The 144,179-nt window shown below is 36.6% G+C and overlaps 1 protein-coding gene across 1 annotated transcript; it reads left to right on the top strand.

Annotated features, from left to right (window-relative positions):
• Nucleotides 1–53,182: 53,182 nt before the first annotated feature.
• On the top strand, nucleotides 53,183–105,756 carry GNAT3 (G protein subunit alpha transducin 3). Its single transcript, XM_028119384.1, has 8 exons — nucleotides 53,183–53,300; nucleotides 74,969–75,011; nucleotides 80,771–80,912; nucleotides 85,502–85,659; nucleotides 90,866–90,994; nucleotides 102,022–102,151; nucleotides 102,356–102,509; nucleotides 105,566–105,756. The coding sequence occupies exons 1-8, from the start codon at nucleotides 53,183–53,185 to the stop codon at nucleotides 105,754–105,756; spliced, it is 1,065 nt and encodes a 354-aa protein (XP_027975185.1).
• The last annotated feature ends 38,423 nt before the right edge of the window (nucleotides 105,757–144,179 follow it).

The raw sequence follows: 144,179 nt of genomic DNA, 5'->3' as shown, positions 1-144,179 counted from the left end.
ATCATATCAAGAAAGACAATATGAAAGCTATGGTTTGAATATTTTCCCAAGGAAATATCTTATGCAACCTGCCAGTTATATTTTTAATGTAAGAGTATAAGAAATAAAATATATTTATTTACTTATGGTAGAACAAGAAATAGAACAAGTACTGCCTTATAAATAATATACTTTCCATTGTTTTTTACAACTACTTTATGATACTAATGCAATTTAAAATTAGTATTCGTTCAATTGGGAGGAGTTGATCACACAGTTGAAGCTTCCTTAAGGAGTTATAAGAAATAGCATACTCAAATCATTGCCTTCAGAGCCTGTGCTCCCTATTTTCCATCTTGTACCTTCTCCAAAACCATCCTGCCCACTCCAAGGTTTATACAGCCTTGAAGAAAAATCAGTCTCCAGCCCAACAACTTTGACTGAAAGAGCAAACAGAATGACTTAAAAACAATTGTCTTCCACCTGGGAGATCCTGTAAGTGAAAAGGGAGTACATTTCCTCCCAAGAGAAATCAAGCTGTAAATAAACAGAATGAGCTCATATCCTAAATTCTCTGATATCCAGACAGTCTTACACACCCACTCCCAGAATGTTTCTTTTTATAGCATAAAAACTATTTAGAAAATCTTGGATACTGGTAAGTGGTGACATTAAGGTCTGTGACAGCAGGGGATGAACAAGATGACTCAAAAAAATACCATCTTGAAGCTCTTCTACAAGGGACAGGTAGAGATGTTAGCACCTTCCCTAAGCATCTCTTCCCACAGCTGTTTCTAACCTCTATTGTGTATAAAATCAGAGTGTACCGAGTACCCATTTCTTGCTAAATATGCAAAGACATCATAAAATAATCATTTGAGGGTAGCAGAAAATGGTACCTAAAATGAGAAAATAGAATATGAAGTGACATACCTTTCCTTTAAAATTTTAAAACAAAAGACATTTAAGAGATTGCATAAAAGAGCATTCTAAGACTTTCCCCAGTTCTGTGATCTTATGGAACAAAACCTGCAACAAATTTCAGAGAAAAAGAGCTCAAACAATATTAGTGAGCTTCCACTGTAACTTTGTATATCCCAGCTCCACTAGGGAGATCCTGTACTCTGCTTTTTTTTTCTTTAAGATTTAATTTATTTATTTATTTGAGAGAGAGAGCATGAGAGAGAGAGAGAGCATGAGAGGGAAGAGGGTCAGAGGGAGAAGCAGACTCCCTGCTGAGCAGGGAGCCCGATGTGGGACTCGATCCCAGGACTCCAGGATCATGACCTGAGCCGAAGGCAGTCGCTTAACCAACTGAGCCACCCAGGTGCCCGAGATCCCATACTCTGTGCTACAAAGGAAATGTCTTTCTTGTCTTTGATCATGGATCAAGTGGCCTAATAAGTTTCCATGTAATTAGATTCTGGATTTTATTTAATCCTTCTTTCAGTAAACTCTCTAACAGTATGGTTGCAAAAGAAGCGCAGCCTATTCTGCTTCTAGTACATTGTGACAGCAGTTCTGTGGCTTTCTCCTTTTCACTTTTACTTGCCTTACTTTCTTGCTTCCCTTGGTCACTTTGTTCTGCGTCACAGTATCTGATTACTTGATCAGATGCAATGTGTTGGCACACCTCCTGCCTCCCTAGTACCTTGACCAAAATGCTCACGGCAGAGATTATCATGTGAATCTTTGGCTCGGTCTGTTTAAGATAATGGAGCAACACACATGATATCCAAGGCAAAGTACAAAAGGTGCTTGGGAAACAGGAAAAGATGGAGAAAAATAGAGAATAATAGTCGAATAAGTGAAGAACAAATGGGGACAGGATGTAAGCAAACATGACAAGGTTTTCTTAGAATCACATACCTGAAGTGTGATTGTAGATACGGTCTACTAAGAGCAATGAGGAGACCCAGATTCCTGATGCAGTTCTTAACCTCAGGAAAGTCACTTACATAACTTTTCTGGGCTTCAGTTTTCTTGTCTGTTAAATGGAAATAAAAATCTTTGCCCTGCTAATCTGGTAGCCTTGTTGTTTACTGCAGAATTGTCCAGGGGTCTATTACAGAGTCTGGTAGCAAGCAGGGGCTCAGTATAGCTGTAAACACCTAGATGGAACCCTTGCAGACAAACTCCAAAGGCTCATTTTAGGCAAAAATTGGAAGTAGAAGTTTTAGTTTGATTCCTTGGCTTTCCATTCTTGTGAAATTATTCTCAATTTGGCAACTCTCTTCTTCCATCAAAAGCTATTGGGCCATTTCCATTTGTACACTCTTTTGAAAATCTACATTTTGGGCTACCTGGGTGGCATAGTCAGTTGAGTGTCTCTTGGTTTCTGCTCAGGTCCTGATCTCAGGATTGTGAGATTAAACCCCAGATTGAGCTCTGTGCTCAGCGTGGAGTCTGCTTGAGAGTCTCTTTCCCTTTCCCCCGGCTCCTCCTGCTCATGCTCTCTAAAATAAATCTTTAAAAAAATTAATACTTATGAAAACTTCCACTTATACTGCTTAATATTTATAAAACAGGCAAATCTTATTCACGTGCCCTAAGGATATAAGTATTTTAAGGCTTGGTTTTAATTGCAGAATGGGCTCTTTTTGTTTCATAGGTAGGCCCATGTTTTATCACTAAGCTGCTCAATTCAAAACAAGGTAAAAAGGACTGGTGGAATGTAACCTCAGTTCAGGTATTGATGGCAAAGGAAAGTGGTCAAAGAGGGCTATGTGAGAAGATGAAGTTAACCTAAGACAGGCCAGTAGGAAGGTCTGCAGAGCTGAAGTCATAGCACAGAGAAGAGAAATAGGCATGCAGAAGATAAAAGGCCACTGTATACTCTGTCTGCAGTCAAGTTTTCTTGGGTTACCTAATGTACAAAACTTGCGGCATCCCAGACCCCAAATCAGTAAACTTTATGAAGTATGAGTGTTTGAGCAGGGAATGGGGGAAGAAGCAAAACTGTCACTACTTTCAGATGACATGATATTACACACAGAAAACCCTAAAAACTCCATCAAAAATCTGTTTGAATAAACAAATCCAGTCAAGTTGCAGGATATGCAATCAATATGCAAAAATCTGTTGCATAGATTATTAACAAAATATTGGAAGGGTAATATTAAGAAAATAATCACATTTATAATTGCATCAAAAAGAATAAAATACCTAGGGATACATTTTACCAAGGAGGTCAGAGACTTGCATATTGAAAAGATAATTACGAAAGAAATTGAAAAACACACAAATGAATAGAAAGATATTCTGTGCTCATGGATTATAAGAGTCAATACTGTTAAAATGCCCACACTATTCAAAGCAATCTATACAGTCAATGCAATCCCTATCAAAATTCCAATAGCATTTTTCAAAAATACACAACAAATAATCTTAAAAGTTGAATGCAATAACAAAAATATCCAAATAGCCCAACATTAACAAAGAAGAACAAACTGGGGGCATCATTTTCCCTCTCTTCAAACTATATTACAAAGCTGTAGTAATTAAAACAGTATAGTATTGGGGTGCCTGGGTGGCTCAGTCGTTAAGCGTCTGCCTTCGGCTCAGGTCATGGTCCCAGGGTCCTGGGATCGAGCCCCACATCGGGCTCCCTGCTCAGTGGGAAGCCTGCTTCTCCCTCTCCCACTCCCCCTGCTTGTGTTCCCTCTCTCACTGTGTCTCTCTCTATCAAATAAATAAATCAAATATTTAAAAAACAAACAAAAAAAACAGTATAGTTTTGGCATTAAAACAGACACACAGATCAATTAAACAGAATGAAGAGCCCATAAATAAACTCAATCATACATGGTCAATTAAGTTACAACAAAGGAATCAAGAATATACAATAAGGAAAGGACAGTCTCTCAATAAACTGTGTTGGAAAGAACTGGACAGCCACATGCAAAAGAATGAAACTTGACCTCTATCTTGTCCTATACACAAAACATTAACCTAAATGGACTAAAAATTTGAACATAAGACCTGAAACAATAAAACACCAAGCAGAAAACAGGTGGTAAACTCCTTGACATCAGTCTTGGTGAGGAGTTTTTGAATCTGACATCAAAGGCACAAGCATCAAAAGCAAAAATAAACAAGTGGGACTCTATCAAACTACAAAGATTCTGCATAGCAAAGGAAATCATCAACAAAATGACAAGGTAAACTACTGAATGTGAGAAAATATTTGCAAATCGTATGTCTGATAAGGGGATAATATCCATAATATATAAAGAACTCATACAACTCACTAGCAAAAAAATCCCAAACAATCCAATTCAAAAATGAACAGAATTCTTGAATAAACAATTTTCTAAAGAACTCATACACATGGTAAATAGACACATGAAAAGATGCTCAGCATCATTAATCATCAAGGAATTGCAATTCAAAACCACAGGACAAACAAAACCACACCAGTTAGGGGGCACCTGGCTTATTCAGTTAGTGGAGTATGTGACTCTTGTTCTCAGGGTTGTTTGAGCCCCACGTTGGATGTAAAGATTACTTTAAAAAATAAATAAAATCTTGATATAGGAGCAAGATGGCAGAGGAGTAGGAGCCCTAATTTCATCTGGTCCCAGGAATTCAGCTAGATAGGGATTAAACCATTCTGAACACCTACGAACTCAACAGGAGATCGAAGAAAAGAATAGCAGCAACTCTCTGAACAGAAAAGCAACCACTTTCTGGAAGACAGGACATGTGGAGAAGTGGATCCAAGGCGATAATTGGGAAGATAGACGGCCGGGGAGGGGGCCTCTATCAGCCACTACTGGCAAGTGATAGAGCAGCAGGGCACAAAATCGGAAATTTTAGAAGTCAGCTCTGCTGAGGGACGTCGCCCCAGTGACTAAGCAGGGGGGGTGGAACCTTCACTGGGACAGTGTGGTCTCAGCACCCTCGGGGTCACAGAAGACCAGGGGTGCCTGAGTAGGGCAGAGCTCCCAGGTATCAGAGCAGGGAAGCCGGCTGCAGAGACAGAGCTGAGGAGTGGGCTCTCAGCTCGGGGTTGCCATTAACCATGATACGTGGCACAGTCGGGCCACTGCTCCTCCAGCAGGGACCCAACAAGCGGAAGATCTGGGGAGATGCCCCTTCCTCTCCAGGGAGGAGAGGCGCAGGAGCACACCACAGGGATCTGCTGGGTTTGGAGACTCCATATGGGGTCGTGGGCCAGAGATAGAAACGCTTGGTCACAGGCCGGGTGAGCACGGAGTATGGCCGGAGACCAGGGAGATGGGAGTGATTGACTGCTTTTCTCTGGGGGCTCACTGAGGAGTGGGGTCCCAAGTTCTCAGCTCCTCCAGAGCAAAGATTGGGAGGCCGCCATTTTCACTCTTGTCCTCCAAAGCTGTACAGAAAGCTTGCAGGGAACAAAAGCTCCCATGAGAGCAAGCCCTAGCAGATTAATTAGCCCACCCCTGGCAAGGGCGGGGCAATTCTGCCTCCCACAAAGACATTTGGAAACTGTGGCAACAGTCTCCTCCACCAGAAGATCAGCAAGAACAGCCAGCCAAGACCAAGTTTGCTGATCAATGAGAACAGCAGAACTCCAGCACTAGGGTAATACAGCACATAGAATTCATGGCTTTTCCCCCATGATTCTTTAGTCTTTCAAAGTTAATTTTTTCTTTTTTAACTTTTGCTTTTTTTTTTTTGAATTTTTCCTTTTCCCTTTTTCAACCAACATCTTATTAATCCCTTTTTAAAAAATCTTTTTTATTTTTCATTTTTAGAGTCATATTCTATCCCTTCATAGTAGTTAACCTTATTTTTGGTATATACGTCGTTCTCTCTTTAAAATTTTGGGATACAGTTTCTCCTAACAGACCAAAATATACCCTAAATCTATACTGTATGGCTTTGTTCTAGTTTCCTGCCTGATCACATTCTCTCCTTTTTCTTTTTAAATCCTCTTCTTTCTTTTTTCAACCAACTTCTTGTCTTATCAATTCCTTTTATAAAATCCTTTATAATTTTCATCCTTACAATTATATTCCATCCCTTCATCATATTTACCCTTATTTTTGTACATATATAAGTTTTTCTTTCCTTAAAATTTTGGGAGGGACTTTCTTCTAACAGACCAAAATATGCCCAAAATCTAGAATGTGGCACTGATCTATGCACCAGCCTGATCATATTTGATCATAGTCTGTTTTTTTGTTTTTTAATTTTTGTTTGTTTTTATCGGTTTCTTTTTCTTTTTTTTTCTTTTTTTTCTTTCTTTCCCCTTCTTTCCCCCCGGTTTCATGTCTCTTCTGGTTTGTTTAGTGTATATTTTTCTGGGGTCATTTTTACCCTGTTAGCATTTTTTTCTCATTCACCTATTGTCCTCTAGACAAAACGACAAGATGGGAAAAAGATCACCTCAAAAAAAAAAAAAAAAAAAAAGAACAAGAGGCAGTACGGCCTGACAGGGACCTACTAAATAAAGACATTAGTAAGATGTCGGAACTAGAGTTCAGAATGACGATTTTGAAGATACTAGCTGGGCTTGAAAAAAGCATGGAAGTTATTAGAGAAACCCTTTCTGGAGAAATAAAAGAGCTAAAATCTAACCAAGTCGAAAGCAAAAAGGCTATTAATGAGGTGCAATAAAAAATGGAGGCTCTAACTGCTAGGATAAATGAGGCAGAAGAGAGAATCAGTGATGTAGAACACCAAATGATGGAAAATAAAGAAGCTGAGAAAAAGAGAGAAAAACAACTACTGGATCATGAGGGCAGAATTCGAGAGATAAGTGATACCATAAGACAAAACAATATTAGAATCATTGGGATTCCAAAAGAAAAAGAAAGAGAGAGAGGGGCAGAAAGTATATTGGAGCAAATTATAGCAGAGAACTTCCCTAATGTGGGGAAGGAAACAGGCATCAAAATCCAGGAGGCACAGAGAACCCCTCTCAAAATCAATAAAAATAGGTCAACACCCCGACATCTAATAGTAAAACTTACGAGTCTCAGAGACAAAGAGAAAATCCTGAAAGCAGCTCAGGACAAGAGATCTGTAACATACAATGGTAAAAACATTAGATTGGCAACAGACCTACCCACAGAGACCTGGCAGGCCAGAAAGGACTGGCATGATATATTCAGAGCACTAAATGAGAAAAATAAGCAGCCAAGAACACTATATCCACCTAGGTTGTCATAGAAAATAGAAGGAGAGATAAAAAGCTTCCAGGACAAACAAAAACAAAAGGAATTTGCAAACACAAAACCAGCCCTACAAGAAATATTGAAAGGGGTCCTCCAAGCAAAGAGAGAGCCTAAAAGTAACAGAGACCAGAAAGGAACAGAGACAATATACAGGCAATACAATGGCACTAAATTCATATCTTTCAATAGTTACCCTGAATGTAAATGGGCTAAGTGCCCCAATCAAAAAACACAGGCTATCAGATTGGATTAAAAAACAAGACCCATTGATATGCTGTCTGCAAGAGACTCATTTTAGACCCAAAGACACCCCCAGATTGAAAGTGATGAGGTGGAAAACCATTTACCATGCTAATGGACACCAAAAGAAAGCTGGGGTGGTGATCCTTATATCAGAGAATTTAGATTTTAAACCAAAGAGTGTAATAAGAGATGAGGAAGGACACTATATCCTACTTAAAGGGTCTAACCAACAAGAAGATCTAACAATTGTAAATATCTATGCCCCTAACATGGGAGAAGCCAATTATATAAGGCAATTAATAACAAAAGCAAAGAAACACATTGACAACAATACAATAATAGTGGGGACTTTTAACATCCTCCTCACTGAAATGGACAGGTCATCTAAGCAAAAGTTAAACAAGAAATAAAGTCTTTAAATGACACACTGGACCAAATGGACTTCACAGACATATTCAGAACATTCCACCCCAAAGCAACGGAATACACATTCCTCTCTAGTGCCCATGGAACATTCTCCAGAATAGATCACATCCTAGGTCACAAATCAGGTCTCAGCTGGTACCAAAAGATTGGGATTATTCCGTGCATGTTTTCAGACCACAGCGCTTTGAAACTAGAACTCAATCACAAGAGGAAAGTCGGAAAGAACTCAAATACATGGAGGCTAAAGAGCATCCTACTAAAGAATGAATGGGTCAACCAGGAAATTAAAGAACTAAAAAAATTCATGGAAACCAATGAAAATGAAAACACAACTGTTCAAAATCTTTGGGATGCAGCAAAGGCAGTCCTGAGAGGAAAGTATATAGCAATACAAGCCTTTTTCAAGAAACAAGAAAGTTCTCAAATACACAACCTAACCCTACACCTAAAGGAGCTAGAGAAAGAACATCAAATAAAGCCTAAACCCAGCAGAAGAGAAATAATAAAGATCGGAGCAGAAATCAATGAAATAGAAACCAAAAGAACAGTAGAACAGATCAATAAAACTAGGAGCTTGTTCTTTCAAAGAATTAACAAGATTGATAAACCCCTGGCTGGACTTATCAAAAAGAAAAGAGAAATGACCCAAATCGACAAAATCATGAATGAAAGAGGAGAGATCACAACCAACACCAAGGAAATACAAACAATTATAAAAACATATTATGAGCAACTATATGTCAGCAAACTAGATAACCTGGAAGAAATGGATGCATTCCTAGAGATGTATTAACTACCAAAACTGAACAAGGAAAAGATAGAAAACCTGAACAGACCTATAACCACTAAGGAAATTGAAACAGTCATCAAAAATCTCCCAACAAACAAAAGCCCAGGGCCAGATGGCTTCCCAGAGGAATTCTACCAAACATTTAAAGAGGATTTAATACCTATTCTTCTGAAACTGTTCCCAAAAAATAAAAATGGAAGGAAAACTTCCAAACTTGTTTTATGAGGCCACCATTACCTTGGGCCCAAAACCAGATAAAGACCCCATCAAAAAGGAGAATTACAGACCAATATCCCTGATGAACATAGATGTAAAAATTCTCGCCAAAATACTAGCCAGTAGAATCCAACAATACATTAAATGGATTATTCACCAGGACCAAGTGGGATTTATCCCTGGCTGCAAGGTTGCTCCATCATCTGCAAATCAATCAACGTGATACAATACATTAACAAAAGAAAGAACAAGAATCATATGATCCTCTCAATAGATGCAGGAAAAGCATTTGACAAATATAGCATCCTTTCTTGATCAAAACTCTTGAGTATAGGGATAGAGGGTACGTACCTCAATATCATAAAAGCCATCTATGAAAAACCTACAGCGAATGTCATTCTCAATGGGAAAAAACAAAGCTTTCTCAGTAAGGTCAGGAACGTGGCAGGGATATCCACTATCACCACTGCTATTCAACATAGTATGAGAAGTCCTAGCCACAACAATCAGACAACAAAAAGAAATAAAAGACATCCAATCGGCAAAGAAGAAGTCAAACTCTCACTGTTTGCAGATGATATGATACTTTATGTGGAAAACCCAAAAGACTCCACCCCAGAACTGCTAGAACTCAAACAGGAATTCAGTAAAGTGGCAGGATATAAAATCAATGCACAGAAATCAGTGGCATTCCTATACACCAACAAGACAGAAGAAAGAGAAATTAAGGAGTCAATCCCATTTCCACTTGCACACAAAACCATAAGATACCTAGGAACAAATCTAACCAAAGAGGCAAAGAATCTGCACTTGGAAAACTATAAAATACTCCTGAAAGGAATTGAGGAAGACACAAAGAAATGGAAAAACATTCCATGCTCATGGATTGGAAGAACAAATATTGTGAAGATGTCAATGCTACCTAGAGCAATCTATACACTCAATGCAATCCCCATCAAAATACTATCCACTTTTTTCAAAGAAATGGAACAAATAATCCTAAAATTTGTATGGAACCAGAAAAGACCCCGAATAAACAGAGGAATGTTGAAAAAGAAAAGCAAAGCTGGCGGCATCACAATTCCAGACTTTAAGCTCTATTACAAAGCTGTCATCATCAAGACAGTATGGTACTGGCACAAAAACAGACATATAGATCAATGGAACAGAATAGAGAGCCCAGAAATGGACCCTCAACTCTATGATCAACTCGCCTTCGACAAAGCAGGAAAGAATGTCCAATGGCAAAAAGACAGTCTCTTCAACAAATGTTTTTGGGAAAATTGGACAGTCACATGCAGAAGGATGAAACTGGACCATTTCCTTACACAACACACAAAAACAGACTCAAAATGGATGAAAGACCTAAATGTGAGACAGGAGTCCTTCAAAACCCTAGAGGAGAACACAGGCAGCAACCACTTTGACCTCAGCCACAGCAACTTCTTCCTAGACACATCGCCAAAGGCAAGGGAAGCAAGGGCAAAAGTGAATTGGGATTTCATCAAGATAAGAAGCTTTTGCACAACAAAAGAAACAGTCAACAAAACCAAAAGACAACCAACAGAATGGGAGAAGATATTTGCAAATGACATATCAGATAAAGGGCTAGTATATAAAATCTATAAAGAACTTATGAAAGTCAACACCCAAGGAACAAAGAATCCAATCAAGAAATGGGCAGAAGACATGAACAGACATTTTTCCAAAGAAGACATCCAAATGGCCAACAGTCATGAAAAAGTGCTCAACATCACTTGGCATCAGTGAAATCCAAATCAAAACCTCAATGAGATAACACCTTACACCAGTCAGAATGGCTAAAATTAACAAGTCAGGAAACGACAGGTGTTGGAGGGGATGTGGAGAAAGGGGAACCCCCCTACACTGTTCGTGGGAATGCAAGCTGCTGTAACCACTCTGGAAAACAGTATGGAGGTTCCTCAAACAGTTGAAAATAGAGTTACCCTATGACCCAGCAATTGCACTACTGGGTATTTACCCCAAAGATACAAATGTAGGGATCCGAAGGGGTACATGCACCCCGATGTTTATAGCAGCAATGTCCATAATAGCCAAACTATGGAAAGAGCCAAAATGTCCATCAACAGATGAATGGATAAAGATAAAAAGCTTTTGCAAGCAAAGGAAACAGTCAACAAAACCAAAAGACAACTGACAGAATGGCAGAAGATATTTGCAAATGACATATCAGGTAAAGGGCTAGTATCCAAAATCTATAAAGAACTTATCAAACTTAACACCCAAGGAACAAATAATCCAATCAAGAAATGGGCAGAAGACATGAACAGACATTTTTCCAAAGAAGACATCCAAATGGCCAACAGACACATGAAAAAGTCTTCAACATCACTCGGCATTAGGGAAATCCAAATCAAAACCTCAATGAGATAGATACCACCTCACACCAGTCAGAATGGCTAAAATTAACAAGTCTGGAAACAACAGATGTTGGCGAGGATGTGGAGAAAGGGGAACCCTTCTACACTTTTGGTGGGAATGCAAGCTGGTGCAGCCACTCTGGAAAACAGTATGGTGGTTCCTCAAAAAGTTGAAAATAGAGCTACCCTATGACCCAGCAATTGCACTACTGGGTATTTACCCCAAATATACAAATGTAGGGATCCAAAAGGGCACGTGCACCCCAATATTTATAGCAGCCAAATGATGGAAAGGGCCAAGATGTCCATCGACAGATGAATGGATAAAGATGTGGTGTATATATACAATGGAATATTATGCAGCCATCAAAAAAAGAACAACGAAATCTTGCTATTTGCAAGGACATGGTTGGAACTAGATGGTATTATGCTGGGTGAAATAAATCAATCAGAGAAAGACAAGTATCATATGATCTCACTGACAGGAGGAATTCTTAATCTCAGGAAACAAACTGAGGGTTGCTGGAATAGTGAGGGGTGGGAGGGATGGTGTGGCTGGGTGATAGACATTGGGGAGGGTATGTGCTATGGCGAGCGCTGTGAATTGTGTAAGACTGTTGAATCACAGACCTGTACCTGAAACAAATAATACATTATATGTTAAAACAAAAAGAAGAAGAAGATAGTAGGAAGGGAGAAATGAAGGGGGTTGGAAATTGGACGGGAGACGAACCATGGGAGATGATGGACTCTGAGAAAGAAACTGAGGATTTTAGAGGGGAGGGCGGTGGGGGGGGATGGGTTAGCCTGGTGATGGGTATTAAGGAGGGCACGTATTGAATGGAGCACTCGGTGTTATACACAATGTATCATGGAACACTATGTCAAAAACTAATGATATAAGGTATAAGGTATGGTGACTAACATAACATAAAATAAAATTTAAAAAAATTAAACCAACAAATAAATTTTTAAGAAAAAGATAAAAGCAAGAGGGCTGAATGGTACTGAATGACATCAGTTGAACGATAATGAGTAATATGAATATATTTAGATTAGCCTAACAGAACACATGAGGCATTTTCTGTTTTTCAGTTTCCATGCTAGGGTTAAAAAACAAAATAAAACAAAAAAACCCCAAAACTTTTACATAAATATAAAATGACCCTTCATGTCAAGAGACTCATTTTTGAACTTCAAATATTTCTGTGACCATCCTCTTTAATATTTTAAAGTGTGCACAGAAAGAAAAGTCTAGGGCTAAAGAACCATAACTTAAAAATCACAGAATACAGTCCAGACTCTCAGTAACATTTATCTCTTTTCCCATATAAACTTAGATTGTAAGAAAGAAATTCAGGAAGAAGTCTATTATTTAAGATAACCAATGCCAGGAATTGATGATTTTACTGTGTGAAGACCACATAGTCCTAGAAAGAGAAACCACAATTACATAATGATAAGAGTAATTAATTGAAATGTAAATTATGAGGCTGTAGACCATTATCTCCAATTATATATTGTGACTATTAGTAAACCAGGAAAATAAAATCAAAACAGAACTTTGAAAGTGACGATTTAAGGCAAAGAGAAACTTAATTGACTCCAACAGTTTTTAACCCAATAGAGCAAAAATCAACCGTGGAGTTTGTTAAAAATTCAGATGAGTGGACGTCTTGCTTAGAAATTCCATTTACCCAGTAATGCAATTGCTGGGTCATAGGGTAGTTCTATTTTTAACTTTTTGAGGAACCTCCACACTGTTATCCAAAGTGGTTGTACCAACTTGCATTCCCACCAACACTATAAGAGGGTTCCCCTTTCTCCACATCCTTGCCAACATTTGTTTCCTGCCTTGTCAATTTTTGCCATTCTAACTGGTGTAAGGTGGAATCTCAATGTGGTTTTGATTTGAATTTCCCTGATGGCTAATGATGTTGAACATTTTTTCATGTGTCTATTAACCATTTGTATGTCTTCTTTAGAGAAGTGTCTGCGGGGGTGGGGAGATGGGCTAGCCCAGTGATGGGTATTAAGGAGGGCACGTGTTGAAGTGAGCACTGGGTGTTATACACGAATAATGAATCATGGAACACTACATCAAAAACTAATGGTGTAACGTATGGTGACTAACATAACATAATAAAAAAATTAAAAAAAATTTCCGTTTACTTGGCTAAATATATGGCAGGGATATTGGCACAACAACAACAAAAAAGCTACAACAATTAAAAAATAACAACAACAAAACATTTCCACAGTCAGATTTTAAAAATACTGACCTAGTTAATAGAGTATCTATCTATTTTTTGGGTAGATTATTTCCACTTGAAATAATCTGATGATTCAGCTGGAAACAATCATCCTAAACATAGAAAAAAATGCAATATCCAGCCAAAAAATGTTAAAGCTAGTCATGGTCAGGAAGTCATTTTGTTTTTGTTGTTCCCATCAATTCTAAGAGAAACAGAGCACCGAACAGGATAAATAGAGGATACATTAAAGAGAATTGTGTAAGACTGTTGAATCACAGACCCGTACCTCCGAAACAAATAATACATTATATGTTCAAAAAAAAAAAAAGAAGAAGACAGCAGGAGGGGAAAAATGAAGGGGGTGAAATCGGAGGAGGAGACGAACCATGAGAGACTATGGACTCTGAGAAACAAACTGAGGGTTCTAGAGGGGAGGGAGGTGGGGGGATGTGTTAGCCTGGTGATGGGTATTAAAGAGGGCATGTACTGAATGGAGCACTGGGTGTTATACGCAAACAATGAATCGTGAACACTACACCAAAGACTAATGATGTAATGCATGGTGATTAACATAACATAATAAAATAAAATAAAATAAAATAAATAAAGAGTATCTTTGGGATATTTCCTGAAGCGAAATTAAAATATGTGGTTGACATGGACTTTCTACCATTATAGCCAGATTAAAGCATGTCCACCAATTATTTGATACTCCTCTCTTCAAGAAGTAAATATATATAAAATCTGACATTGATATCAGGGACATAAAAGTAAGTGTGGCTTCTCAGTTAAACTGTGGGCTAAAATAGACCACGTAATAGAAAGAGTCTAGGGCCTAAACCAAAGACCCAATCTGTGATTATTTCCTTAATCCCCAACTGCCTAATTGGGATTCATACATTTTGTAGCCGGAAAACCCTAATACTGATTCCTTGACCTGAGAGTAAGAGCCATTCAAGTAGCATAAAAAGGACCAAGTGAAAGCCCTTGAAATTTCTCACTCTTGAAACTTTAGAAGCAATACCATATTCTGGATAGAATTGCAAGGAGTAGTGCCATCCTTAAAGATTTAAGGATATAGGTGTAGTAGTTTCCATTATATTTCCATTTAATTCTTTTGAATGGCTCTTGCAAAAACTATACAGATGACAATGGAATACCATAAATTTAACCACGTGGCTCCAATTGCCCCTGCAGCGTAGATGTGTTCTTCTTACCTGAATGTATCAACACAAGACCTGGCACCAGTATGGATCTGTTGATCTGGCAAACATATTTTTCAATCCTATCAATAGAGATAATTAAGACATCAGCTTGCCTTTACACAAGAAGGGCAACAATAAGCTTTTACAGTCATGGTCCAAGGTCATGTTAAATTGTTTGCTGCCTCTATCATAATATAGTACATAGGATGCTTGGTCATCTTCCTATGCTGCAGAATGTCACTCTGGTTTCATAGAGAGGGAATATAACATCATGCATATCGAAACTGGTGTTTAAAGCCCAAGTACTCTGTGTGGCCTTGTTAGACACATGTGAGTTAGAGGGTAGAAGATAAACCCACAACGATTCATGGGCTCATCAGAGAGGGTCTTAGGAGTATAGTGGTATGTTGATTTTTAGGATATCCCCTTTAAGGTAAAGGGCAGGTTATCAGAGCTTGCACTTGCTACGTCTAAGAAAGAGGCACACAGATTAGTTAGTCTATTTGGATTCTGGAAGCAGCATACGTGACATTTGAGAACACTGCTCCAACTAATTTATCGGGTGACTCAGGAGGCTGCCAGTTTTGAGTAGAGTCCAGAACATGAGAGAACTCTGGAGGATGTCCAGGCTACGAGCTGAGAAACCTGCTAAGGGTTTCACAGACTAAAGACTTAACTGGAGGTCAAATCTATGGCTCCACACCAATGAAAGGACAGAGATCAAAATAATTCCGATTTCATATTCCATATAATGATACACTTATGTTCTATGTAATACTCTGTGAAGGTATTGGTAATAGAATACCACTAGGAATCAGATTCCTGCTTTACTCAAAAAAAAGCAAGTCACAGTATAATTTACTCTGAACACATGCACAATTAACCAGCTTCATTGGTGTAGACTCTACCACTTTTAGAGCAACATACTAAAAGCAAGGAAGTGATTTAACTGGGATAGTGAGAAAGACACAGCATTTTCTTTATTCTGTGCTGAATACAAAAGTAAAACATTGTCAAACATTTTGTTATAAGTTCATGAAGAAAAGTAGTGAAATAGAGTTGTTCATTCGATCTTGCAGACATCTTTATAAATATATACACACCGGTTAAAAGTGTAATCTCTTCAAGGCAAATATACATGCATGCAAATTTTGCATTACTACTAACTATGTGACATTCACATTCATTTTCCTAATGGTACATTGTCTGTAGAAATTTATAATTTATGGAATCATGTGATGATTAAGCAGAAAATGGCAGCGCCTAGCATTGTGTCTGAACATAACGAAAGTTTAATGTATATTAAATAGTTATCATTAGTATTAACAATCTCATTATCTTACATATATGTGTACACATAAACATATGTTTTATATATAATTTGGTATTTGTATATATAGGTCATTTGTACATACATATATGAACTCTCACTCATAGTTTATATTCATATATACATAAAACTGAAAAAGGAGATATTTTAGCATAATGTGGGATGGTCATTTGAATTCACCATTTACACTTTTATTCATTTGACAAATAATTGTGGAATATATCCATATCCTAATTTGTATTCTAAGAATAAAGGAGACCTGATTTCTACCTAAAGGAGACTACATGGCCAGCTTAGAGCAAGAATGATTCCTATATCTATAAACATGCATATGTTTTTGTATTTCATTTTAAGTTCTTTACTTTTGCTCTCTTAAAGGATACTAGGAACACATACAAAACACAGATGCAGCAGTTTGAAGTTAGTTACCAAGAATGCAATCATTCTTTTCTGCCTAGCTCCAGAGTTCCAGCATATAATACACCAACAATGCATGTCCCCTGGAATGAATGCTCCATATTGTTTCTGATGTATATTTGAGCCAAAGAGCCCACCAGTCTCCATATTTCTTTACATATAGTTAAAACCCACTTGTATTAGGAAATAAAAAATACCTTTCCATGGTACAACCACCACACAACCTAAACAAAATGCTGAGCACGACTAGCCCACCGAGTGTTCAGTGCCACATTGGAAGGAACAGTAATTAAAGTAATTAATTAAAGTAACTTAAAGTAATGTGTATCTTAACTGCATCTCCTAAGACAACAAAAGAAGCTTGTGTTCCTGCCACTAAGGTGACATTCCTTAGCAAATCATTTCCCTTTTTGTTTAAGCTCTTCCCTTTCCCCTACCAAAATTCTCCCCAACATCCAGACTGTGTAGGCCCTTCAATTGTTTATTGTACATTATTTATTTATTATACATTATATATTATTTAGGGAAATAACTTGAAACAATCCAGTGCCCTACAAGGACTAGATAGATGCTTAGCAGTTTAATCTGAAGAAACACCTATGTTCCTAAACTTCCCACAATTTTCCTGGAAATCAAATACAGTCATTTGGTAGCCAAAGATGATGCTCCATATACAGCTCATTACTAATTCCAGAAACATTTCTTTTTTTATTGAAGGTTTCTCAACCATTCTTGTCTTTATGCATTTATTAGTAGTGTTATTTGATGATAACTACCTAAATAATTCTAATATTAGCATCTTTAGCTCAAAATGTCTACTGTCTTCTAAATGTGATACAGTATTACGAATTTGTATGAGCAGTCTATGGGAGTTCAACTGAGAGTCAGAACTGAGATATGTTATGAAAGTCAAGCGTTTGTGTTCCTTTTGTATTACCCAAGAGCATACTCTGTAAATTTTGAGGAATTTACACACAAATTTAAGTCCTTCTTCACCCAGGAGCTTACTTTTTCTCTGTGGAGTTTTTTCGTTCATAAAATTTTAAATCAAAAGATACATAAAGCATTAAGTTATAGCCAAATCTTAGAAAAAAATAGGGGGTGAGAGCTCTTCAGCCTCTCTTGCCCAGAGTTTTCACAATATGGTCTTGAGTTTAACACTTGAACTACATTCATTTTGGGGTTTCAATCTGTCGAACTGGAATTCCTTCAACAAATACCACCTTTTGTGTGACAGGCACAGTTCATGAGCTAGAGAAGAACCAAAATCTATTTAGTATTTTCTATATATTGGTTCATTTACTCTACACAGCAATGTTTAAGGCAGGGCAGACTTTCTTGTCTTTATCTTACAGGTGAGAAAAATTATTTTCATAGAGATTGAGTTTTCCATGGAGACACAGCTAGTATAGGACATAGATGGATTCAATTATAAATTATATCTGATAAATAAGTTCTTTTCAAGTACACAAAATACTTTCACAGAAGGAAAGAATATTAACGATAACCATATGGCTAAAAACAATCATTCAACATATCTAAGATGGTGTATAACATGTAAATAGAAGTACAGGTATTTATGCATTGTAGGTATTTGTTACTCAAATATAATAGGAAAAGGAATGGGGAAGTAATATAAGAGGAATCAAAATCAGTATATTAGTTTCTGGAAGGATAAGATTATGCTTCACATGGCAGAAATGCTAGAGTAATCATAACTTAAAAAAGTTTATTCTTTCTTTCACTTCACAGTGGAAGGGACCCAAGCTACTTCTCTTACTAGTCTCTGCTGTGGCTTCTGGTCTCATGGCCCAAAAGATAAATCTTTCAGAACTGCTGTTGAAGCCATGGCCTCCACCTTCCCTCTATCAGGGAGAAGGTATAGAAGTAGAGCATAACTTCGGCCCTTAATGACATTCCCTGGACACTGAACTTAACATTTCACCTACTTCTAACTGACAAGACTTTGGTCACATGTCAGCACCTGTTTGCAAGAGAAGCTGGAAAATGTATTCTTCATTCTAGACAGCCAGGTACCAGTTAAAAACTGGAAGGTAATTTAATATGGAAGAAAAGGAGAATGGGTATGATAACCACGATTTCTGCTAAAGTAGCCAAACCAAAGTCATTATCATTCCCCATAGCTAATTTTTCCTCCTGTCATTACTAGTAGCGCCATCCCTTTTTCTTTCACTAAGACTCATAATCTTTTACAGTTAAATGCACTTTTTGGGAGGTAATATAGAAAAATGAGGGATTGTAACATCAAACAGGACTGAACTTGCAAGAGTCTTCTGCTTTAAGTTCTTTTTATTAATATAAATATTCTAATTCCTCCTTGCCTCCACTTCCTCTTTTTACAATAGGAAAACCAATGGCATTTGACCTTGGAATTCACAAGCACTGCATGCAATAATTTAACTAAAATACTAAGCACCACACTTTACAGAGTGAATATTCAGTAAATATTAGCTTACTATTCTCTTCATCTTGCCTCTTCCTTTCCCTTCACGATCCACACCAACTCAGTTGCCACCTCCTTGAAGGTTAACCCAAAAATGTATTTGCAATTTCTTTTCCTTTACCATGCCCTGTGCTCAGCTTTATTAGCACTCCCAGAACTATCATACTTCACCTCCTAAACCGACCTCCATTATTTTATTCTTTCTTCCCTGAAAGCCGTTCAACCTAGCATGCTAGAATTTCCAAATAACAAATCTAAAGGAAAAGACTTCTGTTATCTATAGAAAAAGTAAAGGATGTGTTATATGAAATACACAATACAGATGAAAGCATGCAACATAATGCCTGATGCAAAAGAAGTTAGATCCCTCTGTCCCTACCATGCTTTACATTACACATGTCCTTGAGCTTGGTGTTCATATAATCCAAATAGCAGCTATATGATAACCTTGGTTTCCTTCTTGTGCCATAATCTCTTAAATGTCTTATCTCTAAGCAACCCCTGAATGACTATCCTCGTGCCTTACCTTATAACGTTTAACTAAAATGGCTCTCAACCATCAATTTCTAAATTTTTGAAGCAAATATGGAAAAATGTTTATAATAGTTGAAGATAAAGGATTGGGCATATGGGTTGCACTGTACCATTCTTTCTGATTTCTGTATTTTTGAAATTTTGACTATAAATATTAAATTTTTTTAAAGAATTCCAATGTGTTTCTGAAGAATAAAACAACCCTCCAAGCTGGAAATATGCTTTCCTTCTTTTTCTTTTTCTTTTTTTTAACATGGCTGATGGGATGTGGCTTTCATACTACCTCTTTATTTTCAGCTTGTATTGTAGCCAAGTGCTGTGTATATATATGACTTCTGCATACTAGATTGTATGCTCCATGGGGGCTTAGTGCGTGCCTCACTCATCTATGTATACAATATAAACAACACACACACAAAAAAGTCACTCAGACAATAAATCCTAATATCATAGTTCAGAATTCTGTAACAAAAATGCCATGAGCTGGGTAGCTTAAACAACAAACATTGATTTCTCACAATTCTGGAGGCTCAGTCTGATATCAGGATGTCAGCATTGTCAAATTCTTGGTGAGGCCCATCTTCTTGGTTTATAGACAGTTCCCTTCTTGCAGAGAGAGCAAGCTCTGGTCTCTGCATCTTATAGGTGCACTAATCCCATCCTAGAGCCTATGTCGTTTGTGACTTCATCTGAATCAAATTACCTCCTCCAGGTTTCATCTCCAAGTACCATCATATTGGAAATTAAGTTTTCAATATATGAATTTTGGGAGAACACAACCATCAATCCATAACACCTAATATCTGGCATACCTAATTGAGTTAAAAAGAGAGATACCTATCTAGCAGAATTAGTTTCATAAAGTAGAGGAATTAGCTTCATAAAGAATTACTGAGGAAAAATAAAACATGGACAACACCAAAAGCAAATATAAAACACTATAAATAAATATTTTTCAAAATGAGAAGGCAGTGAAAATTTTGGAAAAGAAAATTAAAATTTTTCCCAAAGTTTATGGGAAAACTTTCTAGATGACCGAAGACATTCTGGCAATTATCACGATTCCCTGCCAGATCACTTTTGACATCTCAAAAGTATCTATTGAGACTTGAACTGGAGTTTTCAGCCAAGTGAAATCAGCACCAATTTATCCCCAAACTTCATAGCCATACATATCACATATTCAAACATGTGCATGTTGTAAGATTCTGAGTCATAAGAGGAGAATTAAAGGTAATAAAATTTGTTGAATTGAGCAAAATAAAAAATTATTAGAGTTGTACAAATTGTCTAGAAAGAAGACACATAGATACATAGAAAAATGATTTAATTTTCTAAATACATAAGAATATATTTGGTCTCATAAACAAGTCATCACTGAGAGATGAGTACCTGGAAGGTGAGTTAGAACCTTCTACATAGTTTTTTCAGTGCGCATAAAAAGGTATTCTTAAGTTCGTTCTATAAATGTCTTTATTTTACACTAAATATTTAGTCATTCTCAACAAACAGTGTTGGCTCCTTCAGTTATTCCCAAGTTAGATATGCTGTGTCAGCTACCTGATCAATTTACTCAAGAATTTGTGGCTCAAAGCAAGAAAAAAAGAAACCTTACTAAATTATGGAGCAGTGTGAATTTCTGGATTTCTTAGAAATTATAAAAGTAGGTTCTATGTCCCAATAGATTATTTAGCACATTTAAAGCATGAAATTATTCGATGTAATCATTGTAGAGTAGTATCTTTAGAGATAGCAGTATATATAGCCCTGATTTCCACAGCAACTCTGCAGGAGAAACTATAATTCTTGCTGGAAAATTTTATTATCAGGAAAGGTTATCTCTCGGTCATTAGATGAAGGCTAATGCTGAGAGAACAGGAAGAGTAGCGGAAGGTCTGCCTATATTCCTGATTGAAAGGTAGGAAGTAGCAGAATGACTTTTCCTCTTGATTTTTATCCCAGTAATTACATGTTTACAAGTTGTTAATTAAAGAGACAGAAGGGTCTCTTTACCTAGATAAGTAGGTATATCTATACCATCAAAGATGAAAATTAATTCTCAAACTAGTCCCCCCAGCCCAATTTCTTCCTGATTTGTAGATTCTTGCCTAAAACATTCATCTCTTTCTGTCTGGTTTTATTTTTATGATGATAATGTGACACATCAAGTGAAATAAAATACTTTTCTGTCAGTCATTGCATGAAAGGATAAACTTTCTTCTTCCTGGCAATCACATTGGTTGATTTTGAAGACCATATTCACTAAAAAATGTATCAGTATTTCATTTCTCCAATGTAAATTCACATAGTTGCTTAAGGGAACCTATATTAATCTGTAGAGAGTCATTTGAGGTATTCCTAACCACCCTTAAAAATTGCACACTACAATTAAGGGAGGTTTTTGGGTAATTGAGGCAAGTGTAGCATCATGCCTACTGATGACTTTGATGTTGTGGCAGAGAAACTTTTGGTTTTCACTCTGAGAGCCTGGATAGGATAACTTCCTTCTCTTAGCTGGCAGACAAAAGATGGATAGGAGGGAAATGAACAGGAGAGCCAGAAAGCAAAAAAGCAGAAATACAAATAGGACTTGAAGAAAGAAGTAGCATCTAGTAAATACAAAATGGTAAGAAAGATCCTATGTGTAGGGCACAATTCAAGGAAGTGCTTCTCCTGGAAGCAAGGTAGACATCTCCATAACTTAGCACGTGTACTGCGGTGCAGTCTTCCCTCATATTTACCTTGTATATACTAGGGGATGCTGTGTGGGGTGGGGAATACTGGAGCAACAGGAGAGGCAGCTTTTAAGACTGGGCTTTGGAGCCAAGATTTTGACTTCTCTACTTTGTGGAATTGGGCCAGTTACCTAAACTCCTAAGTTTTAATTTTCTTGACATTTAAATGTAACCTCATGGGACAATTCTATTAATATAAATGTATTAGGTATTATATTATGTAATACATAATGCATCTAGAGTTACTATGTGGCCAGCACTGTTTTCTCTTTTTTTTTAAGATTTTATTTATTTATTTATTTATTTTAGAGCGAGGAATTGAGAGAGTGCACTCATGCGCTCCCATGAGGTGGGTTAGGGGTAGAGGGATGGAGAGGGAGGACTCCACACTGAGGCAGAGCCTCATGTGGGGCTTCATCTCATGACCCTGAAATCATGACTTGAGCCAAAACCAAGAGTCCTATGCTTATCCATCTGAGCCACCCAGGTGCCTTGTGGCCAGGACTGTTCTTAGTGCTTTCATTCAATGACTTCTTATTCTGCACACCGCCACAAAGAGGTAAATACTATTATTATGTCCTTTTATACAGAAGAAAATTCTAATAAATTACATATAGTGTGTGCAAAGTTCTTGCCATAGTCTCTCATACACAAGTGGAGCTCAGTTAACAAGAATCATTGCTACTTAAAATACTGCTCATGTATCTCAGACATTGGAAAAGCTTTTCTTTTAATGATGAAATGATCTAATTGCTAAACGATCCAGAAAGTTTGTAGCCAGCAACAAAAATATTTAGATAGAAAGGGAATATCTCAACAAATAATTAAGGAAACTAATTGTATTTAGCTGATGATTCTTAAGGAATTAGAAGTTGATAAAATTTGTCAGGTATTTCTTTAAAAAAGAGAAACTCAATTATTCATCAAAATAGTATAAGCATTGAAAGGTAAAACTTGCTTCTCTTAGAATATTTTTCCCCTCTAAAGTTTAAGAATGAGAAGTTTGGTTTTTAAATCTGATGTCAATAAAATGTGGTACCATTAAGTGTGAACAATATAGGGAATAAATATCTATCTAGGCAATTCCATTTCACACACAACCAGGATGAAGCAATTAATATTTAATGCATGTTAGTTTTCCTTTTATAAAAAACAGAAATATATAAAATGTTTAAGATCTATGGATTTTTATAGTATTTCTTTCTGCTGCCCATCACCCCTCCCCACCCCAACCACCAAGGAAGCAGAAGAAATAGCTCAGGAAAAGCAGTGGGTTTTTAATAATTCTGTTCATATCCCTTTTAATTTTACATGTTGATAATCGTTCAAAAGACATTCTGTAGTACAAATCCCAGGTTTTTGACAGCTACATAATGTTCCCTGAATCCTAAGACTTCTTCTCATAATTATTTTTCCTTTCTGGGTTCTGTCTCAGGCGAAATGTAAAATAGTTGTTTGATGCATGCTATCTTATTACAGATTTGAATTGTTAAGTCCTGTGAGCAGTTCTGGACTAGTATTTAGCCCTTTGGCACCACCTAAGAAACAGTTGGTCTCCATTTGACAAAAATACTCACCGAGTTGCTCTTAGGAGTCAACCTGATTGAAAATTTGCAGTCTAAGGCCACCATCTGGAACCTGACTATCACTGGGGAAAGGGAGGAGGATGTCACTCCCCTTGTACAATGGAGGCAAAAAGTGTTTATTTCCTCTCATGCTGATTAAATTTTAAAGGGAAAGGTTAAAATGGAGAATATGAAAAACAGAACTTTGGTCCCATATGTTCTTTCTTCCTTCTCATGTAAATTTGAAAGCATTATGGGAACTGGCAGCTCCTAAGACTGCCAATAGCAGGAAATGAAACAATCTAAAATTAGATGCTGATGGGGAAAGTCTCTGGGGATGTTAAAAAATGTCCTTTTGTTTGCTTTCTTTTGTGTCATTAAGTAAATGATTTAAATCATAGGTCACAGATCCTAGAATGCTTCTAAAAGCCAACTCCCTTTAACACTATGCACAAATACCAAGAGAATTAGAGCCAATAGGAATTCACTGTAAAAGAGAAAGATACTCATAATGTAATAAACTGGTTATATTAAACAAACATATAAAAGGCATAACCACCAATGAAGGTAAAGTTGAGCTCTCAAGCTATAATAAGGGGTAGATAGTAACAGTTGAGAAATTAATAAAAAAATCCATATTTATGAAATGTGCCTTTTTGAGAGAGCACAAGAATGACAGCAGGAGCAAACGAGCAAGTGAGAGAACTAAAAATCAGAGTCTCAGTCAGTCCCTACCTATAGACAAGATCCCTAGCCTTTGATTACGAACTAGACCTTGACTTGACACCGATTCAATGGAGCTTTTCCTAATAACTGCCCTCTACCCAAGAGGAGCTAATAAACCCACCCTCTGCAGTCCTACTGCATGAAATCTTCAGTTCTATTTCATATTTATGTCATTATGCTTCGTACTATAGCAAAGTAGGCATATGTCATTCAATTATGGATATCACAGATATTTATTAATTCCATTTTATTTACAAGAAAAATTTACCAGGATCTTGGAAAATGCTAGTGAATGGTCTTGCCACTGGGGAACTTTTCTCCCTACTGGGGAAGACAGATAATAAATCTGTGAAGAAATGGCTTAGAAATGATTTAATTTTATAGTGATGTAGCATTTGAGATAGAGATAACAAAGACAGGGAGACTTAAGGATCTATAATGTGTGATTGGGAGTGAAGGGGGTAGAATTAGACTGGTGAAGAGTTGGTGATGGTGTCACACTGAATCTATAACCTGGTACAGAGGGCTTTGAATGACAGGGAGTTTAGACCTTATTTTCTAGTCCAGAATCTCAACTGGTAGGGATTCAGAAATGTACATTTTAAAAAGCTTCCAGGATTATTCTTATGTTAAATCACTCAGCCTGATTAGATAAAATAACCTTTTTGCAATTTGTAAAGATCACTAGCAGAGCTGATATGTTATTCTTCCAACAGTATAGAGCATTATTATTTTTTTCATATTCTTGGAATTACACATTATTGAATTTATGTCAGTGATTTTTCAGTTGAAACATGATTTTGCCATTTTTATAGGTAAAAAATGTTGAAATATCAGTAGTTACATATAATTAAACTAAAATATTTACTAAAAATTCATAAGTATTTAAAGAAAATATCAAATATTTTATGGCTTTTATATCTTGGACCTTATTATTTTATACAGAAGCTTTCTTACAAACCCTTCAGAAATGAAGTCTTAATGAATCAATGTATTCAGTGCATATTCACATATCCCAAAAATATTTAAGGGCCTGATATGGTCAGACACTGTTTTAAACACCAGGGACACCACAGTGAAGAAGGCAAAAATCCTTGTTCTCAGAGAGCTTATATTATTAACATGAACAATCTTTTAAAAGTCACCCTAGAGGGGCACCTGGCTGGCTTAGTCAGTTAAGCTGCTACCTTTAGCTCAGATCATGATCCCAGGGCCTGGGATCAAGCCCCACATCAGGCTACCTGCTCAGTGGGGAGTCTGTTTCTCCCTCTGCCCTCCACTCATGCTTGCTCCTTGTCTCTCTCTCAAATAAATAAGTAAAATCTTAAAAAAAAATTAAAAGTAAAAGTCACCCTAGAATCAGGCTTAACATAGGAAAACCTGGATTCTATTTTTGTCTTGGCTATGAACTGGATGAATTACATTGAAAAAAAAAATACCGAGCTCTCTATTCCATGACATAAAACCTTTTGATTATATAATCTCTCATATTATCTAGCCATAAAATTCCAAGCTTCTGTTTTCCCCCAGATTTCATAAACCTGCAAGCTTTTTCTCAGATTTTTATGTCAATAATTTATTAATATCTTACTTCACAATACTCTATTTGCATTTTGCTCATTCTGTTCATAGTAAGACTTCTATTTTGTTTATTACTTCCTTTTCACTTTGTTTTTATCTGCACCCCCAACAAGTAAATGTTCGCTTTTTAGATTTCTTCTTATTACCTATCAAGCCATAGAACAGGTATAAGACAACAGGTGAAATGAAGCATTGCCCAACTGCCCTTAAGGATAACAGGTTCTGGGCATTACTTTTGGAAAGCCTCATAGGAAAGGATAAAGAACCACAGGAAGGCAGACTATATTCATTCCCTCTGAGATATGCCTCCTTGATCTGAACAAACTGTGCTTTCTTTGGGCCTCCTCTTTCTGAAATACAAAGGAAAGGAGAGAACACAAGAAAAAGAAAACAATGTTAGTTTCAAATATTTAAAAGGGCCCACTAGTTTTTAAAGTTTATTTTTTTTAAGATTTTATTTATTCATTTGACGGGGTGGGTGGGCAGGCAGAGGGAGAAGCAGACTCCCCAGTGAGCAGGGGGCCAGTGTGGGATTCAATCCCAGAACCCTGGGATCATAACCTGAGCCGAAGGCAGACGCTTAACTGACTGAGCCACCAAGGCGCCCCTAGTTTTTAAAATTTAATATTACATTTGAAGCATTTAAAATAACAAGTGGTAGTACGTTATAAACCATAAGAACATTAAGAATTATTTTTAAAAATTCAAAATATAATGAAGAAGAAACTAATTACATTGACTATTGTCTTAAAATAACTTGAAAGAATAAGAGGAAGGGCAAAGTAGAAAAGTGGAAAACAATGTGGAGGTTCCTCAAAAAATTAAAAATAGAGCTACCCTGGGCGCTGGGTGGCTCAGTTGGTTAAGCGCCTGCCTTCGGCTCAGGTCATGATCCTGGAGTCCCGAGATCGAGTCCCACATTGGGCTCCCTGCTCAGCAGGGAGTCTGCTTCTCCCTTTGACCTTCTTCCCTGTCATGCTCTCTATCTCTCATTCTCTCTCTCTCAAATAAATAAATAAAAAATCTTAAAAAAAATAAAAATAAAAATAGAGCTACCCTAAGACCCAGGAATTGCACTACCGGGTATTTACCCCAAAGACACAGACGTAGTGAAAAAAAGGGCCATATGCACCCCAATGTTCTTAGAAACAAGGTCCACAATAGCCAAACTGTGGAAAGAGCCAAGATGCCCTTCAACAGATGAATGGATAAAGAAGATGTGGTTCATATATACAGTGGAATATTACTCAGCCATTAGAAAGGATGAATACTCAACTTTCACATCAACATGGATGGGACTGGAGGAGATTATGTTAAGTGAAATAAGTCAAGCAGAGAAAGTCAATTATCATATGGTTTCACTTATTTGTGGGACATAAGAAATAGCATGGAGGACATTAGGAGAAGGAAGGGAAAGATGAAGCGGGGGGAATCGGAGGGGGAGACAAACGATGAGAGACTATGGACTCTGAGAAACAAACTGAAGGTGTTAGAGGGGAAGGGGGTGGGGACATGGCTTAGCCCGGTGATGGGTATTAAGGAGGGCACGTATTTCATGGATCACTGAGTGTTATACTCAAACAATGAATCATGGAACACTACATGGTGGTACTATATGGGGACTATATACACTATATACACTACACTACATGGTGGTACTATATGGAGGTACTATATGGTGACTAATATAACATAATAAAAAAAACTATGATTATTCATTTATTCATTGATTTATTCTCTCATTTAAGTGGACAGTAAAGCAGTCAGAAAAATCAGTAAATACATGCTTCAGGGACTCTAGGAGAGACAAAATAAAAAAAGATAGATAAACATATTCCCCGCTCAGTAGGATCTTCCAGCTTCCAGCTTCCACAGTTGGGACTGAACCTCCAGGAAATTGAGGGTGAATCAGTAAGACTACTGGGGTCAGGAGGGGAAGACAGGTGGAGGTGAGGGAGAGGGAGGTTCTAACAAGGATTAGAGCCTCGGGATGATATTAAGTTTCCAAAAGTTTAAAACCCCAAATCCCCAAGTTTTCTACTCCATAAATTTTTCTAGATGGGATCTTTAACTAAGAGAAATCAACAATAGCTTTGTGATCTGGAGTGAAGAAAAAGCTGAATGTGTCTTTTCACTGTGTTTGCCTTGAAATTCCTTTTAGCTGGTTGTCAAGATGAGTGAATGGAAGAGAGCCCTAAAGAAGTCAGACTACAGGCAAATAGCAGATGTAGTCAAGGAAAAAAAATTAGAGATTCTTACTGGTCCAGTGATGCCCCAGTATCCTCCTCTGCACTCACATTTCCTCTAAAATAATAAAACACAAGAAAGTTTATCTCAAGGTATACATTAAAGGATATGAATGAGCTACTTTATAGTAGGATTTCTTTACCAAACTTTTAAAACTACTTATATTATTATAGAACAACACTGTATACAAATGATAACAAAAATAAAAATGTCTTAATTCTCCTCTGTCAATGGCAATTTGAGTAATAATGAGAGCATGAGTGATTGACGGTAAATTAGCCTCAGGCATTACATTCCTTTGATTTCCTAAATTCAAATTTCATTTTCTCTTTCATGTGATTCCTTTGCATATCCCTCAGATAGGCCTGATAACTAATCTATGCAGTAAGGATTTTTAGTCTTCATACGAGTTTGCATTGAAATTTTTTTTTATTCTTTTGAAGAAAGGCTAAAGCACATGTTTATAAATGCTTTTTGCATATATCCACAAAGATCAATATATCCATGTTTAAGACCCCCAAAGTTGATGAACCCAGGGCAACTAAGACTAGATGCAGTCATGTGAAAGAAGAGACAGAGGACTGGGCATGAATTAAGTAACACAGCAGATCTAAGTGCATTGAGTGGAGTGGTTGTGGGATTGTGAGGCTCCTGTCATGCTCCTTCAAAAACGAAGCCCCAGATTAACCTCACTATCCAGCCAGCTTTCTATAAACACTGCAATTAATCTCCCCCGAGGAGATATGGGGTGCCCCAATCATTGCCTACTGGGACAGATATGGATGTGGTTTGCTTGGTGGAATTGGTCAGCAGATTATGTGTCCTCTATGGTTGGTATATCCTAGCTTACTTGTTAAAAGGACCTTAGAAAAGACTTTTTTAAAAAGGTAACTCATTTACTGAGCACCTTGTGTCTTTCACAGAGGGATGTCTGACCCACATTGTTTATTATTCACAACAATCTTATGAATTCACCTGAGTATTCTGAACTACTTGTTGGGAAATGAATTTTAAATCTGCTTTAAAACTACTCGAAAGAATAGATAGTCTACGTTTTTATTCCAGAAAGCTCTTTAATAATTGAACATTTTAAAATATATCAATCAATGTATTTTTTCATTCATTACTCTAGCAAGATTTACCGAAGGCCTTGATGTGCCAGGTACTATGGAAATTAACAGGAAAAAAAAAATGCAATCATTCTACCCAGGAAGTCCTCAGTCCAATTCAGGAGACATAATCTTAGCTATACAAGATGAGTTGGAAATAGTTATAATGGAACTGGGTGGCTTCCACTATCATTTACCTTTCAATTTAATTAGAAAGATATATTATTGGAAGACTTTGAAATAGTGAATAAAATGAGGATTAAGAAATAAATATAAAGTCAGAGGGGGAGACGAACCAGGAGAGATGATGGACTCTGAAAAACAAACTGTGGTTTCTGGAGGGGAGGAGGGTGGGGGGATGGGTTAGCCTGGTGATGGGTATTGAGGAGGGCACGTTCTGCATGGAGCACTGGGTGTTATGAACAAACAATGAATCATGGAACAGTACACCAAAACAAATTATGTAATATATGGTGATTAACATAACAATAAAAAATTTAAAAAAAGAAATAAATATATATATATAAATTATATATAAATATATATTTATATTTCTTATATGAAGGAGGATATGTATCCTCCTTCATAGAAGAAAAGATGTATTCCTAAGGCATGGAAGAAGGATAGCTTTCCTTCACCCTTTCTAATCTTCCCTTGGTCAATAATTCTTATAGAACAAGAAAGTGAGTGATTTGAGCTGTGCTAATAGTTTCTGGCCTATGACTAAAGCCTCTCTCTTCCTTTCTTTTTATTTACAGTTATAAAATAACTCAACAATTTGACATTGCTTTTTAATATTCTGAGAAATAAAATGTGAAAACAGAGCAACAACATAGAGAAAACAGATAAAAAACATTTGTGGGGGTTAACATTATAAATGTGCCAAAATAGCTTTTCTTAAAAAGCCTGCCCAGTGTGGGAATGTGAGACACTGGAACTGGGTGGGGGAGAAATTTGGAACCACTCAAAAGATATAGTATGATTATCAATCCACTTAATCTATTCATAAGCAGAGTGGATCTTTTCTTGAAAATATTGCCTATAGAAAGAAGCAATAAGCTAGAAGAAACTGAACAAGAATTGGAGGTAATATATGCTTTCATTTAACGAATGTGCTATAATCTGCATTCTCAGTGGTAATAGACCTAAAAAATAAAATTCCTAAAGTAAGACATTCTCTCCATTTCTGGGAAATAAGCTAGAGAATGCTAGCACACCAGTTAGAAAACCAACAGTTCTCTAAATAACTGGAATAACCGCTATAACCAAATATTACAAAAATAATAAAAATAATAAGGTCTTAGAATTCAGTTAGAAATAATCTAAAACATAAAACCTGGAAAAAATATGGTAACATGCAAACAATTTGTAAACCATCACTAAAGTGTTCTGTGAGTAAGTGTTTCATTCTTGTTAATTCATATACCTAAAAGAAAATATACTTCACGTATGTTTATTCTGGAATATTAGGAAAAAAACTAAATAATCACTCTTTTAGACAAAATTGTCATATAATTCAAAATATAAATGTCTCACTTTCTAGAAAAATGTAATTAATAACAATGGCTTAGATATCTACATATTCTTAAACATTCAATTATAAACTCTATGTAGGAGTTTATAAATTCATATAGGTGCACATAAATGCAATTTCTGTGCAGTAGAAAATATAGAAATAATTATCCTCATGTAATTATACTGGAATACAGAAAAAGTTTCTTCTTTATTTTACTTGTGAAACATTCCCCAGTACTCTGTCCTCAGAATTCTGGTCTTTTCATTCCATGAATGTTGTCTCCATGTAATGACTATATGAAATCATTGTTGCTTCAAGTTCCTGAGATTTTGGCATTATTTGTTAATGCATTATTTCTTGTTCTATTTTGATTAAAGCAGAGCCCTAAAATTGTATCAATAACTTTAAGAGGAAAAAAACTTCCCCCCAAAATGTCCATAGCTTAGAACTATGCCTAGCCACATTCAAAACAATTTGATTATATCAAGTTAGCAAAAGAAAAAACAAAAACAAACAAACAAAAAACCATTTCAACACAGAAATCACTTTTTAAAAAAAAATCTGAGTGTATACCATGTCAGGCATTATGTCAAGATCAGAGACTAGGATAGTAAATAATATGTAGACTCTTCCCTAGTTATTTTAGAACCTAATTTAAGAAATTAACAACTATGCAATTTTATGTATTGGTGAATAATATTAGCAAGATAAGCCAAGACAGAGGGAGCAGTTTGTGCAAAATAGAGAAAGAATGTCAAGACTAGGGGTGCCTGGGTGGCTCAGTTGGTTAAACAACTGCCTTTGGCTCAGGTCATGATCCTGGAGTCCTGGGATCAAATTCCACATCAGGCTCCCTGCTCTGTGGGGAGCCTGCTTCTCCCTCTGCCTCTGCCTGCCACTACCCCTGCTTGTGCTCTCTCTCTCTCTCTCTCTCTGTCAAATAAATAAATAAAATTAAAAAAAAAAAGAATGTCATGACTATAAGCAACTTAGTATGACTACAGTGGGGGTGTGATGTGATGACAAGAAATGTGACTGGGGAGTGAAGGAAGAGCTGGATCATAAGAGCCCTGTGCACTGTAGTAAGGCAACCTGTTGCTTGTTGAACTGAATACCAAATCAAACAAGCTCTCCATCAGGCAGTCTGTATGAATGAGCAAGTGAGTGAGGATAAAATTTCTGAGCTTGAAGTAATCTTGGTAGAAAACTCCCAAAACTGAAAAGCAAAGAGAAAAAAGAATGAATAAAAGCAGACAGAATATTCAAGAACTGTGCGACAAGTACAAAAGGTATAACATATGCATAATGGGAATACCAGAAGGAGAAAAAAGAAACAGAAGAAATACTTGAAACAATAATGACTAAGAATTTCCCCACATTAATGTCTGACACCAAACCACAAATGCAGAAAGTTCAGAGAACGTCAAGAGGATAAATGCCAAAACAAACAAACAAAACAAACAAACAAAAAACAAAACTACATCTGGACATATTATATCCAAACTACATAAAATCAAAGATAAAGCACAGATCCTGAAAAAGTCAGTGGGGTCGGGGGAGGAAATACCTTCCCTGTAAAGAAACAAAGATAAGAATTAAATTATCCCCCTTCTCAGAAACCATGTAAGAAAAGAGTGGGATAAAAATATTTAAAGTGTTGAGAAAAAAAACCCTAAAATTCTGTACTCTAAGATATCATTCTTTAAAACTGAAGGAGAAATAATAATAAAGTAGGACATTATATAATGATAAAGGTGTCAATTCTCCATAATGATCCTTATGGTATATGTGCCTAACAACAAAACAAGATAAAAATAGAATTGCAAAGACAAATAGATGGATCCAGTAGCATAGTTAGAGACTTCAACATCCTTCATCAGAAATGGGCAGATCCAGCAGGCAGAAAACTAATAAGGACATAGTTGAAAAAAAAAATACCATCAATCAACTGATTATAATAGGCATCTATAGACTACTTGATCCAACAACAGCAGAATACAAAATCTCCTCATGCTTGCATGGAACATTCATCAAGCTAGATCATAGTCTGTACCATGAAGCACACCTCACCAAATTTAAAAGGGTAGAAATCACATAATGCAATTAAACTAGAAATCAATAACAAAAAGATAGGTAGAAATTCTGCCAAATACTTGGAAATCAAAGAGCACACTTTTAAATAACACATGGGTCAAAGAAGAAATCTCAAGAGAAATACTAAAACATTTGAATTAAATGAAAATGAACACACAACTTATCAAAATTTGTGGGATGAAGTGAAGTCATACTTAGAGGACAATTTATAACATTAAATGCATATATTACCAAAGGGTAAGGATCTAAAATAAATCATCTAAACTCCCATCTTAGAAAACTAGAAAAAAAAGTGCAAAAAAAATACAAAGAGTGGAATAAAATAAGTAATAAAAATTACAACAGAAATTGATGAAATTGAAAACAGGAAATCAATAGAGAAAAATAAATAAAACCAAAATCTCATTCTTTGAAAAGATCAATAAAATCAATAAACCTCTATACAGACTAACAGAAAAAAGACAGTGGACAAATCACTAATGTTAGAAATGAAAAAAAGGACATCATTCCCATTTACATTAGAAGAAACAACTGTATGCCCACAAATTTGATAGCTTTAATGAATTTGATAACCTAGACCAATTCCTTAAAAGACACAAAAGTGGATATTTATTTATTTTTAATATTTATTTATTTTTTCAAAATATTTTATTTATTTATTTGACAGAGAGAAACAGCAAGAGAGAGAACACAAGCAGGGGGAGTGGGAGAGGGAGAAGCAGCCTTCCCGCTGAGCAGAGAGCCTGATGTGGGGCTCGATCCCAGGACCCTGGGATCATGACCTGAGCTGAAGGCAGACGCTTAACGACTGAGCCACCCAGGCGCCCCAAAAGTGGGTATTTAGATGGCAAATAAGCATATGAAAAGATGCTCCACATCGTATGTCGTCAGGTATGTGCAAATTAAAAAAAGAGATAGTGCTACGCATTTATGAAAATGGTCAAAATCCAGAATAGTGACAACACAATGCTCACAATGATGGGGAGCAACAGGAACTCTCATCCATTGCTGGTAGGAATGAAAAATGGTACAGCCATTTTGGAAGACATTTTGGTGGTTTCCTACAAAAGTAAACATATCTTTACCATTTCATTCAGCAGTTGTGCCCCTTGATATTTATCCAAAAGAGTTCAAAACTTATGTCCATACAAAAATCTACACGTGGATATATAGCAGTTTTATTTGTAATTGCCAAAATTTGGAAGCAACCAAGATGTTGTCCAGTGGGTGATGAAAAATATAAACTGTGTGGTACAACCACACAATGGAATATTATTCATTGCTAAAAAGAAATGAGCTGTCAAGCCATAGACATGGAGAAAACTTAAATACATATTGCTAAGTGAAAGAAGACAATCTGCAAAGGCTTTATATACTTTATGATTCCAACTACATGCCATTCTGGAAAAGGCAAAACCATGGAGATGGTAAAAAAGAAAGTCAGTGGTTGTCAAGGGTTAGGGGGAAAAGGGATGTATAAGTAGAACACAAAGGATTTTGAGGGCAATGAAACTACTCTGTATACTATAATGATGGATATATGCCATTATATATTTATCCAAACCTATTGTACAGAGAATGTACAATACCAGGAGTGAACCCTAATTTAAGCTATGGACTTTAGGTGATAATGATGTGTCAATGTAGGTTCATTAATTGTAACAAATGTACCATTTTGGTGGGGATGGTGGTAATGCGGGAGGCTATGCATAGAGGGACAGAGGTATATGAGAAATCTCTGTGCTTTCTGTTCAATTTGGCTATAAATCTAAAATTGTTTAAAAAATAAAGTCTGTTAAAAATTGAATGGACTCTTTCTTTCCTTGGATGTGGAAATAAAGTGAGAGTAAGTGGCAAAAATACCTTGGTTGATTGAGTCATAATGTTCAGTGCACAAAATGTCATGTAACTACAGGTTTGCTAGAATTTGTGCTGTTGTTATTGGTGGTGGTCTGTTTTGGTTTGGAGCATGGTATTTGGTGTGGTCCCTTCGGAAGCCAACTCTGAAACAAGACCATTGTAAAGGAAGTTTATTAGGGCATGCTCCCAGGATCAACATCTATGAGGGAAGTAAAAGTATTAAGAATTAGGTAGAAGGGAAAGGTAGGATGCTGTGCAGTAATAATGTTTCCACAAGGCCCACAGGGAGCTCTGAAACTGGGGTGGTTCTTCAGATTTGTCTTGACTGGAAGCCCCAGTCATTGGATGCAGACTATCCTCTTTGGGATGTATGACCTTGGGTGAAATAGGCGGCTGCGGGAAATCTCTGGAAAAAAACTAACAATCCCACAGCTATCATCAGGCAACAGCAGTCTAGCAATTGAAGGGGAGTAACCTTCAACCCTGAATAAGGGTGTGGGTGACTAGGCACAGGATCCACAACAGGATATCTATGCAAAATCCTAGTAAACATGTCCATTAGGCCACCCACAGGATAAAGAATTGTCCTGGAGATATAATCATCAGTGGTTACTTAGGCGAGTCCTATCAGAACATCTCTTTTGGGCACAGGACCAGGAAGAATATACTTTTTTAAAAAAGTGCCATAGGCAAGGCACTATTTTAATATTCTCTCATGTGTTAACTCATTTGTGACAATAGACCAATTTTATTATTGTCATTTTCAGAGATTACTTAAACTCGGTGAGCTCTGCTTGACTTTCCATTCCCTTATACTGCTTACTACAACAGCTTTAATAGTGTGATCTTTAGAGAGTAGAGTATGTCTGAATTAAGAGGTTCTGTTTTGTGCGAGGGTTTGAAGGAAGTGTGTCACTTAGAAAATGGGAAGTTTTGTGGGTCTCTGAGCTTTTAAGGAAGAATGTACCAAGAGTTAGGAAAAGAAAAACTCTCAAAAGGGAGGTAGGGTGTGCAAATAATGATGTCACTCATTTCCTAATAGGGTAACTCTCCTTAAAGGGATTGGTCTCAGGTCAAATAAAACTAAGGGAATGATTATTTAGTAATGTTGGCTCTTCATTCCAGGTAAACATCGTGGTGGATAATAAAGCCTTTTCTGCATTTGCCAATGATCCATTATCGCCCTCAGTGGGAAATGTTTGGGTTCACCTTATTTTTTTTAAAGCTAAGAAATGGAGAGGGAAACCTAATTCTTATTTTTTCCATCTGACCCAAATTGTTTGAGTCAACACAGAATGCAATATAAATCTGCTACCCTGACTGCTAGATCTGCACTTCCCTAAAATAGATTTTCTAATTTACATACCCCACATTTTCAACTTTTAAATGAATGTTGCATAACCCTGATATCCTGGACATGTTTGGATGTCATAATGACATTTCACATAGACATAACTTCAGGGAATACAGAGATAAAGCAAAGAGTTTGTTTTTGAGGAAGACTGAAAAGTTCTGGGAGATCTTGCCTTGAACAGCAAAGAACTTATGGAAATATGGTAAAGTATGAGCCAAAATGGGGATATTGGAGCTATTTAACAGAGGGATGAGAATGCCACATCTCCAAAATCAATGGAAATTTTCGAATGAGGCTTAGAAAAAATATATTTAGTCATAGTGTGGAGACTGAATGGGAAAGGTAAGAGTTACAGGCTGAGAAATCTATTACCTTGGTCTATAGCAGATTTCATCATGAGCTGCACTCAGGGACGGAGAGAGTTCATGAACCTCACAATTCTGACATTCTAGGCTGAGATTTCTACCCCATTCTTCCAAAATAACCTCCATTTTCAAAATAAAATAATGGTGTCTCTTGAGTACTAGTCATGAATTTTCAAATACCTATTTTATGTTGCCTCAAGGAGATCCTTCTATAACGTCAAATTAAATAAATGTTAGTCTTCTTATTTCCTGTTTCAAATATGTTGTTCTTTTTTCCAAATCCTGTTCATTTACACCATCATCATTTCAATTCAAAATACAAAATGCATTACCATTCCATCATATTATAGTTACACAGCAAATTCACTGGTATCGTTAGTTTTACTTTACAGAGGAGATAACCGAGACTCAGGGAGATTGGGTATGTGATTAAATTCATGCAAAGAGTGAAGGTAGGATTTTGAGCCTAAGACTCTCTGACTCCAAAAAATTCCTTTCATTACACCAAATTTTCATTCCACAATCTCCTTTTCATCAAGCGTCTATCATCTTTCTGTAGGTAATATTTCTTCCATTTGTATATCACTTTTAAGTTACTTTTTCACATTTGATGCCTCAATTCTATTCCTTAGTTTCTAATGTTTCAATTACCATACTGGACTCTGGACTTGATGCTTTATTTCTATCCCTCTTTCTTCCAAGTATGGTAGATCAGTTTCTATTCTCAAAACACCACTTCTACTTGGCTATTGCGTTACTGAAGAACATTCACCGGCTCTTTCCAAGTTTTCCAGCTTATCATATGAACTCCTTACCTTGGAATAAAATGTCTTTCACAATCTTGTCTCAATCTATTTTTCTAAATATGTCTCACATTGCTCCCAAATATACACAATCCTTGAGCCAAACTGATCTGTTCATGGTAACTCACTGCGGTGTCTCCTAAACTCTCTTGTGTCTGTGGGAATTTCTGCCTCTGGTTCTCAGGACATGCAGCTTCCTGCATCTGGAAAAGTCATTCTGCTACTCTATACTGAAATCCAGTGATCCTCCAAGCACCATGCGAGGAGTTTTGCAGACATTATATCTAATCTTCAAATAAAAAGAATGGTGTTAAGTCTCTCACTTTACAAGGAAAGAAAAATCAGTTTTTAAATATTAAGAAATTTGCAAAGGGTGACACAACTACCAAGAGAACGGTGTGCCTACAAATTCCATGTCTTTGGAGTAGTCTATACTGTGTTCTGCATGCCTTTTATTTTATTCATTTGAAATTTTATCTATAATTCAAAGAATAGCTAAAATCATTACTTCTTCATACAAGATTCCTTATGTGTAAAGGATATAGGTCTCTCCTCTGAACCCTTTGAATCTTTGTGTGCATGTGTGTGTACAATTTTTTTTAAATATTTATTTGTTTTAGAGAGAAAGAGACAGAGGGAGCAGGGGAAGTGGCGAAGGGAGAGGGAGAGAATCTCAAGCAGACTCCCCGCAAAGCATGAGGCCCAACACAGGGCTCAATCTCACAACCCTGAGATCACGACTTGAGCCAAAATCAAGAGTCAGACACTTAACTGACTGAACCACCCAGGTGCCCCTTACAATTCTTTTGACATTAACCATAAACTTCTTGTACCACGGTTTTCTTTTCTTGTGTACTTGTATTACTGACTTAGCCATTTTTAAATATTCTTTAGGAATATCATTCTGTGGTATGACTACAGTTCAAAACTTTGGTAGAGATATAAAAAGGGTTGAATAGGTAGAGAAATCATTTGAGGATTTTCTAGGGACAAAATAATTCAATGGAGACATGAAATCATTCTTTTGCTAGCACGACAAAGGAAGAGAAAAATGCATAGTCATTGAAACAGATTAACTTTTCTTCCTGCTACCATCAAACACCCAGTAATGTCTCTCTGACTTCTAGGTGCATAGAAAATAGAAACCACCCCACAAATAGAAATGAAAATACTAGATCATGGGCTAGCGTTTGATTAGTAATTTCAGTATAGAGTAGCATTATGAATTTTCCAGATGCAGGAAGCTGCATGTCTTGAGAACCAGAGGCATGAATTCCCACAGACACAAGAGAGTTTAAGAGACACTGTGGTGAGTTACCATGAACAGATCAGTTTGGCTCAAGGATTGTGTATATTTGGGAGCAATGTGAGACATATTTAGAAAAATAGATTTGATGAGTAATGGCTTTGTTTTTAGGCTTTCATGTGTTTTGGGTAGTGTGGGAGAAAGGGCAAAACACTCAGATTAGGGTTAGTTGGCATGAGTCATAGAAAGGAGGCCAAAGGTGGTGTGTACAGTGCAGTTTTTCAATGGCTGGGTGAGATGTGACTCCTATAGCAGCATCAGCTCGAGAGTCTGCATGTGGTGAGATGAATGGATTGTGGTGACAGTTACACAGGAAATCTCAGTGTACACATGCAGGCCAAACATGTAGTAACTGAAAGCTATTACCTACTTGTACCTATTTAAATTTAAACCCAAAATAATTAAAAATGAACCAAATTTTAAATTTATGTTTTATTTGCACACACCTCAAGTGCTCAGTAGCCACATGCAGCTAGTGGCTAGTGTATTGAACTGTGCAAATACAGAATATTCCCACCATTGCAGAAGATTCTATTTCAGAGTTCTGACTAAAGTACAAGTAATATGCAGGGTTTGTTTTTTTTTTTGTTTTTTTTTGGGGTTTTTTTTTTTTTTTTCAGATTTTTCTGTCTCCAGAGCCTACAGCTCATCAATTAGTATGAACAATTGTTGGGGGAGGTCATCAAGAAGATGTGACTGCTGGTTGGCCTGTGAGATGGGCCCAGCAACTGAAGAATCCTCACCCTCTCTCCTCTGTCCTTGGATTGGGGGGTCCACTTGCCTTCCCTGATCCCAGAGGCTGCTCCAAGGACACATAGCCTTGAGCTAGTGATGTGCAGTTGAGACCATCTAGGTGTAATATGAGACTGAATCCAGTTAAGTCCTCTATATAAACATTTACGATTTCATGGGCAGGTGCAGAAAACTACTCATCTTGCAGTCACCCAGGTTAAGCCTCGTATATAAGTTCCTTTCCTTCTTAAAATTGCCACCTACCAATCTGGAGCAACCTCTTTCTTCAGTCTTTCTCTGCCCTCCATGTTGGGGGACCAGTTTCAGATTATACCTGGAAATCCCCTGAGCTACTTGCAAACCAACAAGAAATAATAAACCAGATATATCAATAATTTAAATGAGTTTCAGTAAGTTCAACAACTATTATAAAAGTGGTCCCAATAAAATTCTATATTTTCAGACAATATATAAATTGCTCAAGTTTGGGTAGAGTTGAGAGTAGTAGATGCAGTGACACTGAATTAGGCATTAAATATTTTTGAGATGGGAAGCGACATTGAGGCAACAAGAATAGCACAAGATTAATGATGAAAGGCATGAAGGCCTAACAAAAAAAGGTATGAAGAATAGTGATTAATTTTGACTAGGATTTAGAATAAATGTAGGAGAGAAATGTAAAATTCAGGAGTAAGGTAGATTGAGATCAACTAGTAGAGACTTAAAAGTTTTTGTTGTTGTTTTTATAAGGCATTTTACTTTATGATGTCTTCCTTCAAGCTGGAAACACAAAGTAAATATTTACAGAGATATTTGGAAGTGGAAGGTCTTCTTTAATGGGTAACTTCAGTAGGCTTGCAGCTCTTTGGTCTTAGCGGTAAGTTTTGGTGTAGGGTGGACCTCAGTTTTATTTGAACTCGTAATTCAACAATTCTGGGAAAGTACGATCAGAAGCGGGGAGTGGGAATTGTGTAATTTCCATTATTGAGCATTTCAAGTTTTTAGGATAATGGTTTCTCAAATCCTACTGTTTAAATTACTAAAAACTTAAAAACTAGAAAAAAAAACTAGTTTCTGTTCTTTGGGCCTTCTAAAAGTTTTTAATTTAAACAATGGACATGTTTTAAGAGACATTGCCACAGATTCCTTGGGAAGATAAATCTTCTATCCCTATGATGTCAGATCCATAAGAGTTTAGTTGAAAGAAAAGAGGAAGCAGGAAACTTTAGGAGTCTGCTCCAATAATCAAGGAGAGAGGGTGAAGTATGTACCTGGATAAGAAACAGAAAGGGAACAAAGGATTTTACAGAACTCAGGAGTGCTACAGAACCTATATTAAATGCAGTAAGAAAAAAATCAGAAATGACTCAGATGTCCAGTACGTGATGCTGCACAAGGGAATAAGGAGTTTATAGAGAAACATGGTGAGTTCAGTTTCAAAAATGATAATTTTGAAGTGCTATAGGACTAGCCACAAACTGAGGAGGGTCAGTCGAGGTGGAAGTAAACATTTGGGGCTTCATCTTATAACAGTTGAAGCCTAAAGAGGAAATGAGATAGCCTGAAGAAGGAGCATGGGATTTAAAGACAGAAATGTGAAAGAACCCGGTTTTAGCAAAAGTAACAGGAAAAGAATACAGTGACGACAGAAGACCAGGTGTGAAGCATAAAAGGTTATTAGCCAGAACATGAAACCCTGTGTGACAGATGTTTCAGAAGAATGAACAGTTTAGCGATCTCCAAATTCCCAAGGAATTCAAGGACAACCCCTAAGGGAAAAAGGACTTGGTGATTTGTACACCACAATGACTGATGAGGCAACTTCGGTAGAGTTGAATGGGGGGGGTTATATGACTGATATAAAGGATTGTTTGGATAGAACTGGTAACAAATTGGATGACTATTTCACTCTTTCTCCTTTGGTATCTCCAATACGAACTCCCACTCTTGCTTTCTATTTCAGGGAGAAAACAGAAGCAATCAGAAGAGAAATATATTTTATTTGTATTTGTTATCTTTTTTTAATTTTTTTTTATTTTTTATTTTTTTAAAGATTATTTTATTTATTTATTCATGAGAGACAGAGGAGGAGAGAGAGAGGGGGGAGAGAGAGAGAGAGAGAGAGAGAGAGAGAGAAGCAGAGGGAGAAGCAGGCTCCCAAGGAGCAGGGAGCCTGATGCGGGACTCGATCCCAGGACCCTGGGATCATGACCTGAGCCGAAGGCAGACGCTTAACCATTTGAGCCACCCAGGCGCCCTGTTATCTTTTTTTTTAAAGATTTTATTTATTTGAGAGAGAATGAGAGAGAGCACGAGAGGGAAGAGGGTCAGAGGGAGAAGCAGACTCTCCGCCCAGCAGCCCGATGCGGGACTCGATCCCAGGACTCCAGGATCATGACCTGAGCCGAAGGCAGTCGCTCAACCGACTGAGCCACCCAGGCGCCCTGTATATGTTATCTTTTTACTGAAGTATAACATATACTGGTAACTTTAGGTGTACAATATAGTGATTCAACAATTCTACACATTTCTCAGTGCTCATCAAGGTAAGTGTACTCGTAATTCCCTTTATCTCTTTCACCCATATGCCCCACCCACCTCCTCACCTGGCAACCACCAGTTTGTTCCCTCTGTTTAAGAGTCTTTTTCCCCCTTGTTTTCTTTCTTAAATTCCACATATGAGCGCAATCATATGGGATTTGTTCTTCTCTGACTTATTTCACTTAGCATTATACTCTCTAGCTCCATCCATGTTGTTGCAAAAGGCAAGATTTCATTCTTTTTTACGGCCGAGTGATACTCCATTGTGTATACATACCACATCTTTTTTATCCATGCATCTGTGGATGGACCCCTGGGTTGCTTCCATATCTTGGCATAGAATGTAAATAATGTAAATAATAATCTTGTAAGTAGTAATCTTGTAAATATTGCTACAGTAAACATAGGGGTAAACATACATCTTTTTGAATTAGTGTTTTTGTTTTCCTTTGGGTAAATCCCCAATAATGCAATTACTAGATCATATGGTAATTCTATTTTTACTTTTTTGAGGACCCCCCCCCGTACTGTTTTCCACAGTGGCTGCACCAGTTTGCAATTCTATCAACAGTGCACAAGGGTTCCCTCTTCTCCACTTCTGCTCCAACACTTATTATTTCTGGTGTTTTTTATTTTAACCCCTCTGACAGTTACAAAGTGATATTTCATTGTGGTTTTAATTTGCATTTCCCTGATGAATAGTGATCTTTTTATGTGTCTGTTGGCCATCTGTAAGTCTTTTTTGGAAAAATGTTTATCAAGTTTCTCTGCCCATTTTAATCAGATTATTTGGTGGTTTTTGTTTTGTTTTGTTTTGTTTTTTGTTTTTGCTGTAGAGTTGTATAAGTTCTTTATATATTTTGTATATTAACCTTTTATCAGACATATCATTTGAAAGTATCTTCTCCCATTCATTAGGTTGCCTTTTTGTTTTGTTGATGGTTTCCTACCCTGTGCAAAAGTTGTTTTGTTTTGTTTTGTTTTAATGTAGTCCTAGTAGTTTAATTTTGCTTTTGTTTCCCTTGCCTGAGGAGACATATCTAGAAAAATGCTTCCACAGCCAAAATTAAAGAAATTACTGTTTACATTTTCTTCTAGGAGTTTTATGGTTTCAGGTCTCACTGTTAGGTCTTAATCCACTGTGACTTTATTTTCGTGTTTGATTTAAGAAAGTGGTCCAGATTTCCCAGGACTATTTATTGAAAAGATTCTCTTTTACCCATTGTATATTCTTGCCTCCTTTGTCATAGATTAATTGGCCATATAAGCATGGGTTTGTATAGGGTACCCTATCCCGTTCCTTTGATCTATGTGCCTGTTTTTGTGCCAGTACCATACTGTTTTTGTTACTATGGCTTTGGTAGTGTGTCTTGAAATTTGGGATTTTGATAGTTCCACCTTTGTTCTTTTTCAAGATGGCTTTGTCTTCTTAGGGTCTTCTGTAGCTCCATGCAAATTTCAGGATTATTTGTTCTAGTTCTATGAAAAATGTTATTGGTATTTTGATAGATGTTGCATTAAACCTGTAGATTGCTTTAAGCAGTACAGGCATTTTAACAATATTGGTTCTTCCAATCTATGAGCATAGAATGAACATCTTTTCATTTGTTTGTGTCATCTTTAATTGCTTTCATCAGTTTTATAGTTTTCAGAGTTCAGTTCTTTTACCTCTTTGGTTAAGTTTATTCCTCGATATATCATTATTTGGGGTTCAACTGTGAATGGGAACCCTTCCAGCATCAAATCCTAATACCTATCTGTTTCAGGATCAATTTACTTTTCCTTCTTTCTTGTTACCATCAATGAACGGTCTGGTCTTCCAGTAGAGAACTACCATCCACTTGTGTACTACCTCTCATTCCTTCTCACCGACTCAAGAAGATCACTTCAATAGCACAGTCCCTTCTTTATTACGCATTATCAAATCTTAACATTTTCCCTCTGCACTGTGTCTTCTCATCAGTATGTACAAAAGCATACCCCTTGACCAACGCTCCCTGCCAGTTACCATGCCAGTCTTCTCCTTTCCTTTACAGAAGAAAACCTGGAAAGCAATGTCCATTGCAGTCTCTAATTTCTCTCCCCATTTTTTCACTCTTAACACGGCTTTAAAACAACTGTTATCAAGGTCAACACTTCTAAATTCTCTACCACCTCTATATTCAGTTAAGAGGGGACACTTTTCTGGGCCCCACAACTTAGAAATCCCTGCTCTGGCCCTTCACTGGCTGAGCTCTTCCCTCATAAAGCAAGGCCAAGTGGACATGACCTCTTGGAGCCTGTGGTCTTCCTCTAGACCACACTTCAGGAAACCAGAATCCCCTAATTTCCTGCCAAAATCACTTCAACCCACTTCAGGATCTGCATGGGCCTCTTTCTTGAGTTTGACCCCTCAAGAGTTGATCACACCAACAGTATACTTATCCCTAGCCTAGAAAGATTGCCAATAAGCCCCTGTTTGTATGGTGTTAAGAAGCTTGGCCAGAGCTTGCCTGTGCAAGAATTCTGTCATGGCAGAACATAGAGTTGATGGTGGGAAGAGAAGAGGGGCAGGATCCTCATTCTTTCATATTTTGGTACTGAAAAGCACTCAGTGTGCTAAATTTGAATGCCTTTTTACAGCACTATGAAGTTACTTTTTTTTAAAGAGGAAAGAATACCTTTTTTTTTAATTGTTAGCTTGATTTATAATAAATATTTAGTTGTGTAGCATATGTGCTTTGAATGATATTCTTCCTTGAAAATGTTAGCGGTAGGCCTGATTGGAATCAATGATTAATTCTCAATATATTTTACTTCTCAGTAGCATTTGACAGAGTGAATCATTGTCTTCATTTAAGAACCCTCCCTTTTGTTGGCTTCTAGGAGGACAGCATGTTTTCCTGACTCTTCTCCTTTCACACTAGCAACAACTTCTCAGACTTCTACTACCATCCCTGTACTCATTCTACTCCAAGCCACTCTGGTTCTCTTACAATTTTTCAATCACACCAGGCACGTGTCTGCCTCACGGCTTTCATATTACCATTCCCTTTGCTCAGATTTGTCTTTCTCCAGGTGACTTTGTTCTTATTCCTCCTCTCTTTGATGCCCCTGCCTAAATGTTACTGAAGTGAACATTCTGCTTCACCACTTAGAACTCTTTTCCTGACTGAGACACTTGTTCTTTCAGCTAATGGGAGTGTTGGCAGCTGAGTCCCTCTTCAGGAACTGTGCTTGACCAAAAGGAGCTGTCTTTCCCAAGGCTTTAACTCCCACCTGAGGGAATCCCCCATCCAATGACTGGACAACTTGGGAGTCTAAGGCTTCATCTCCCTTCTCAGTTATGACTTTGAAGACTCATTCTGGTTAAAGACTCCTTGTAAATGCATTGTACTTCAGCCTTTGCTCCTGCCAAGTTTTGACTCTAGTTCCATAGAGGCATATCTGCCAAGGGTATTCCCCACTCCACTTCGTCATGTAAATCTGTCTCAGATTCTGTTTCCAGGAAACTTAATCTGAGAGAGTTAGTTCGAGGAGTGTACCTAAGAAGCAGACTCAAAAATGGGACGTTAGAAAAAGATTACCCACCCCTTACCCTCAATCTCTAGCCAGCTGAACTATTAGACTCCCTTTACTGGTGATAGCCGCTGGCTTCAGTAGCAGTTTAGTTTTGTAAGCTTTTCACCTTAGATGGCATACCAGTGAAAGTCAATGTATAGATGAGCAAAATCTTAGTGTTTGAGTTAAGGGAAATAGAAATTATAAGGACTGTAGTGGTGGACTATCAATTCACTGGAGAAAGACAATGAGAGATCAAAAGTGATTAAAGCCAACAGATCTCTCGTGCTGCATAGAAAGAGACTCTCACCTCCTGTAGTAAAGATGAGGGTGGAAAAACTGATGATCAGGTGTAGGACTTAGCTATAAGGGTAGGAGAGTTCCAAAGAAGATTGAATTTTCAAACCTTGGCAAGACTCTTACACCAAAATCAAAGTCCTCACTGGAAAGCAGTGCCTGGTCTGATGCATCAAAAAATCTTGAATCCTTAAATTTGGACCATGTGGGACTAGCAAAAGTAGAATACTCTTCTTTTTTAAAGGCTAGCACTCCCCCCTTGCATGAAGACAACACAGAGGCCTTTGTCTTATAACATTTAACCTCATGAAGATCTATAACCACTGCTCCTATAGATCAGGTAAATAACTATAATCTACTTATGACATAACCTGGCCGGGGAAGCTCTGGAACTGCCATCAGAAGAGCCCACATACCAAAAGAGCTACAGAAATTAGCCAACATGTACAGGAGCTGGAATGCGCATACATATACATCATATACATATACAACTGGATTCTAAGGTTGCTAGATCAAAGGAAGGCGGGACATAAAGTTAGACAAAGGAGAGGTACCATACAGAAGCTTGTTCCTATGATACAGGGTGCCAGCACCCTGGGAGATAGTATTAACACATTTCATGGGATGGCTCTTAGAAGACTGTATATAATGTTGTCCCATGGAAGATGGTAGAGAAGAGCAACAAGAGGCTTAAAGAAGTGGGCATCCTGGATTGGAAAACCAACCAGACTTTAGGAAATGACCAAAAAGTTTTCTATGTATTAAAATAATAAGAAATACACTAGTGAAGAAAATTTCAGCATTACTGAGATAGTTCTTTATAAGTAGGGGTTAATAAAAAATTCAATTACAGAACTAGGCTTCCTCAAAGCAATGAGAAAAATAAGATCCCAAAATAAGAAAGACTAGGTTTCAGCACTTAATTATGAGAACAAAACTAAGTATAATATTGTAATGAGAGTCAAATTCAGAGTGGCAGCCCAGAGACCCTTATATGCAGAGATCTATGAAAAAAGTTAATAGAACAGAATGTTCTTAAAGCCCAAATAAATGAGTAGGCAATACAAGTATTGCTCAAGTTAAACAATGAGAAAAGTGAAGGGTAATCATTAGAGGATAAGAGTGGTCACTCTCAAAAAAATGTTATGAACTCTTGTTCTATTTCTATACCTGAGCTATTTCTCAAAGCCAGGACCCAATTACTGAAAGATCCTCATGAATGACAAAACGTCAACAACGTGAGGTATGTATAGGGTGACGATTCACAAAAGATATCTTATGGGGTCTATGTGAACCGTGATACTTGGGGACCAGCAATAGCATCATGGCCCTCGTGTTAGAACAGAGACCTATGGGAAGCAGGTAATAAATGGTATCCTGGACCATATCGAGGTTACAGTGAATCCACTGGATTCACAGACTCAGCCAGTACTCATTTCTCAACTCCCTAAATGCATAGTTGGAATAAATAGATATGGCAGTAGGTAAAATCCTCATATCACTTTTCTGGTTTATTCAGTAAGAGTAAACACAGTGAATATCAAATGGATGCCTATGATATTGCCCCACCCAGCCCCTGGCTGTTACAGTCCTTAAAGGAGGTATACTGGTCCATTGTGGTTCATTTCAATATAAATCTGAGGGACCATCTCAGCTTTTGAGCTCCCCATAGGAATGGCTGAATTCTCCGTTACAACTGCATTGCAATCTAATTTCTCCTTCTGTCAATATTGCTTTCTTTACTCATTCACATGGATTGTTCCAAAAAACACTTTCTGGTAAACTTCCTGCATGCATTTTTCATATTAAAGTCAGATTTTAGAAAACTTGATCTAAAATAATTACTTTTTCAGTTAGGTCTTCCCTGGACAAGTTAAATAAAATTCTAATCTCGCATCCTCATCACAACTCTCATAATCCTTATTTCATTCTAGGTTTGTTTTGTTTTAGATTTTATTTTATTTGCAAGCCGGGGGGAGAGCACAGAGGGAGAGGGAGAGGGAGAAGCAGACTCCCTGCTGAGCAGGGAGCCTGACGTAGGTCTCGATACCAGGACCCTGAGATCATGACCTGAGCCAAAGGCAGAAACTTAATTGACTGAGCCACCCAGGTGCGCCCCCCCTTTTTTTTCATTTTGTTTTCTTTAACACTTGTCACCATCTATAATTCTACATACTTTAAGTATTTATCACGTTTATTGTCTGTGTGAGCCCCCATACATACTCACACCCTAGAATTTAAGTTGTATAAAAGGTGTTATTTAATTTGTTTACTGCTGAATCTGCCATGCCTGGTACATGACAGTTGTTAAGTATATCAATTGTTAAATTCCTGCAATTCTAGACGTAATATTTCATACTTGCAATCACGTGGAAAGGAGAATCATGTATTTCCAAGACAGAGCAAAGAGGTGTCAAATACCATATTTCCATCAGTTACTTACTATTCACCAACTATTTCAATAAGGAAGATTTCCTCCTATGCACTCTTAGTTTGGAGCTTGCAAACCGAAGAGAAGCAGAAGGCACAGTCACTGGAAAGTATTCTACCTCATTAATGAGGAAGAACAAACTAACCAGTAATAGATTCCTCTTAGGAATTTGGAAAGTAAAGGATCACCCAATGGGTGGTGGCAGTTGTGAGGCATAACGGAGAATATACATATTAGGTTCTTAAGGAATGGACACTATGGAAAAAGCTAGCTATGGAAAGGCAAGATATTCCTACTGAGGAAAGAAAGCATGTGTGAAAGTTAAGTTCGGACATCTAGTTAGGAAAAAGATAAAAGCCTGGCTATAATAGAGAATGTGTTATGAGAAGTAATGGGAAATATATTTGGATAGTTGGACAGTACTAACTAGATTCTGAGTATATGGTGGCAGCGGACAGTCACAGTGAAGGAGTTCTTTGATTGTTTTCAACAAGAAGAGTCTAATCATGAAACTTGGGTTTGAGGGAATTTAACCTGGCACAATTAGACAGGTCAGAGTGGAATAGAGCAGAGACTAGAATCTGCAAACCTAAGTGAGAGGTGGTTGCAATTATCAGAACTGAAGTGACTGAGGAGTAAGAGTAAGGGGGTACGTGGCGGAAATATTGCATTAAAAAGACATAGTAAAAAACATCTTAAATAAGATCAGAATCTGGGCCAGGAAGTGGTCCCTTGGAGATAATTATGATTCTCACCTTTGTCGATTAAGCGTATAGCATTTTTTAATTTCAAATAATCATTATACATAAGCATATTCTAATCTAAACAGAAGAACATGTAGAATAAGTAAGTGTAGAAATCCATTCCAATGAATAAAAACACATATTTGTATTACCTCTTAAGACATAAGAGCTGCTTAATGCTGGCATTGTAAATTTATTGCACCACATGAATGTACTAACTTGAAACAGCAAGTTTTGCCTTATTCCCTCAAGATCAAAAGAGTGTTCTCAGGAAGTCCCCAAAGATGTGAACTCTCTGGAGGAAATACCACACACACAGCTCCCAGAAGTGCACATTTGAGTACCATTAGCAAAGGTGGGATGGTTTGCTGCAAATTTCATGGGAATATATAAGGATAAAGGTCATTGCTAAGGCAGCCAGACTCAATCCACCCAGGGACCCAGTGTCTGAAGTCAACAGCTCCTATAATATGTGGAAACAAAATAAAGAGTGATACAGATGGTAGCCTGAATTTACAATTTCCAGAAGGAGCTGAGCCACTGAAGCTACTTATGAAAATCAGCCACAGAGCACAACCTTGGAAGAAATCCAGCTTGAAGCCCAGGTAATACTGGCAAAAGAGACACCTACAAAAACATGGTTTGAAATCTCATTATGAAAAGCAGGTGGGGAATGATTGCATGTCCTCTCAAGCAAGATGTGGAATTATAAATGTAAAATAATGATTACTCAAACTTTTTAAAAGGCTAATGTCCCCTTCTGAAGATTACACTGAGACCCTGACCAAAAATATCAAGGGGAAAAATTATTCACACCATTCAAAGCTTGTGGTATTTCAGTGACCTTTAGAGCTGAGGACTCTCTCTGTACTTTACCTCAAGTCAATTTTCTTTTGCACAGCCTGGTACCAAAAGGAGATATTCTCAGGCAGGCTGATGCTGTGGAAAAAAAAAATTAAAAAGCAACAAGGTTCTACTAAGGACTCTGAGAAACAAACGGAGGGTTCTAGAGGGGAAGGGGGGTGGCGGGATGGGTTAGCCTGGTGATGGGTATTAAAGAGGGCACGCTCTGCGTGGAGCACTGGGTGTTATGCACAAACAATAAATCCTGGAACACTACATCAAAAACTAATGTTGTAATGTATGGTGACTAACATAACATAATAATAATAAAACAACAACAACAACCACAACAACAACAAGGCTCTTAGAAGTCATTCTAAATGATTATTCTAAACGACCATGACATTCCAGTACAATGTCTCCTGCTTTCAAGGGGTGTGTGTGTGTGTGTGTGTGTGTGTGTGTGTGTGAGTGTGTGTGTGTGTGTGTGTGTGTGTTTACACAGAGCAATTTATCCCTTCAGCTGGCTAATACATAGAACTCTAACATTATGGTGTCTTAGATAGCTTTCTGTTTGTTTTCAAGAACAAAATTTACAGCTGCTCTTTTCCCTGAATAAAAAGCTTCTAATTTAGTTACCTTTCTCACTGTCAACTTTTATCAATTTCTCTCACTATGAAATGAGGTTTAACCATAGAAAGGGATTATGCTAATGTTATTTTTAAGGCTGAGGGGAAAAAAGGTCAATGTTGGGCTAACAGTGGTAATTGTATATATTGACATTATTTCAGACCAAAATTGGGCTTTTTCATTAATTTTTGGAGACACACTAAAATTTCCAGGTTGTTGAGATAGACCCACTATGACAATGAACCTTGGAAAGGAGCCCTAACCATACTGTCCCCTCAGCAGAGCATAAGAAATAAAAAGGACTCCAGGCCTCAATTTATTAGGAAGAAGTAATTTTTGAACATTTCCTATGGATAACACTGCCAAATACTGTGGAACACATCCAAGCTAGGAAGATATTGTCCCCACTCTAGTGGAGTTTATTATTTTACTTTCATCATTTTCTTAGACCCAGAAAACTATAATCCTAAATGAAGCCACGGGACTAATAGCTGTATTAACAACCCCAGCTCATTAGTAAGGCTGCTGCCCAGGTACCCAGGGGAGAGCGCTGTAAAAGGAACCTTTCTCTTCTCCCTGGCCCTCCCCAGCCTGCCTCCCCTAAAGATAGAAACGTCTTGAATTCTCTATCAAGCTTATTTTAATCACTGATGAAAAAAAATCATATAATCATCTCCAAGTTGATGACTAAACCTTCTGGGTTACACAGAAAAGTAGAAGTTTATAATTTTATACAGTGCAGAAAATTGCCTACAGCCCTGGAGGAGTTGGTCAGCTTAAGTTAATAACCTACTCAGGAAGGCTGAGTAAAATGCACACCTTTTCAAAGCCTAGGTATGTCCCCACCAAAAGCTGTGGGGTATATTTACTCAAATGCAAATTATATGAAGTGTCTTAGTTCATAATTGTTATGAAACATACAAGAATCTTGTAGAGTCAGTGTACTAGGTATATTTAATTTTGATATAAAAACAATAGCGAAAACAAATTTATTTTAATGTTTGCTCTTTTGCAATGCTGTCATAGTAAACTCTTTGTTCAGGGACGGGTATAAATAAACTAAGCAGTGCAAATCTTATTCCTTCGGGGCAGGCCTTTTGCATTGTAAAAACAGTACCACACGATTTGCACAAAGCCTTGCGTACCTACCTTTCCACATTTTTTATGCTATCATTGCATGGCTTTGGAGAGGTGAAATCCAGGAGTTTTGATGATGCTTATATATCTACAGCCCAATATTGTATGTGAAAAAGTAAACAAATCAGGAATATGTATTTAATTTGGAAGACTAAAATTTCTTTGTTTTATGAATATGCAAAACCCCACCTGTTCTAACTTCGCACAAGATTCAAAAGAACAACACTGACATGTTGATGGACTGACTGTATTCTATAATTTTCTGGTTAGGGCACATTCACAAATCCCAAAATATTCACTGAAAGATTTGCCTGCTGCCACAGGTAGCCAACCCTGTTTATAAAATTATATATATTATATATGTATAATATATATTATATAATGTAATTATATAATTGAGATATATAACTCAGCTGAGATTCTATTATATATTATATAATTATATATGTCAGTTATATATATATAATCATATATATCTCAATTATGTTCTTTTATATATAAGACATAAATATATCTCAACTACCTAACAAGTACTTTTCTATGCCTCATATAAACAAAAAGTTGTACAACATAATCTTTGTCCCCAACCTTGCAGGTCTTCAAGTGCATGATATCTATTGGGATAGTTGAAAGGCAGGGAACACATTTAGACATATTTACTGTTCTTACTTTTCAGGGAGAACCAATTACCTACCATTTCAAAGAACATTTTTTTTTTATTTCCTTGGTACCAAATCAATAAAAGTCCTTCCAGCACAACAGCTGTTGCTTAATGGCCCCAAAGAGTGAATGCACTGCCTAAATTGAACACAGTTCAGTGTCTACACCAAGTGGGCCCTCAAGTAATGTTGATGGATTGGCTTTCTCACAAGCAGTAAAAGCTCAATTTTTAGAGATGGCTCCTGTCAGACTAAAATCAGTAATTCCAAAGCAGTGTGTGTGTTGAATTCTAGGTTTGTGGCAATACAACAATGTGTATAAATATAAAAACTACATTTATTTGTTTCTATTTTTAAAAAAAAACATGTTTTCTAGTTAATACTAAGAGATGCCCAACAATTTTGAGTGATAATCTGAATATACAAGACTATAAATTTGGGTGATTCAATATAAATATTCTGATAGTGATACTGGAATGATTATGAAGAATTTGAAGACTCAAATATCTGAAGATACAAGCTTGTTGATTAGTAATAACTTTAAATCACAGTAATAAAGAGCATGTTCCAATTGAACTGCTCATTGCAGATTATCTTTAGGGTATAGATTTGGACCACGTTCTATATTATTATGCACTATTCTTTAAGCAAGATGGGCAAGTTGTTGAAGATGTGCCATAAGTGGTCATTTAATTTGAAAGCATAATGAATTTCCTCTTTTGCTTCCAGCCATACAACCATGGGGTTTTGTGGCTTTACCCTTTGATCAGGTGACAGCTCAGAAAGCATCTCCTTAGTCAAAGCAGAATCTCAGAGAGTAAGGGAGTGGGCTGTTAGGAAGCTCAGGGAGAGCAGTGCTTCTGCATCCTATGTCCAAGGCAGAGCTGTGCTCGACATTTGAAAAAGTTTGGGCAAATAAACTAACAAGTACCTAACGCCACAAGATGGGGAGCAGAATTAGTTCAGAGAGCAAGGAATCAGCCAAGAGATCCAAAGAACTGGAGAAAAAGCTTCAGGAAGATGCTGAGCGAGATGCAAGAACTATAAAGTTGCTGTTATTAGGTAATATTTTTTTTTCCCTTTTGCTTTCAAAACCCCCACTTTTTTTTCAATTATGATGTATTTCCTTTTCTCAAATTTTAATTTCAGGTATATTACCATATGGGGGATTTATAATGAATATGTACTTGGAAACTTAAAAATATTTTATATGTCCTCTATAAATGTTTACTTTTCTTGTTTAATATTTCACTTTTTTTTTTTGCTTAAGCAGAGAGACAAATATTTATGAGATGATTCAATTCCTCTTTGTTAATAATACAACTTACTATTATTAAAATAGAACTCATATCCACTTATTATTTTATCTCACCCTAATCATTTTCTGAATGTCAGTTATTTAGTACTGAAAACAATCCTTTAATTACAAGTTATAAAGAGTTACATTATTCTGTTTGAACAGAAACATGTTGAGTTGTTTGGGATCAAATTTAATATGTTATTTAATTACTTGTGCTGTGAAAACCAATTAGTCTCAAGTTATTTAGAGAGTAATGAATGATAAGGTACTTTATATTAATAACATTATTCAGGTTTCTGAATATTGCCTGTGATACTGTTTTACACTTGTAAAATACTCCATTTAAAGTCTTTTAGGATATTTATATATGATTCAGGTCAGGAATTATGTTCCTTCTATCTTTTTATCCTTTTAAAACTCAGCACAATGTTTTACCACAACTCTAAATTCAACAAATGTTTAATGAGTTGAAGGAAATCTGTATGCTGCACATTTTTCTAAACATAAAAAAATCTAACATATAGTGGTCACGGCAAGCAAAAATGTTTTTGAAATAAAAATCAAGACCTATATAAAGAGATCAAAACAAGAACTTCAATCAGTTGTGTGTTCCTCCTGCTTAGTTACACACAACAGGACTTCATTTTATTTCAGAATTGTGTATTGTTCACACGAAATACCCTCATCTTTCTAAGTGCCCCCTTTCCTGTGTCTAGTTGGCTCCCCGTGGCAAGAGTGTCTCAGAAACCAACTGTGGGATTCCCAGCACCTACTCCTCAAAGAAAAGAGCACATTCTCTCCCTTTATGCACAAGTTCTGTGGCTCACACTTGCCCAGAGCACTCGCAAGTAACCACCTAAGGATGGGTAACTTAGAAAGGTGTTGGGGCCAGCTCTTATGAAATCACCAAGTATATTTTCCCTCACATTCCAGAGCATTCCCTGAGGCTTTGATCAAGAGTAGAAGTAATGTGGACATAGAAAAAGCAAATAAAAATGAAAGGGAAAGCCAAGCACTCCTACAAATGCATTCGGTGTCCCTCTCTTGTACTAAGAACAGTGATAGAAGAGTAATGATAAAATATATTTAAAAATCCCTGTGTTGAGGGGTGCTTGGGTGGCTCAGTTGTTAAGTGTCTGCCTTCGGCTCAGGTCATGATCCCAGGGTCCTGGGATCGAGCCCCACGTTGGGCTCCCTGCTCCACAAGAAGCCTGCTTCTCCCTCTCCCACTCCCCCTGCTTGTGTTCTCTCTCTCACTGTGTCTCTCTCTGTCAAATGAATAAATAAAATCTTAAAAAAAACCCTATGTTTGGATAAAATTTCCAAAAGACTAGACCTCTTCTCAATATACCAGTTATTTTTAGATTAAAGTGGTTGAGTTAGATCAAGAAAAGAGGGTAACTTTTAGTACTAGAGATAAAAAGGAATCATTAGGAGCACTATTTTATCTTTTACTTTCCCCAGACAGTCACAGTTTCATAAATTCAGTTCCAAAGTTACCAGACAACACGCTTGGATTTATTTGGTTCTGACAATATGTACACCGAACTTCTTATTTACACAAGTGAATCAAATTCTCAAGTCTTCCTCTTTCAGTTTAGTCCAAATATTTGTCTTAAGTTTTCCCTCTGGACTCTGAGTTCTATGTATGATCGTTCAATTGTCAAGTTCAAAACAACAAAGTCTTGTAAAAACTCTGCTTCAATCCTCATTTTTTCCTTGAACTCAAATTCTCTAAACAGTCATTTTTTTATATGCAATATGGCCTCATTAAGACATACAAGTGTTCAGTGGAACTAACCTAAACCTTGCCATCTTCCTACACTCAAATCCCCTCACGAATGAAATTTAACCTCTCCCATCATTAAAACAATAGGATTCCTATTCATGAGAGCAGTCTCTGTGTGCGTGTCATGCGGGACTGACCAGTTAAGGCTTGGTAGTGATCAGATCCTGATTCTAAACTCAATTTTTTTAAAAGATTCAAATTGAAAAATATTTTTGACAGAAGTCACGCTTCATGCTGATCCTCTCATCTAATAAATTCTAGGTGCTTAAACACACAACACAACTTACCAAATTTAACATGTGCTGTAAAGCAGGTGTACCATTTGGTATTATTGCAGAACACAAGACTTCACGGAAGTTAAAGAGCTATCTAATTGCTATTTTACAAATAAAGAATCAGCTTGCAGACAGGTTCCCTCTTTATTATGCCTTTCAGACATTTAGTAATATTACAGAAGAGATGCCACATCTCTTTCCTTCGCAAAAAGCAGGCTTCTAGGAAACACTGGAGATGACTCAGACATCCCGGCCACATGTGAAAATTGCTCTCAGGACAGTAATGTCACATGGTTTAAAAAGAGGGGGGAAAAAAGCCTGTAAAGATGCCCCCAGAAAGAGTACATTTTAATAAGAAGAACAAATTCTAATGAATAACATGTTCTCTTTTGGAGATTGCCTAAGTTATTTTTTAAAGGCTTAATTTATAAATGTCTGATTAAACTTTATTTCTATTCAAAAGGAATACCTGTCATTAAATTGCAGAATCAGTGTGGGTCATTTCCATTCTTTCCACGTCCCTTCTTTTTATATTTTACATTAATTTCTTTTGTATTTCTGTAGGTTCAGAGCTTAATGGGAAATATAAGGAGAACTTAGCTTTGTTTTCTCTTCATATTTGAAACACTGTTACATTTATTCTACAATTTTCAGCTATGATATTATAATTAGCTTTTAGCCAGTGATTTCCAGCACTATCCTGGACTGTTCATCATTTATTTTCTTCTAGCTCTAAACCCTTATATTCTTTATTTTCCTATGTGCTATATTATAAATGTCACATAACTTTTTAATGGTGCCATTTGAGCTTTATTGTTTTAAAGTATTATGGCAATCATCTGACTCTTAGAAACATGAACTTGAACATCCAAATACAAAAGAATATCTTTAATGTGTTAATTAAATTAAATTCAAGTAAATTTAATTTAAATAAATTTAAAGTAAATTAAAGAATACTTTAAATGTGTTTATATTTACTTAGGTAATCAACATTTTCAAATTGTTCAAATGGCCCCACTTATTCAACAAATGGATATTTTGGAAAGTGTATCATTTTTCCAGTATGACAGTAGGAGAATTATAATAATTCTGACACTGTCTAAGAGCTTATTTCAGAAATAATTGGTAAAACAAAATCTGCACAGCAGAATTGACTAAATAGGCTTATCTACCTGGCAGAGTGGAGAGAATATAACTCAAAACAAATAGAGTACAATGTGTTTTTAAGCCATGTGAGATTTAAAAAAAAATTGATTTAATGCTTTCATTATGTTATGCCTTTTTCACATCTCTGAGTTACCTCAGGCTAGCCACATAACCTCAGAGAGATGGTGGGTGTCAAAGTATTTTATAAACTGTAAAAATCCAGACAAATGTGATTTTTGTGGTGTAATAGATTTGCAAAACTGAAATAAATTGAATGTCAATTAATGTATACAATTTTTCTTCCTTTTGTTTTCCTGTTATGTATACCTAAGAAAAAAGAAGACAGAAATTCAGGTTAAATCAAAGTTCTTACTTTTATTCTTTTCTTTTTAAAGTAGGTCTACTTGGAGAGTTTTCAAATTTTCTCCAAAATGCAATGAACCATTTGCACCATAACAATTTGAAAGTTCCAAAAGCAAAGCCAAATATTTATAATGTTGTATTTATTTACCAAGAATGACAGATGGCAGTATCAAATAGCTCTATATAATGTCCCCTTTTCCAACAGGCAAAAAACACTTAGACAAATGCTTTGCATGTATTTGGTTGTTTGCTTTAAGTTAATCTATCTTAAATAAGCAGCATATTTTATACATAGACTCAAGTCTCTCACATAAAAGATGCAAACCATTTATTAAGGCATTCCATATTTAGCCAAATGATGGTATTTGCTAATGAGATTAAATACTCTGGAAAAGACTCTGGTTAACTCTAACTTAACAGAACCTCTCTAGTAGTATCACAGAATTTTTTTGCATTCACTTTTTTTTTCATTCAAACTCTGAATTACTGATTCAAGGGCAAGCTATACTGTACCTTTAAAAACATTTACGTAAGCACCATGAGCAGCTAACAAAAAGTTATTTACGCCCCCAGACTGTTAGAGAGATAGGAGGGTAGTGAACTTTTGAGAGCATAATGACTCCATGAGAGATTTCACATAAAATATACCTCCAGTTAAGATTTGAGACTCAAACTCAGAATCCATCTGCTTATCTAAGTTTTCTCCAAGTATTGATGTGTAAATACATCAGTGTAGCCTTGACCCTATAGAAGTAGGATTGATTGAATGTGAAACTGAGGACGAGACCCACCAAGATGTGGAAAAACACCCATTCTGTTCATCAGCTCCTGATGCTTTAAAGCAGATTTCACAGCTTTCATTCCTGCCTCAGGATTTCATATTCAAATAGAATAAATGTGCTACTTAGAATTAATTGTTCCTTTCTCAAGATGTCTGAAAGTTTCAATCTCTGACCAGCGTTTTATATTCTCTCATTCTTTTCGACTCTTGCTGAGTTAGTTCTTCCATTTCATATACTTTCCTGACCCCTTCAATCGGAATCAGCCATTTTGGCTTCATTCCTCTGACAATTGACATAATCCCGTCCCTTTAATCTTTTGCCTTGAGATTCATACCCTCAACCCTAGCTAATTCCTCAAAACTCTCCATTCACCGTTGTTCTAATACCCTGAAGCCAACCAATTTCCACCAAAGTGATGCTAGTCAACATCTTTTCAGCCCTTAGGGAAGATCTAATCCTGACCCCCACGCATCCTCCCAACTTCCTTCATTCCCGGGTGTTGTAGAATAAAATGGTATCATTTTCTGTTTCCTGGCTGACAAATTTCTGTTTTTAACTTTAGCTGATAACCTTAACTTTATAACCAATGAGTATTTTACTCAGTCCTAGTTTTCTCCTAAAGTCACCCAAAGGGAAGCTGTTTTTGTGTTCCCGATATCACTTTCGTCTAAAACCCCTCCTCCCCTCGCCTCACCCTAGATGAACATCCGTGTACCAGACAGTGATCAGTCATCGTCTCCAATCTCACGGAACTATTCCATTTTCAGTTTAAAGCTAATTTCATCCTCTGTGTTATAAATTTGATCCTCTTCCATATCTTAAGAATTTTGCTCTATGAATTATTTTTTCTTTTCCTTTTTCTTAAGGCAATAGAAGGTAATTAAGTGCATTTTCAGAATTCTCTACTGGCTCCTTCCTCGGGGCATATAGAGCTATTTCTCTCCATTAGCCTAAAGAACATTCTTTGACTCCATAATCTCCTTGAATTGACCTTACACGGGTACCTTTTTAAACATGTTTTTGCATTGAAATACTTCTCAAAGTGTTTGCTCGCTGCTTGTTTTCTTACCCTCTACATTCTCTTCAGTTAATGACAATCTACCTGTGTATCTTCCTCTCTACTAAAACGTTATCTCTCGTAGAGCCCTGATAACCCCCAATTCACAAAACTCAGACCTCGGTGACTTCGCATCTCTCTTCTTTCTTCATCTTGTAACACCGCACTACCCTCTGGTGTTTTATATCCTCTCACTGCTCCCTTTATTGAAACTTGCTTCTTCTCCCCATTCTTAAGTGCTTTCACCTATCAAAGTTTGTCCTTGGATCTTATGTTTCGCAATCTGTCCTGTCTCTTGGGGACCTCACGTCAGAACTTAATGATCTCTTCTGGAAGAAGGACACTAATATCCTTCCTTTGCCCATGTTTTGATCCATATTTGAAAATTTCTGTTATTTATCAGTGAACTGATTGCAACTTAGGAGATCTCAAAATTATTTTTCAGGTTTATCTTGCTGCCTATTTATCCTTAAACTTTGCATTTTATGAGGCTCCCCGTTATAGTCTTTCTCCTTATAGCAATTCTGTACTTCAATCTTCTTTAACTCCTTTGTGATCATTCTCTGTCCATTGCCCGAGGGCAACCTTGTGGCAAAGCTGAGTTTTATCTCTATCTCTGATAGAATGGGATCTCACATTTCTCCACTGCTTGCTATTGTTTTCAATCTACAAAAACACCCCTATAAAATAGATATTATTTTCATTATACAGATAGGAATCTTAAGAAATTAAGAAGATAATTCCGTTTCTAAGATCACAAATTAGCTTACAAGAAAACAAAGCCTCTTATTTTTATCCGTGTCAGTTTTAGATTTTTATCTGCATTCTAAGGTCTATGAAAACAAACATGTCAGGCTTTGTTCTTCATTGAATTCCTATGGCTTAGCACAGGAATGCATGCATGCATGATGTATGTATGGAAGAATGACAGAATCGGAATCTAAAATATTTCTGTAAGCTGTTCATAGTGTCTAAAGCATACACATATCATTTGATATGTGGAAACAGAGCTAAAGAAAAGCCATATATATGTCTTCCCATAAAGAGCTTGTTTAATTCAACTGGAAGATATTGATACGTTTTCAGAATGTAAGTGAGAATGATAATATTTGGATTTTTTGGGGGGGGTCAAAAACCATCCTGGCTATACTATGAGACAAAGATTTTATAAGAATGATTGAGGTAGGTGGGCCAACTAGGAAACTGTCACTACTATGCAAATACTTGATGAGATTGCAAGTTAAGGTGGAAATTACAAGTTTGGAAGTAAGATTTGAGGGACATCCAGAGACAAGGTGAACAGAACTTGCTAGCTGACTGCATATGTTGGTTTTTTTTTTTTTAAGATTTTATTTATTTATTTGACACGGAGAGAGAGATAGTGAGAGAGAGAGAGAGAGAGATCACAAGCAGGGGGAGCGGCAGGCAGGCAGAGGGAGAGGGAGAAGCAGGCTCCCCGCTGAGCAAGAAGCCCAATGCTGGGCTCGATCCCAGGACTCTGGAATCATGACCTGAGCCGAAGGCAGCGGTTTAACCAACTGAGCCACCCAGGCGCCCCTGCATATGGGTTTTAAGTGAAAGGAATGATTAAAGGTGAAATTGAATATGGTGATCATTTTATTCATCGGTATGTGAAAGGCAAGACAAAGTTTAAGTTGGGGAAGATACGAAAGGAGAAATGATTTAGGACATTCAAATGGGTGATGTTTATAGCACAACCAAGTGGAGATACCTATTAAATAGATGAATATATGGGTCTGGAAACTAGGAGGGACAACTCCAGTGAGCACTAGAGATTTGATATATTCAATCCTCTGTTTTCCTTTGCCCAATCATCAAATGTGGATAAAATAACCATGTAATTAACCAAGGCCCTTTTTTTTAAAACTTTATTATTTAAAAAAAAAAGGTGTTTAAATGCCTGTTCCACAATTAATGAATACTTAGACAAATCTATCTATCATCTATATCTCTAATTAAAATAGGCCTCTTTGGGGAAAACCACATAATTCTGTATTTTAGTTTCTTCCCTTTTCAGCCTAAAACATATAGTAATAAGAAAGATGACATATTTTTAAAATACTTCTTAAAATCCAAAAAGGCTCATATCATCTTTTAAACATTATATTTTTGAAACAAGTATAAAATTGGAAGTACTTAAATAAAATTTCATTAGAAAAGATAGTACATACCACAATATTTCTCACGAATAAAACATGCTTAGTTTGCCTGATAAGGTATTTTACGGATTTGTGATGCTTATTAGTATTCTATCACAGAAATAGGTACTCAGACATACTAATAGTCATAGAAATATATCTAACACCATAAGCATACTGATGTGATGCACAAAAAACCCATATTATTTATATCATATTTATGCTAAAATATTTATGTTGAATCTAATCAGGTAAATACAGAATACTGGACATTATATAAGAAGTTATCCTAGGGGGCCCTGGGTGGCTCAATCATTAAGCGTCTGCCTTTGGCTCAGGTCATGATCCTGGGGTCCTGGGATCGAGCCCCGCGTCGGGCTCCCTGCTCTGCGGGAAGCCTGCTTCTCCCTCTCCCACTCCCCCTGCTTGTGTTCCTGCTCTCGTGTTCTCTCTGTCAAATAAATAAATCTTTAAAAAAGTAAATAAATAAATAAAAGAAGTTACCCTAGACCTTCCAAAAATGCTAATGTCATAAAAACAAAATAAAAACAATATGAAAATGGAGATATTCTAAATTGAACAAATTTAAATAGCATAATAACCAGAAGGAATATATAAACCTTGACTGGATCTTGGATCCAAGAACTATAAGAGGTATGAAAAACATTTTTTGGAACAATCAGATAAAACTGAATATAAAAATACCAGATCACATTTTGGATTAATATAAATTTTCTCAAACATGAAACTAGTATTGTGATTTTATAGAAAAAAATGGCCTTATTCTTATGCATTCTGAAGTATTTCTGGGTAAAGTGATGCTTTCGGAGGTTCAGCAAAACAAAGCATATTATATATATGTAAATACATACATATCATTATTTCATATATATATGAAAGAAAAGAAACATGACAAAACGTTAACAATTGGTAAATGATACAAAATATAGGTGTTTAGGGGAGTCCAGGGAGGATGGTACAGTAGGAGGATGCTCAGCTCACCTGTTCCTTGGACACACTGAGAAAATAGCTACGCATATGCAACTAACTCTGACAATGACCTGAAGACTGGCCAAAGAGACCTTCCACAGTTAATTGTAGGGAGGAGTCCACATCAAAAAGGGCAGGAGCAGTGAAGACGCAGTTGTGACCCAAACCCCCGGTGAGACTAACCACAAACAGGAGGGACACCACAAGTGCAGCAAAGCAAGAGGATCAAATTCCACCCCAGGTACCCCAGGAACTGGGAACTCACAGTGGGGGGACAAGTTTCCATAAGGTCTGGCTTTGAAAACCAGTGGGGCTTAAATTTGAGAGGTTTTATAATCAGTGGGGTTTAACTCCAATTACTTTAAAAATCAGTGGGCTTAACTCCAGGAGAGTCAGAAGGCAATAGGAAACTGAGTCTCTGCCCTTAAAGAGCCCCACCACCACCACCACCACACTGTGCAAGCAGCCCCAGCAGGGAACGGCACCATTCCAAAATGATTCCTGTCTTGGGAAGAAGGGAAGATAACCCCCGACACCAGCACACCACAATTCCTGCATCCAAGCTTCCTAGCTGTCTGCACAGGGAGCAAGCCCTGCCACTGGATATGTCTGCACCCAATACATAGCAGCTGGCTGGGCAGAAAACAAGCACAACTCAGTGACGACAGTAGGGCACATGCAGCCACACAGGAGATACCCTGGATCATCTGGTTCTGGTGACTGGTGGGGGGCATTGTGATACAGGGTACCACAGGACCTCTTCTACACAAGGCCACTATTTTGAAGACCAGGAGATGTATCTGATCACCCTTGCGCACAGAAGCAAACATAGAGTTAGACAAAATGAGACAGAGGAATAGGTCTCAAATGAAAGAATAAGACAAAATCACAGCAAAAAAAAGCTAAGTGAAACAAAGATAAACAATATGTGTGGTAGAGAATTCAAAGTAATTGTCCTAAGGAAACTCACTGGACTTGAGAAGAATGGATAAACTCAGTAAGAGCTTTCACAAAGATACAAAATATAAAAAAGAATCAGTCAGAGATGAAGCATTCAATAGTGAAAATAAAAAAAATACTCCAGAGGGAATCAAGAGCAGATTGGAAGATGCAGAAGAACAAATCAGCAATGTAGCGGAGAGGAATGGGAAGCAAGCAAGCTGAACAGCAAAAAGAGTAAAAAATGGGAATCATTTAAGGGAACTCAGTGACATCATCAAGAGTAATCATGTCTGAGAGAGGAAACAAACATTCAGGACCAGGAATCACAGAAAGTCCCTAACAAGATTAACCCAAGGAGGTCCATGTCAAGACACATAATAATTAAAAATAACAAAAAGTAATGATAACGAGAGAATTTTAAAAGCAGCTAGAAAAAAAAGAAAACCGTTATATACAGGGCAACCCCATAAGGCTCTTTGCAGATTTTGCAGCAGAAACATGGGAGACCAGAAGAGAGGGGCATAATATATTCCAAGAAAGGTAAAAACCTGCAACCAAGAATACTATGCCCAGCAAGGTTATCATTTGGAATAGAAGGAGAGATACAGAGCTTCTCAGATGAACGAAGTTAAAGGAGTTCATTGCCACTAAATCAGCCTTACAAGTAATGTTAAAGGAAATTCTTTGAGTGGAAAGAAAAGGTCATAACTAGATGAAAATTTTGAAAGGAAAATATTTCACAGGTAAAAGCAAATATAGAGTAAAGGTAATGGATTTCTCACTTATAAAGCCAGTGTGAAAGTTAAAACACAAAAGCGGTTAAGATCAATTATATCTATAAAAATAAGTCAAGGGATATAGAAAATTACATATATAAAGTATAACTTTATGTACATAAAACATCAATGAGGGAGGGAAAATTTCGTGTTTTTAGAATGTGGTTGAACTTAATGACTATTAGCTTAATACAGACTACTGTACATGTGAGATGTTATATATCAACCTAAAGGTAATCATAAATCAAAAATCTGTAGCAGATACACAAAAAATAAAGAGAAAGGAATACAAGTGTAACATTTAAAGAAAGCCATCAAATTACAAGGGAAGAGGGCAAGAGAAGAAAGGAACAGAGAACTACAAAAACGACCAGAAAACAATCCACAAAATGGCAATAAGTACATACCTATGAATAATTACTTTAAATGTAAATGGACTATATGCTCTAGTCAAAAGGTGTGGCTGACCAAATGGATTTAAAAAACAAACAAAAGTCTGGGACCAGATGCCTTCAAAGGTAAATTCTACCAGACATTAAGAGTGAATACCTATTCTTCTCAAGCTAGTCCAAAAAATAGAAGAGGAAGGAAAACTTCCAAATGCCTTCTATGAGACCAGCATACTGTAATACCAAACCAGACAAAGACACCACAAAAAAAAAAAAAGAACTACCAGGCCAGTATCTCTGATGAACGTACATGCAAAAGTCCTTAAAAAATATTAAATTGAATTCAACAATACATTAAAAGAATCACTCACCAACAATCAAGTGGAATTTATTCCAGGGATGCAAGGGTGGTTCAATATTCACAAAATCAACATGAAATATCACATTAATAAGAGAAAGGATAAAAAACACATGTTCATCTGAAAACAGCTTTTGACAAAATAGAATATACATCCATGATGAGAACTTTTAACAAAGTGGGCCTACAGGAAACATACTCAATGGTGAATAACTAAAAACTTTTCCTCTAAGATCAAGAACAAGATAAAGATATTCACTTCACAACTTTTATTCAACACAGTACTGGAAGTTCCAGGCACAGCAATCAGACAAGGAAAAGAAATAAAAGGCATCCAAATTGGTAAGGAAGAAGTAAAACTCACTATTTGCAGATGACATGTTACTATATGTAGAAACCCCCAAAGATTCCACCAAAAATATTACTAGAACTGATAAATTAATTCAGTAAATTTACAGCATACAAAATTAATATACATAATCAGTTGCATTTCTATACACGAACAATGAAGTAGCAGACTTTTAAAAAGTCCCATTTACAATTGCACCAAAAAGAATAAAATACCTAGGAATAAATTTCACCAAGGAGGTGAAAGACCTATACACTGAAAACTATACAATATTGAGGAAAGAAATTGAAGACAACACAAACCTATGGGTTCAATGCTCATGCACTGAAAGAATTAATGCCATTAAAATGCCCATACTACCCAAAGCAATCTACAGATTCAATTCAATTTCTAGCAGAATACCAATGGTATTTTTCACAGAACTAGAATAAATTATCCTAAAATATTTATGAAATCACAAAAACCCTAAATAACGAAAGCAATTTTGAGAAAGAACAAAGCTGGAGGCATCACAATCACAGATTTCATGATATACTATTGAGTTTTAGTATTCAAAATAGTATGGCACAGGCACAAAAATAGACAAATAGATCAATGGAACAGGATAGAGAGCCAAGAAATAAACACATGCCTATAAGATCAATTAATCATAGTCATAGGACTAAGGAGGAAAGAAGGTACAATGGGGAAAAGACAGCTTTTTCAATAAATGGTGCTGGGAAAAGTGGAGAGTACATGCAAAAGAATGAAACTAGACTCCAAAAATAAACTCAAAATGGATTAAAGACCTAAATGGGAGACCCAAAACATAAAACTCCTGGAAAAAAAAAAATAGGCAGTAATCTCAGGGACATCACTCTTAGCAATTTATTTATGGAAATGTCTCCTCAGGCAAGGGAAACAAAAGCAAAAATAAACTACTGGGACTACAACAAAATAAAAAAACATAAATATATGTGCGCAGTAAAGGAAACCATCAACAAAAAGGCAACCTAGTGAATGAGACAAGATATTTGCAGATGTTATCTCTGATAAGGAGTTAACATCCAAAATGTATAAAGACCTTATATAACTCAATACCAAATCACCATCATCATCATCCAATTAAAAAATGGACAAAGAACCTGAATAGACATTTTCCCAAAGACCTACAGATGGCCAACAGACACATTAAGAGATGCTCCATATCACTAATCATCATCAGTGATGCAAATCGAAACCATGGGATTCAGGGAAATGCAAACCAAAACCATGGTGACCTATCACCTCATACCAGTCAGAAACGCTAGTATCAAAAAAGACAAGAAATAACCAGTGTTGGCAAGGATGTGGAGAAGGAAACCCATATGCACTGTTGGTGAGAATGGAAGTTGGTGCAGCCACCGTGGAAGACAGCTGGCAGTTTCCTCAAAAAATTAAAAATTGAAATGTTGTATGATCCAGTAATTTCACTGCTGGATATTTACCCAAAGAAAATGAAAATGCTAATTTGAAAAGACATATGCACCCCTCTATTTACTGCAGCATCATTTACAATAGGCAATATATAAAAAGCAACCCAAGTGTCTACCAATTGCTAAATGGATAAATAAGATGTGGTAAATACAATGGACTCTCACTCAGCCATAAAAAAGAATGAAATCTTGCCGTCTACAACATGAATGGACCTAGAGGTATCATGCTAAGTAACACAAGTCAGAGAAAGATGCATACCATATGATTTCACTCCTATGTGGAATCTAAAAAGCAAAACATGTGAACAAACAAAAACCAAACAGACCCTTAAATACAGAGAAGTGGTGGTTGCCAGAGGAGTAGTGCGTTGGGAAGACGGACGAAACAGATAAAGAAGATTACAAGCTTCCAGTCATGAAGTATATAAGTCACGGAGATGAAAAGTACAGCAGAGGGAATATAGTCAACACTATTGTAATAACACTGTATGGTGACAGAGGATGAATATACCTATTTTGGTGAGCATTTATTATACACTCAATATATACCATTGAAGAATGAATAGAACCGTTGAATCAATGTGTTGTATACCTGAAACTAATATAACACTGTATGTTAATTATACTTCAATTTAAAAAATAAAATAGAGGTTTCCAATGTACTATTTTCTCAAACTTCTGCAGGTTTTAAGATTATTAGAATAAAATGTCTGGGAAAAATAAGTGTACATTGAGATGCTGTTTATTATCTGGCAAAAGAAAATGTACAAATTTATCTACAAATTCAGTATATGACTTTACAAGTAAATCTGACCAATTATCTCATGAACAAATCATTTAAAAATTACATAAAGAAAGAAATACCTCTTAATGCATTATTTGATAACCTTGACAACAAAATTTAACAGACGGTGACGGGCCTATCTCCCTCCTTAGAAACATAGATCCAAAGACCAAAGCCAATATCAGCAAGCTGATTCTGACAATGCATAAAATATAAGAAAAAAAAAAGTGTATGTGTGGGCAGGGGGGTTATCTCAAGAATGCATGGTTAAAATAGTATTAGAACATTAATATCATTCACTACATTCTCACATTAAAGGAGAAAAATCATTATAGTTATGTTAAAAGCTGAACCAAACACAAATAATAAACTTCCTTCATCCATTCCTGATAAAAACTCTTATCAAACAAGCTATAAAGGCAATTCCCTTAACCAGATAAGTAGTATGTATAAAACCCTTCAGTGGTTGCCATAGTTAACTACTGTTAGCCCTGTTCACTACACTGTTAGCGTTGTTACTACAAAGAGTGAACAAGGGCTCGTGATGATTCAGGCACTTGATGTAGTTTCCTGCCCCTCACCCTTTCCTATTCAATGCTCCTATCAGGGATTCGGGTGAAGGTGGATAGGCAGCATTTCACACTCAAGTAAGATTCAGAGTTTGGCAACATATAGTGACAAACAAAATCAAAATTCTAACTGACTTGAACTACCAGAAATGATTGGTCCAAATAAACAAAATGGAATTTAACAGAAATCTTCAAGTGAGGTTTAAAAAAAGAGGATACATGTGTACTATATGAAAGAATCTGTTTGCTAAGAGGTGGTGTGGAAGAAAAGTAGAAAAATCTTAAATACTCCAAACTCAATATAGGTCAAGAATGTGATAATGATACAGAAAAAAAAAAAAAAAAAAAAAAAAAGGCGGCAAATGAATCATGCTCCGAATTAAGCGTTCTATTTAAAAAGAAGCACCAAGAGCAAGGGCAGCCTAGGTTACATTCCTATCCTACCACATCAGAATATCAGTCATGTTGATAAATCTCCTGATATCTAAGACACAATTTTCAGTACCAGTACTTCATACACTGGCTTTCACATGGAGCGCAGTTCGAGTGGAATGGGTCTAAATATCACGTTCCACGAGAAAGGATTAAAGGAACAGAACATATTAAACTTGAAAAGTCTCTTAGAAAAGAGAGCATGCTTCAATTAAGAGAAAATGTTGAGAACTCACCATGAGTTAAAGTATGTCCTGGCTATTTCATATCTCTAATTTAACCTGCCCTGACCCTCAGAGGTAGATACTAATAGCTCCATTTTATAAAGGAGAAAACTGACTCTCTGATTAAATTTGATCAAGATCCCCGATCCCCAAAGTCAGAAATAACTGCGAGCCCACATTTGTTTAATTCCAAAATGCTTATCACATTTTCCTACTTTCAGTCTAGACGATTTGAAGGGCTGTCATGCAGAAGAAACAGATAATTTTGTTGTTGCTCCATAAGAAAGAGGAAGAGTCCCTGCAATAAAATTAAGTTGTTCAAAAGGGCTACCCTAAAAACCTTCCATGCTGCAGTCTATAAATGCATGACAAGCAGACACTGCATACCAGGATCTATGAAAAGTATACTGCTTTCATTTAATTTAAAATGAAGGAATTTAAAATAATTTCTGTGTTGAAATCATATTGATATTGACATTACCAGTACTTATTTTTTTTTTAAAAAAAGCAACATTACAGCATTAATATGGGAGTCAGAAGACAGAGCTTCTCTGTTTTAAGGTAGATTTGGGTGAGTATCAAAATTTCTACTGGACCCATTTTTCTCATGCATGGAATGAAGAGATATGCATAGGTAACTGGTTGATTTCTGAGGTTTTATTCTACTGCACAGTTGTGTGATTTTTAAAACCACCTACAAGAAATCTTATGCAGGATAACAAGTTGGAGTGTTTATTCTCATTTTGCCTCTTTTAGCAAATGCATGTGTTCAGCTGAAGTTCAGTTACAAGTATCTATACAGCTTCAAAATTGTTTTGAATATTTGCAAATAAAAATGTGGAATAAAATCTCTAATTCCCAGGAATAATTTATAAGTATTAAAATATGAGGCATAAACTGAAATATTTAATTATTTGAAACATTATCCCCTTCCAAGAAATAAAATTCCCCTAGTACCCCTTGACCCAGAAAATAATTTTAGTGGTGACCAATTTGGAAGGAAGAGATTATTTCTGGATGCCCTCAGCCTATGTGAACACGCTGTTTTGATGTCTATATTTGACTCTGTAACATGATCTCATCATACAAGAATGGAATGGTTATTGTGAACTATGACCCAGAATCATTGTGAATATGGGACTTGATAATTTATTTTGGAAATAACTTTATAATAGAGTTTCAGATAATAAATGAGATTTTAGAGAGATTCGCTTTTCTTCAGGAATTTTCCTGTTAATGCTGTAGCTGACTGTACTAGACCTTCATATAAAAGACTGGAGTCACTACATAGAGCAAGAAATGTTCCAGATACCTTTTGTAAAGTCTTCCAAAGAAAATACTCATTTCATATGTAGTTTCATTTAAAAAAAAACTTACATACTATTTTTTAAACATGACTGATTATTCTGCTTACCCAAGAAAGGTCATGAATGATCAGCTAACCTAGAAAGAATCATTTTATAATAAGATACCCTCTAGACTCAGAAATAATTTTGGAAATGTGCCAGATCTTAGTGTTGTCAGTATGCTTCACAATTAAATATAATAGAGATGAGCTCCTTTTCTCAGTCTCAGATTTTCTCCAAAGTTTTTTCCCCCCCACTATTTCCATTCTGATTCAACAAAATCTAAGACTAAATACACCTGCATGAACAAGCAAGGGAGTTCCTATCGAGCCCGTCGGCTTTCCTCCCACATCCCTATCACTCTGTAATTTTCCATATAGCAAAGTTATTAACATAAATATAAATATAAACATAAATATAAATAATATAAATATAAATATGAAGAAGTGAGATATTCTCCAAATATGTCACCTATAGAGGCTGATGCTATAATATCTCATGTCCACATCTACTGTTAGAGAATTTAAAACAAAACTACCAAGAACAGTTTTATAATCTTGCCGGATAACTTTTTTATTTTTCCAAAGTAATGCACAGCCTGGAGCAAAATAGCAAATTTTCTGAAGCCAGCAAACCACGATGTTGTACAAAGCTCATCGATTTGCTCTTACCACTGTTGCAAACAAGCAATGCTCAACCATGCAAAATAATATAGCCAGTTGTCTTCTGAAGATTGGTGAGGTGATATTTTAATGTGATTTTTATTTGATCCCCAGAAGTTTTACTCTTGGACATAGCAGTCACTATTAAATGAGATGGTTTTGCTCCATCTGTCAGTCAAAGAAAGATTAGCAAATTGCTGTGGTTGATTTTGCATTCGTCAAATTTTATGCTGTGTGGTGTAGACCACACTAACATAAAGCCTTAAGGAGAAGTATGCCAGAGGCTTACCCAAGAAGAAGAATCCATTTATCCCCACCAGGCAATAAAATTTCATTTCCCATAGCTTTGCCACTCTGATATCCTGGGCAGCCGTTGCAGATAAACTGCAGGAGCTAGATCCACTTAGATAGGCTGAGACAATACAAGTTCATTGTGAGGTAGAATTCAATTTAGCTGTCATTATATCTGTTTATCACGGCTTAAGAAAATAGTGCCAATCAGGGAGAAATGTTGCAATGTGAAAAATATAATATACAAGACAGAGGGCAAAATTGTATTTTTGAAGCACAAATTTAAAGAATTCATTTATTGCATTGAAATTCTATGATTAGGCACTCTTCTAGATGCTTTAGATCCGTCAGGAAGCAAAACAAAAACCCCGCCCTTGTGCAGTTAACCTCACAGCATTGGAAGACAGACAAGAAAAATTAAAAACAGCATGTGAGTAATCTGTAAGTTTGTAGAATAAGATAAGCACTTGGAAAAAGTGGAGTAGGGAAAATAGAATAAAGTGAGTGACAGTGAAGTTAAAAATTGAAACAGGGTAGGCAGGTTCCTCTGATTCAATACATATTTTGATATAAATTTCAATAGAATTCTGAGATTCCGGGTTACCAAAAGTCATATTACTTTTGCTTACATAAAAACAGAGGTAAAACAAGGCAGTTGACCGCCATGCTGGTAAGGGATATATGTTTATTAGTTTTCCTGAATTAGGATTTTTCCTAGGAAATTTTAAAACTGCCAAAATTAACAGGCACACAGAGACTTCGAATGTGTCCTGTGACCCAATTTTTGGAGCTGACAGTAATATATCGGTCTCTTGCTTCTCTTAAAGATACAAAAATTAGGATGAGAAAACCCAAAAATCTACTCATTGGTATTCTAGTTCGGGTGCTTGGTCATATACCATATTTTAATGTCAAATTTCCAAGAAAAGTTTGTTGTAACCTGAGGATACATTCCAAAAAATATGATTTCATATCAATTACAAAATGCTGAACCTCCCCCCCAATACCTTCAAGATTTACTGGTGACTGTATCTAAAAATTTTATGAACAAATTTGTTTTATCGGGTTTTGCCAACTCTTGGTGACTCTCCGCTTTTCTCCTATCTATAAAATCAGAACATTCAAAGTTCAAGTGGTTGCCTGAATTTTCTCCTTCCCATAAAGAGAAATACGTATTTATCACATAGATAAATACACTAAAGATAAATACATAGGTATTTATCACATAGATAATACACGAAAAGGTATGTCGTTATATCCCATTTTATCTATACAATATGTCCTACATCTTGCAGTAATTTTAACCAAATTCTCCTATCATTTTCACTCTCAAGAGTCATATCCATTTTTAGACTCTTCATATGGCAGTCATCCTCACATTAGTCATCATTTTAATCAACACTCTTATATGAACATTCCTGAGTCCCACTGCATTTATCCTGTTTAAAGTATAACTATAAAAATGTAATATCCTACTTCAGAAAACACACATTAATGATATTATGGCACTATTAGACCAAAAATTGTTGGTGTTTTCTGTTCTGTATTATTCTGGATAATGACCTACAATGTTGTTGTTCTAAGTTGGTGAGGATGTAGGTTTTTTAAGCAAGATTGAGATAAAATCTATATATAATAAACTACAAATACTGAAAGGGTACAACTTGATGAGTTTTGATAGATGTACACACCATGAAATCATTATTACCATGATTAAAGATGCTGAACATTTTCATCACCCCCAAATTTTCCTCAAGTGCCTTTACAATCCTTGCCTTTCTCCTCTCCCACGAGTAGGAAGCACTGGTCAGCATTCTGTCACTATGCTTTGGTTTGTACTTTCTAGAGTTTTATATAAATGAAACAAATATACTATGGAATATATGGGATAAATATACTTTTTTGTGTCTTCTTTCACTCAGCATAATTATTTTAGGTTTATTAATGTTGTTGCATGAGTCAATAATGTGTTCCTTTTTACTGCTTGTAGCATTTCATTATAAAGATAGGCTACATTTTATTGTCCCTGTTAATGGGCATTTGGGTATTACTGCTCTGGGGCTATCAAATAAGTTTCATGAACATTCATGTACAAATCCTTGTGAGGATGTACATTTTCATTTATTTGAAGTAAATGCCTAGGAGTGTAATGCCTGGATCATATGATAGGCTTATGTTTAACATCTTAGGAGCTGCCAACTATATTCCAAAGTTGCTATCCTATGTACTTTTCTACCAGCAATGTTAGAGTCTTCCAGTTGCTCTATGTCCTTGTCAATACTTGGTATTGTGAGTCTTAAATTTTAGCCAATTTTACTGGATATGTAATGCCATCTCTCTATGGTGCCATTTGCACTTCCTCAATTACGAGTAATATCGGGCATCTTTTTATAAGATTATTAGTCACATATATCTCTTTTTGAGAAACATCAGTTCAATTTTTTTTGCCTAATTTTTATTAGATTTTTATGTCTTCTCATTATGAACTTACAATAGTTTTTATAAATGTGGGTACCTGTCCTTTGCCTGACATACATGGTGTGAACGTTTCCTCCTAGGAAACATTGGATTGTCATTTTATTTTCTTGATAGTGTTTGGAGAGCAGAGATTTTTAACCATGAACAAGTCCAATTTATCAATTTTCAATTTTTTTTTTTTTTTATGTCCTATCTAAGAGCATTTTGACTACTTCAAGTTTGGAAAGATTTTGCATCTACATATTGCTCTAGAACTTTTAGAGTTTCATTATACACAGAAACACATACATGTTTATGAATCAGTTCAAATTAATTTTGGCTTACTGTCATATAAAAGTCAGTGCTGTTTTTCCACATGAATACCCAGTTGCTTCAGCATCATTCACCTAGTACATGTAGGGTATCCCGACACTGTTCTCTTTGCAAAACACCACAGAATTTCTTTCATCCTTGGATTCTTAAGTACATTGCTCTATGTTTTATTTTGCATGGTAGTTGGCAGATAAATTCATGCTTATTATGTCATAGTCTTCTAATAATCTTGTGAGGTAAATATTCTCAGTTTATAGACAAGGAAATTAAGGGGCTAACGAATTTACCAAAGATATCGCAGCTCCACACAAACATATATGTGTGCACACATGGGGACAAAGCCAAATCCTCAAACCCAGGTCACTTCATTTCAGTACTTCTTGGGTTTCATTTCCCAAGTCAACACTCATTAATGGCAAAGGACACTCAAGAAATATGCTCAAAAGGCCTTGAGACATAGCTGGAAAGAATCAGATTTTTTTTCATCGAAGTTTCATCTTTTGTATTTTAAAAATCATGTGAATTTTGGGGCGCTTGGGTAGTTCAGTTGGTTAAGTGTCTGCCTTCAGCTCAGGCATGATCCCGAGGTCCTGGTATCGAGCCCAGCATTAGGCTCTCTGCTCAGCGGGGAGTCTGCTTCTCCCTCTCCCTCTGCCCCTACCCCCTGCTCATTCTCTCTCTCTAATAAATAAAATCTTTAAAAAAATCATGTGAATTTTGTATCTCTTTTACATTGCTTGCCAAACATACCAAAATAAAGTTGCATATTGTATATCATCAACTAAAATAAACGTTCCAGGTAAATGCAACTGGTTCTCTATGGTATTACTGCCGCCCCTTGTTCCTCCCCCTGGAGTACGCATCCATTTGCATATAGTCCCACATCATTGTTATCTACAGGCTCTTTAGGTTTGCTTAGTGTTGTTAGTGTTATTAACTCCTTTATTTAAGCAGAAGAGAAAACACCTATGTACTAAGGTAAACACAATAAGACAAGAGTCCATTCTTCAATTAGAATAGGCTTCAAACAATTCTGGAAATAAAAGACAATTGTCTAGTGTTCTTTTTTATTGCTATTTAATCAAATAGGATATATGAGGAGACATTCTGGGAGACAAGAGTTTTCTAGAGACTGCAAAGTTGGGACTACTTTCCTTGGGGTGCAAACCCAGGAGACATGAGCTTTCCAAATTCTGTTCAAAGGCAATAATAATATTTTTTTTTTTCCTGAGAGTACACGTTTCTTGTTTTAGAAGATACCCTTTCCCTTGAAGCCGGACCTGTATCTGGATTTAACATCAATCATAGAGGGTTTTATTTTCTTCTGCTCTCCTGGAAAGTGGGCAGCTAATATCTTTCAAGACTGGACAGAGATTATTTTTCTTCTTTATACAGGAGAGTTGTCTGGTCAAGATTTACCCACAAGAAAGTAAAAATCCCAGGTTTTATTATCTATATGAATTTAAGGTAGCAATTGGTAACACTCCCTTCTTTCTGTTGCAGGTGCCGGAGAATCTGGAAAAAGTACAATCGTTAAACAAATGAAGTAGGTATACACCATTTTACATGTTTGATATTTGAAGTCCGTCTGTGTACTCGACCAGTCTGAAAAGAAATACTTTGGGAAAATCTGACTGATACATGCAGGTGGTGGAAGAGCTAGCTCAATTCCCGTGCAAGTCTCCGTCCTATCCTTTAGCAGGGAGTGTAACTTATGTGTGGTATTGGAGTTTCCATTTTTCTTTTAAATTTTGCCTCTCAACAAGATGAATACTCAAAGCAGTCATGTTTTAAATATATTAATCTGGGCCTAATCTAGGGCTTCGGTATTGTGGGCAGGAGCCATAAGCATTTCAAAATATGTCCGTCGATGACCCAGTTGAATTTAAGAGGAAATGGTATTTTTAATTGGCATTTTGCCTCCCTGGGAATAAAGTGCTTATTCAAAGTTATTACCATTGTGGATTTCAATTTATTTTTGCACTTCTTTTCTCTACTTTTTAAAAATCTTTTTATAATGAAATAGACGTGGATTCTTTAATGAGACAACAAACACAAAAGTGCTAAAATTCAAGAATATAATGACTACATGAATAAAATTCAATTGGTAAGTGGAGGGGATTGTGTAAAACTTCATGGCTCTGTCACTGCTGCAGAATTTTCAAGGACAACTATTGCTATAGGAGAAGAAGAGCGTCTTTTTTTTTTTTTTTTTTTGGCTAATTTTTCATTCTATGTTGGAGGATCTTGTTCTTTGGAATAGGTCACCTAATGATACCCCAGTCAATGATGCGATTGTCTGTTTAGAATCTAAATCACTGGTCTTTTCTTTCTTTTCAAATAATAATGTTATGCAATTCCAAACAAACAATTATTTAAGTCCCACTTTTGGAATTTCCTGACAGGTGTACTTGCAACCAAATTTTGTTCCTTTTCTTCTGTCTTTGAAGAAAAGGACACTCCTTTCCCCTGATCATTGCTCAGACGGCTTTTGGGTTCTCAGCTCCATCCGTGCACCCAAATCATCTCCTGCCCCCATCACACTCCCACTGTGTCCACCTGTTCTTTTCTTTCTGGTTCTAATCATGCTCAAATCCCTAACCTTTTTACCTCTTCATTCTCTATGAAGTTAAATGCAGTAAAACAAGACATAAGCAATTATTTGGCTATTTAAAAACTAAAACTTTTAAATACATAAGCCATAAATAAGTTTTAAAAAAGAAAAGAAAAAATCTGTAATGAATATGATATATAATTGACTATCATAATATAAACAGTCATATAGACTGGTGAGAAAAATAAGCTGCCCAATATATATAAATGGAAAGAGACTATGAACAATTCACACGAGACAAAATTCAAATATCTATTTAAAGCAATAATGAGCTATGCTTTATCTTAGTAGATTAGCAAACAATTTTAAATAATATTACCCAATAAAGGTGAGGTTTTGAGAAGTTAATATTTCTCATTACTACCGGTAAAATAATTTGTTATAGCAAATTTATAGAAATAATTTTTGCAATCTACATAGGAAACTGGGAAAATAATAATTATTGATCTAAATATATTTCTGAGAATTTTAGTAAAATAATTTAAATTTGAAAAAGCACAAAAATAAAATAATATAAACAAGAAAATATGAACATTTATGACCCAAGAGATTTAGATTAGTCTTATTTAAAATAATGAAATATGAGATAGAATAAAGTACCCTAAATTAAAATAAAACACAAGGAAATAGATTGCAAAAGTATGAAACAATTCACCTTTCAATTGCAATATTTTGCATCCATTACAAGTTATAAGTATATGAGAAAGTTTTAATAGCAGAAAATACTTACGCTAGTTAAAAAAACTAAGATCCAAAATTGCATAAACATCTTTACCTCAACTATGACAAAATAGTTTTCTAAAAGGGGAGAATATAGGCCAATGTTCAATGATATTTATTTCTCAATACCGGGATTTAAAGTTACATTGCACCTTCATTTTGAATACTGCTGGACTTTTCACATTTTCTACAATGAGCAAGTATTGCTTTTGTTAGTAACAAAGAGTCTCCTCATTCTATCTCCTCCTTCCTTTTTGCGGCAGACTCTATGAAGAATCATTGCCATTAGGTCTCTTCACTCTTCTACCTTCCCTTTGCTCTTAAACCATTTCCATCACTCCTGCCTCTGGCATGCCACATCAATTGCCCTTATAAACATCAGTATTATCTCCTAATTGCCACTTTGTCTGGAATGCTCATGAGTTCCTATTTTATTTTTTTATTTTTTGTAAGATTTTATTTATTTATGTGACAGAGAGACACAGCGAGAGAGGGAACACAAGCAGGGGGAGCGGGAGAGGGAGAAGCAGGCTCCCCACTGAGCAGGGAGCCCAACGAGGGGCTCGATCCCAGGACCCTGGGATCATGACCTGAGCCGAAGGCAGACGCTTAACGACTGAGCCACCCAGGCGCCCCATCATGAGTTCCTATTTTTTTTATTTTTATTATGTTATGTTAATCACCATACATCATTAGTTTTTTTTATCTTTTTTTTTAATTTTTTTATTGTTATGTTAATCACCATATATTACATCATTAGTTTTTGGTGCAGTGCTCCATGATTCATTGTTTGCGTATAACACCTGGTGCCTATTTTAATTCCATTCAACTCCACTGGGCTTTTCTCTTCTAAAACTTCACCCTGGCTTTTAGAATAACTCTTTCCTAGTTTACTTCCTAATTGCCTGCTTTATTCTCAGATTCTCTGACCACATCCTGACTGCTGGTGTATCTAATGCACTTGGCCCCCTTCTCTGCTTACTTTATACCTTCACATGAAAACTGCTAAGGTACCGTGATTTTTACTCTCATCTTCAAGCGGACTGTCTCAGGATATTTCTTTCAAATTCACTTTGTCTAAACTGGGGAAGCAGGTACGTCTACCTCCATATTCTATGGATAGGTCCAAATCAGAATAAACAACACTAAGTGATCTCCCCATCTGGCCTCCTTGTCCCTACAGTGAATTATAGCAGCAGAGGTCTCTAAAGCAATTAATCTGGGTGTAGATAGGTTGACATTCACTTTCTAAGTTTTGCCACATCTACACAACTCTTGTCTTCAAGGGTGTCATTTATCCCTATTGTCTCTGCCTTAGCTTAAAACCCCCGCATTTCGGAACTGGATTAATACAGTATCCTGCAAAGCCCTTTTTCCCTCCCTCCTCTTTCTTCCACTGCAATGTCCACACCAACACCAACCGATTTCTTTAAAAAAGAAAACTGCATCTCTTTCCCAAATTGTACTCTTCATGGGCTACCGAGAACAGACTCCTTGAAGGATACATAAGTTACTTTAGAATCCAGCTCTTAGCTGTCTCTTCGCTCTAATGTCCCGTGACTTCCCCTTTCCTGCTTTCTGCACTGGAAATGCTGAACTCACATAGTTCCGTGGACTACGGAAGGCAGAACAGTTTAGCAGCTAAGATCACAGGCTCCCAAACCAGACTGCATTCGTTGCCTGACTGTACCACGTACTAAGTTAGGGGTAGTTCCTTCAGTTATCTGTGCCTACATTTCTTTCCTGTAAAATGTAGGTAACAATTTCACCTTCTTTAAAGGACTTAATTGCAAGAAATGAGAAGACATATAAAGGACTTAACACCATGCTTTGCACACACGGAGAGCCTGATGATGGTAACCATCTATTTGGTCATACAGATCCTTCAGCCTAGAACGTTCTTCCTTTTCATTATCTGGAAATAACGACTTCTCCTTGAAAACTCAACTGATCATCACTGCTCCCAGGCAGTCTCCTGTGATCCCTTATACCTACTCCCAATAAAGTTTATCACTTTTTCTTTTCTAGTTTATGGTACCACCTGCAGACATTGTCGTTATATACTATCACACTGCATAAAAATGGATTTTATGCTCTTTCTATAATCTAGTACTATCCAATAGAATGTTCTGTGATGACAGGAAGATTCTCTATCTGTGCTCTCCAATATGGCAGCTCCTAGTCATATGTGGCCATTAAGCATTTGAAATATGGCTAGTGTGAATGAGGAATTATTTTAATTTTAATTAACATCTAGTGGCTACTGTATTGGACAGTGGAGCTCTAGTCTATAGGTTTTTGGGGAGGAGAGAAAGTATAATTCATTCTTTTTAGCACATAATGCAGTATGTTACAGAAAATGCCCAGTAAAAGCTCATTAATTGGAACAGATTTCGGAATCAGCTTGCAAGTAGAAAGCTCTATCTCACAGAAATGGATTTATGCAGTTCCTAGAAAAACAACGTTGCTTAAAGTCCCACTACGGCTGGATTTTTTAAAGTCCGCTCTTACCATTTTGCTTTGTGATGTTTCCTTACCCTATGATGAAAAGATAGGAATCAGAACTTGTTCCAGTAAGAAAACCTAAATGGCCCCAAGTTTACTGGTAACTGCCATTTTAATTTAGTAATTAAAATAACTTTCCAATTTCAGTTTTTGAGAAAGACCTGAGATTTAATGAACTTATTCTTGATCTATCCACAAAGACATTTTACTGCATTTTTCTACAACCTTTAGTTGTCTACTTTATTTACTTATTAAAGTTTTTGTTTAATACAGCAAGATAAACATGGCCATGCTTAAAATAGAAATACAGCAATTCCTGGCAAGCAAATGGCAAAAACAATCAATAATGGATATAGGGGCTACCTCTATTTTCACAGCAGAAATTCTTGTATTCGGGTTTTAGAGGGGGTGGGGGGGATGGGTTAGCCCGGTGATGGCTCTTAAGGAGGGCACATACTGCATGGAGCACTGGGTGTTATATGTAAAAAATGAATCATGGAACACTACATCAAAAACTAATGATGTACTGTATGATGACTAACATAGCATAATTAAAAAAAAGTTTTAGTATCTTGGGGAGCATTTGTATTCTTTTTCCCCTATGCTAAAGCTTCTCTGTATATAGATAAAACACAAACCCTTCAGAATATGACTTACAAAATGATGCCTAATGTACACAAAGAACTTCAAAAACAACAACAAAAAGAAAGGGGCAATAACATATTATACAGTAAAGAAGCAATAAAGTAACTAGCATATGCAGAGATTTTAGCTTTTGAAGGTAAATCTATTTCAATCTAATATGCCTAAACAATAAAATTTTGAGTTCTGACTGAGTGAATGGAAGGAAAAGAAGAGTTCAGCCAAATAAAGTGAGCCTTTCAACTTTGAGAACTAGTGGCACGTACACAGATGGAAAAGTTACAGGGGATTTAATAGCAGGTAATTACCTACATTTAAAAAAAAAAAAAGATGCCGTTGTTAAGGCTATAAATAGAAAGCAGTCACTCCTATTTTCCAGTGCGTCTTAAGTGATAGGAAAAGAAATGAATGTTCTACTAAATTACTTTGCTTCCTCTAGACATCACGTTATAAAGACTAGTTTCAGAACTCTGTATGTATCTTTGTCCCGGGAAACTGGAAATTTGTTTTTTGAAAATAATAAGCTTTCTAAGTAAAATTCTCATGATTTACTCATTTTAAATACTGGTTTACTTTGGGCAAATTCTAAGTCCTCTTTATATTTTGCACAAGGAGCTCAGAAAGAAAATATTGTATTAAGTCCCAATGATAATAATAAAAGTCCAAAGCCATGTGATTGTTCAGATTTAACATATACATATGGACAATATTTTTTGTAACAAATATATACTGGAATTTTAGTCAAGCAAATTATTGTTGATGTGTTTTAATATTATTTTTAAAAATTGCTCAACTCACAAAAGCGTTTCATTTTTAAATTATAGGATCATCCATAAGAATGGTTACAGTGAGCAAGAATGCATGGAGTTCAAAGCAGTAATATACAGTAATACATTGCAATCCATCCTAGCTATTGTGAAAGCCATGACTACCCTCCAGATTGATTATGTAAACCCCACAAGTGCAGTAAGTATGCAAATAATGACAGTTGTAGTCCTACAATGGAATTTGAGCCGTAAAACAGAACTAAATTTGTAGTACTAATCTATACCAAAAATTCAAGAATATAAAATATGAATTTGGGGAACTTTAATTCTGTTTAGTGTAAGATATCCTTTTTTCCTTTAAGTGAAACTTTGTGTGCCATAATATTATTCAGCATTTTCTCCCAGGAATCAAACGTGATATCAAATAATATACTGTATTAGAGTAAAATATTGATGTTTACTAAATACAGAAGAGTTCATCCCATAAAATCAAACTGCAATAGCCCTACTTTTATTTTCCTAGTTTAATTATGAGTCATTTCATGGAGTGATTATAATTATATTCATAACATTGTAGTAATAGTAATAACATTCTAATTATCATTATTGTTCAACAATAATTATAAGACAATGTTGGGCAGGGAAATGATTATTTTATAGTGTTAATTTTTTAAAAAAGAATTCCAAATTGTGTGACTAAGTAAGATTTTTGTGTAATAAATATATTCAAGTAGTCAGAGTTATGTTTATAAGGTAGCATCTAAACAGTTTCATTTCATTCTATTTTATATTTTGTAATATAATTATTTTGTGTTAAAATACATTAAAAACCCACTTAATTTCAAACCGTTTATGTGCAAGCATATAGAACTATTTTAGTTGGCAACTATATATATAGCGTTCTCCAAAGAACAATAGTTAACCACACGCAAAAAAGGAGTAATAGTGTACAATCAACAGGAAAACACTCATTTCCATTTGTCCAGTCCTGGAGCAGCTGGGTGCCCCCAGATGATAGCAACTGAACTGCTCCCAGTGTAACTTAGATACCTTGTACACTTACAATAAGAAAGAGAGGAACAGCATGTTAAGTATAGAGAAGAATATGACCCTTGTACTTTCCTCTTCCTACCCCTCCAGGAGTTTAGGGTTAGACCATGTAAATTACCATTGGACACCATTAGTATAAAAAGAAAAATACCTCTTTCATGCTGTTAATTTTAAAGGAAATGGTAAACCCTCAACTTGTTCTGCCATTTTCCAACAAAGAGCACAAAAATTCTAAGTATGTTCTCAGGGCAGATCCTTTGTAAAGCAGAGTCAGGAGTTTGGCTAGACTCCTCTTCCATTTTTAGTTTTCCTCAAAGTGGGCTCCAGTAAGTCATCTCCTTCTTTAAGTTACAGTTTCCCACTCACATATAAGAGGGGAACTTGCAAGAGCTCAACTCCAATATCCTTGCATTCTTTACCATTCCATGACTTGGTGATCCCCTTTTTATTTAAGGGTAGTTTGGTTATCCCTCTGACCTTGGCTGTTTCTAAGGATCTGAGACTTTAAAATGGCCCTTCAGAAACAACCTGGTATAAGCCTCATATTTAAAGACGTGAAAAATAAAGGCCAAAGAAGATTAGCAAGGTGGCTTGCATTGCATAGCCAGTGTTTTGGGCAAAACCCAATTCTGGCTTCCATTAGAGTGCTTTTCCCAATGCAGGGATTTTTATAAAAATACTTTTAATGATCAGGAATGATTGCTAATCCCCCACTGATTAACATCGTAATGATCTGGCATGCAGGTGGAGTGAAAATAATATAGACTCTGTAGATTGCTGCCACTATGCTGACTGAAAATTAGGATAAATGCAATTTATTCAAACTGTACATTAAATGGTAAAAGAGTAATTTATGCAGCACCGAAGGACTGATACGACTTCTCAGGAGGACCTATGCCCTTAAGTGTCAAACATCAGTTGGCAGGTACTATGTAACTCGAATTTTTATTTCAGTTGTTGAAAACTATAGTAATTTCAGTGACCTTCTTTAGTATTTGATTTTAAGATTAATATACTCAATACCTGGCTTGAACTGTTTCTTTAACAGATTAATTGCTAAACATCTATGTGTGTGTACTCTGAAAGTAGTTTTCTATAGCTTTCAATTTAGCTATTTATATAATTTATATATTTTTACATTATAGTCCTAAAGGAAAATGTCCATAAGCTTTATTGGTTACTGGTTCTGTAAATTTGGATGAGTTACTTAATCTCTCTACATTGGGTTTCTTTATCCACAAAACTTTAGTGTTTTCATTAAGTTTCAAGGACTATTACAGAAGCAAAGAGAAATATAGGAAAGCCACTTAAAAACAAAACAACTTCTTTGGAGCTATTTGAAAAATGTGAAAAGTTGGGGCACCTGGTTGGCTCAGTCAGTTAAGCTTCTGCCTTTGGCTCAGGTCATGATCCTAGTAAATATTGAGTATTTATTTTCCAATAATCACTCCAAATGTAAGCTCATTAAAATTTATGTACTAAAGTCTATATATCTAATATCATTTGAAAAAATTATATTTCATTAAACTGATTTACATGGCAGACACCTGACTGGACATTGGGAATATATTGAGGCATCAGCAGTAAATAAAATAGAAACAGTATCCACTCTCAGGAGAGGGAAGTCTGAAGCTGGACAAGTAATTACAAAGCATCAGCTATTTCAAAAGAGCAGCACAGCTGGGATGGGGAGCCAAATCCTCATTTACAGAAAGAATTACTGAAAAAGGAAATGCTATCACCAGTGGGAATAGGACAGAACTAGTACATTTCTTTTAAGAAGTGTTGTGTTTCTGGGGCGCCTGGGTGGCTCAGTTGGTTAAGCGACTGCCTTCGGCTCAGGTCATGATCCTGGAGTCCCGGGATCGAGTCCCACATCGGGCTCCCTGCTCAGCAGGGAGTCTGCATCTCCCTCTGACCCTCTTCCCTCTTGTGCTCTCTGTCTCTCATTCTCTCCCTCTCAAATAAATAAATAAAATCTTTAAAAAAAAAAAAAAAGAAGTGTTGTGTTTCTGAGCTCTGTAACATGTCCACACGTGTAAGTGGTTGAAAATGTGCATGGGAAATCACTGGAGCTTTTAAAATATGAGAGTAAGATTATCAGTAGGAATCAGTTTTCCATCACTTTGGCTATTTATGAGGAAGACATCTTTTCATAATACTGGTTGATTTGGGTATTATATATTTTAAAAATTCAAATATGATTGGGGGGCCCAACTCCTTAAACACATGAATTTTGATTCTTTAAATTACCATGTCAGGCCTTTAACAACTGTAGAAGAACTTCACGAATTAAAATACCGTATGTCCAATAAGATATTATTTACGGTTAAAGAAAACTCTATATTGCCAGGGATTCTCAACTCAGGCTGCGCATTTGAGCCACCTGCAAGATTTTCAAAAATACCTTTGTAGAATCTGACATCCAGAGGTTCTGCCTCATTTTGTTTGGGTTGAGGTCCTGGTATCAGTATTTTTAAAAAGTGCCCCACATGCTTATAAGGCACAGCCGGTTGGCTGTGTAAAGCCACCATTGGCTTTACCTACGCAAGCAATAAGCTAAAAAATAAAAGGTCTTGAAAGACAAAAAACCAAGCTGATACGATGACCTGCCCTTTGGCGGAAGCACAAGGACTGAGGTTGTGGTCGAAGAATACTTTATGACATCTACATGTTCAAGATGAGACTATTTTCATGATATCTATTCAAATAAAGTGTAAACTGAAATTGGAAAAAAAAAGTTTTAATGAAAGAGTATATTAGAAATTAACTTGGTTTGTAAAGGAATGCTAACAGGGCATGTCATTTTTTCCCTTAGGGACTAACTAGTCTGAGTAGCTGTTTCACTGCATCCTTTGTCCTAAATGGTACCTTAACAGTGAAAGGAGGCAAATGGGAGGATGCCAGCTAAGCTGGCTGGGTCATATTTTGCTGGATTTGCAGCCCTCTCTCACATCCAACTTATTGGGAAGAAGGACTTAAAAATTTACTCTGTGCCAATATACGAAAATGGGGTCAGTCTCTGGATTTGGGCCATTTACGACTTTTGACTTAATAGTCATCTGATCAATTCCGGTTAGCAATAAAAACTGAATGTGAAGGCAGATGTAATAAGATTTTTAGTCTTAACAGAGCCTCTTTTTGACACTGAGAGACATACCTTTCATTTTTAATGCAAAGAACAGATTTTTAATAAAATGGTGAAATAGACCATTATTAGTATTTTAAAATAATAAATTGAATTGTATCAGAAAAACAGCAAGTTCTCATTGGCCATTCTTCACTGGGAGCCACCTCACACAGCACAAAGTAGTCTAAGTTTGACTCTTCTGATGCTCATTGTCTTTCTTGGTTTCTCAAATTAGCCTCCTAGTTTTGGATTCATTTGTAAAAGACACTATATTTTCTCCTTGCATTTTGACTGAGATCTCAATGGATTTACATTGAAGTATTATCAATCCCTTTGACATCATATTCAGAAGTTAATGATATATTCCAAAATATCCTAATTTCACCATATAACGATACATAGTTTTTGCAACAGAGAACTCTTCACCCAGCCATTATAAGGACACTTAAATTCCATTGACCTTAAGATACACTGAATAGATGCTCAACAAAATTATTACCTAAAAGAATAAGATAAAAATAATAAAATTGAAATGCTCTATTAAAAAAAAGTTACATGATTCCAAATAACAACACGTTTTTATCATTGTCACAAAAACATTGTTCTAGGAAGACCAACAACAACTTTGGGCGATGGCGAACACTCTGCAAGATGGTGGCATGACACCCGAACTGGCCGAGGTAATAAAACGACTCTGGAGGGACCCTGGAGTTCAGGCCTGCTTTGAAAGGGCATCTGAGTATCACCTCAACGACTCAGCAGCTTAGTAAGTGAATGCATTTGACAATAATTATAGTTGAAACATTTTATATTAAGAATTCTAATTCTTCAAACTCTGCTTTTGTAATCACCAATGAGGAATGCAAACAGCTTCACATTTTGTTAGACTAAGATAAAAAGTAATTGAAGAGAAATAAAGATCAAGGTGACATCATGAGATTTAAAAATCTAAGCAAAGGAGCATTTAAAATAACTAATTTTGAAACTATTTGCCTGAGACCCCTGTTTTGCAAATATTTTCTCCCAATTGAAAGGAATTAATCTCTGCGCACTGTGCTCAACATTAACGCAGATTGGTGACGTGCATACTGAGGTTTTGGGCCATTCATTTCATTACTAGTCTTATTGTTGAAATCATCTTCCAAAATAATTTTATTAATGACACATTCTTTCGCTCCTTTGGTTCAATGATTAGGATACTGAATTCTAGAGGAAAATAATGATTTCCAAAACATTTGTGTATTGTGGGATTCTGTTTGAGTCTTGAGAAAGATTATGTAATCTTCACAGCTACTATCATCCAGTTGGCAATTATCAGCCATAAGGAAGTTAGGAGGTTATGACAGTATGAATAATTTCATTATCAAAATTATTTTAAATTTCTATTTTAGTAAGAAATTTTTAACCTGTGCTGTGTGTGCACATGTATGCAAATACAATTTAATTATTCTATATTAATTATATTTACACATGCATAGCAATGTCTAAAAAGGTATAAATACAGTCCTTTTGATGAGCTCTCAACAGAACGTTAGTAATACTTTAAAAAATATATATACAGTAAAAATGAAGCAAATGAAAGATTACATGAAGACAGAACAGTGAAACTTGTATGATACTTCAGACTTCTGATCATGATAGTCAGAAGGATTATAGAGAGAAACCAAACCATATAAATTTTAGGAAAAACTAATAACAACAACAGTCTTCTGTGATTACTCACTCGTGTTCATTTTAAATTCTAAAGCCCTTGGAGGAAAGTCCTGCTCTTGTCTCTTTGGTGGAGTAGAGAATGCATATCATCATGTGATTACACAAACTCAAAGAATTATTTTATGGGTCCCAGTACCTAGCCACATCTTAATACTAACAGAACTCTCTGTAGTATAGAAAACACTGCTTTTCTATATAAATCATTGATAAGGGCAGTCACAATAAGAAATTGAATTGTGGAATAGTCTCCGAAAACATTGTTTAACAAAATTCTAGGGAAGAAGTGAGAGATTAATGGTGTTGGTATATGTGCTGCCGAAACAAGCACAAGATAGTGTTGGGGACAAAGAATTCCTGTCCCCTCCAAGGTCCTTCTAGCTGGCCTAAGAATCATATTGACATGAGACAGATTAACAGGAGAAAATAAAATGTAATAGGCATACCTACAGGGAATCTACATGGACGTGGAAATTTCAAAGTCGGGCGAAATGAGGTATATATGTTATTCTGAACTAAAGAGAAGGGGGTAGTGGTCTGGGACTTGAGAGGAAAGGAATGTTTCACAGAGCGATAAGAAGAGCAGATGTTTGGTAATTAGATGTTTGCCCTGCCATACAGATAGGTCACTCAGATAAAATTTATCTTTGCTAAATTGAGGGCAAAGACTCTCAATTTAGATTCTTCTATGCAGCTGAGGGAGGGGCAAATGTTCTCTTGAGCCTGCAGGGTCTCAGGTGCCTTCAGCTCAAAATAATCCACATGCCAAAGTGGCACATTCTGGGGTACGGGGGGATGTGCTGTCCGGAACCCCTTCAATAGCTGTACTTAATAGATTTCGTTTTAGATATACATTAGCTATTAAGCATTATTTTCCCATTCAAATATTCTAAGACGTGTTTTGCAATTATACTATCATTATGTTTACCAAATACTTTGCTTTTTATTAGCAAAAATATTTTACATATTGTATTGTTAAAAATGGGTAGATGAAATGACATTTTATTTTCTAATCTTTCTAAACTTTAGTTTCAGTTTTTCTGTTTTGGCACACAAAATATATAATTTACAGTGGAACTATCACATTTATAGATTCATATTAAAAGCATTTATCTGTTCAAGTTAAATGCAATTACACATTTGTACCCATTTTGTGAATGTTGCCCATATTATAATGGTTTTAAATACCCTGACTGATCTACAGAGCAGTAGGACAATAAATCTGATCCACTCCTCCACCTTTACTCCCACCCCCATATCTAAGAAAATTTTCATTATTAAAAACACCTCCCAATTTAAATATTATCATTTTCTGTCCTTAGAGGCCCTTAAAAGAAAGATTAAGTAAAACACAAAGAAAAATAGCTGAACGGTCATTGCTTTCTTCCAAAAATTAACATTTTTTTTCAAATACTGCCTTACATTCACATTTTAAAACTAAATATAATAACAGATAGGTACCAAACCCATGTCTATTTCACATGTACTATACAAAACAATGGCCTCTTTCCCTCTCTCCCTCCCTCCACTTTTCTTTCTCTTCTCCCTCTCTCTACATTTTCCCCTTTTTCCTTTTTTCTTTTTTCAGTCAAAATAGGATATTAATCATTTTTTCAAACCTGGAGCCCCTTCAGGGCACCTGGGTGGTGCAGTCGGTTGACCTTCTGACTCTTGGTTTCGGCTCAGGTTCAGATCTCAGGGGTCAGGGCAAGATCTCAGGATTGTGAGACCAGCCCAGGTCAAGCTCCGTGCTAAGAAGGAGTCTGCTTAGGACTCACTCTCGCACTCCCTCTGCTTCTGCCTCTGCCCCTCCCCCTTACTCCCCATCGCCACTCACCCTGCCCCTACCCCCACTCAGGTGTGCATGCACATGCGTTCTCTCACTCTCTCTCAAGTAAATAAATCTTAAAAAAAAAAAAAAAACCCTATAGCCCCTTCAGGTTTAGGCTAACAAAGAGGTGAGTCCTAATCAGAGCAGGGAAGGTAATGTCCATGGCAACAGGACACCAAACTGCCTCCATCAGTACTAGCAAACTGAAAGAAAAAGGGCATGACAGTGACAAACAGGGGAAAGATTTTTTTATTAATGCTTCATGGTTTACTGATTGAGGCCACTTAATGTGCTATTTAAATTCTATAAGCCTTAAGATTTAACAAAGGCTAACAGGAAAAAAATACTATTTTTACATGATTAGAAAAATAATCAGGTTATTTTATTTTATTTTTTAATGATTGGAGCTATATGTATGTTGGGCTTATGGCTTAAGTTCTAGACCACAGGCCTGAGCACTCAAATCTTGTATTTATTAAAAGCAGGCATCTTAAATGCAAATTTGTCACTCTGCTAATGCTTCTGCTTTGCTTGAAATCATTTGTATATGAAAATGAAAGTACATTAAATGTGTCTTTACCAAAGTATTCATTTAGCTATCATTAAAATGAATTTAATCGCTATATTGACAAGTTTGCTTTTGTTGTTGTTCCCGCGTAAACCAACTGACCAAAAGTAGACTTTCCCATATGTGAAGACTTAGTCAATAGGGAATTCACAAAGGACCCGACTTCACAAAATAGAAAACAGATGAACTGGAAAAATCTTCCAATATTTTCTTCTGATAATATCTGTATCTTGATTTGTCTCTTGGTTTTAAGAAAAATTCAGCTTTTTTAGAATAAAGCATGGTGATAAATTTTCACATCACATATACATGTGTTTCTGAACTATAATTGCCTATTTGGCCAAAATCCCTTTGGGGCATTCACTCCATTTGTTTCGGCTCAAAAGCTGAAAGATCCTCCAAGAATAAATTATCCATATTGCTGTTGAATTTATTTTTTAAAAAAATGACAACACAGTTTTGCTGTTTAAGGCATTGTGTGAGGTGCTTACATGTAACAACTCTTCAATTAAATCCCTGAAAAATTCAACTTTTGAAAAATGTGTAATCTTTAGCTAGATTCTACCCCTCGAATTCTGTCTGGATGGATGTATACCCATCCTGATCTTCCCGTTTAGCTACATAATGTAAACTTCACTTAATATAGTGGCCAATTTTGTCATAAAAACCTTACCAGATTTTACTATCTCTATTTAGCATTTTCACAGAAATAGCCATATTGTTAAGCTACTAAAGCCTTAGTATTGAAAGTCTAGAATAGTGGTTGTCAAATGTTTTGAAGGCAATGAAATACTTTTAAAGACATGATCTAGTTTCAAGAAGGAGGCAAAGAGCAGTTCCTTTCCTCTCCTCTAACTAACAAACTCTAATAGAGCACACAGTTTACTCAGACCTGTTCCTCCTTCTCAGGACCCCTAGACCCTGTGGGCAAAAAGAGGGCAGTATTCAGCTTGGTAACGGTGTGGTAGGGTTTTTAAATATGTCCTCCAGGAAACAGTTAAGGACATTGACACATGGGTGGAAGAGAAGAGTAGTAGGAGTGGGTGTAATGTCTAAGTTCAGCCTCTGTCCCTTGGATGGGTCACCAATGTCATGAGTTAGTTCCATTGTGAACCAGCAAGAAAGTCAAAAGTTTTTTGTTGTTTTCTTTTTCTTTTTTTTTTCCCAACAGCAATTCAACATTTATTTTACTATGTCAATACCTGAAAAACATGTACAATCTTAAAAGATGAACATACAGAGTCTAAATAAGGTCATTTTTTAAAATTTTATTAGTACTGTTTACCAATGGGGAGATGCAGTTTATTTACACCAGCAGCCATAGGGGCTGTTGTTTTCTTTTTTTAACTGCACTAACTGTATACAATCATGGCACTTAACACAAATGGTCCAGAACCCTAAGCTAGACAATCTGTGGAGAACAACATTATTGCAACCAATTACTCTCTTAAAATTCAAAGTGCCTAAATTCAAACCACAGCATTTTTAGGATAGTCTAGTGCCTAGCATTACATGATAGCATTTTTTTGCTTACCCATTTTTGGATGATCAAAAGCCAAGAATAGAACTTTTCTCTGAAATATATCCATACACCACCAATTCTGTTACATACACCTCATAAAATACAGGCTAAGGTAGCATCAATCTAGCAACCTTTATAAGAGGCCTCCATGGGTCAGCTGTGCACCACACTTGGCCCTCTGCCACAACCAGCCACCAAGCTCTGAGGAGCAGAATTTAAAAAGCACCAGTCTGGAGCTTAGTAATTTTAATGGACCTTGAAGTAAAAACTCATTTGTACCGAATCCTGGTCTGTTCAAACATAAATTTAAAAAATATATGCTATTTTTGTTGTTTGATTAGCTATCTGAATGATGTCGACAGAATCACAGCTCCTGGATATGTCCCAAATGAGCAAGATGTGCTACATTCTCGAGTGAAAACAACCGGAATCATTGAAACTCAATTCTCCTTTAAAGATTTGCATTTCAGGTATGCACCATGTCTGTTCTAACCATCAACAAAAATATTCAATATTTTTTCACAGAGAAAGGTCTAACCCATATGCGAGCCAAGTGAGCGCTTGGGCATCCTTCCCAGGCCTGGTTCGCTTTCAGCACCACCTGCTTTTACTGCCTTCCTGTGACCCTACACCTACCCTTCATCCTACGCCCCATCCCTCCCTCCAAGAAGCACGTCTTGTCTTAACTAGGTGGGAGTTTGATTTCATTTTCCTCTAGAAACTGATATACCTACTTTGGAAAAAAAAGAAGAGAGAGAAAAAGAAAGAAAATATATTTTAAAAAAATTTAAGTAACAGGTGCTATGGATAGTATGTCTTTGTCCTCCAATCTCCCATTTGCCTGAAATACTCATATTCACTTCCTTAATTTAAAAAAATGCAAATAATTGAGAGGACTATTTGAATGTGATGCTATTTACTGAAATAACAAGACCTATTTTATAAGCATGGTTTGGGTATGAAAATGAGTCCACTATTTTTATTGCTGTCACATTATCAAGACCTTTCTAGAAATGCTATTGCAAAACCACTCACTTACTATACCAAGAAATGGAAACCCAAACTGTAGTTGTTATAAAATGTCACAACACTTAAGTGCCTCTCCCTGTGGATCATGGATAAGATGGACTGTTAAACATCAAAACCAGGTTCCAGATGTACCACTTAATGAATGAAAAAATTAATTAAAATGCAATTAATAAACTCATTCATGTATGGAAACTGGGAATATTTTTTAAAAGTAGAAAAACTGAACAGAAGTGACATGAATTATCTGTATCCATTTGTGAAGCAAAACTTACTTCAGTGGGATAAAAGTTTTAAAAGTTTTTTTATTATTAACATTGGTGAGACAGAGTATCTAACTAGAAGAGATGTTATATAGATAGCCAGTATATTTTCAAGTTAATATCAAAGAAAGCTCTTCAAAATTTACACCTGAATTTCAGGTCCACAAATAGTTAATTTTCTGACAGATGAGTCAAAGATGAAACCAGGATAAAGGGACTGCCAAGATTTACATCAACATCTACACTTGGCAGATGTAAGCAGTTTGCCTTCAGTCCTGTCATGGCTGCTGTACAATTCCTCTTTGGCAACTACTTTCTCCGGACGCCTGGTTTTTGATCCAGTTTCTAAGGTTTTCCTATGGGAATCCAAGTCCAATTGCTTGGACCCTCTGCCCCTCCTAAGCCCGTCAAAGCATTACACAAGTTAATGGAATTTTCTAGAGTTTATACTGGATCATGAACCAGTTACGCAAATTACTATCACATACTGAATACCTAGAAGTTTACAACTCCAGTCAGTCTATGCAACACTAATTTAGTATCTTCTCTGAAATAGTCACTATCATAAATTATCTGCTGTATATATCTGTTCCTTGAACATTCCAAATCTTAGGGCCTTTGTACTTGCTGTTCTCTTTGCCTAAAATGCTCTGACCCTGGATCTCTGCAAGGACTGGCTCCTTGTTATCACTGAGTTCCGAAATGAGATGCTGTCTCCTCATGGATCCTTGATCATTCTTCCTGCCATCCCTGCATATACTTGTCACTACTATACCCGATAGTGTGCTGGTAAACATATCGGTAGGCTCTCTGGGACAGGGGGAGAAGGAAAGCCCGATGTGTGGCCCCTGAAGATTCCCTTGGTATAAAAATACCTTAACAATGGCTAATTGCAACCTAGCAATGTGAGGTCACTAAGGGCAGTCCCAGGAAGAAATACAAACAGCTCTCACTTGCCATACCAATGTGAGCCAATGTCTTCACAGGATTGAAATATCATACTATTTTGTTCTTTAAAAAAAAAAAAACTTACTAATATGTGAAATTGACTTCTTTATTTGTTTGCTCTTTGGTTTCTGTTTCTGTCTCATATGCTCTGAGGTCCCAGAGGGTAGGGGCCATGTCTTCACAGTACCATTTCCTGTGATTATCATGGTGGCTAGCACAGAGTAGGCTTGCAGTCAGTTCTTGCCAGATGAATAAATGTGCTATGCCAATCACTGTATGGACCCTATTTGTACACACTCCTTGTAACATGTTGAACTGAGCAATGCTGCCTTATGTTGGACAAAGAGTTCAAAAAAAAAAAAAATGGAGGCTAAAATGAGGTAAAAGATTTCCCCAAGAGCATACATAGAAGTGCTAGAAGTGTGAATAGAACACATCTTTCTGACTTCCAAGACCACACTTGTTACACTGGCGTCTCTGAGTGCCATGAGGTAAATCGGAGCAGAAACCGTTCTTTCTTCCATAGAGTAAATGCTCCTTCCAGTGTTGTTGGTCCTCTGTAACTGCCTTCAGAGAGAAGAGGGAACAGGGAATAAAATGACAGCCTGTTGGGGAGATATCTCTGAGTTGACAGGCTCTGGTACCTTCGCACATCTGTGCTTCTGAAACCCAGGGACATGACAACGACCAATGAGCACCCAAAACCTCAGAAAGTCACATTCATTTCCTGGAACATCTATTTCTCTCAGTACCAAATAATAGTCATAAAATTTTAAAAATTATATTCTGAGTAGAATACAGTATTTGCATTAATTTTTAAAAAATAAAACACCATATTAAAGATATGTGACCTCATAATAGGCCTCTTCAGATTATACGTCTAAACTCCCAATGGTGCATCATCATTTTCTTGTACTTTTGCAGTTCTGTGGTTTGTGAGGCCCTGAGTCCTACAGGTAGGTGATTGCCTACGCTACTTTCATATCTCGCTGGCCCTTACGAAGGAGTAGGAAAGGGCCTGTTAAATTCTCCATGACAGCATCAATGCTGAAATGGAGGGTGTTTGTGAACTGGATTGTAAAGCCAAGTTAGGACATCTTTTGATGTAACATTCTCTATACTACACAGCTACTACCTCTTTGCCATTCACTAAAGCAGGTTTTTAATTCTTTTAATAGGTTTTGTATTTCCTCCCGCTCAAGAGGGTTTGTTAACAAAAGGCATCTTCTATAAGGAAATGGAGAATATTAATTACTCAAATGCAGGGAGTTTCTCTAAACACAAGTATTTAAACAATGAAATTTTGAAAATATTTAGGTTTTACTACAAAATATAAAAAAGGCAACTCTTCTTTCTTAAGGAACTATTTAAAATCACTTAATTACATTTTTAAGTTTGGTCACAGCAACGGAGATATATTAATCCCTTAATAAATTCCCACAGTTAAATAACTTTTTTTTTTGAAGGGTTGAATAGGATTATCTAAAAGTGCACACAGGCTTTTGTAGTGTAAAATTTGGTAGTATTTCAAAATAGAAAGTATAAAAATAAGATACCTTCCAACTTCATTTCAGTAAGTGCCCAGGTATTAAAATATATTGCATTAGCATTGATTTGTATTCACATAGCATACATCATCCGATGATTATTTAAAACTAAAGATTTAATTTGCATATTAAATTAGAGAACTCTGGAATTTTAAACAGGAACATCAAAATGAAAAATTCTCTCCGCCAATATACTGTATCATCTTCCTGTATCACCTAATTTAATGGAAATTACCTTAGAGTTCTTATCAAACCAGAACTCCAACAGCCAAACATGAAAGAAATTATTTTTACAGATGTGAAAGTACTATGTAAATGGAAAATACAAGTGTGAGCTCTTTTATTTGTTATAAAATAATTCCTCAGGATAAAGAACTTAAAGATTCACAAGACTATCAAATAATTATAGAGAAGTCATTTTCTTCCTAATTGTTCCACAATTAAAAAGAGAACCGAAAGGACATAAAACTGGGGAAATCAAACAAGTCAGCAGCTATTACAATGTGGAGTTTAGGTTTTGTAAGTTCAACATAACTATTTTCAACAATGTTTGAGTGGATCTCTGATACGACATAAATTATAATTTTCTTGAATTTTAAATTGATCATGTGCATTAGGTTCCTTTTTGTGGGGGTATAAGCTTAGGAGTGAGTCTGATTGTCTACCCAGCTGCTAGATCCCAAATTAGCGTTGTCATTGTCTATTAAATCTCACACAGCAATAACTCATATATAACTTTCTATTTGTTTCAGGTATGTTCATTGTCAATATTATCCAAACAATAAGCTTTATAACATGGCTAATTTATTCTAGTAATATGTTTTAATGATTTTATGAATTAGGTTATTCAATAATTAGAGGATTATCTAGTGGGCGTTTTAAGTTCCAAACAGACACACACACATTGGTAGAAAGTATATCATGTTATTAACAACTATGAGCATTTAGAGATCTGACTTTTTTATGGTTATAAGTCCTTTTGATTCTGTTTTTTAATCACAAGCAATTAAGGGATCTAGAATGATCTCTGTGCATATCTCTTTTGTCTGAAAATATTTCAGAACTTGGCACAAGGGAAAGACTTGGTTAGGCCACTTTGTTATGTCTGTATAGTGATGACATAGATCTATATGGCCATCTTAAGAAGTTATGTCAATTCTGATACAACCAATTATCTTGGAACGACTCCACTCAACATAATAATTTAAAATAAATTCCAACTCAGATTAGGTCTGCTTTTTCTGTGGTCAAATATATAGATGTCAGAAATTGTGATTTTTTTTTTTTCCAAGAGAAGTCATATACTTATAAGAAGAGCAAAGACTTCTAACAAATTAGCTGCAGTAGCATTAGTAATTTTTGGCTATCCTAGATTATGTAATAATTTTGTAAGCACTACAAAGTACAGATTACTTCATTATAATCTATTCTAATATTAAGTGTGAATAATCTGGTGTGGTTAAATATTTAGCCAACTGTTGGACATAAAGCCATAAAATTCATCAGCTTTCCCAGTTGTTTAAAATAGACTACACAACTCAACTGCTGAATATAAAGCCATAAAACCCTGATGACTCGCCCTATGTTAATGCTATAGGTAGTTTAACAAATAATCAATGTTCAACTGTCACTTAAAAGACTTGCCTGTGGATTTTTAGCTGTATTGTACAGCTCAGGCATTAACCTTTTTTTTTTTAATTTAAGAATTCTAACTGAAATATCAGATGTAATAAGGAAATATGTATTACCAAAAAATTAATAAGTAAAACAAAACTTCTTCACCCAAAAATGAGAACTGCACATTCCATTCACTATCATGAAGACTCTGGTTACTTTCACTCCTCAGGGAATCAAGGGGACTCAATCTGTATCACATGTAAGTTTATCTCATTAATTGTCCCTGTAGATTTGACCAATCCAAATGTTCAGTCAGCGAGATTGCATGTTTTTCTCGGATTTCTCCTTTTGTTTTTCACAAAATGGTCATGATGGAATATACATGTATTCACATTCATGTATATTCTGATATATTTCTCTTTTTTTTAAAGATTTTATTTATTTGACAGAGAGAGACACAACGAGAGAGGGAACGCAAGCAGGGGGAGTGGGAGAGGGAGAAGCAGGCTCCTCGCCGAGCAGGGAGCCCGATGTGGGGCTCGATCCCAGGACCCTGGGATCATGACCTGAGCCGAAGGCAGACACTTAACCGACTGAGCCACCCAGGCACCCCTATTCTGATATATTTCTATACTCATATATCCTTACATATATTTTTTAGATAGATATTTCTTATTCAATGAAATATTTAAGTAAAGGCTTCTACTTTGGGAATCTCTAAATTGTTTCAATAGGTTTTAATGCTTTACACCTCTAAAATAAGTCCCAAATTAAAATTTAGAGGAAGAGCTAAAAGTGAGGAGAGATGTATGAAAAGAAATTACTACAATAGCAGCAACACAACACATAACTTCTTAGAGCTAACATAATATCCAGTAGACTCAGTATGAAAGCAAAACTCCAGCTGTTGGTCTGATTTGCTAATGAATATTTAAATTCTGTAATGGCAGATGGCATGTTCTATGCTTCCTGGACCTTTGTCTCTAACATCAACCTGAGCACATGCACATAGACACACACCAGTGTTGATCAGGTGAGTCATAAAATGAGAAGGTAATTAGCATGCCATCTAAGACTTTCGAAAGCCCTTTTTATCAATATGACAAAACCCTCAGAGGACAAATCTTTGTCTTCCCTTCCTCAGGAGAAAGCTTAGCCTATTAAAACACGTTTACGGAAGGCTGCATGATACATTAAAAGAACAGTGGTCTAAGGGTCATATTACACATTATACCCCTCACTAATTGTACATATTTACCGGAAGAGGAGAATAGCTACCCTTACACAAAGGTGGTAATGTCAACAGTAGGCTGTGAAGAAGCTGGATGATCAGAAAACATCAGGAGAGAGCTAGTGAGTTTGCTGGGCTTGCTCTGAATTTCATCTCAAAGATTTTTCAAATATTCTATTTCTTGGGAAAGTCGTTTGAGATCATTACATTGTAGAAAAGAAAAACATAGAAAGTACATGAAGTTTCTGTTTTTCCCTTTTCCTGGGGAGTTTAAATTCCCCCCAGAGTTCATAAATTGGTGATATCCGTATCTTGATAATTCTTATTACTGTTTTCATTGCAAAGGGCTCCCTGCAACTTTTTTTTTCTGATTTAAAAACTATTAACATGAGAGCCATAAGGTTATCCTCTTTGAGATAAAATATTTGATCACTGTGCCAGGAATCTGAGCAGTTCTACTAGTAGAATATCCTCAGATTTGTAAGTTTTGAAAATACTCTAATTGAAAATACAGAAGTAATTAAAAAGAAATCATCAGATAGATGGAGATAGCTTATTTAGTTGGTCATAAAAGCAAAGAAAAAGAGACTCAAAAAGAAATGTTAGTTAGACAAACGCACGTCCCATTTATCTGGTGGAGAAAACTTAACCAAGGTGTCCTGGAGTTTGGTTCCTACTGCAATATCATTTCTACTGTAGAAATTCAATATCAGGCTCTCTTAGCACAGACATTCTATTCATCCAGCAACTTCTCTCCTCATTCTGTTCACTCTCCACTGTGGGATGCCCATGATGGAAGCAAACCCTGAAGAGAGGACTATAACAAAAGAGAAAACAAGAATCAGGGAGATACTTACATATTCAAATCTAGTGGGTGGAGACACAACAGGTGGTTTTAGTTTGAAAAGCTTGCCAGGAGTTTAAACCTACTGATGCATAGTCAATCCTCAACACACCAAAATCCTCAAGTTAATGTATTTTTGTTCAGTCACAGTATCACATTTCTGTGTCAACAAATGATCCATCATATATTTGTCTATGACCAAATGGAGAATACACACAACACCCAGAATCCTGACAGTCTGTACTATCACCATTAAAATCATGGAACAAAACACCTGGGAAGGGAAGAGTTTTACATTTTTGCCCAGTTTGACAACATACAGAACTACTGTCTGACCCTAAGGGAAAAAAGACAAACTACAGCGAAGGTAATTCCAGCCCACTGGTGAGAGTTTAAGAGTTTTAAAGCTAACTGTGGACACTAGGTATTAACTGAGGAACTCTGGTCCAAATAAATAAATTTACACTTGATGAGCTTCACAACAAAGCTTCACGATCATACCCACAGAACCTATCATGGTGCCTGGTACATAATAGCCTCCACAAATAGGACTTGCATTAATAAGCCATGGGCTAGTTGCTTTAACTTTTCATATGAAAAGTAGAAATAATAATTGTACCTACCTTATGAGTTTATAGTTTAAAATTTGAGTCAATTGTTGTAGATTGCTCACATGCCTGGCAAATAAACTCTCATTAGGCATGTTAAATTAAGATTAAGACATTACAATTGGTGGGAACTTATGGAGGAAATAAAAGTCATGATCTAAATTATTTCCATGTGTACTACATTTCATAATTTCAACAAAACTATAGATAAAATGATTTTTCAAATTCTGCAAAAAGACTAAGATTACTTTTATAGATCAACAAATTATTTGACTACAATTTAAAGGTCTGACCACATATTAATTATCTTTGCTTCCATAAGAGTGTTGACTCATTTTTAAAAATTAAATGTGTTGGTTGGTTTACACATAATATAAACTTAAAATCAATATTTTGTTCTCTTCCTCCATTTCTATTACAAGTCTGATACTGCAGAAGGTTTGGTATTAGCAGCACCTATAACAGTGCTTATTGACACTGGATTTCAATTTCCAAAGCACTTAACTACTGAACTCTTCAACATTATCTTGAATATTGTGAGCATCTCTTCTTTCAATCTACTACTGAAGTCTTTTTGCGTGGGTTGGGGTGTGTGTGTGTGTGTGTGTGTGTGTGTGTGTGTGTGTAGATTTGAGGAAATCAATTCTATATGTCTGTTCTCTTCCTGGCTCACACAGCAGGGTTAAAGTAAGTAGAATGTACTCTACAATGTATTCTACTTTTGATTATCTTCAACAAGTCAGCTGATTGGCATTTATTACCCCAGGTACGGTTGCTGCCTTTGAAATCTCTGTACAGCTTGGATGCTTCTCGGTAGTTAACATGTTGTGGTTAAACTATTATGAAAGCCCCATAAATTCTTTTTCTGCCTCTAATCTCTTCCTTATCAAATCTATCTTCTGGCCTCAGATCAAAGTGACCTAACATAACAACAAGCAAACAAACAATGTTAATTCCCTACCCCCAAATCTCCCATAGCTCCCCCACTGATTGCAATATAAATGTCATCTTCTCATATAATACAAAAGAACCAGTTAATCTATTTCAAGACTAACATGTCAGGTTTACTCCTGTCTGCTCGAATCCTTTGCTCTTCCTGTTTCCTCCACTGCCTCTACCTGGAACGTTTCCCCAGACATTCGCTTGGCTTAATCCCTCAACTCCTTAAATTTTTAGTTAGCAGTTTCCAGTTAGTTTAGTTCAAATTATGACCCACCCCTACACTCCCTCTCTCTATATCCTAAGTCTGTTCACAAACACACACACACACACACACACACACACACACACACACACACAAACACACGCCCCATCACCACTGCCGCCGCCACCCCCACATAGATTAGAAATTCCTGAGGTTGAATCTCTAATGCCTGGCATGATCAATAAATATTCATTGAATAGGGGCGCCTGGGGGACTCAGCCGTTAAGCATCTGCCTTCAGCTGAGGTCTTGATCCCAGGGTCCTGGGATCGAGCCCCGCATCGGGCTTCCTGCTTGGCGGGAAGTCTGCTTCTCCTTCTCCCACTCCCCCTGCTTGTGTTCCTGCTCTTGTGTTCTCTCTGTCAAATAAATAAATCTATAAATAAATAAATAAATAAATAAATAAATAAATAAATATTCATTGAATAAATGAAATAATTATCAGGCCATTTATCTCGATGGTTTTAGCTAAGTTTTCACGTTCCTGAAAATATAAATTCTGTGCTTACCCCAGACATGCCATGTTCTCTCTTTCCTTGATAACTGACATGGGCACTTGATATCAAACCCCGCCCCCGGTCCCATTAACACTATCCTATAAAGCAATCCTTTATAGGAAAGAAAATGATGTGAGAGAAAGTAAATGGTGATGGGGAGAGACACAATTCACATGGAGGCTCGAGGTGGCTTCCTTGTGGAGGAGACACTGACTGTAAGACCTGCGAGGTTAGAATGAGGCAGGGTCATGTCATGAAGAAAGGAGTCATGTCACCTGGGAAGGAGACAGGCTGTGCCAAAGTCCTGAAGCAGCAAAAGGTTAGGTTTATACTAAAGGAGCTTCAAGAGTAGCCTTGTGATCTCACTGTATTAAAGAAGAAAGTGGTATGAATTAAGCTGGGAAAAGTAAGCAGGAACCAAAATCTCCAGAGCTTTAGGGGTCATCAGACCGGCCTGTGTGTTGTCCTATGGCTGAGAAGCCTGCAGGAAGTTGCAGAACTCTGGCTGTGGCCGTGCTGAGAAATGTTGGTGGCTTGGACAAGTGAAGGGGCCTTGGAGAGAAGTGGATGAATTGGGAACTGCATTTTGCATGCGTGTTATATGGAGGGTAAGGGAAAGGATGGTCTTAAGAAGAGATCCTCGTTTCTTTACTGAGTTACTAGGTCCATGATGGGGACTTTTACCAAAATACTAGCACTGGGGGAGAGCCACATCTTCAAACATCTCCTCTGAGGAAGTTCCAAGATGACTCAGGCTGACTTAGATTTTCCTCTGGGCTCATATTTTACCTTGTGTATTAGGATACTCATTATATGGTGCCGGGCACCGGGGTGGCTCAGTCAGTTAAGTGTCCGATGGTTGGTTTCGGCTGGGGTCATGATCTCAGGGTCATGGGATCGAGCCCCCTGTCAGACTCCACACTGGGCAAGGAGTCTGCTTGAGATTCCCTCTCTCTCTGCCCCTCCCCTCGCTTTCTCTCTCTCCCTCTCTCTCTCAAATAAATACAATCTTTAAAGTAAAAGATTATTTATCATATAATCCTATAATAACATATTGGTTTTCTCTCTCTGAGACAACAGGCTCTTTGAAGATAGTGACCGTATCTTTTCATCTTTCTGTTGGTAGGCCTAACACAGTGTCTTGCACAAAAAATGCAAACAATAATTGAATGAATGAAGAAAGGAAGGAGGGAAGAACTAAGAGAAGAAGCAAGAATCATAGTATTAGAACTATGTTAGCTTCCAATCTTTTTGTAGGTTCTGTTCATTTAAGACTATGCATAGACTTTTTTAAAATTTTAGTTCCTGTACAGTTCACATGCAGTGTTCTATTAGTTTTAGGTGTACAACATAGCGATCAATGTAACACTTCCACATTCTGCATTGACTTTGATCAAAAATCTGTCAAGTCTAGTAAATTTCTTACTAAAACTGTAAACTGCTAAAAATTGCGCAGTTCCTCAAAGTCAGTATGCGATTTTATCTAGCTTGCATGAATACAAAAATACATAAATAAAGAAAAAAAGATGAACTTTTTGTTTCTGTAGTCCTTGAGCTGCAAATTGGCCAAATAAAATATTTTATAATCAATGAAAACAAAAGACAATCTTTTGAAGATATGAGAGCGTTCATTTATAGTTCTAAATGTTAATATTAATGTAACTTTCGGTGGGTATTTCTGAGACTTGTTACCCTGTTTTTATTTTTTTAAAGAATGTTCGATGTAGGAGGACAGAGATCTGAGAGAAAGAAATGGATTCACTGCTTTGAAGATGTTACATGTATTATATTTTGTGCAGCACTCAGTGCCTATGACATGGTCCTGGTGGAAGACGAGGAAGTGGTAAGTCTCAACGGAAAATAAAGCCAGGGTAAAATAAACAAGCAAAAAACCAAGCATCGGTGCTTCCCAACATGACTACCACATTCCCCAACTCAGGGAAGATCTTCCAAACATAGACGTTACTTCTAGATCCTTGCTTATAATGCCCAATGTTAATATTTTGCCAATAATAATCCTACACATGCTCATCTTTATCCCTAACAGAACAGAATGCATGAGAGCCTTCACCTGTTCAACAGTATCTGTAATCACAAGTACTTTGCAACCACCTCCATTGTCCTGTTTCTCAATAAAAAAGATCTTTTTCAAGAAAAAGTAACCAAAGTGCATCTTAGTGTCTGCTTTCCGGAATACACTGGTAAGATACTTTTTTAATTCCGTACAAAACTCTTATATAGACCTCTATTTTCCTGTCTTCATCTTGACAGGTAACATTTATGAAGTTGAGGCTTATGATAATTGCTTGAGTCACATGTATGACCCAAACTGGAAGAAGTCTTGCAGCTAAATAGGAAACGCCTCTCTACACTGCCGGCATTAAAGAAAAGCTCTAACGAATAAATAGGAGGTTAGGTTGACCAGCGTTGCTAATCTATGTATTAAACAACACCACAAACTGTATTATCTTAAACATTATAAACAATATAATATATTACAAATTGGCATTTTTTAAAGATTAATTTTATTCGCAAGAGAGGAGAAAACAAGCAGAAGGAGCAGAGAGAGTCCTAGCAGACTCTGCGCCGAGTAGGGAGCCTGACGCAGGGCCCAATCTCAAGATCCAGAGATCATGACCTGAGCTGAAACCAAGAGTCAGAGGCCCAGCTGACTGCGCCACCCAGGCACCCGCCCCCGCAAATTGGCACTTTTTATGTATCTCCTGATGAAACTTTATAATGCGGTTGTTTCTCAAAGTCTGAATTAGGTTTCCTGAGGGACAGTTTGGATGATTTTTGAGAATGGTGACATTTTCTCTTTCCAGTTTTCATTTTCCAGTTTTCCTAGGTCCTAGAATGTTAGTGCTGATCCTGTTAATGACTATAAATGTCAGGTTCTATAAGTGGGTTTTTTTTTCCTTCAGAGACACCTTTTTTTTTTTAATATAGCTACATGCTCTGTTAATGAAACTGTGTATAAGACGGAAACACTTATGAATTAAAAGACAAACGGGTGCCTGCGTGGCTCAGTCCGTTAAGCGTCTGCCTTTGGCTCAGGTGGAGCTCCACGTCAGGCCCCCTGCTCAGTGGGGGATCTGCTTCTCCCTCTCCCTCTGCCTCTCCCCCCCCCACTCATGTGTACGCTTGCTCTCTCAAATAAATAAAATCTTCTAAAAAAATTAATTTAAAAAAGCACAAATAGAAGCCCAATTCCACCACTTTGTTTCATGGGTAGCCTAGATGTTACTTGAAGCATAGCATTCCGTCATAGTAGCTATTTACGCTAATCTAAAACTAGTGCTTCTATCTTTCTTCTAGCTTTGTAAATATTAATTATATTTTAACACATTTATCATGTGATTAAACATAGTCATGATTCCATGTTGAATATTACAAACTAAATATAGACTCAATGAAGCTCTGTATGTTCTCTTCTGACGAATAGGCTTTATTTCTTAGAGCAGTTTTCAGTTTACAGGGCAAATGAATGGAAAAGGCAGAGTTCTTATCTACTCCCTCTCTGGCCAGCTTCCCATTTCCCTTATTATTCACATTTTGCATTGATGTGGTATATTTGTGACAACTGACTAACAGGTATTGTTACGTTATGACTAAAGTCCATAGTTTATTTAGGGGCACTCTGTGTCATGCAGTTCTGTGAGCTTTGCAAATTCATGTCATGTCCCTACCATTATAGTAACATACAGAATAGTTCCACTGCCATAAAAGTCATCAGCTTTGCCCCTCCCGTCCAACTTGTGGCAACCTCTGATCTTTTTTACAGTTGTGCCCTTTCCAGAACGTCACAGAGCTGTAATCATACAATATATGGCATTTTCTCACAGACGGCTTTCACTTTTCATTTTAAAAACTATATGCATTTAAATTTCCTCCATGTCTTCTCATGGGTTGATAACCCCATTTCCTTTTATTGCTAAATAATATTTCACTCCAAAAACCAGTTTCTTTAATCTTTCACCTATCGAAAGACATCTTAGTTACTTCCAATTTTTGGCAATTACGAATAAAGCTGCTATAAACATCTATGTCCAGGATTCTGTGTACATGTAAGTTTTTGTGCAAATATCTAGAAGCTCATGTGTTGGGCTGTATAGTAAAACTATGTTTAGCTTTGTAAGAAACTGCCCAACTGCCTTCCAAAGGGGCTGTACCATTTTGAGTTCCTGTGGCTCCACATCTTTGCCAGCATTTGGTATTATTAGTGTTTTGGACTTTAGCCACGTTACATCTTTTTAAAGATGGTCTCTCATGGAATTTTTCTCCTAGTTACAATAAAGTGAGGAACACAAATTGTGTCTCCTTGGAAAATTTTCATGCTGCTGCCCTATCCTATGTTAGGTTCCCTGAAAGTATATTCTGTTATAAAGCCCATCAACCCGGGTCACTTTTTGCTGCCTTGTGTTTCTTAGCGTCTGTATTTTTTTTTCTGCCTTTTCCCAGTTGATCCATTGTGTGTCCTGCTACAAGGCTCACCAGTCCCGAGCCCACCCCTCATCAACTCTCCATTTAGCTCTACTAAAGCATCAGTCAAGGACAGCTCTCTCCAGTTTCACCTATGTCATCTCAATTCCTTTGTTTGGTTAGCAACATAGTCCATAATCTGACCTGTACCATCCATTCTACTTGATTTGCTACAATTCCTCTGCAAAAATCTGTCCTTTCCATCCAACTAGACTCTCCAAAGTGCACGTTTGACTCTCAACCCTACCCTCAAGTCTACTGACACAGGCCATTCTCACTCCCACTTTTTGGCCTTCACTCAGACTACTTCCTTCTCTCTTCTAGCTCCCCCTCAAGATCCAGCTCAAACACCACCTCGTTCTGTAGTCCACTCATCTACAATTGCTATTCTTCTTGTAGTTCATATTAAAACACACACACACACACACACACACACACACACATACACACACACACACCCCTACACAGATAAATGCACAGTCCTTGTCATATATGTAGACTTCATTGCTCATTTATGTATGTATGTTAGTATTTTTACTGTATTGTGAGTATTTGAGGCAAGTGAAGCCCCCACTCAGTGGGGCAAGCATAGTTCCCGGCACAAATTTAATATCGCATAAATCCCAGATAACTGGCCATTGCCATCTTGATTTTTCAATACTGAGTATATCAAAGAGCAGCACACAAAGTAAAATCCTAAAACTTAGTGATATTTCTAATTTTATTCCTTTTAAAATGCAATTAATGTTTCTTTTCTTTTTTTTTTTTTAACAAGGACCAAATACATTTGAAGATGCAGGGAACTACATCAAAAACCAGTTTCTAGACCTGAATTTAAAGAAAGAAGATAAGGAAATTTATTCCCACATGACATGTGCTACAGACACCCAAAATGTCAAGTTCGTGTTTGATGCAGTTACAGATATAATAATCAAAGAGAATCTAAAAGACTGTGGGCTTTTCTAATCAATCCTTTTTTTCTTCCACTCTTGCTAATGTACACTTTTCAAGATACAAAAGGAAAGGTGCTGTGTGATGTGTTTAGTTTTAACAGATTAGTGTTCTAAAACAAAAAGTTCTCATACAAAAATTTTACTATATTGTCAGCTATATCTGGGTAAGTTTCAATTTCTCTGGGACATTGAGGACTATTCATTATTGGTCAATTCCTCCAATCAGTAAGTTGTTAATGAAATGTTCACTAGAGATGTACTTGTTGATGAAAAATTCCATATGCAAAAGAAACGCACACAATTTTATCTGCTATGTTTTTCTTAGGGAAAAAAGTCATTCATGTTGAATTTACCCTTAGAATTGGAGATTTTAACAATCTATCTTTTTGTACCAGCCTAGCAGAAAATGGGACTGTGTGCGGTCAATACATAGAGTAAAGCTGATCAGGCTGAACAGCAGTCCTCAATGGGGTACCCATTTCCCACATTTTACTCCAAAGTGGCACGGAGCATTATTACAACTGATGTTTGGGGGACAATAATCTTAGACCACAAGAGAGAAAAATAATTCTATTTCTTGACATTTAGTATGTTTTGGTTTTGTGAATAAGAGGTAGGAAGTAAGAGTTAATAATTAGGAGATTTTGTAGAAGAGAAACATTGAGCTTCCCTATTGGTACTGTAGGGTCCATTCTAAATGTTCAACTGCATGCTAATGGTCAAGCCTACTTTATAAAAGCTAATTTGGTGCCTTACAAACAGAAAAGATGTCATTTGCAAACAGAAGAGATGACCTTTCTTTTTTAAAGTGTGTACCACTTACAATATATCCTTTTCAAGCAGGTCTCGATATTGTTCACTCTCTATCCTAGTAGAAGGTCAGAATAGTAGGTCAGTGGATGAGATTTATAAGTACCCTGAAAAGGGAGCTACTTAGTGTTCTACAAGCTAAATTGGGAAAACAGAAATTAAGCAATTTGCCAATCTGTAGCTCAGATGGGTTTAGGTAGTTATGTTTCAGGGTCACTTCTTCCTGGTTCTGTAACATTTCCATTCTGAACACTTCGGAATGATCACTATTCAATAAATAGCCTTGACTGGAGTGTTTCTGGCTTTACTTTCAAAAAACACAAAGGAGTTATCAACAAATATAATCCAATAAAAATGTCATTGTAAGAAAAATTAATTGGAAATTTCTTTGCAGAATATAAATTATTAAGGAGCCTAAGACAGCAAGGACAGAAAAAAGAGAAAACATTTAGCTCAAGAATTCAATAAAATTTTCTGGCGAAGAACCAATATCTATATGACAAAAACCCAATATTTTGCTAGGAGATATTCAATGCTCAGAGATTCTAAATTAAGGTCACAAATGCTATCATTTCATCTTTTGCTTTGTCTTTTTATTTTTTCCCATTCTACTTTAACCTGCTTTTCTCTAACAGTGTGAAGAGAATTTTCCATAATGGAGTAAGATAGTTTGTGAAATATTACTATTATTATTTGGATTTTGACTTTGTCTTACCCTTAGGATTTCTCTTTTTGGTGTAAATGGTGGGGTCAGAAATGGTTCAATTTGTCTTTTAAAAATACGTAACTCATTTCAATAGGTGCAAAAATTTGACAAGTATCAATATTTATAAAATACTATTCCCTGAGAAATTAAAAAGGTACGTTAAGTGATCAAACTAAAATTAGAGGTCACTTTGGATTACAGGAAAACAAAACAAAACCTATTCCTTCCAACCCAATGATTGGAATTTTAAAAATTCCTTCACAATCACAAACAGTTGTTATGCTAAACAATTCATTTTGATTAAAAAGAGAATTTTTAGTAGAGAAAATAGATGTTTGCATTATTACTTTAGTGATCACCCTCCTTAAAAGTGAGTCTATTTCTGATTTCACTTTTTAAATTTTTAACGAAAAAGGTTGGCCTAGACGCACGGTATTTTGAACTAATTAAAGAAAGTAACAAAATGGAGAATCTGGAAAACCATGCTTTAGCCAGAAGAAAGTTGCCCTGAGACCAGCAATATTAAAGTTGGTTAGAATTCAAATACTTATTTCAATGGAAAATTCAACCTTCCAGCTGTATAGTTAGTGTTCTTGTTTGACGTGTCTCAAAGAAGCATTCTTAGTGTTTATCAAAGTTCAAATGTTATTATACTATTTTCCTTTTCTGTTATTTGAGGTTTCTCTTCCTCACTCAGAATGTCCTTAAATCCTCTTGCCTCAGATTTTTAACACTTCCAACTCATTCATTTCTAAAATGTGTCCAATTGTAGATACACTGCACCACCTCAGAGATCTGGTGCAGGCTTATGGCTAACAGAGTCACTAACAACTGGGTTTCTCCAGAAGCATGAACTGATCAGCAGATAAGTCTTTGCATCTTGGGACTAGTGACTAGAGAGTTAAATGAAGAAGAATATTCGTTGGTAATACCCTGGAGTCAAAATATTAAAGTTGGTGACTCTAAAAAGCAGCTCTATAGAAAAGGGGTTTCAAATTCTGTGAAGTCTACAGCATACATTATAGATATCCCATATCCTATCGGTTCGCAAAACTTAAAAACAAACACCAGTCTTCATGTACATCATACAAATTGTCAAACTAGTTTTTTTCAGGCTATGGGCCTGTCCTAAGACAAGTTTTCTTACTTGATCCACTCACTATCCTATTGAATCACAAACTATATTTGCAAATACTTGCACAGAATCAGTCAGGCTTGACTTAATCACACGCTACATACATGAGAAAAAAGAAATCTTTCTTGTGGAGATACGTGTTTTTCCAATGTGACACCACTTCAGAATCAGAGACGGATGTGCTAGTTAGCAGGAGTAACTACTAAAAGTAAAATATTCATAAGAACTATAGAAGCAATTGTGAATCCTCTCAGAATAACTTTAAAAATAGGAGACGCCACCCTGTGCCCGGATGCAGCAAGTATTCAATTCAATAATCTAACCAGTTATGACCATCTTTCTTTGTCCGCCTTTTCGGACATTCTTACTGACCAGTCTGTAGCCACACGGGGGCACACTAACATCATGTGTTTTTCTACCCAAATGTTGCAAACATAATAAATTTAGATTACCCATAGCTTTAATGGGACAGATAATCAAATCCTATTAAGAAACATGGCTCATTTTGTGCTTCCAGCTCAGCAGCATACGATAATCTTCTGATCATAATACACTCTACTTTAGTCAAATCTGTGAATAACAAAGCTACTGACACAGTTCCCCAAATTTGTTCAGTGTTAGACAGGTATTTAGTCTTTGCTCATGCTCTAAAATTTTTTTTTTTTTTTGGCCATTTCCAAACTCTTGTTTAAATCTAAGTTAGCATTCATTTTGTACAGTGGGGTTTTCCATTCATCTATATTGTTTCCAAAATCTTGATTAGCTTACGGTGAAATGTAGGAGAAAAAATAATTTGATGTTTAACAACTCTGTTTCATGAATAGTAATTAAATGGCTGCTTATCGATGGGTTTCTTTTCAGTAAATCAAAGTAAAATTCCACTCTGCTAGAACATTAACCATCCACTATTATGTTGATTATAACTTTAACTACCTTAACTACCACTCCACCAAATCGACAGGAAAATAAGTGCTCTGTGACATTTTGCGATTCCCAGCTCTGCGGCTGCCAACATATTTTTCATTAAATGGCACAATTTTTACTCGAAACCACATTTGTCACACTAGTTAAGAAGTAAATAGAGTCACGAAAGAAAGAGGAAATAAAAAAGCCCTAATTTACTTCAGACGGACAGTAATAGCCCTCTAATTTTAACACCCTTCAGAAATCAAATAATGTATGACACACACAAGCCAAGTGATTATTTGAAAGACATTGATGTTTTCTAAATTCATCAGATTGGAACCAAACCTAGCACATGTATGTGATGGAAAATATTTTTCAGGGCAGATTGTGGTGTTTTCTTTTTTGAAAAAGAAAAATGGCCAAATAAGACATGCCATTGTAAAATCAAAAACAGTGGTGACTGTTTCTACTTTAACATATTAAAAGCCTTAGGTTGGAGAAAACAACAGATGATTGTACTTAGAGTTAGCCTAAGAAAGTTTGGCATAAAAAGCCCCACATGCAGAATGCCAAAGAAAAAGGTGCTGTACGCTAGGATTATTTATCCTATCCAATTAAAATCTGAATATTTTATTACATTTAAAAAATACTGCTGTAGAAGTGTACATTTATATGCTGGTGTATCTTGTTTTATCACACTTTGCTTTACTGTGCTTTGCAGTATATTTTGCTTACAATTTGAAGGTTTCTCAATTTTGACCCTGTCTCCAGCAAGTCTGTCGGGGCCACGTTTTCTGACAGCATTTGCTCACTTTGTCTCTTTACATTTTGGTAATTCTGGCAATATTTCAAACTTTTTCATTATTATATTTGTTGTGGTGATCCGTGACTGACTACTCTGCCCACCAGCCATTCCCCACCCCATCTCTCTCTCCTTCTCCTTGGACCTCCCTATTCTCTGAGACACAATAATATTGAAATCAGGCAGCTTATCCACCCTACAACTGATGTAGGAAAGACGTTTAGGGTTCGAAGCCGATAGCCAAGAAAGCAATCTTGAGATGTCTTTGGTGTAAAAAAAAAAAAAGTGGTTTTATTAAGGCATGGGGACAGGACACTTGGGCAGAAGGAGCTGCACCGGGGTCATGAGCAGTGGCCCATTATATACCTCCAAGTTGGGAGGGAGTTAGGGATAGCTAAGTCTCGAAGGAATTTTGGAAGCAAGGATTCCAGGACCTTAAGGGGGCTGGCTATTGTTGGGAAAAGGTCATTTATTACCGTCTAACAAAACCTTAGTCATGAGACCCTTCAGATGTGTATCAGTGGGTCATATGCTTGGGGGATGATTGCCAACATGTATCTTGGGGGGCAGAGATACAGTTTTCAAAGGAATTTTTACATGTTAAAGTAGATTTACAGGATCCTGGAGGGTTGGGCTAAGATTGCCTTTTGCCCTTAGCACAGTCTTAACATAGAGGCAGCTAAGTCCCTAGAGGAATGTCACACTGCCTTTTCAAGGACTTGTCAATGGGCTGTAAGTACTAAGGAAATTTAATAATTTTTCTTTTGCCTTTGTTTCCCACATCACGATGACCTCTAAATGTTCAACTTAAAGAGTTGCACATCTCTCACTTTAAATCAAAAGCTAGAAATGATTAAGCTTAGTGAGGAAGGCATGTCCAAAGTGGAGATAAGCCAAAAGCTAGGCCTCTTGCACCAAATGGTTAGCCAAGTGGTGAAAGTAAAAGGTAAGCTCTTGAAGGATATCAGAAGTGCTACTCCGGTGAACACATGAAAGACAAGAAAGCAAAACAGTCTTATTGCTAATATGGAGAAAACTTTAGTGGTCTGGATAGGAGGTCAAACCAGCCACAACATTCTCTTAAACCAAAGCCTAATCCAGATCAAGACCCTGGCTCGCTTTAATTTTATGTGGGCTGAGTGAGGGAAGGAAGCTGCATAACAAAAATTTGAAGCTAGCAGAGGTTGGTTATTAAGATTCAAAGAAAGAAGCTGTCTCCATAACATAAAAGTACAAAGTGAAGCACCAAGTGCTATTGGAGAAGCTGTAGCAAGTTCACCAGAAGACCTAATTCAGGAAAGTGGTTACACTAAACAACAGATTTTTGATGTAGAGAAAACTGCTTTATTTTGGAAGAAGATGCCATCTAGGACTTTCATAGCTAGAGAAGAGAAGTCAATGCCCGGCTGACTCTCTTATTGGGGGCCAAAGGGGCTGATGACTTTTATTTGAAGGCAGTGCTCATTGGCCAGTCTGAAAATCCTAGGGCCCTTAAGAATTATGCTAAATCTACTCTGCCTGTGCTCTATCAGTGGAACAACAAAGCTTGGATGACAGCAACACATCTGTTTACAATGTGTTTACTACATTTGAAGCCCACTGTTGAGAACCACTGCTCAGGAAAAAAAAAAAAAAAAAATCCCTTCAAAATAACATTGCTCATTGAACAATGCACCTGGTCATCTAAGGGCTCTGATGGAGATGTACAGCAAGATTAATGTTTTCATGCCTGTTAACACAACGTCCTTTCTATAGCCCATAGATCAAGGAGTTACTTCTACTTCCAAGTCTTATTGAAGAGACATTTCATAAGGCTATAGCTGCCATAGACAGTGATTCCTCTGATGGATCTGGGCAAAATGAAGACCTTCTGGAAAGGATTCACCATTCTAGATGCCAAAAAGAACATTTGTGATTCATGGGAAGAGGTCAAATATCAACCTGAACAGGAGTTTGGAAGAAGTTAATTCCAATTCTCATGGCGGAATTTTGACGGGTTCAAGAATTCAGTGGAGAAAATAACTACAGATGGGGTGGAAACAGCACAAGAACTAGAATTAGAGGTGGAGCCTAGAGATGTGACTAAATGGCTGTAATCCATGAGAAGTCTTGAATGAATAAGGAGTTGCTTCTTATGTGTGAGGAAAGAAAGTAGTTTCTTGAGATGGAACTTAATCCTGGTGAAGATGCTGTGAAGATTGTTGAAATGACCACAAAGGAGTTAGAATATTCCAGGAACTTAGTTGATAAAGCAGCAGCAGGGTTTGAGAGGATTGAACCCAAATTTGAAAAAAGTTCTACTGTGGGTCAAATGCTATCAAACAGCACTGTATGCTACAGAGAAATTATCTGTGAAAGGAAGAATCAATAGATGAGGAAAAATTTATTGTTGTCTTATTTTAAGAAGTTACCACAGCCACCCCAACCTTTGGCAACCACCACCCTGATCAGTCAGCAGCCATCAACATCAAGGCAAGACCCTCTACCAATAAAAAGATTACAACTCGCTGAAAGCTCAGATGATGGCTAGCATTTTTAAGCAATAAAGTATTTTTAAATTAAGGTTTGTACATTGTTTCTAGACATAATGCTATTGCACATTTAATAGACTACAGAATAGTGTAAACCTAACTTACATGCACTGGGAAACCAAAAAGTTCCCTGGACTCACTTTATTATGATACTCACTTTATTGTGGTAGTCTGTAACCAAACCTGCAATATCTCTGAGATATGCCTGCAATAGCACAAACTATGTGAGATAGTTTTCCGACAAAAGAAACAATTTTATTTCCCTTATAGTTAAAGCCAAGTTAATTCATCATAGTGAGTCTACAAATCTTTAGTTGGTCTCTATTACATTCAAGAAATAATCACTTCACATTTTTATTCACGTATATGGTGTGCCCCCCAATGATAGCTGTAGTGGTGGAGCATTATCATCCCCACCTCTTGAAACAAAAGGCAGAGAATTTTATTATAAAAAATATATATATAATCTGGAGCGCGTGGGTGACTCAGTCAGTTGAGCCTCCGACTCTTGATCTCAGTTCATGTGAGGAACTCTCTCTCTGTATGTCTACCATATACATTACCCCAAAACAGACACAAACATCTATTCCTTTTCTAAATATAAAAAAGGAAGTACTGTTTTTCTATGAAACAGTAATGTAGGTATCTGGGCAGTTCTATTCTGGACCACCATGCTTAGAAGCCTCCATTAAACTCAGAGATTCCAACAGGAAATTACTTGTCAGGTGTTTCATTGTGAATCTGTGGTAAAAAGTTCTCCTGAACTATATCTTGTCTCTGGAACAGGTGACATGGTAACTTTAGGGAACTCTGCACTGTGCTTGAGAACTTGAGCCTAAGTATCAGTTCTAGGATGAACTATCTCCCGGTGGAAACTTGAACAATTCCTAATTTTACAAGGTGGCTATATTTTCTTTCTTGTTTGGATTATTTTTTTTCCCATCATCAATATTTATTGAGCATTCTTGTTTGAATTATTTAAAGAAAATTGAAACAGGAAGAAAAATGGATTATTTTTTGGTTAACAATATGTGACTTGATGTTTAAAATTTGTGAACTCTTGGGCGCCTGGGTGGCTCAGATGGTTAAGCGTCTGCCTTCGGCTCAGGTCATGATCCCAGGGTCCTGGGATCGAGTCCCGCATCGGGCTCCCTGCTCCTTGGAAGCCTGCTTCTCCCTCTGCTTCTCTCTCTCCCTCTCTCTCTCTCCTCCTCTGTCTCTCATGAATAAATAAATAAAATATTTAAAAAAATAAAATAAAATAAAATAAAATAAAATAAAATAAAATTTGTGAACTCCTTTACTTTTCAGTTTTAAGTTGAGGGCTTAGAAATGTTATTTATTGCTGGGTAGAACAATCAAGCATCTAACACTGGCCTTAGTAAAGGCTTCACAAGGCAAGATTTCATCGTTAAGCCTGGTAGAGGCTTTTGCCATCCAAGGGAGGAAAAACACATCAATTAAGGTATAAAAATTTCATTAAAGATAATGTGACAACTTAGTAAAATTACCAAATTTTTGAATTATGATCTTAAAAATGGGTGAATATATGTTGTCCCTCTAATTATAATAAAGTTGATTTAAAAAAATATGGAACTCATTCTTCCCCATAGTACCTCACACATATTATATGTAATGGAATAAATATTTAATAAATTATTAAGTTCATATTTCCCATAATTAATTACCTCTCAGCCTAAAATCAAAATGTACCAAACTCCAACATCCCTGTTGGTCTAGGACCACCCTCCTTGCATGGTTGGTTCCCTAAAAGTAATAATTTATTTTTTAAAAATTCCTGGAAGCTGAGATCATTCTCATGCTAAAAGTTTCAAGTTAACTCACAGAGCTCAGGGTACATGGCCAAGTCCCTCACATAGTAGGTGCATAATGTTTGCTATTTCATTGCCAGAACTGCCCCCTCCCACTTCATGCTTTGTTAGCTCCTCCTTAAATCTTAAATCAGAGTTTACCTCTTCAGACAGGGGCTTCCAAAACTTACAGAAGTTCAACTGCTTTATATTTTTTAGAGTTCTTTATGATAATTTTACTCTTTTTGACTAATTGAAATTTACAGTGAAATGTTTGTGATTATTTAATTTACATTTATTTTCCCACCTTTCTGTAAGTTCCCTGAGGGCAGAGCCCTTATAGGGGTTTTCCACAATTGTGCTTGACGCAAAGTAGAAATTTATTGAGTATTTGTGAATTAATGGATGAATCAATGGTTGCTTACTAATTTCTCCTGGAAAGCTGCTATTCTCTTTGCCTTTGGAATATAATACTTTCCCGATTTTCCTCCTATCTAGTGTCTTCTCCTCCACCTCCTCTGGCCATCCTATAAATATTAGTATTACTAAAAATATGTATCTAGACCATCTTTTACTACTCTACACATTCTCTATTAGGAATCTTAAGTACTTTTATGAGTTCATTCTTTTGTAGGTAAGATCAGTCTTCTGATCTCTAGACGTATATCTTAACTGCCTCTTGAGACATATACAAATAAAACTCAACACTCAAAAATTAAAGTCATGATTTAATGAGTTTAATTAAATTTAAACTCACTGAATCTTTCCCTCCTCCTATGATGTCTCTCAGTTGTTCAACGCCAACTTTAGGTTTTGCCTTTTCTTCCCCCCTCATCTGATACCCAACTCAAATTACTCACAAGTTCTAGTGATTCTGCATGCTAAGTATTTCTTTAATTGCCTGCATTTCCCATCATCATTATTCCTTGTTGAATTCAAGTCTCTCTCGTACAGAAATTTCTGGGACAGCGCCTTAAACTGTCTACACTGCATCTGTTCTCACCACTTCCAATCTATTTTCCATCCAACTGACAAGATGATGGTGCTCATTTTAAATTGCAAAACAACTTCATATAGAGCTTCAAGTGCTTCCCTGGTTCTACACGATTACAGAATCAAGTCCAACTGCCATGATGTTTAAATGTCCTCTATGCCCCAATACCTTTTCACCTCTCTAGTTCAATCTTTTACCATTCTTCAATCTAAATCCACTGGCAAATGTGCTTCTTCCTAGAATATTCCTCCTTCTCCCCATTTGTTGACTGATTAACTCAACCTTTAAGTTTTTACTTTTTTCAGACATTCTCTCCTTACCTCCCGGGTCTTGGCTACCTGTCTGTCCTTTGTGCTCCCTGACCACCTTATGTCTCCTTTGTAAGCCTTATCGTGATAATGAAGTCAAGTAAATCCATGTCAGTCCTTATGAAGAGTACATATAATCCACTTTAAGATAAGCATAGTTGTATGTAGGCTCTGTTTATGATGAGGGAACAGAAGGCAAGCTGAGGACAAAGCTGAAGCTGACACCCTGTAAACCCCCACCCCCACCCCCTCCACCGCCTTGGGATGTATGTGACATTCCTCAGGCACTGCTGGCTGCCCTAAAGGAAAAACAAATAGTTAACTTGTAGAGATCACAATCCTGCAAGACAGGAGTCTCCCTCAGTTTACAAATGCCCTAGTGATTTACAAGGAAGAAGCTTTCTTATCAATAGCCTAACTTCCAGAGACACATAACTCAGTTTCCTGAAGCCCTAATATCACCCTCCCCTCCATAAAGTTGAGGGAGGCTGAGGCAGAAGGAAATGTAAATAAAATTGAATTTCTTGTAAATCTATATAGCCCATTGATAAGGACGTGTGATAGGAGGAATGTAACATTCTTCCAGGAAGCTCCCAACTATCTTACTGTTAATGTCTTACTAGAAGGAAAGACAACCTTGACAAATAGCAAAGCCTCTGGTGTCCTGTGTGTCTTCTTTAATACATGAAAGTTCTTTCAAAATCTCCCTTTTTTTCCTTGCCTCCCCCAACCCCATAGTATATAATCAGCCACCTTTCACAACCCCGGGGCAGCAGCTCTTTCTGCCCCACGGGTCCTGTCCCGGGGCTTTAATAAACCACCATTTTGCACCAAAGATGCCTCAAGAATTCTTTCTTGGTCATTGGCTCTGGACCTCACCCCACTGAACTTCACCTATATTCCAAAACCCCAACATTTACACCATCTGACTTGTGTCCGTGTGTTTTAAAGTTCACAGCCCTGTCGATGTTCTTGGTGTAGTAGCAAGGGATAAGAAAAGTGTCTAAAGAAAGTCAGGTATCATGACCAAAAAAAAAAAAAAAACCACCTATTTTCTACCCAATTCAAACCAAAAAAAAACTTGAATGCATTTAGTAAAGTTTCCAATCAGCCATTCTTTACCTATCTATTTTATATTCCAAAGGAGGCTACAGGAATATTTAGCAATCTCTGTTTTCTCAAAGCTATTTACCATGGCTTCTTAGTAGCAATATGAATTACACAAGCTTCTAGAGAGGAAGTCAAACCCATCACTATTCTAAGAAATAATAGTATTATGCTAAAGACATTTGAAAAAGAAAACAACACCACTCTTGCCTTTGCTGCCACACTGATCCCTTCATAAAAAGAAACCTGTCTAGCATAACTCAGAAGGCTTGAAATGAGACTGCTGATCCAGAGCAGACATGTATGTCAAACAGATTTTTTTTTTTTTTTGAGGCTTTGGATAATGAATAGCAGCATATCACAAAAGCCTGTAATAATTCATCCATTACATAAAAAACAAACCTTAAAATGTGAGCATTTCTCTTTTCTACCAGCTTATAAAGATAGAATTGTCACATGAAGCACTGTCCTTAGAACAGCAAAACACAATAATAAAGGAACCAACCTTTAGAATCTTTGGACACTTCATAGCTTTTTATGCTTTCTTTATAATAGAGGTTAACCTGTTTAGATTTACTAATATTTTTATGTTCTTTTTATTAAAAAAAAAGAAAAAAACACTGTCTTTAAGCCTTGCAAAAGCAATTCTGTTCTTAAAAACAGGACAGACTTTGAACTGCATATGTATCCAACTGCTTTACAAACAGAAATCAGATTTTTACCAAAGTATTAGTCATCTTTAACACTAATACCAACTGTAGTAGAAATGACCCCTATCTGTAACTTTCCAAAAGAGCGCAAATCATATGCGCAATCAAAGTTCTATCACAGAGCTTTGGAAAATGCTTACATCTCCCAAAATTTACAATATAACTTGTAAAGTTAATGAATAAATTACCTTTCAATGCCTATAAATACGAGTAGGTAATAGTGAAACGCTTACTTCTATATTTTCTATAATCCGAATATATTTTTTCTTTTAGGTTTCTCACATTTTAATATACTTTTATGTAAAAAACATTTCCTTCACTGAGATATACATGAATATATTTAGTTGTTCGAGGTAGATTTCAGTTGAAAATCAATACTTTTTCTCAATGAAGTTTAGCGATCATGATCTTTGATATAGATTTGGGAATTTCATCATTTCCATTAGAGGGTGTTTAATCATGAGATTTTTAGATTTCTTTTACTGCCATCCCTTAAATTTATAAACTCACCAAATCTAGTGAGTTTCAGTAATTTTATCTCCTTGATATAAAGTATGCAGGCAAGTTGCTAAATATAATTGCCTAAATCATCTCATGCTTCAGGAAGACCTAAAACACCTTTGCTAAACACAGTTTAAAAAGTGTCTTTTAAACTAATGAAACCTGCCAGTTGCTTAGTCCTTCTTTAAATCAGAAGCTAAAGTCCAACCAGTTAAGGGTTGTAAATGTTTTATTCAATTGCCAGGCTTCCTAAAAACATTCAATAAAACTGAATTTTAAAAAAGTAAAAAATTGAATCCAAAAAAAGTCAATAAAAACCTTTAAAGAAAGATTCAAGGAATTTACTGTGCATGTACTCTGTGCTATCTCTCAGTTGTGTTTCGATTCTAAAAATATAACCAGCATAAGTTTCAATTTTTAAAGACATTTGAAGGGGCAGATTTTCTCTCATGCATAATGACCAAACTACAACAGCTTTGCCATCTATTAAACTCCCACAGTGTGAATGGTGAATGTATGCAATTTGACTTCTGATGATCATTTAATTGTCTATAAAAGGTGTTGTGATATTTGCCTTCTGAAAAAGATATTTTCACTTTGGAGGTCTTTTTTCTCTTTGAAGTCAAATCAACTCTTACTTCAGGAGAGGCCCATCTTGAAACCCCAGCTCAGCAGAGGCCCAGAAGATGTCTGTTTATATTACCTTTGTGAGCGATGACAACACAACGCCCAGCTGAGCCCATGGCATTTTACAAGTGCTCCAAACGCAGGAGATTGGCATATCATACATCCACATACTAATTGTGACATTAATCTGTAACCATCAGCTGACTCAGGGTGTTAGAACTGTATTGGAAACATGCTGCAGTTTTAAATTGCTTCATCAAGTAACTCATCTGGTGCCATATTTTATTACTAGTCCAACAAGGGGAGCAAGAATAGTATAGCTGAGTATGAATTTTAAACGAAAAGAGCTCTGTTTTGATACACAAGTTGTATAAGCAGAATATGATAAAACTGTGCCATCTGGAACTCAAAGGACATTATCATCTGTCTAATGGGAGATTTCTTACTAAATAGGGTGTTTTCAAACTACTAGAGTATTTGCTCCTTTCAAACCCGGGTATCTTAAACCATAACGAATTATTCAACTGTACTATAGACTAATCTATCTTCTGAGATAGGATATATTCAACGTATTTTCTTCTTTCTTTAATGTCCCATCATCCTTATGGTGAACAACAATTACTATAGTGTAATGCAACAATAGCCTTAGTTTCGTTTTAGGCATGTGGGTTTTATTTTATTCATTGTCATAAGAACATATACATGTGAGGAGCTAATATGAGTGATCTGGCAAAAGTGCTCTTGGCTTTTAAGACAAAGAAGCAAGAGAAACCTCCTCTTTAGTGTGGAGAGAACATAAACAGAAAAGAGCAGTGCCAAGTAAAGGTCCTTTAGTTAGACATCTGGGCTGATAACTCTCTCACTGATTAGCTGTCAACGTGGAGCAAGGTCCTTAACTCCTCAGTATCCACATTCATAAAATTAGAGTAACAACAGGTACAGGTTTAAGTCCAGGACTAAATGAGGTAATATGTGTGGAGTGTTTAGAAGAATGCCTGCTCCATGTTAGAGATTATTGATTATTAACAGAGGGAGCAGAAAAATTAACACGCAATTGTAATGTCGTATACAGAAATATGAGGAGGGTTCTTGGTATAACAGAGGACCTGGTTGGGTAGGAGGAAGGGAATGAAGGAAAGTGGAGGTAAAAAAGGAAGAGATTTGGAAGAAATGTCCTCTAAAAGGTTAATACATTGATTAAAAAGGATATTAGAGGATATGGAAATATATATATATATATATATAAATTGCAAATATTGGTTCATTTTATTGGTAGCATCTGAGTTTAGCAAACTTGATTTCATCTTTACTATATCTATGTTACATTCATTGTATTAGGCTTAAGAGTTTTTATTGATTTATTTACTTGCTTATCCTTCCATCTATCCATCTATTCACTAACCCATTCATTTATTCAATTTTTCAACTACTGCAAATTGGCACTTTGAAAATTTCTATGAAATCATTCAAATTTAATATGAGGTCTCTGTTACCAAGTTTAATATGAGGTCTCCGTTACCAGGATACTTTCAAATTCATAGAACTGTTTCCCACATAGGACAACAGAAGTAAAAGTAAGGATTGAGGGGTGAGCTTTCTCAGACAAATTTTTAACATAGTAGGTTAAATAAAGTTAAACATTTCTTTAATGCTGTGTATTTTTGAGAAGACATGTATAAAGATTCCTTTTTGGAACCCCTCTTGTTGCAGGTAGTTCTGGGAAATACAGTCTGGGCAATATTCGATAATAAATTCACAGCAATAATATTATTGCATGGATTTTGTGACAGGTTTTTTGGGCAAAGGTCTTTTCTACTTACTTCCTGGTTTTCAGTTTTGGTCAGCATAAGGTGACATGGCCACAAACTAAATATCAATGAAATAAGGGCACTATTTTGTATTCCTTTAGACCACACACATGGGAAACAGACTGTAGCCCAGTAAAAAGCAGTTTTAATAACTGACGAAGTCCAGGTATTAAGACAAGGAGCCATGTTCTGGGCATGGTGCAGCCATCTTGTAGGTAATGCTTTTGTGCTGGGATTCAGCACTGCCTTTTTTTTTTTTTTTAACAGAATGGCTCATGGATACTATTTTGTGTGGCAATTTTCTTTAAAAAAACAAAAAGCTGTGAATAAGGGAAGGCCCTTGTGGTTCTCCAGGGCTTTGACTTTCATCCTGACTCTTTGAACTACATTGAACAGCCATCTTTAAGTTATGAAATCCTAATTCAGAAACTCAGATCCAACTCTAGCAGAAATCTTACTGTTCTAAAACTGAAACAATTAGAATGTCATTAATCTAACTTACTGTCATTTTAAAATGCTGAGCCAGAGACAAAATCCTTTCTCTCTTTCCCTAGGAAACCCCTTGCCCCTTTGTATAAAATCAATATGAGGTCATTCATCTCAGTACAAATCTTCCTTGACATTCTAATTTTTCACTAAAATGCTGTTGTAATAATCCTAACATGGCTTTCTCAGCTTAGCTATTTTCCAGACAATTTAACCCACACAGTTGAACCTAGAAAAATGTTAGCACTTAGGTTGAGATTTCCCAAAAGAATATACAAAAGATGTATGAGACATAATTGCACCACTGTGGATTAAAATAAATTATACATTAAGTACAACCACACTATCAGGAGCCAATCTTAAGTAGCATATCCCCAACCTGAAGACATAAGTAACAATTCCTTTATCACTCAGGAAGACAAACATGTTTCTGCCTTTAGCAAAAAATTGATACAGGAAATCCCAAGTGTACTTATGATTCAGGAAAAAGACTACACAATTTGCAAGTCTGCTGTAAATAAACTTGATTTTGATTTTGGAATACATCAGTATGAATGTATGGTTGGAAAAAAAAGAAGGTAAGAAAAATAGAAGAATGTATTTTTTTTTGACATGTGTGAATGATGTCATTTTTTTTGCTCATTACTATGTCTATTATAAATATAAATACATTAACGATATTAAATTGGTATTTCTCAAACTAGTCTTGTTAACACCAGAGAGGACTGCTTAAAAATGTGTATTTGGAGGTTCCCACTCTGATTCTGTTGAAAAACGTCCATGAATTTGTGATTGCTATGATTAGGTAGTAGGGGAAACATTGCTTAAAACATTGAAAAGGAAACACTGATTTAAATTTTTATTTCCACTTATATATTTTTTTTTAGTTTAAATGTTAATGAAGTGCTTAAACTGTGTTCTAACTTAGACATTTGAGGGAAATGTGAGTGGATTAAATTAGTGTCTACTTTCAAAACCAACTATTCTAGTAAGGGAGATAATCTAGGTATCTCAAGAGGAATTCTATAATAAAGGTATTATCTCCAATCTTGCATTTGTTAAATCATTTTCTCATTCATTTATTTACTCAGTAAATATGTGTCACTCACCTGCTACAGCATAGGCATTATGTCAAATTAGGGGTCTATGATTGTGAGCAAAAATCAAGCACTTGTTCTGCCTTCATCAAATTCCTACTCTAGGAGGGAGAAAGCCATTACACAAATTAATAACAAAATGAGTATAAAATGCAATGTATGTTATGAAAGCAGTGAATGTGATCTCATTAGCACATAACATGCAAACAGTGATCTACTCAGATGGGGTAAGTTTTTTTCTGAGTAAATAAACTTGACCCAGGAATGAGGATGCGGTAATGAGATGAAGGGAGGAAGGGAACTATTCTGGGCCAAGGAAATGCATGTCCCAATACCCTGAGGTCAGAGAAATCATGGGGCAGGTAAATTACTATGTTTGGTGGAGCTCAAAGAGGAAGGGAGAGAATACAGTGAAGTAAGGTTGAAAAGATTAGGACTAGTCAGGGTCTTTTAATACACATTAAGGATTTTTGTCTTTATTTTTAAGATGAGTGTTTAGAAATGAGATGGTGTGATAAGATTAACAATTAGAAAAGTTCACCTTGGCCGTGCTGTGGAAAAATGACTGAAAGAAGACTGGATTTGCACAGATCTGTGAGAAGCTATTCAAAATGCTCCAAAAGGAGATAATAACCTAACCTAGGACTAGAGAGATGGAGAATAAAATGGCAGACAGGTTTATAATGTATTCTGGAGGCCATTGCAACAGACCTTGTGATTAATTCATCACTATGAGACATGGTAGGGCTAATGGACAGTTAGGGAGAGAAAATGTTAGGGATAGTGGTGAGTTACCAAGATAGGGAATGGTCAAGAGCACCAAGTGTGGGGAAGGAAGGAGGAGTCCAGGAAAATGGTGTTGAACATGATGACTTTGAGGAGCAGTTCAGATCAGAGACAGGTATTTTTGTGAAGCATCAAGAAATAAAGAGAAATAGAAACTGCAGATGCAGATGAGATTGTCTGAGGATACAGAGTAGAAATCAAAAAGAGCTTGGGACATTGTTAACAGTTATTTGGCCAAGAGGGGGAGATTGCAGAAGAGAGTCAAAAGTCAAGAAAAATACAGGTAAGATTCAGTCCAGGGAGAGTACAGGGACAAGACAACACAGGAGAAATTTTCAAAACTGGAGAAGAGCTATCAGTAGTTCTACACAGGGGGGGCGCCTGGGTGACTCAGTCGGTTTAGCATCTGCCTTTGGCTCAGGTCAAGATCCCAGGACCCTGGGATGGAGCAATGTGTATGGCTCCCCACTCAGCAGGGAGTCTGCTTCTTCTGTCTCTCCCCCAGCCATTGTGGGACTTCCTTGTTCTCATTCCTTTCTGCCTATAGAAGTTTTTCATCTTGTACTGCTCCTTGGAGCTCCTTTCCATCTGTTAGATTGAGTGTTGTCTGATTCCTAAGTCACTGAACACAGCTAGTAAGATCTTTAAAATTTACTCAGTTTAATTTCTTTTTAAAAAAGTTTTTTAGTTTAAATGTTAACAAAGCCCTTAAACTATGTTCCAATTTAGACCTCTGAGGGAAATGTGAGTGGATTAGATTAGTATATACTTTCAAAACCAACTATTCTAGCAAAGGATTAGATTAGTATATACTTTCAAAACCAACTATTCTAGCAAAGGAGATAAGCCGGGTATCTCAAGATAAGCCAGGCTAATCTCAAGATAAGCCATTATCTCAAGAAGAATTCTATAATAAAGGTATTATCTCCAATCTTACATTTATTAAATCATTTACTTATTCATTTATTTACTCAGTTTCCACTAACTACATGTACAAATGAGTAGGAATGATCTAAAATGCAGCTGAGAAAGTTAACCTTTAAATAGCAGTTCAAATTAAGATGAATCACAAAATATTCCTCTAAATTTTATAATAATCACATTACCTTAAATAGATATGTAGTATGCTATTTCAATCTAAGTATTTTTTTTTTTTTGGAGAATAAATGTTTTATTCATTTGGTATGTAGATCTCATGTCTATTTTCAGGAATATTTTAATGCTAACTTTGGAGTATGACGTTATTTCTATCTTTTCAACTCCAATCTCATTAATCTGTAAGAACTGTAATCCTTAGGATAGGAAGTGAAGCAAGGTCCATTTCCTAGACTCGACTAATTCAATCCAAGTATTCTTAAAACAAACAAAAATCAAAGTGAGGGTAAATTAGTTCAAGTCATGTACATTTTCTCTGTCATTATTTACTGAAAGGTTAAGAGGTTAACTTTAAAATAATTTGATAATTTATAATCTTTTTCACTTAAGGAGAATTTTAAAAATAAATTTGCAGTGATGTGACAAAAATTAAAGTTTAGAGTTTATCACTTTTGTTTTTAATATTTGGGATGGGCAAAAATATTCTATTTGGAGGAGCGGAGACATAATTTCCATTCACTCACTTGGGTTTGCAAATTAAAAAGAAAAAACAAGCCTATATGTGGAAAAGTAAAAGAACATCGGAGGAGAAAAATCAAGAGCCATTTTACCAAAGAATAGTGGAAAATCATGCATTAACTTTTTTTAAATATATACATTTTCCTTTGTGTGAATGATAGGTCTTTGAGATCTCAAACAGAACTAAATTAGAAAAAGGTGATCTAATAAAGTGAAAAAAAATAGAAAGAATGTCTCTTTATAGTCTCATTAAATTTTGGTATAAAGTTGGAAGATTTCCAAGATAGGAGCAATGATTCTAGGGAAAAAAAATTGAGGTAGCAGTAATAGAGATTTTAATACACTTTTGATTAACTGAACATGACATAAATAAAGAGAAAACATTTATGAGATCATAGCTTAGAGAATAAATCATAACTTTCTGTAGGAGAGGCACCTACAATCAGTGGAATCCTGGCAGGGAATCATAGACTATTAAGTGAGAGAAATCCTATTATCCACTCCCTCCTTGCTATCCTAGACTGCTGTCTTTGAAGAAAATGATACTGTGTGATCAGAGTCAACCCACTGCCAAGCCATGTCAGATCTAGAAGGCCAACATAGGATGCAGTCTTCCGGAGTTCAAATCCCAGCCCTACCACTTACTAAATGTGTGACCACACCTCTGAGCTTCACTTTCTTCGTCCTTAATGAGTATGTCTTAGTCTGTTGGAGCTGCTATCACAGAATACCAAAGACTGGGTGGTTTACAAACAACAGAAATTTGCTTCGCAATTCTGGAGGCCAGGATGCTGGCAGATTCAGTGTCTGGTAACAACTTACTTCCTGGTTCACTCTTCACCACATCCTCACTTGTCAAAAGTGGGTGGGGCACAAGCCATTCAGGAGTGCTCTACGCTCACACCCTAATCACCTACCAAATACCTCACCAATTAATACCATCACATTGGGAGTTAGGATTTTAACATATGGATTTTAGGGGGGCACAAACATTCAATCTAGAGCAGTGGTGTTAATGGTTTTCTCATTTACTGAGCTGATGCAAGAAGTAGTGTATATAAAGCATATCGTACAATGCTTGAGACATATTAAACATCAGATAAATGCTGTATTTGTGATTTCAGCCTTCCACGAAATACAGAAATGACAATTTAGAAACCTGACCTTGCAAACCAACAGAAAATCTCCAAGTTGTACCAGAGACTACAAAGACCTGTGTCCACTTCAGCTAATTCTCAAGGGAAAAGGGACGTGCAGTTTTTTCAATACCAATATGGAAGCTCAGTGGACATGACCTAGAGGTATTCATACATAAAGCATACTGAAAATCCTGTGAAATGGCACAAGGTAATGGGAAGAAGTCAGACCAGACTCCGTATGTACTCAGCATGACCGCAGATGGCAGGAATTGATATGGATGATGAGCTGGAGTCAAAGGGGTGTAATTGGAGAAAAAGCAAGTGAATGTGCTGTCTGGGGTATGACAGAGAACAGCAGAGGAAGGGCGGGGAAGCAGGTAAGGATGAACATCACGAGCAAGCCATCCAGGCAAGAATTAGGGAGATCAGTGAGATACGGTGGAGAGCCTTGGGTTTGACATCATGAGTAATTCATTTTTTTTTTCTTTTCTCATTTCTCTCTAGTTTTTATAATGTCGCTATTATGCCTATAGCTTAAATTGTATTTTAAAGTAATTATCTGGACTGACATGTCTATAATCAATATGGTTTTCCCATGACATGAAAATGGATAGTTCTTTGACAACTTTTAATATTAGGACATTTCAAATCCATGTGAAAAAACGGCAATTATCCTTACCATCATGTAACTGAGGTTAAAATGTTTACTTCCTTATTTCTTATATGATTGTGTTTGTCTTCCATTTCATCATTCAACAGGTCTTCTGACCTGTTCAATACATAGTTTTCTATCTGTTCAATATAGAATCTTAAGTTCTAAATTTAGCTTGATGTAGTAGGCAGAAATCTAAGATGGCTCCAAGATTTCTACCCTCTGGTGTACACAGCTTGTAGAATACCCTCCTCTGAGTGTGGGCAGGACTGTGAATATGATGAGATATCACTCCTGTGATTAGTTATCAGTTGATTTTGAGGTGATCAAAAGGGATAATACACTCGGTGGGCCTGACCTAATCAGACAAGCTCTTTAAAAAATGCAGTGTCAGAGAGATGCTCTTCCATTGGTCTGAAAGACGAAGTACTTTGTCATATTGTGAGAGGGCCTATGAGTGGGTGGGGGATCTGTGGTCTCTAGGAGGTGATAACAAGAAAACAGGGACCTCAGTCACATAGCAATTAGGGACTGATTTCTGCCAAAAACTGAGCTTAGAAGAGAACACCCCAAGCCTCCGATGAAACTGCAACCCTGCTTAACAGCTTGATTTCACCCTGGTGAGACAAGAGATAGAAAAATCCATCTAACCAATATCCAGACTCCTGATCAAGAGAATTTATAAGATAATAAAACTATAATGTTTGTTAATTTGTAGCATTAACAAATTAACACCCAGAAAAAAGTCAAAAGAGAAAATTCTGGTAATAACAAAGAGTAAACTGTAAAGCCACAAGGCATGTCAAGAAATCTTATCAACTATTAATATGACAATAATTTTTAAAAAATTCTTAATGCTAATGAGTATAATGATGTAACTCCTAATGCTCATGAGAATGTGCTAATAACAATTTATACAGGCCTTTTATTTTCTTTTATTTTTATTTATTTATTTTTTTTTTTACAATTTTTAAAATTTTTTATTGTTATGTTAATCACCATACATTAGTTTTTGATGTAGTGTTCCATGATTCATTGTTTGCATATAACACCCAGTGCTCCATTCAATACAGGCCTTTTAGACAATATATCCTAAGAATAAATATGCCCACTGTTTAAATGTAGTTGTCTAAAATCCAGACATTTATCTACAGAAGTAATGCAAAAGAAGGAAAAGATTATGGCTATGAAAATGTTCACTACAACATATTTTGGGCCTAAATACGGATTATATTTTGAAACATACTAGGTGTACAATGGTAGAAGAATAGCCAGATACATGATAGTTCAATTTGATATAATAAAACGTTCAGATTAAAAATCATAATAACGACCACTGCAGAACAACAAGAAAATGTTAAAACAGAATATAAAGAGAATACTCGGTCTGATTGCAGTTTTGTCCACATTACAAGCATAGGATTAAGTGCTAGAAGGATATATATAACCATTTAGGAGATGATTCAATTTCTGAACCATCTGAAATCTCACTGATGTCATTACAGCATTACTTGTATAATAAATAAAATGTTAAAGGGGATAAAAATTTCTTTGAACCATCGCACATTTGATTCACATTTTGAGAAAGCACAAAATGGCAGAGACAGTTGGGTGGTCTTGCATTTGTTGGGATTTGACTAATCAAACTTAGGAAGTTTCTATAAACTGTGTTTCTAAACCAGCTTATATTGTAATCACTATTTTTGTTATCACTATATTTAGTCACGTATGTACACTCTCAATATTGTGATCGCTATAGATCTACATTTCTACCCAGATGCGGAAATACACTTTTACCTTGTAACATTTTCGTTTTAAGCAAATGGCTCATAAACTCTCTTACCTGCTGCCACTGGTACTGACATTTATATCAATGGCTATGGATCAGAACCTCCTCACATCCTCTTGGCTTTCTCTCTTCTTACCTCAGCCAGGGCTTCACCAGCTTTATTCCCATGAAACTGTACAGTGCTTTGTCTGGGTCATGCAGCATCCCTTTGCTTCCTGATTGGGGACAACTCTAATCCTGAGGTGTGGGACACTCTCAGGAGTCCACTGGACATTCAGAGAAGTGCAATTGGGAAGTAAGGGTGGTTAACACCGTTGGGGCCAGCCAGCATCAAAGGAGATCGGAAGCTTATCCATAATGCTTTCCTCTTTTATCCTCTCTGGATAGATAGTTCTGGGAGGCAGTTTCTAGGATCCTCAGAAAACCCTACTGATGGAGCACTAGGTAGAGTAATAGCCAACTCAACATTACATCCTTACCTTGGGTTTCTCTGGTGCACATTCTCACTTCTCCTATTCTTCATCTCTACTCCCCAGGATCACTTCCCAAATAAATGATTCCTAAGGAATTTTTTCTCTTCAGGTTTGCTCTCCGGAAAACTCAGGTTAGGACAAAATATATGCAAAACAGGGGCGCCTGGGTGGCTCAGTCGGTTAAGCCCCTGACTCTTGATTTCGGCTCCAGTCATGATCTCAGGGTTGTGGGATTGGGCCCCACATTGGGGTCCCCGCTCAGTGGGAGTCTGCTAAAGATTCTCTCTTCCTCTGCCCCTCACCCCCACTCTGTCTCACTCCAAAATAAATAAAAATCTTTAAAATATATATATGTAAAACATACCTACATTTCTCAAATTTTAGTATATTTAATTTGATTAAAGATATTTTAAAACCTAATAATTATGTTTTTGAACTCTAAATTACAACCTTGTGATAGCATGTTTAAACAGAAGTGAATAGTCTCAGGGTGCCAGGTGGCCTGGGTGGCTCGGTTAAGCATCTGACTTAAGCTTAGGTCATGATCTCAGGGTCCTGGGATGGAGCCCTGTGTCTGGCTCCCACTTGGAAGTCTGTTCTCCGCCCTCTGCCCCTCCTTCCTCTCATGCTCTCTCTGTCTCTCTCTAACATCTTAAAAAAAATAATAAAAATTAAAAAAAAAATAAACAGAAGTGAATAATCTCAGCCAGATTAAAATGTTTATCATATTAAAGAGAATGAAAATGTAACACTCTTCCCATTAGCTGTAAAATGTATGGAGCTGTTTATTTTCCCTCTACCTTTACTGAAATTTTTACAGTCACAAGCATGCCTTTTAGTTTGTGTTAAGTGCATGCTGATCAAGCCTTTCCAAATCATCTGCCTTCTCCAGACTTGGATGCAGATTCTGGTCCTGTTCTCATCCAGGAGGTGTTGCCTCTCACATGCTGGCCTTAACTGATCCCAGCAGAAGATTGCTTCTTATTAATATTATGGGGTCTTCGTTTGTAGGACAGAGAATGAGAGCAATTACAAAACATCTGGACAAAACAAAAATGGAGAAACATCTAGGCTGCATGCAGATGTGGAGGATTGGCTTGAGAAGTGACCCTGGCCTGGGTCACATAGAGAGGTGTGGGAGTCACTGCATTCGTGCAGGTCAACCAGCTTGAGACTTGAGCGTGTGGTTTGTTTATTGCAACAAAGTAAGATGAAATTTAACAGGAAAGAGTGAGAGGGTAAAGAAAAGCTTCTGTTGATTTTTGTATTTGCTCTAACTAAAAACCTTAGAGAAGAGTGGGGTTTGCTCTTAATGAGAAAAATAAAGGGCACAGGGCTCATGAAGCAACTGGAAGCCTCTAGACAAACAGACCACATCAAAATGCATCAACAAGAATTTTTCATAATAGGAAGATCATTTGATTCAGAATGAATAACACAAAAAGAGATGATGGCTGAATATATAGCAAGAGGTTATCCAATTAAATGAGCTTTATGAAAAAGATGACAAATTATAGAAAAAATTAGGCTATGGGAGAGACTCTTAATTAAAGGAATACAGTGATTTTGCTTAACCCTGAAATAGTTCCTATTTTGTTTTAACTCAAGATGGGTTTCTTCAAAGTAGAACAAATCTGAAGTAATGTTACCCAAATAAAATGCACCCTGGCTCTCAGGATGTTGCTGGATCTTCACTTGGGCCTTGGGAACTCAAGTAGATGTACACGCTCCTGAATTTCCTTAGCTGTCTGTCACTCCTCACAGACCTATGCTTTTTTGGGCAAAGACTTTAAAATGATGCTTTTATGTTGTTACTGTCTAGAGTTAGCTCTGCCTGAGAAGATCTGAGGCTACGTAGTTTGACTCAAGACATGCCAAGAAGGTTCCATACTCCTTTCATGTTTGAAATTGCCCTGGAGGAAGGGAGACAGGAAAGACAAAAAAAAAAAAAGGTGGCTAACATTTCAAATTATCTCTGCGTACCACCCCCTACACCTGATATACACCAAGGAAGCTATCTTGTGTGTATATTTGGGGAAAAATCTTCAAATGATTACAATAAAGCCTTATCTCCCTTCTCCCTTTCTCCCCCCAGCTCCCCCTTGTTAAAAGCCCCTTATAGGCAGACAGTAGCTTTAAAAATATAAACCCCTTAAGATTCAGCCATATTGTTGAATGTATCAGTAGCTCATTCTTTTTGTTGCTGAGGAATATTCCATTTTGTCAATGCACCATACTTTGTTTATCCATTTACATATGGATGGATTTTTGTTTTTCAAGTTTGGGGCTATGACAAATGAAGCTGCTATGAATACCCATGTACAAGTCTTGGTGTGGACATATGCTTTCATTTCTCTCAAATGAATTCCTGAAAGTAGGTAGGTGCCATTTCACTTTTTAAGAAATTTTCCAACTAAAGAATGTCCAATGGAAAAAGACATTCTCTTCAACAAATGGTGTTGGGAAAATTGGACAGCCACATGCAGAAGAATGAAACTGGGCCATTTCCTAAATTTGCCCTAAATGCAAGGGCAAAAATGAACTACTGGGACTTCATCAAGATAAAAGCTTTTGCACAGCAAAGGAAACAGTCAACAAAACCAAAAGACAACCGACAGAATGGGAGAAGATATTTGCAAACGACATATCAGATAAAGGGCTAGTATCCAAAATCTATAAAGAACTTATCAAACTCAACACCCAAAGAACAAATAATCCAATCAAGAAATGGGCAGAAGAGGGGCGCCTGGGTGGCCCAGTTGGTTAAGCGACTGCCTTCGGCTCAGGTCATGATCCTGGAGTTCCAGGATCGAGTCCCACATCGGGCTCCCTGCTCAGCAGGGAGTCTACTTCTCCCTCTGTCCCTCTTCCCTCTCGTGCTCTCTATCTCTCATTCTCTCTCTCTCTCTCAAATAAATAAATAAAATCTTTAAAAAAAAAAAAAAAGAAATGGGCAGAAGACGTGAACAGACATTTTTCCAAAGAAGACATCCAGATGGCCAACAGACACATGAAAAAGTGCTCAACATCGCTCGGCATCAGGGAAATCCAAATCAAAACCTCAATGAGATACTACCTCACACCAGTCAGAATGGCTAAAATTAACCCATCAGGAAATGAGAGATGTTGGCGAGGATACGGAGAAAGGGGAACCCTCCTACACTGTTGGTGGGAATGCAAGCTGGTGCAGCCACTCTGGAAAACAGTATGGAGGTTCCTCAAAAAGTTGAAAATAGAGCTACCATATGACCCAGCAATTGCACTACTGGGTATTTACCCCAAAGATACAAATGTAGAGATCCAAAGGGGTACATGCACCCCAATGTTTATAGCAGCAATGTCCACAATAGCAAACTATGGAAAGAGCCAAGTTGTCCATCGACAGATGAATGGATAAAGAAGATGTCATACACACACACACACACACACACACACACACACACACACACACACACACACACAGGAATATTATGCAGCCATCAAAAGGAATGAACTCTTGCCATTTGCAATGACGTGGATAGAACTGGAGAGCATTATGCTGAGCAAAATAAGTCAATCAGAGAAAGACATGTATCATATGACCTCACTGATATGAGGAATTCTTTTTTTAAATTTTTTATTGTTATGTTAATCACCATACCTTACATCATTAGTTTTTGATGTAGTGTTCCATGATTCATTGTTTGTGCATAACACCCAGTGCTCCATGCAGAACGCGCCCTCTCCAATACCCATCACCAGGCTAACCCATCCCCCCACCCCCTCCCCTCCAGAACCCTCAGTTTGCTTTTCAGAGTCCATTGTCTCTCATGGTTCGTCTCCCCCTGATATGAGGAACTCTTAATTTCAGGAAACAAACTGAGAGTTGCTGGAGTGGTGGGGGGTGGGAGAGTTGGGGTGGCTGGGTGATAGACATTGCAGAGGGTATGTGCTATGGTGAGCGCTGTGAATTGTGTAAGACTGATGAATCACAGACTTGTACCTCTGAAACAAATAATACATTATATGTTAAAAAAAAAAAGAAGATAGTAGGAAGGGAAAAATAAAGGGGGGAAATCGGAGGGGGAGACGAACCATGAGAGGCTATGGACTCTGAGAAACAACCTGAGGGTTCTGGGGGGGGGTGGTGGGGGGATGGGTTAGCCCGGTGATGGGTATTAAAGAGGTCACGTACTGCATGGAGCACTGGGTGTTATACGCAAACAATGAATCATGGAACACTACATCAAAAACTAATGGTGTAATGTATAGTGATTAACATAACATAATAAAATTAAATTAAAAAAAATTGTCCAACGGTTTCTTCCAAGCGGTTGTACCATTTGACATCCCCATAGCCCTGTACATGATGAGAGGTTCAGTGGCTTTACATCATTGCCAAAACCTGAAAAAGTCCAGCTTTGTACTTTTAGCTAATCAAATAAGTACATGTCAGTATCTCATTATAGTTTTAATTTACTTTTTGCTGATGGCTAAAAGTATTAAACATCTTTTCATGTAGTTTTTTGACCATTCATACACCATCTACATATTGTATAATTCTATTCATATAAATTCAAGATCTTGTAAACAAATCTAGGATGACCAAAAACAGATCAGTGGTCGCCTGTGGACAGGAATGGAGTAACAGCTGTTTTCTGTGTACTCACAATTCCATTACTACTCTCAGTATTTTACTTTTGACACAGATATATGAGTTTGGGTTTGGGCTTTTTTTTTTTTTCTTTCTTGTTTTCCTTGTTTTGCCATACTAAGCAATTCTCAGATTCTCCAGACACCAGCTGAGTGTCATTTAGCTCAGCTCTGACAGTATCTCTCTGGAGATAACATCAGGTCCCACAGGTTAAGGGCGGGCTCAGTCACACAGGACTTCCTCCAACTTCAGATGACAATAAAGTTTAGATTGTCATCCATGCTTCTGACCAACCCATTATAAATGAGAAGTTCCACATCCCCTCCTTCAGCTCCATCATTTGCTAGAATGGCTCACAGAATTCAGGAAAACTTTTGCTTATTAGAATATCAACTTATTATAAAAGGATCCAACTCAGAAACAGCCACATGGAAAAGAGATGCATCTGCAAAGTAGGTGGGGAAGGGCACAGAGCTTCCAGATCCTCTCCAGATCCTCTCCAAGCATGTCACTCTGGCAGGACTTCCTCATGCTCACCACCCCAAAGTTCTCAGAACCTATCCTTTTGGATTTTTTTAAAAGATTTTTATCTATTTATTTGAGATATATAGAAAGCACGTGAACAAAGGTGGATGAGGGGAGGGGCAGAGGGAGAGGGAGAAGCAGGCTTCCTGCTGAGCAGGGAGCCCGATGTGGGGCTGAAACCCAGGACCCCAGGATCATGACATGAGCCGAAGGCAGATACTTAACCAACTGAGCCATCCAGGCCCCCACCCTTTTGGGTTTTTATGAAGGCTTCATTACATAGGCATAACTGATTAAATCATTGGCCACTGATGATTAACTCAACCTCCAGTGCATCTCTGCAACCAAAAAGCATACACTCTTTGTTCCTTTGTTAACCAAACCCCATCCTGTGGTTATCTAGGGGCTTTCTGAAAATCACCTCATTGACATGAACTCAGGTGGTTGAAAGGGCTTATGAATAACAAAAGACATCTTTGTTGATCTTATCACTTTGAAAATTCCAAGGGTTTTAGAAGCTCCATAGCAGAGATGGGGACGAAAGCCAATTTTTTTTTATTATAAATTACAATATCACAAAGGGGCACAAAGAAACTTTTTGGAGTTATGGAAGTATGTGTTACCCTCATTAAGGTGTTGGTGTTCCAGATATATGCCAAAGTAAAAAATAATCCAATTGCATACTTTAAATATATACAGTTGATTATATTTCCATTATGCCCCAGTTAATTTGTAAAATATGCAGTAACTTTATTACAAGGTGCAGCCATTATTAAATGTACCTCACAGATTGGTTATTAGTCTGCATGGCAAAGCCCGACATTTTTTTGGTATGGAGTCTGTCTAAAATGTTGGAGGGCGCCTTGGTGGCTCAGTTGGTTAGGCGACTGCTTTCGGCTCAGGTCATGATCCTGGAGTCCTGGGATCGAGTCCCGCATCGGGCTCCCTGCTCGGCCGGGAGTCTGCTTCTCCCTCTGACCCTCTTCCCTCTCGTGCTCTCTCTCTCTTATTCTCTCTCTCTCTCAAATAAATGAATAAAAATCTTAAAAAAAATAAAACAAAATAAAATGTTGGAATGGACTATAAGTAAGAGAAGGAAGCCCAGCACAGCACACGAAAGGGAATGATCCAAGAGAAGAAGATTGAAGGCAACTGGCTTCCTGAGTAGGACAGTGTTCCAGGGAAGAGAGGCATAAGAACCAAAGGAAGAAGTTGTTCTTTCAAGACATGGCTCTTTAATTGCTTTTGTGGATGATAGACACTGTCTGTATCTAGACCCTTCCTCCTGCCCCATCCTTGCTTTTGGACTTGGGAATGGTTTCTGAAGTAGCCTGGAGAAGGGGGAAAAGGAAACTTCGGGAAGCCAATCTACTTTGTTACTGGCTCTTCTGAGACACCTTGGCCTCAATCTTTAGGATTCTTACCTCATGAGAAAGTTCTATATGGTAGATTCAAATACTTACAGTAGGATCGTGGGAATGATGTGGTGTGCTTTTCAGAAAGATCATGGGATCTGGAGGTAGGCCTGTGTTTGAATCCTAGCTTCACCAGCTATGGGACACTGGGTAGCCCTTTTTTTTTTTTTCTGCTATGAAATATTGTCTATTAAATAATACATGATGAGGTCATTCAGCCAATCTAAGCTTATTTTCTATGGGTAATGGAACACTCTAGAACTAGAATTACTGTATCTTTAAGTTTTGTGTTAAGGAAAATATCCAAAGTTGCCTTGAAATTTGATGTTTAAGCAAAAACTATCACTAGATGGGTTCTATTTTCCTTTTATTTCTAAAATTTCTAGTCTGTGTTCTCAGCAACCAACTATATACATATATATTGGGGGGGGTCTGTGAATTAATTACACCAAACTAAAATAATTTTTTAAAACAAAGTTTCTGATGAAATCATGGTGATTTGAACCTAACTAATAAAATAGCAAACATAGGATGTATCGTATTAACAAAAACCTAAAATAGTTGAGTGGCCTTCAAAATACAAAAATAAATTCCATCTTGTAGTATTATTATGTTGTCTTTCATATAGCCAATAACTAATATTATATCCTTATTCATACCTCAGAGTTTTAGACACTGGAAGATCCTAAATGCATCAATTTCCAAGCACTGATGTTGTGAAATTCCTTATTCTGAGTTTTAAGAATTATGTTTTTATATTCAATTTATTTGATGGAGATTAATTTATTATCAGTTCCATTTCTTAGTATCTTCATATGACTCTCAAGGAGAATTGACAACATAGCTCTGCTAACTAATGAATAAATCATATAGGAAGAACCACAACTAATCTATGTATTTCACAAAATGCTTCCTCAGGGCAGGACCCTATTATTATAGGCTCAGTTATTTTACTACCTTTATACAGTGGACTCTTCAGAGATCTTTCTTTGTATTATTTGTGTTGGTTGGAGGCACAGTGAATGGGGGTGTACATTGGTGTGTGCTGCCCCCTACTGGAGAAGGGCAAAGCTAGGTTTCCATGAGCAGGACGTTGCTTCAACCAGACTTCACATCATTGTCTTCACATGGACTGTTAAAGACAGACATTTAGAAATCAGAAACAGCTTCAGCTCTCATATTCCAATCTACTCTAGATTTGTATTCCTACACATTAAAACAGTCACAGATTCAGTCAGCCGTATAGCACACTGCAAATGTCAGCAACTGAAATCTAGTTTATAGAAAAGATGAAGGCCAACAAAATAAAAAGACTAATATACTGGTTAAAAGCAAAGTTATACAAGCCTGGGTTTTAAATCATATCCTCATTTTTCTGGGATCTTTTACGTTGCCTGAACATTAAACCTCAGTTTTATCATCTGTGAATTGATGTTATTCTATAAAATGGCTGTGAGAATTAGATTTCATGCATAAAGCACTTGACATAGTTTCCAGAACAAAATACATGCTTAATAAATGTCAAATAATCATTCAATGAGCTACTTAGTATTTTCTGGAACTAAAACAAAAATTGCTCACAGAATAACTTCTCTCCCTACCCAAATACAAATGTGTATTTGTTAGAATGGTATTTCCTTCTTTCAAAGTCTCCACCCTGCAATTAGTGTGTTCTTTGCCTTCTACTCTTCACCGCATTTGTCATTTTCCTCAATGAACAATTCCCTTTCTTTCAGAGTTCCTTTCTTTGTCCTGACTTTTCTTCTCTGATTACAAACATGCTTTCCTACTTTGAACCATAGTCCTGTCACTGTCTTTCCTTTCAAAAATCAAAATTGCTAAATATTACCCCACACTGGCCATCTCCCTGACTCTTACTCCTTAAACCTTTGTTATGTAGGACGACTTTTTTCATTCTACGAAAACTGTTCTTCCCAAGGTCACCAATGCTTGATCTCCTTTGCGCCACATTGAGTATCCACGTCTCTATTCTTGCTCTTCCTGAACTCTTTGCAGCATTGGCATGCCTTTCCTCTTCAGTGTCCCTACAGCTCTGTTTTTACTCCCTTCAATGTCACTTTTCCATTGGCTGCTTAACTACGGACATACCCGTGAGGCATTTTGCCACTTTCTCTTTTGCTCTGAACTGTTAGTGATCTTTATTTTCATATTATCTTATCACTCATCATCCTTCTAAAAATGAGTCTCAAATCCACCATCCCCAGCAGTATTTCATCACACCTACCATTTTAATCCAGCAGTTCCATTCTTATTTATATACACAAGAGAAAAAATGCAGCCACACAAAAACAGACAAAAACGTTCAGAGCAGCATTATTCCCAATAGCCAAAAAAGTAGAAGCAACCCAAATGTCCAAATGATGAATGGATAAATAAAATGCGATGTATCTATAAAACAGAGTATCAAATCACAATAAAAATAAATGAAGTATTAGCACATAGGACAACAAAGACAAACCTTGAAAACATTTTGCTAAGTCAAAGAAGCTAATCACAAAAGGCCACATATTATGGGATTCCCTATAAATATGAAATATTGAGGCAAATCTATGGAGACAGACTTTAGAGTAACCATTCATCAGAGTTAGAGGGTGGGAACGGTGATTGCTAATGAGGGCTGAGTTTCTCTTAGGAGAGAAGAAAATGTGCTAAAATTTGATGGTGGTAATGGTTGTACAATCACGTGAGTGTACTAAAATACTGAATTGTATGCTTTAAATGGTTGAATTGTAGGGTGTGTGAATTAGAACCCAAGGCTATTGAAATTAAAATAAGTACATACACAAATAAAACACTAGTAAGCATCAAGTAGCCTTTTACAGAACCACGGTCCCTTAAAGCATTTTCATTTTGGAAGCTCAAATTGTGACTTTCACATCTTCCCGTGTTCTATATCAATACCTGTTTCTTCTCTAGTTAGGCAGGCTGTCTTTGAACCCAAAGAACCTGGCGAGAGAATTCTACCTTTATTTACTTTTTTCTTAAAAAAGCACAGACTTAGGAAACTAATAGAACACTAGATTCGTTCCATACTTAATGTGAAAACACTACGTACTACATTTTTAATCTGCAGTGACAACTTGAAACCCTGAGTCTTCTCTCTTGCAAATTTTCTACCCTTCTAATTTTCCAATGGAAAATATGAACTTTTGGATGTTCATGACTACATATATATGACAGGGTATCCGTCTGTCTTCTAACAAGGCGATGTACCTATTGAGGAAAAGAAGACACCAAGGACAGACTTATTTTTAGCCACAAATGCCAGTTATTCCATAGAAAACTTGTCCTCTAAGGAAACAATGGCAGCGTTTTTGTTTTGTGTTTTTAATTAATGCCAAAGGTCATAACCTTTGTTTCACCACATGTTTTACTCCTACAATAAAAAGAACGTAAGTAACAGGAAAATGGTACTCTATTTTTCAGAGTAAATTATCTGTCAAATACACAGCAAAGCTGCTCAACATCAACCCTAGCTTGTTTTTAATATCTTACTGTACACGGTGCTAAAGTTAACTAAGCATCAATTAAGATATAAAAGACGGGTTTGGGTGGTTTTTTTTTTTTTTTTAATGGCTCATATTATTTTTAAGAAAATCCAGAGTGTTGTTTTCTGTCAACAGGTCCTGTTGAACTGTTGAAAGGGATGAGGAGCCACAGATCGTGATTAATCTAGTCTGATCAGAACTAAAACTATGAACTATTTTCTGAAATATACAAAGACTGAAATGCAGAGAAACTGGAAAGAATAGAAGATAAGATTAGCAGACAAAGAAGACCTGAATAATGATTTAAACAAGACAAGAACGTACCACTGGAAATACGTGACATCTCAGAATAATAGGCAAGTGCTCTTTGTTCTCGGACATGGTTGGTGAAGTTAACAGTTTCAATCTTCACTCCTTTCCATACAGTTGAATAACTTTTTAAAAACATCTTTGTGTGTTGCTGATTCTTAAAGTTCTCATGTCTAAGTAATGTTTCCTCCTTCCTTTTTATTCAGAAATAGGTTTTCTTAACATATGTAGTGACAAAGTTATTTATGATATACTGTACATAGGAAAAATACTTTTATAGTTTCTAAAAATTTTCTTATGTTTTAGCTCTGTTTTTCCCCTACAAAATTCCAGGATCTTGAGCAGGGCTAATATCATTATACATAATTTACAAATGAAGGGGCTGAGGCTTAGAAAGCTTGACAAAGTTGCCAAAGATATGCATGTGGCGAACATGATCAAGAATAGTTTCATTTCTTTTAAACTTAAACTCAAGCATTCTAAGATCTTAAATTGTGATTTACTTTTTACATCAAAGTATCTTTTTCTCTTTTCAAGTCAGAAAGATAATGCATGCACATTAGACAATATCTATATCTTGTACAAATTTAGAGAGTAAAAAGTGAGAAGCCCCAAATGTTAAATCCCACTGCTAACCACCGTTAAGTGTATGGTGTCTCTTCCTCCACTTTATTGCCCTAATACACACATATTAGGATATTTTTAAAGATTTTATTTATTTATTTGACAGAGAGAGAGAGAGCGAGCAGCAGAGGGAGAAGCAGGCTGTCCGTTGGGCAGGGACCCTGGACCCTGGGATCATGACCGGACCCGAAAGCAGACGCTTAACTGAGCCACCCAGGTGTCCCACATAATAGGGTCCTTAACAAAGCAAAATTATATATCTTGGCTCAAGCTGCCATAACAAATACCATGGACTGTGTGGCTTAAGGAACAGTAATTTAGCTCTCACACATCTGGAGGATGAAGAGTCCAAGATCAGTCCAAGATAAAAGCAAGGCAAGTTTCTTTCTAAGGCCTGTTCTTTTGGCCTCAGGTAGGCACCATCTGGCTATGTGCTCACGTGACCTCTTTGAAGGCCCATGGGGAGAGAGAGGCAAGCTCTCTAGTATCTTTTCTGGTAAGGGCACTAATCCCATCATGCGGGGCTCACCCTCAAGACCCCATCTAACCTTTATCACCTCCCAAAAGTTCTATCTCCAAATAGCATCACATTGGGGGTTAGGTCTTCAACCTATGAATTTGGGAGGGATACAAACATTCGATCCACAACAGTTATATATATATTTTCCTGCAAACTGTTTTTATAAACTATATTTGTAAAATACTCCCTATTAATATAAACATGTTAAATCAACAATTGAATGGATATATATTAATCTACCACATGGATCCAGTAAAACATTAAATTATTGCCAAAGTGAATATTCTTTATGTATCATCGTATGCTTGACTTGGCAGCCCCTGCAGATATCAATAACTGTCTTGGTAAGTATGAGCCCATATCAGTTTAAGTAGTAGAGCTATTAACTTTTGTTTCTTAAGAGAAATTCTATGAAGGAATGACAACTTTGTGCTTAAAGAAGTTAATAGCAAGGGCTCCTGGGTGGCTCAGTTTGTTGAGCATCTGCCTTCAGCTCAGGTCATGATCCTGGGGTCCTGGGATAGAGCCCCAAGTTGAGCTCCCTGCTCAGCAGGAAGCCTGCTTCTCCCTCTCCCTGCCCCCCACTCATGCTCTCTCTCTCTCTTACTATCTCTCTCTCAAATTAAAAAAATAAAGTTAATAGCATACAGAAGTTTCACATCAATATCCTATTTGATTCTTCCAAGGACTACGTAAAATACCCAGAGTAAACATATTTAACCATATTTTCATATATTAGGAAATCAAGGCATAGAGATTAAAAAATACTCCTCCAAATTCACATTCTAGTAAGGACCATAACTGGAATTCAGGCCCAGGTCTGTAGGAGTCCATGGTTAATATTTTCCATTTTCACAGATGCACTCAGAAATAAGAAGGACCATGTAGGAAGTGTGTAATGTTCACTTTAAAACTAGAGCTCTTTTGCTTCTGGGATTTTCTTTAGACTATGTATGTACCTGTTTGTTTGCTCAGTCTCACCTTTTTTCCATATTATACTTCCCCCCAAATTCATTTCAATTCATATATGACAATTTCCAAATTGTGTATCCATTTCCTTGGAACTAACACTCTGGGTTGCGCGTTTATACCCAGCAAAAGAAGAGAAAGTTGGAGAACAAGAAATACCAGCAGAAAACACAGTTCTGCTATGCACACATAGTTTTTCCATAGTGGGAAATGTTCATTATGGAAAAGACTAGGGAGAAATGTACGTGTATAAAATCTGTACATCATAACATCAGTCAATGAACTATGTGAACATGTCTCTAATTATGCCGATAGTTATGTTGGTTTTTCTTTCATTCTTATCTATAAGAGATCCTTTCACCTGTATTTACAGCTATCCTTTTAACAAAATAGAACTTGTTCCACCAAAAACAAAAACTCACTCATCTAATAAGCAGAAATTAAATTACTATGACCTGGAAAGAAACTGGCGCATGACAAGAATCACACTAATTTGTGCTGCCAATAAGGACCAAGCGTTTCATCCAAGAAGTAACCAAGAGGAATCTTGTACCTACAATATTACTAAATAACGTATGAAAAATTGGGCAAAAATCACAGGAAATATGTGACCAGGCACTAATGGGCAAATATCAGCATTTCAAGAATGGGATTTGGACATGAATTATATAGCCACTTATACCACATACCTCAGAAGTTATTTAATTATGCCCTTCCTTTTCCAAGTTCTCTCACAATCCCTGCTGTTTTTCCTTTTCTCAACTTGCTCATAGTGACTACATTACCACCAAATGAGTATTTATTGAGGTTAAAGTGTCTTATTTTAAAATGCCAATTTTTCTCAAAGGGTTTGGAAGTGGGTGTGGGTTATCAGCTATTCATATTTTTGGTATCAATTCCTATAATCTAATTGCTTTCCTTTTAGATCCAGCTGATGTGAGACTGAGGAGAGGACCGTGAGTCTGAGTAGAAAGAAAAGGTTTAGAACAGAATGCTTCCAAGGGAGTAAAGAAGGTGGCCATGTGTGGATTCTTGGTGCAGCAGGTGGTTTTGGACAGAAGAGGACGCTGAGCCCAAGAGCAGGGGAAAGGAGACTGCTCTAAGCTGGCCTGGACCAACAAAACGCAGGGATGAAGCCGAAGCCAAATTGTGACTTGCAGTCTCTCTAGGGGACTGGTCCTTAAGGGGACAAGGAAGGTAGAAAACAAACATCTTAATCTATAAACTTTTGACCTCTATAGAGCATTAGTTAAGTTCCCCAATGACCGGTTCATAAATCTGTGCATTTCATCTTTCAGACATTTTGGTCAAGCGTCTTCACTACAGCCCAGAGCTTCCTCTGTTGTGACTCAACTTCCTGTTTCCCTTGCTGTCTCTCTGGTCTCAACTCCTTTCTGTATGGACAAGCTAATGTAGGCATTAATAGCTCACACAGACTCATTATCCTACCAACTCAAGGCTGTCGGCCGTATCATTCTCCACCACTGAACTCTAAGCAAAGGAAAGGATAGATATCCTATTCAAAAATTACAGAGCAGATTTCTTCTTTATCCAGAAAAGGACATCGCACCAGGATCAAGACCAAAGAAACTTTGAAAGGCCATATCTTACGAAATTGCTCAGCTGTTTGATTCACAGAGTTCATTTTTCTGATGCTTGAAGATCATTCTTGGGTGCCAAGACAGATTCACAAAGAAATATGCCCAAGCTGAGATAGTTTATCTTGATATGGATAATCATACGTAAACACTTCAGTTTATACTAAAATGGAAATGTTTTTCCTTTTCCCATCTAGCGGAAACAGTTTACAAAGTTTTTTCTATGTAGTCTGAAATGCTAATCTCTTAAATACAAACAGATAAGTGTATTTAGACAGATGTAGATTAATTTCTTCTTCTGTGGAATTACTAATATCTGCTTTGTAGAAGCAGTAAGCTCATGCCCTGTCATTGTTGATCCACACCATATCATCAAGGCCTCACACTTCTTGATAGAATCAAGTTTAATGTCTTGATCTGTTTTTCGTTCTTTTATTGACTTGAATTCCATTGCTTTTTGTCTTTTTAATTCCATTACCTAGTTGTTTAATCATTAACTTTTTAAAAATTTTTCTTGGTTGTGTTTATTGTCAGTTTTTATATTGTAATTTATGCTCAACATTTTTAGTTCTTTATTCTTACTCTCATTCTACAATCTTACCTACTTTTGTTATAAACAATGAAATATTTTACTTCTATTTTTACTTATGAACTTTTCCTTTTAATATTCTTTTATTTTGTAATTATCTTATGATCAAATTTTTATTTTTCTGATTTTCAATTTCTTTAAATCACAGATTACTCTTTAAATACTCTCATCTGTTTGTACCTGTTTTATTTCCTTCTTTTTATTTGTATTTAACTGCCTGCTCTCTACTTTTTAGTTTAATTTTCCCTATCTTTTATTTTTTCACTTCCTTAAGGTGGCCACAATAATTATGGCCCTTGGTTAGGCATATGCATCAAGTCTACAGCGTAAGTCAGGGTTCAGGGAAACCTGCTCTGACTCAACTGTCCATACATCTACTGCTCTAACTCTCTCGTGGATTTCCTATCCTCTCAAGGAATGCTTTCCACAAGTCCTTATCATAACCCGCCCCTAAGAATAATATATTTTATCTCCTAGGAAAATTTATTCCCTCTATGTAGATGTTATACTTAAAATATTGTTATTGGATGATAGACTTCTGATTGTTTATATGATGAGTTTGTGTTTGTACTTGCTTGTTTAATATATGTTCTGTGACATATGTAAACACTAGACTTGGAGAAAATATGGCAACAGCCTGTTTTGGCTAAGAAGCTGATGTCTGGAATAATGAGGGGCCAGGTAGTACTACTGATCCTCCCAGTAGACATTTGTGGCAGAAAGCACCAGAAAGTGTTACCATTTCAACATTTGCTTCCTGCTAATGTATTCCTTAGCAATTTGGCCCTCTTCCCTTTTCTAAGGTCCGTGGGAGAATTTGCTGAGTCCATGACCCTCACTACCCCCTTTCCATTTTGATGGTCTAGGAGAAGCTGTATAGACAGGAGGTTATCCTAAAAAGGGCTTCTGTTGTCATTTGCCTACTGGTGTCTCCCACAAATTTTCAGAAACTC

This window comes from Eumetopias jubatus, unplaced genomic scaffold (assembly GCF_037043125.1).
Source record: "Eumetopias jubatus isolate StellerSeaLion01/CBP00866 unplaced genomic scaffold, mEumJub1_p1.0 scaffold_14, whole genome shotgun sequence".
NCBI lineage: Eukaryota > Metazoa > Chordata > Mammalia > Carnivora > Otariidae > Eumetopias > Eumetopias jubatus.
This window is presented reverse-complemented; position numbering and strand designations above follow the sequence as displayed.

Bases quoted from the DNA above. Each gene is read 5' to 3' on its own strand.
- GNAT3 (XM_028119384.1), top strand. From the start codon at position 53,183: ATGGGGAGCAGAATTAGTTCAGAGAGCAAGGAATCAGCCAAGAGATCC. The intron at 102,152-102,355 runs GTAAGTCTCAAC...TATCCCTAACAG, and splicing joins TGGTGGAAGACGAGGAAGTG to AACAGAATGCATGAGAGCCT. The intron at 102,510-105,565 runs GTAAGATACTTT...TTTTTTAACAAG, and splicing joins CTGCTTTCCGGAATACACTG to GACCAAATACATTTGAAGAT.